The sequence below is a fragment of the Oryctolagus cuniculus genome, chromosome 5 (genome assembly GCF_051225735.1).
Source record: "Oryctolagus cuniculus isolate XC-2025 breed Fujian yellow rabbit chromosome 5, ASM5122573v1, whole genome shotgun sequence".
Lineage (NCBI taxonomy): Eukaryota > Metazoa > Chordata > Mammalia > Lagomorpha > Leporidae > Oryctolagus > Oryctolagus cuniculus.
Window position 1 is genome coordinate 26,777,003 of NC_142871.1, and position 144,179 is coordinate 26,921,181.

The following is a 144,179-nucleotide window of genomic DNA, read 5'->3' on the forward strand; positions in this document are numbered from 1 at the left end:
CAAACAGAATGGGAGAAGCAGAAGAGAGAATATCGGACTTAGAAGACAGAGAACACGAAAGGATACAGTCAAACCAAAGAAAAGACGAGGAAATTAGAAATCTAAAACATATTGTCGGGAATCTTCAGGTTACTATTAAAAAACCCAACATTTGGGTTCTAGGAGTTCCTGAAGGCATGGAGAGGGAGAAAGGATTAGAAGGCCTTTTTAGTGAGATATTAGCAGAAGATTTCCCAGGTTTGGAGAAGGACAGAGACATCCTGGTACAGGAAGCTCACAGAACCCCTAATAAACACGACCAAAAGAGATCCTCACCACGACACGTTGTAATTAAACTCTCCACAGTGAAACATAAAGAAAAGATCCTAAAATGTGCAAGAAACTTCAGATTACTCTCAGAGGATTTCCAATCAGACTCACAGCTGACTTCTCATCAGAAACTCTACAAGCTAGGAGGGAATGGTGAGATATAGCCCAGGTACCAAGAGAGAACAACTGCCAGCCCAGAATATTATATCCTGCAAAGCTATCATTTGTGAATGAAGGTGAAATAAAGACCTTTCACAGCAAACAGAAATTGAAAGAATTTGTTGCCACTCGTCCAGCCCTGCAAAAGATGCTTAAAGATGTGTTACACACAGAAACAAAGAAACACGGTCATCAATATGAAAGAAGGTAAAGGAAGGAAACCAAGGAAGGAAAGCTCACAGCAAAAGATCACAGGGAATTCAAAGCATATATTAGAACTTATCTTTGGCAAATGACAGGGCAAAGTTACCACTTATCATTAGTCACATTGAACGTGAATGGCCTGAACTGTCCAGTTAAAAGACACCGATTGGCTGATTGGGTTAAGGAACAAAACCCATCTATTTGCTGCTTACAAGAAACACATCTTTCCAACAAAGATCCATACAGACTGAAAGTGAAAGGCTGGAAAAAGATATACCATGCCAACAGAAATGAAAAAAGAGCAGGCGTAGCCATCTTAATATCAGACACCATAAACTTTACCACAAAAACCATTAAGAGAGACAAAGAGGGACACTACATAATGATTAAGGGATCAATTCAACAGGAAGATATAACAATTATCAATGTATATGCACCTAACTACAGGGCACCGGTTTATCTAAAAGATTTGTTAATGGACTTAAAGGGAGACTTAGACCCCAATACAATAGTACTGGGGGACTTCAATACTCCACTCTCAGAAATAGATCAATAGGACAGAAGATCAACAAGGATACAGTAGATTTAAACGACACTATAGCCCAAATGGATCTAACAGATATCTACAGAACTTTCAATCCTACAGCTAAAGATTTTACATTCTTCTCAGCAGTACATGGAACCTTCTCTAGGATTGACCACATACTAGGCCATAAAGCAAGTCTCAGCAAATTCAAAAGAATTAGAATCATACCATGCAGCTTCTCAGACCATAAAGGAATGAAGTTGGAAATTAGCAACTCAGGAATCCCTAGAGCATATGCAAACACATGGAGATTGAACAACATGCTCCTGAATGAACAATGGGTCATAGAAGAAATCAAAAGAGAAATCAAAAACTTTCTGGAAGTAAATGAGGATAACAGCACAACATACCAAAACTTATGGGACGCAGCAAAAGCAGTGTTAAGAGGAAAGTTTATATCAATAGGTGCCTACATCAAGAAATTGGAAAGGCACCAAATAGATGAGCTTTCAATTCACCTCAAGGATCTAGAAAACCTACAGCAAACCAGACCCAAATCTAGTAGGAGAAGAGAAATAATTAAAATCAGAGAAGAAATAAACAGGACTGAATCAAGAAAAACATTCCAAAAAATCAGCCAAACGAGGAGCTGGTTTTTTGAAAAAATAAACAAAATTGACACCCCATTGGCCCAACTAACTAAAAAAAGAAGAGGAAAGACCCAAATCAATAAAATCAGAGATGTTAAAGGAAATGTAACAACAGACACCACAGAAATAAAAAGAATCATCAGAAATTACTACAAGGACTTGTATGCCAGCAAACAGGGAAACCTATCAGAAATGGATAGATTCCTGGACACATGCAACCTACCTAAATTGAACCAGGAAGACATCGAAAACCTAAACAGACCCATAACTGAGACAGAAATTGAAACAGTAATAAAGGCCCTCCCAACAAAGAAAAGCCCAGGACCAGATGGATTCACTGCTGAATTCTACCAGACATTTAAAGAACTAACTCCAAGTCTTCTCAAACTATTCAGAACAATTGAAGAAGAGGGAATCCTCCCAAATTCTTTCTATGAAGCCAGCATCACCTTAATTCCTAAGCCAGAAAAAGATGCAGCACTGAAAGAGAATTACAGACCAATATCCCTGATGAACATAGATGCAAAAATCCTCAATAAAATTCTCGCCAATAGAATGCAACAACACATCAGAAAGATCATCCACCCAGACCAAGTGGGATTTATCCCTGGTATGCAGGGATGGTTTAATGTGCGCAAGACAATCAATGTGATACACCACATTAACAGACTGCAGAAGAAAAACCATATGATTATCTCAATAGATGCCCAGAAAGCATTTGATAAAATACAACACCCTTTCATGAGGAAAACTCTAAGCAAACTGGGTTTGGAAGGAACATTCCTCAATACAATCAAAGCAATTTATGAAAAACCCACAGCCAACATCCTATTGAATGGGGAAAAGTTGGAAGCATTTCCACTGAGATCTGGGACCAGACAGGGATGTCCACTCTCACCACTGCTATTCAATATAGTTCTGGAGGATCTAGCCAGAGCTATTAGGCAAGAAAAAGAAATTAAAGGGATACAAATTGGGAAGGAAGAACTCAAACTATCCCTCTTTGCAGATGATATGATTCTTTATTTAGGGGACCCAAAGAACTCTCCTAAGAGACTATTGGAACTCATAGAAGATTTTGGCAAAGTAGCAGGGTATAAAATCAATGCACAAAAATCAACAGCCTTTGTATACACAGGCAATGCCATGGCTGAGGAAGAACTTCTAAGATCAATCCCATTCACAATAGCTACAAAAACAATCAAATACCTTGGAATAAACTTAACCAAGGATGTTAAAGATCTCTACGATGAAAATTACAAAACCTTAAAGAAAGAAATAGAAGAGGATACCAAGAAATGGAAAAATCTTCCATGCTCATGGATTGGAAGAATCAATATCATCAAAATGTCCATTCTCCCAAAAGCAATTTATAGATTCAATGCAATACCAATCAAGATACCGAAGACCTTCTTCTCAGATCTGGAAAAATAGTGCTGAAATTTATATGGAGGCACAAGAGACCTCGAATAGCTAAAGCAATCTTGTACAACAAAAACAAAGCTGGAGGCATCACAATACCAGATTTCAGGACATACTACAGGGCAGTTGTAATCAAAACAGCATGGTACTGGTACAGAAACAGATAGATAGACCAATAGAACATATTTGAAACACCAGAAATCAATCCAAACATCTACAGCCAACTTATATTTGATCAAGGATCTAAAACTAATTCCTGTAGTAAGGACAGTCTATTCAATAAATGTTGCTGGGAAAATTGGATTTCCACGTGCAGAATCATGATGCAAAACCCCTACCTTACACCTTACACAAAAATCCACTCAACATGGATTAAAGACCTAAATCTGCGACCTGACACCATCAAGTTACTAGAGAACATTGGAGAAACCCTTCAAGATATTGGCACAGGCAAAGAGTTTCTGGAAAAGACCCGGGAGGCACAGGCAGTCAAAGCCAAAATTAACTATTGGGATTGCATCAACTTGAGAAGTTTCTGTACTGAAAAAGAAATAGTCAGGAGAGTGAAGAGACAACCGACAGAATGGGAAAAAAATATTTGCAAACTATGCAACTGAAAAAGGGTTAATAACCAGAATCTACAAAGAGATCAAGAAACTCCACAAAAACAAAACCAACAACCAACTTAAGAGATGGGCCAAGGACCTCAATAGACATTTTTGAAAAGAGGAAATCCAAATGGCCAACAGGCACATGAAAAAATGTTCAAGGTCATTAGCAATCAGGGAAATGCAAATCAAAACCACAATGAGGTTCCACCTCACCCCGGTTAGAATGGCTCACATTCAGAAATCTACCAACAACAGATGCTGGCGAGGATGTGGGGAAAAAGGGACACTAACCCACTGTTGGTGGGAATGCAAACTGGTTATGCCACTATGGAAGTCAGTCTGGAGATCCCTCAGAAACCTGAAGATAACCCTACCATTCGACCCAGCCATCCCACTCCTTGGAATTTACCCAAAGGAAATTAAATTGGCAAACAAAAAAGCTGTCTGCACCCTAATGTTTATTGCAGCTCAATTCACAATAGCTAAGACCTGGAACCAACCTAAATGCCCATCAATGGTAGACTGGATAAAGAAATTATGGGATATGTACTCTTCAGAATACTATACCGCAGTAAGAAACAACGAAATCCAGTCATCTGCAACAAAATGGAGGAATCTGGAACACATCATGCTGAGTGAAATAAGCCAGTCCCAAAGGGACAAATACCATATGTTCTCCCTGATCGGTGACAACTGACTGAACACCAAAAAGGAAACCTGTTGAAGTGGAATGGACACTATGGGAAACGGTGACTTGATCAGCATAGCCCTGACTGTTAATGAACAACTTAATACATTATCCCTCTTAGTAGTTTTTTTGTCTGTTCTAATTAATATGACTGGTTTAATTCTGTAATTAATACACAGTTATTCTTAAGTGTTGAAATTTAACTGAAATGTGATCCCTCTTAAACATAAGAGTAGGAATAAGAGAGGGAAGAGATATATAATTTGGGACATGCTCAAGCTGACTTGCCCCAAATGGTAGAGTTAGAAACATACCAGGGGACTCCAATTTAATCCCATCAAGGTGGCATGTACCAATGCCATCTCACTATTCCAAGTGATCAATTTCAGTTCACAATTGATCATAATGAAAGGACTAAGAGTTAAAGGGAGCACATAAACAAGTATAGTACCTGCTAACACTAACCGATAGAATAAATAAAGGGGAGAGTGATCCAACATGGGAAGTGAGATACTCAGCAGACTCATAGAATGGCAGATGTCCTAAATAGCACTCTGGCCTCAGAATCAGCCCTAAAGGCATTCGGATCTGGCTGAAAAGCCCATGAGAGTATTTCAGGCATGGAAAGCCAAGACACTCTGGCAAAAGATCTCTGTGAGTGAGATCTCAGTGGAAAGAACAGGTCTTCAAAGAAGGAGGTACCTTTCTCTGAAGGGAGGAGAGAACCTCCACTTTGACTATTACCTTGTCTAAACAAGATAAGAATCGGAGAACTCAGAGGGCTTCCATAGCCTTGGAAACTCATGACTGGAGCATAGGGAGATTACTGATGCCATAGACAGGAGTGTCAATTGGTAAAGTCAACAACAGGAGTCACTGTGCACTTGTTCCTCATGTAGGATCTCTGTCCTTAATGTGCTGTGCATTGAGATTTAATGCTATAACGAGTACTCAAACAATATATTTCACTTTGTGTTTCTATGGGGGTGCAAACTGTTGAAATCTTTACTTGATGCATACTAAACTGATCCTCTGTAAAAAAAAAAAAAAAAAAAAAAAAAGAAATTATCAACTCCCAACTTGACTCTCACTGGGATTAAACATGACAATAGGTCTGCTCTGATTTCATCATCATTTAAAAAAAAATCATCTATTATTTTTCACTTTATGTTTCTGTGTGGGAGCAAACTGTTGAAATCCTTACTTAATGTATACTAAGCTGATCTGTATATTAAGATAATCGAAAATGAATCTTGATGTGAATGGAAGGGGAGAGGGAGTGGGAAAGGGGAGGGTTGTGGGTGGGAGGGACGGTATGGGGGGGAAGCCATTGTAATCCATAAATCGTACTTTGGAAATTTATATTCATTAAATAAAAGTTAAAAAAAAGAAAGAAAAAAATGTATGTATTTTCATGGAAAAAACATAAAGCAAAATGTTGGCAGTGTTTACATCTAACTAGATGGTAGATGAGTGTCGGTGGCACTAATCCTAATTTTTTTGTGTGTTTCTGTGAGAATTTCCATGGGAAAAAATTGGACAAAATTAAAGAATTCCTCCTTAAAAAAAGAAAAAAAGAAACATAAAATGAGTAAGAAACTCTTGAAACATTATCTCATATGAGTTTATTTCAAAAAGTTCATGGAAAAATAAAATTAAAAAATGTTGATCTTGGTGCAAATATTTTTTGAAATTCATAAATAGTTTTTCTCACAATTCTCATTTTCCATGAATTTTTGGTGACCCTTCTAGATACAAAATATGAAAACATTACTGTATCATATGTTGAAAGAATTCCATAGTGGCTTAACCAGTTTGCATTCCCACCAACAGTGGGTTAGTGTCCCTTTTTCCCCACATCCTCTCCAGCATCTATTGTTGGTAGATTTCTGAATGTGAGCCATTCTAACTGGGGTGAGGTGGAACCTCATTGTGATTTTGATTTGCATTTCCCTGATTGCTAGTGATCTTGAACATTTTTTCACGTGTCTGTTGGCCATTTGGATTTCCTCTTTTGAAAAATGTCTATTGAGGTCCTTGGCCCATCTCTTAAGTGGGTCGTTTGTTTTGATGTTGTGGAGTTTCTTGATTTCTTTGTAGATTCTGGTTATCAACGCTTTATCGGTTGCATAGTTTGCAAATATATTTTCCCATTCTGTCGGTTGTCTCTTCACTTTCCTGACTGTTTCTTTTGCAGTACAGAAACTTCTCAAGTTGATGCAATCCCAAATGTTAATTTTGGCTTTGACTGCCTGTGCTTCTGGGGTGTTTTCCAAGAAGTCATTGCCGGTACCTATATCTTGCAGGGTTTTTCCAATTATCTCTAATAATGTGATGGTGTCAGGTCATAGATTTAAGTCTTTAATCCATGTTGAGTGAATTTTTGTGTAAGGTGAAAGGTAGGGGTTTTGCTTCATGATTCTGCATGTGGAAATCCAATTTTCCCAGCACCATTTATTGAATAGACTGTCCTTACTCCAGGGATTGGTTTTGGATCCTTGATCAAATATGAGTTGGCTGTAGATATTTGGATTGATTTCTGGTGTTTCAATTCTGTTCCATTGGTCTATCCATCTGTTTCTGTACCATACCATGCTGTTTTGATTACAACTGCCCTGTAGTATGCCCTGAAATCTGGTATTGTGATGCCTCCAGCTTTGTTTTTGTTGTACAAGATTGCTTTAGCTATTCGAGGTCTCCTGTGTCTCCATATGAATTACAGCATCATTTTTTTCCAGATCTGAGTAGAAGGTCTTTGGTATCTTGATTAGTATTGCATTGAATCTATAAATTGCTTTTGGGAGAATGGACATTTTGATGATAATGATTCTTCCAATCCATGAGCATGGACTGGTTAAGCCACTATGGAAGTCAGTCTGGAGATTCCTCAGAAACCTGAATGTAACCCTACCATTCAACCCAGCCATCCCACTCCTTGGAATTTACCCAAAGGAAATTAAATTGGCAAACAAACAAGCAGTCTGCACATTAATGTTTATTGCAGCTCAATTCACAATAGGTAAGACCTGGAACCAACCCAAATGCCCATCATCAGCCGACTGGATAAAGAAATTATGGGACATGTACTCTATCGAATACTATACAGCAGTCAAAAACAACGAAACCTGGTCATTTGCAACAAGATGGAGGAATTTGGAAAACTTCATGCTGAGTGAATTAAGCTAGTCCCAAAGGGACAAATATCATATGTTCTCCCGGATCGGCGACAACTAAAGAACACCAAAGGGGGAACTTGTTGAAATGAAATGGACACTATGAGAAACAGTGACTTGATCAGCTCTTGTCCTGACGGTTGATGTACAATGTAATACTTTATTCATTGTAGTATTTTTTTTGTTCTAGTACCATTGGTTGAACTCTGTAATTAACACACAATTGTTCTTAGGTGTTTAAATTTTAACTGAAAAGTGATCCCTGTTAGGAATTTGGAAAACATTATGCAGAGTGAAATAAGCCAATCCCATAGGGACATATACCACTTGTTCTCCTTGATAGGTGACAACTAACTGAGCTCCAAAAAGGAAACCTGTTAAAGTTAAATGAACACTATGAGAAATGGTGACTTGATCAGCCCTCACCCTGACTGTTGATGAGCAACTTGATATGTTATCCCTCTTAGTATTTTTTTTTTGTTTGTTCTACTTAATACTTCTGGTTGAATACTGTAATCAATACACAATTACTCTTAAGTGCTGAAACTTAACTGAAAAGTGATTGCTGTTAAATATAAGAGTAGGAATAAGAGAGGGAAGAGATGTGCAATTCGGGACATGCTCAAGTTGACTTACCTCAAACGGTAGAGTTAGAAACATACCAGGGGATTCGAATTCAATCCCATCGAGGTGGCATGTACCAATGCCATCTCACTAGTCCCAGTGATCAATTTCTGTTCACAATTGATCATAATGATAGGACTACACACCAAAGGGAGCACATAAACAAGACTAGTGTCTGCAAATACTAGCTGATAGAATCAAAAAGGGAAAGAATGATCCAACATGGGAAGTGTGATACACAGCAGACCCATAGAATGGCAGATGTGCTAAACAGCACTCTGGCCTCAGAATCAGCCCTTAAGGCATGTGGATCCGGCTGAAATGCCCATGAGAGTATTTCAGGCATGGAAAGCCAAGACACTCTGGGGGAAAAAAAAAAAACAACTAAATGAAAGATCTCTGCGAGTGAGATCCCAGTGGAAAGAACGGGTCATCAAAGAAGGAGGTACCTTTCTCTGAAGGGAGGAGAGAACTTCCACTTGACCATGGCCTTGTCTAAATATGATCAGAGTCAGTGAACTCAGGGGGCTTCCATAGCCTTGGCAGCTCATGACAAGAGCCTAGGGTGATTACTGAGGCCATAAACAAGAGTGTCAATTTGTTAAGTCAACAACAGGAGTCACTGTGCACTTACTCCTCATGTAGGATCTTTGTCCTTAGTGTGCCGTACATTGAGATTTAATGCTATAACTAGTACTCAAACAGTATTTTTCACTTTATGTTTCTGTGTGGGAGCAAACTGTTGAAATCTTTACTTAATGTATGCTAAACTGATCTTCTGTATATAAAGAGAATCGAAAATGATTCTTGATGTGAATGGAAGGGGAGAGGGAGTGGATAAGGGGAGGGTTGCTGGTGGGAGTGACGTTATGGGGAGGAAGCCATTGTAATCCATATTCTGTACTTTGGAAATTTATATTCATTAAATAAAAGTTAAAAAAAAGAAAGAATTCTTCATGTGACATAATTTAGAGACTTTTTTCTTACATGATACACAGAATTCTAGATTGACTTCCTTCTGGAAAAAAACAGAAGCTTATGAAGTTTGATATAATTTAGAAAATGGTGTATTAGGTGATGATCTTTGTGAGTATCATAAGGAGCATATATAGGTGTTTTCATGATCCTTGGAGTGTTACCCTGAAGTTAATTTGAAAATTTAATTTAAATATTGTTGACACTTTATATGTTCATATAGATGTAGTTATATATGTATACAGAGATACAGACAACCAAAAATATCATTTATTTAACACTTCTACCCCTAAGTTCCAGGATCTTTTCAATCACATTATATCTGACACATTATTATCAGGAAGCTCGCTATCAATGTGAATTGGCTCAGTCTGAAACAGAAATCAGGGATTAGCACTTTGATTCTCTTTCAGTCACTCCTACTATGTAGTCTGAAAACTCCTCTCTTGAATAATGCTGTCATGCATTCAACAGATAACTGGAGGGTGAGAAGACATTTTTCTCAAGAATTTGTGGATTTGATCCAAGGACTGCATAAAAGAATGGTGATGGAGAACAAGCTCCTTCCATCCAGCTTTAACTAGGGCATGGAGTTCTAGGAAGTCTGCAGTCAGTGATCACTGAGTGCCAAAAAATGGCATATTACAGGGCCCCGAAGAAGCAAACACTTAAACCTTCCCTCCCCATCTCTTAATTTCTGTCTAGGGGATATAAGTAATCATAACTGTAGGGAGCAGAATTACAAAGTCATTAGAAAATTCTCACATCAAGTACTTATGAATACTGGCAGTTTAAAGCAGAATTAGATATTTCATATTCTTGGGATGTCTTGGACACCACATCAATGCAGTGTCCATTATTTTGTAACATGCTGAAGACTCACAGTGTGCTGCTGATGGAATGCTATTTCTTATGAAATGTAGAAACAGCACAGCTAATTCTGTGAGATGTTTCATTATGCCTTATAAAAAATGATGCTCAAAGAGGTAGACTGCTTGATATGGAAATGCTTTCTAAATGCATGCAGCGTCATGGAAATCACTATGAAAACTCTCCATGCTGAAATATGGAAAATGCAGCCATTAGTAAATGAGACATGTGAGGAATCTGGGTGTTCTTAAAGATCCTTACTTCTTTGTTTAAATTTTAGTTTTGTAGAAGGAAATCTGTGCTTTCTGATTCTCTCCATTGTAAAAAGGGCTGTGAATGTGTTCACATGAGAGGCATCAAGAAGCTGCTCTTCATCCTCAGAGGAGCGCGTTACTTATGGAGCAGAGTGATAGTTGCTTTATTCTTCATGGGAGTCCCACGTTTAGACTCTGCTGCCCTAGAGGACTTGAACACTTTTGCTTCCACTGTCTCTTCGAAGTTCCACAGAGTATAAATGATCCAGTATTTCTGTGACAGGGCAAGTAAATTGGCTACATTCATGTAGGAATTGGAGAGGAGATACTGGTGAATGGAGTAAAAGTTTTACTTTTCTAGATATTTAAATAAAAATATTATCCAGTTTTAGAATGATAGAGTTTAATGAATAGTCCTGTTCTCCCTTCTGGCCCTGAACGCTGGGTCTTCTCTTGTTGAACGCACAGCACACCCACGTGCTCTTACACCTTCAGTTTCAATAGAAGTCTTATTGATTGCATCTTACCCTCTGCTTCACGAAATACTCTTTACAAACTACCTCTAGGAGCCTGTTTGGAAGCACTCTTGTTTTCTGTTGCTCCCAATCACACCCAACTCATTCAAAGCAGAATCAGCCTCAAGTACACTTGCCAAGTGCCTTAATCTCCCTATTAAGTGACTTCTTTATGCTTTTAGGAAATTAGTAGCAAGAGATGGACTAGAACTGGTGCTCCTAAAATGCTGATGCAATCTGCACATCATGCCACAGTTATAAAAAAAATAATGAAGACTTTCTATTGAGTGCTCAGTGACTAATGAGACTTTCTGTTATCTAAATACTAATTGGCTTCTTATTAAATCTATTCACTTAAGGTGAAATACTAATTAAATGTTTTCTCTTGATTTTTCAGAAGGTAACAAAACATTTTGTGAATGCAGAGAAGGTTCAGAGTTTTCAGTGAATGTAAGTAAGAATACACAGGGAGTTTATGTATTTTATTAAAGATCTTCATACACAGATGGAACTCAGCTTACATATATTTACCACTATTAAAAAGCCCTAATGTTTATAGCAGGCCACATATGCCAAATGAGAGAAGAGAATTAAAGCACTGATGTATGGAAGTGAGGCTATTTCATGCATGCTGCTGTTCTCTCTCCAGGACGTTAGAAGACTTGAAAACACATCAGCCTTAGGTCTATTCCTGCTGTGTATGTGTGTGTGTGCTCTTTGAAGTTCCTTGGGGAAGCGAAGCCACACTGGCAATGATTTCTTGTTAGTGGCAATTCTGAAAGACTTTTGTTGCTAAAGACTGATGCATGAGTAGTGAAGTAATATTTATTGAGATTCTATTTAAATGCGTTTTTTGTGAAAACATGTTCAAGCTTCATTAGAAGGGACAAAAATCATTTCTGGTAGAGTTGTTTCTGGTAGAGTTGCATAGCAAAACCAATGAGTAGAGGAGTGTGAACATTTGTTATTTTTCTATTAGAATAACTTAATACTCACAAAAAAATCATAATATTTGTAGAGCATACTCATGTGCCTTCCACTCAACTCTCTCCTATAATGACATTTTACATAATCATGGTACATTATCAAAACCCAGACATTGACATTGTTACAATGCTATTAATATAATTTACAGAACTTATTCTGATTTCACCAGTTAATATCTTTGTGTTTTGTTTTGTTTTTAGTAGATAGCATGATAAAAGTTTTGTCATACATGTGTCCATGGAACTGTTATCATAATCAGGTCAAAAACTCTTCCATTAACATAAGGAAAATCCTTCAACCTGGCTCCAACACTAAGTTTTTGCCTTTTTTGTGAATGTTATATAAATGTAGTCACAGGGTATGTAACATTTTTGGGTTGACATTTTTCACTAAGCATACTGCCCTTGAAAGTCATTCTTGTAGTTGTGTATACAAATAGTTCCTTACTTTTACCTGCTGAATAGAAATCCATGTTGATACCTATATCTTGCAGGGTTTTTCCAATGCTCTCTAATAATTTGATTGTGTCAGGTAGTAGATTTAAGTCTTTAATCCATGTTGAGTGAATTTTTGTGTAAGGTGAAAGGTAGGGGTCTTGCTTCATGATTCTGCATGTGGAAATCCAATTTTCCCAGCACCATTTATTGAATAGACTGTCCTTACTCCAGGGATTGGTTTTGGATCCTTGATCAAATATGAGTTGGCTGTAGATGTTTGGATTGATTTCTGGTGTTTCAATTCTGTTCCATTGGTGTATCCATCTGTTTCTGTACCATACCATGCTGTTTTGATTACAACTGCCCTGTAGTATGTCCTGAAATCTGGTATTGTGATGCCTCCGGCTTTGTTTTTGTTGTGCAAGATTGCTTTAGCTATTCGAGGTCTCCTGTGTCTCCATATGAATTCCAGCATCATTTTTTCCAGATCTGAGAAGAAGGTCTTTGGTAACTTTATTGGTATTGCATTGAATCTATAAATTGCTTTTGGGAGAATGGACATTTTGATGATATTGATTTTTCCAATCCATGAGCATGGAAGATTTTTCCATTTCTTGGTATCCTCTTCTATTTCTTTCTTTAAGGTTTTGTAATTTTCATCATAGAGATCTTTAACATCCTTGGTTAAGTTTATTCCAAGGTATTTGATTGTTTTTGTAGCTATTGTGAATGGGATTGATCTTAGAAGTTCTTCCTCAGCCATGGCATTGTCTGTGTATACAAAGGCTGTTGATTTTTGTGCATTGATTTTATACCCTACTACTTTGCCAAAATCTATGAGTTCCAATAGTCTCTTAGTAGAGTTCTTTGGGTCCCCTAAATAAAGAATCATATCGTCTGCAAAGAGGGATAGTTTGAGTTCTTCCTTCCCAATTTGTATCCCTTTAATTTCTTTTTCTTGCCTAATAGCACTGGCTAGAACTTCCAGAACTGTATTGAATAGCAGTGGTGAGAGTGGGCATCCCTGTCTGGTACCAGATCTCAGTGGAAATGCTTCCAACTTTTCCCCATTCAATAGGATGTTGGCTGTGGGTTTTTCATAAATTGCTTTGATTGTATTGAGGAATGTTCCTTCCAAACCCAGTTTGCTTAGAGTTTTCATCATGAAACGGTGTTGTATTTTATCAAATGCTTTCTCTGTGTCTATTGAGATAATCATATGGTTTTTCTTCTGCAGTCTGTTAATGTGGTGTATCACATTGATTGTCTTGTGCACATTAAACCATCCCTGCATACCAGGGATAAATCCCACTTGGTCTGGGTGGATGATCTTTCTGATGTGTTGTTGCATTCTATTGGCGAGAATTTTATTGAGGATTTTTGCATCTATGTTCATCAGGGATATTGGCTATCGGCAATGACTTCTTGGAAAACACCCCAGAAGCACAGGCAGTCAAAGCCAAAATTAACATTTGGGATTGCATCAACTTGAGAAGTTTCTGTACTGCAAACTAACAGTCAGGAAAGTGAAGAGACAACCGATAGAATGGGAAAATATATTTGCGAACTATGCAACTGAAAAAGGGTTGATAACCAGAATCTACAAATAAATCAAGAAACTCCACAACATCAAAACAAACAACCCACTAAAGATATGGGCCAAGGAACTCAATAGACATTTTACAAAAGAGGAAATCCAAATGTCCAACAGACACATGAAAAAATGTTCAAGATCACTAGCAATCAGGGAAATGCAAATCAAAAGCACAATGAGGTTTCACCTCACCCTGGTTAGAATGGCTCACATTCAGAAATCTACCAAGAATAGATGCTGGAGAGGATGTGGGGAAAAAGGGACACTAACCCACTGTTGGTGGGAATTCAAACTGGTGAAGCCACTATGAAAGTCAGTTTGGAGATTCCTCAGAAACCTGAATGTAACCCTACCATTCAACCCAGCCATCCCACTCCTTGTAATTTACCCAAAGGAAATTAAATTGGCAAACAAACAAGCAGTCTACACATTAATGTTTATTGCAGCTCAATTCACAATAGGTAAGACCTGGAACCAACCCAAATGCCCATCATCAGCCGACTGGATAAAGAAATTATGGGACATGTACTCTATCGAATACTATACAGCAGTCAAAAACAACGAAACCTGGTCATTTGCAACAAGATGGAGGAATTTGGAAAACTTCATGCTGAGTGAATTAAGCTAGTCCCAAAGGGACAAATATCATATGTTCTCCCAGATCAGCGACAACTAAATAGCACCAAAGGGGAAACTTGTTGAAATGAAATGGACACTATGAGAAACAGTGACTTGATCAGCTCTTGTCCTGACCGTTGATGTACAATGTAATACTTTATCCATTTTAGTGTATTTTTTTTTTGTTCTAGTACCATTGGTTGAACTCTGTAATTAACACACAATTGTTCTTAGGTGTTTAAATTTTAACTGAAAAGTGATCACTGTTAGGAATTTGGAAAACATTATGTTGAGTGAAATAAGCCAATCCCATAGGGACATATACCACTTGTTCTCCTTGATAGGTGACAACTAACTGAGCTCCAAAAAGGAAACCTGTTAAAGTTAAATGAACACTATGAGAAATGGTGACTTGATCAGCCCTCACCCTGACTGTTGATGAGCAACTTGATATGTTATCCCTCTTAGTATTTTTTTTTTGTTTGTTCTACTTAATACTTCTGGTTGAATACTGTAATCAATACACAATTACTCTTAAGTGCTGAAACTTAACTGAAAAGTGATCGCTGTTAAATATAAGAGTGGGAATAAGAGAGGGAAGAGATGTGCAATTCGGGACATGCTCAAGATGACTTACCTCAAACGGTAGAGTTAGAAACATACCAGGGGATTCCAATTCAATCCCATCAAAGTGGCATGTACCAATGCCATCTCACTAGTCCCAGTGATCAATTTCTGTTCACAATTGATCATAATGATAGGACTACACACCAAAGGGAGCACATAAACAAGACTAGTGTCTGCAAATACTAGCTGATAGAATCAAAAAGGGAAAGAATGATCCAACATGGGAAGTGAGATACACAGCAGACCCATAGAATGGCAGATGTCCTTAACAGCACTCTGGCCTCATAATCAGCCCTTAAGTCATGCGGATCCAGCTGAAATGCCCATGAGAGTATTTCAGGCATGGAAAGCCATGACACTCTGGGGGCAAAAAAAACAAACAAACAAACAAAAAAAAACAAAACCTAAATGAAAGATCTCTGCGAGTGAGATCCCAGTGGAAAGAACGGGTCATCAAAGATGGAGGTACCTTTCTCTGAAGGGAGGAGAGAATTTCCACTTGACCATGTCCTTGTCTAAAAATGATCAGAGTCAGTGAACTCAGGGGGCTTCCATAGCCTTGGCAGCTCATGATAAGAGCCTAGGGTGATTACTGAGGCCATAAACAAGAGTGTCAATTTGTTAAGTCAACAACAGGGGTCACTGTGCACTTATTCCTCATGTAGGATCTTTGTCCTTAGTGTGCCGTACATTGAGATTGAATGCTATAACTAGTACTCAAACAGTATTTTTCACTTTAGGTTTCTGTGTGGGAGCAAACTGTTGAAATCTTTACTTAATGTATGCTAAACTGATCTTCTGTTTATAAAGAGAAACGAAAATGAATCTTGATGTGAATGGAAGGGGAGAGGGAGTGGATAAGGGGAGGGTTGCTGGTGGGAGTGACGTTATGGGGAGGAAGCCATTGTAATCCATATTCTGTACTTTGGAAATTTATATTCATTAAATAAAAGTTTAAAAAATAAAATAAAATAAAATAAAGAAATCCATGTTGCAGTCAATTATTTACTTATTTTTAAATGCATTGAAGGGTGTTATGAATGTTCCCAATATTTGAATGTTTTAAATGAAGCAACTCATGTCTGGAGTTTTTTGTGAATACAAATTTTCATTTTCTGGAAAAATACATTTATTTTATTTATTTGAGATTCAAAATAACAGAGAAAGAAAGCCAGACTAACAGAGAGAGAGAGAGAGAGAGAGAGAGAGAGAGAGAGAGAGAACGAGTGAGAGAAAGAACAAGAGAAAGAGAGAAAGAGTGAGAGATATCTTCCCTCTGCTTGTCACTCCCCAAATGCCCACAGCAGCCCAAGTTAGGTAAGGATAAAACCAGGAGTCAGGTACTCCATGTGGAATGTTGGTCTCCTACAAAGATGGCAGGAACTTTGGCCATTATCTGCTTCCTCTTGGGGCAATAGCAGGAAATGGGATGGAAGTACAGAGCAACTGGGACTCAAGTGTCCCAACCTGTTACACCACAATTCAACCCATATATGAATTTTAATTTTGCTGGAAAAATTACTCACGAGTACAAGTACTGAGTTGCTATATGATATTAAAACACATGGAAAAAAGATACAAAAGGAAACATGAAAGAAAATTTTGAAGATGATGGATATGTTTGTTACTTTGTGCTGTACCATGGAAGTAAACATGTCTACAAACATATCAGATCATATGCATTGATTCTGTACAGTTTTTTGAGTACTAATGATATCTAAGCAAAGCTGCAAAAAAACACACTCCACATGCATGCACACACACGTCCTCTACACAAATTCTTCTCTGACATATGCAATGACAAGGGAAAAGGAATGACTGTGAAACAACTTGCCTTGGAATTGAGTGCATTTAAGTCTTAGTAAGTGTGCAAAAGTGATTTTGACAAGATGGTTCTCTGTAGACTTTGCTGACACTCTCTGTCTTCCTGCCATTCTCCCAGGTGACTTCACAAACAGCCTTGAAAATGCTGATTTCATTTTCAGATATTGATAAGACAAGAGATCTATCTGCCAAGAAGATCCTGCTAGTTACTGCTTTTTTGATTCTTCTCTGTCTGTCACTAAGTGTTCCATTCTATTGGGTTTTCACTACGTCCTGTGTTTATAATTTAATTCAAGAATGATATCCATCAATACCAAACGATGTGATTTGACTTGTTTTATATCCCTGTTTCACCTGTTGAAATCACCATACTGGTACCCCAGTCCTTTTCAACTGGATCTTACCAGCAAGGTACAACCATCAATTACTTTTTTTTAATTAATTAAATTTTTTTTTTTTATTTTTTGACAGGCAGAGTGGACAGTGAGAGAGAGAGATAGAGAGAAAGGTTTTCCTTTGCCGTTGGTTCACCTTCCATGGCCGCCGCGGCCAGCACACTGCGGCCGGCACGCTGCGGCCGGCACACCGCGCTGCTCCGATGGCAGGAGCCAGGTACTTCTCCTGGTCTCCCATGGGGTGCAGGGCCCAAGTACTTGGGCCATCCTCCACTGCACTCCCTGGCCACAGCAGAGAGCTGGCCTGGAAGAGGGGCACCCGGGACAGAATCTGGCGCCCTGACCGGGACTAGAACCCAGTGTGCTGGCGCCGCAAGGTGGATTAGCCTAGTGAGCCGTGGCGCTGGCCAATTACTTTTTCTTGTTGTGCCAGGCACTACACTAGATCCTCAAAGTTTTCATCCTGTCAGAATTTCTCCAGTTTTCTTCTTGAATTTTATTTTGTCTATGATGATTTTTTTACAGCAGATTTTACTTTTAAATCTAGATTACCATTTCTCTCACAATTTGTTGTAAAACAATATTCAAAGAAATGAGTAATGGTAAATTCTCTCTGTACACATCCCAAGCAAAAGCTCTTCTACATAATAGCAGTATGTAGAATATTACTTCCCAACTACAAAAGTAACAATTCTGAATCTGCTTTTAATTATTCCCATTCTCTTCTATCCATTGTAAATGTGACATTGTAATTTATGTGTGTGTATTTGTGCTGCAGTTTGCATTTAAAAACTTTAAATTCATATTTTTGAGATTTATATTTATAGAAATAATATATATATTAACATTGAATGTTATTTTGTTCATTTTCTTTCTCTGCTATATATGATTTCCTTGAATGAATATCATACAATCTATATTTGTGCTGACATTTATCCTACTTGAAATTTGATTTTACAAATGGAACGATCAAATCTTTCTAATGAAACAACTTCATATGTCCATTTGTGCATGTGTGCAAGAGTTTATCTAGAGTTTATCTAAGAGCGAAATTATTGAATCATAGAGTAAATATATGGCATCTATGTGACAGAGTCAAATTAATCATGTTTTGTTTTACATAATTAATATCTTTTTCAGCTTTAGATAGAAGTTTCTACTGACCCATGACATTACAACATCTGATACTAACACACTTTATAATTTCTACCAAACTAAGGTCAATGGGAGTGAAATTTACTCTTGTTGAGGTTTTGCTAGTGAGATTTAACATCTTTTTACATATTTATTGGTCACTAGTTTGTCCTCATTTATGAGTTTATAACTTTTGTCATATCACCTAATGGATATTGATTTTTTTCCTTTATGTACTTGGAATACCAACACTTTTCAAGGCCTCTATATGTCTTTTCCTAGTTAGTGATTTAAAAAAAATTTACTTGTGTATTTGAAAGTCAGAGTGACAGAAAGAGAGGGAGAGACAGAGATAAAGAGATCTTCCATCCACTATTTCACACCCCAAATGGCTACAATAGCCAGATCATAGCCAGGTGGAAACCAGGAGCCAAAAGCTACATTCTGGTCTCCCACAGGGGTTGCAGGGGCCCATGTACTTAGGCCATCTCCTACTGCTTTCCCAGGGGCATTGCCAGGGATCTGGGTTGGAAGTGGAGTAGTATGACTCCAACTGGCACTCCATATGGGATGCAACTTAATCCACTGTGCCACAACACTGGTGCCTGTGAGCAGTTTCATTTTTAATCTCCTATAATAATATGTTTTGAAGAAAATAGTTTGGATATAAATGAGTAAAAATTTAATAATTGTTTATGAACAACATTTTTTGGGTCTTGGTTAATACATTTTAAATGATTGTGAGGAAATAAATACATTCATCTTTACTTTTCATCTAAAAGTAATAAACTATTTTTCATGTTGAAGTGCTTAATGTTTGTGGGGCTGATATTTTTTTTTATATAGAAACATTTGAGTACTATTGACTGTGTTTCTGATTCATGTATTCTAATCTGTTGATTTATCACCTTATTCTTGCATCAATACCATGGTGTTTTAATTATTGTATTTTTCATTTGTGTTTTAATATTGGGCAACATAGTTTTATTTTCCCATTTTCTTGAAATTCAAAGTATTTTACTCATTTATTCCCTAAAACAGAAGTTATAAAAATAAAAATATTTAATAGATATTTAAAATTAAATCAATATTTAAAATCAGGATATTTCACATAAAATTATAACACTTATTTCTTCTGAACTACAAGAGGATTCAGGAATATTGAGTGTCTTTTTAGGTGTGAGTAATTGACAGGAGCTGGAAGGTTTCCTTATTGGGAGACATACATAACATCTATATATTTCTTTGCATTGAAAGAGTTTGATTTATAACTTACGCCAGCAATGATAATCATGGTTATCAAGGGTGGTCCCATTCATAAATATCATCAGGAAAACAAATGATAGGTTTACCCTATCTTGGTATATTTTATTTATTTATTTTTTAAATGTCTTTCATTTTGTTATTTAGGTTATTTACTTGAATCTCACATGTATTTGAACCTAAGATATATGATGTTTCTAGATGAATGATATAAGTAAATTTGCCTATTTCCCCCAATTTCACTGCATTCTCTATAGATAAGCAATGAATTACAACTAACTTGGGAAAGGTAGAGAATATTTTGTTTTCATTCCTAACATTATTTATATAGTTATGCTTGGATAACTGCCAAAGTTTACTTTGGATTCCCAAGGTAGCTCTTTATTGGTTAAAATAGTCAGCATCAGCCATTTTCATCATCTTCATGATTAATTAAAAACTGTATGTGAAATATGTGAAAGGTAAGTTAGAGCATATAGAATATATTGTAGAGTTTTTGTTTAAATTTTGAGATACACCTGCTGGCACTCCTCAAAACCCTAGTTTACTCAACTTTTTCCCCCTCTCTCATCCCTAAATATGAACCAGGAGTACTATAATGCAGGGAAATTTTAGCAAAGACTTGCAGTTAGGAAGAAAACGAGACTTACAGTGATGCTAACAACATGACAGGAAAAAATGGGATAAATACAAATAATTTGCATACAACTAAGCCAATAAAATAACTCAACTTTATGTATTTCTTTTAATTTTATATCTATATTTTATCTACATTTCTGAAGTTATTATTTTATAATTTTGTAATGTTTTGTCACATTTAGTTCAATAGCAGACATTATATACATGTATACTAATTTTGCTTGAAGAAAGATATATTAATATCTCAGATTTACAATGATCATAACGTGGAGAAAGAAGGATATATGATATCCACACAATTTTTGCAGTCTCTATGTATATTAAAATACAAAAATAAGAGAATACATGTGCTATTTATTTTTTGGGCCTTGCTTATTTCACTTAGTGTCATGATCTCCAGTGGCATCTATTGTATTGCAAATGTCAGGGTTTCATTCTTTCTTATTATTGAGTAATATTCCATCATATACACATATATATAAAATATATATACACATATACATGCTATATTTTATTTAACCAATCATCAAATGACAGATATCTATGTTGATTTCATAATTTTGCTACCGTGAATTGAGCTGCTATAAACATGGGAAGGACAGGTAACACCTTTATATACTGATTCCATTTTTTTTAATTTGAATTTTTTAAACTTTTATTTAATAAAAATAAATTTCCATAGTATAACTTTTGGATTATAGTGGCTTTTTTCCCCCATAACCACCCTCCCACCCACAACCATCCCATCTCCCACTCCCTCTCCAATCCCATTCTTCATCAAGATTCATTTTCAATTATCTTTATATATAGAAGATCAATTTAGTATATACTAAGTAAAGATTTCAACAGACTGCACCCACACAGACACACAAAGTGTAAAGTACGGTTTGAGTACTAGTTATACCGTTAATTCACATAGTATAACACCTTAAGGACAGAGATCCTACGTGGGGAGTAAGTACACAGTGAATCCTGTTGTTGACTTAACAATTGACATTCATATTTATGATGTCAGTAATCACCCGAGGCTCTTGTCATGAGCTGCCAAGGCTCTGGAAGCCTCTTGAGTTCGCCAACTCTGATCTTACTTAGACAAGGCCATAATCAATGTGGAAGTTCTCCTCCCTTCAGGGAAAGATACCTTCTTTGATGGCCCATTCTTTCCGCTGGGATCTCACTCAGAGATCTTTCATTTAGGTCATTTCTTTTTGCCAGAGTGTCTTGGCTTTTCATGTCTGAAATACTTTCATGAGCTTTTTAGCCAGATATGAACCACAATGAGGTTTTACCTCACCCTGGTTAGAATGGCTCACATACAGAAATCTACCAAAAACAGATGCTGGTGAGGATGTGGGGAAAAAGGGACACTAACCCACTGTTGGTGGGAATGCAAATTGGTTAAGCCACTATGGAAGTCAGTCTGGAGATTCCTCAGAAACCTGAATATAACCCTCCCATACAACCCAGCCATCCCACTCCCCGGAATTTGCCCAAAGGAAATTAAATTGGCAAATAAAAGAGCTGTCTGCACCTCAATGTTTATTGCAGCTCAATTCACAATAGCTAAGACCTGGAATCAACCTAAATGCCCATCAACAGAACACTGGATAAAGAAATTATGGGATATGTACTCTATAGAATACTGTACAGCAGTAAAAAAAAATGAAATCCAGTCATTTGCAACAAAATAGAGGAATCTGGAAAACATCATGCTGAGTGAAATAAGCCAGTCCCAAAGGGACAAATATCATATGTTCTCCTTGATTGGTGACAACTAACTGAGCACCAAAAAGGAAACCTGTTGAAGTGAAATGAACACTATGAGAAACAATGACTTGATCAGCCCTTGTCCTGAGGAACAACTTAATACTTTATTCCTTTTAGTGTTTTTTTCCTACTTAATACCATTGGTTGAACTCTGTAATTAATGCACAATTATTCTTAGGTGCTGAAACTTAACTGAAAAATGATCCCTGTTAAATATGAGTGGGAATAAGAGAGGGAGGAGATGTACAGTTTGGCACATGCCCCAAATGGGAGAGTGAGAAACGTGCCAGCGGATTCCAATTCAATCCCATCAAGGTGGCATGCACCAATGCCATCTCACTAGTCAAAGTGATCTGTTTCAGCTCATAATTGATCACACTGATAGGATTAAGAGTCAAAGGGATCACATAAACAAGACTAGTGTCTGCTCATACTAACTGATAGAATTAAAAAGGAGAAAACAATCCAACATGGGAAGCAGTATACACAGCAGACTCATAGAATGGCAGATGTCCTAAACAGCACTCTGGCCTCAGAATCAGACCTTAAGGCATTCAGCTCTAGTGGAACAGCCCATGAGAGTGATTCCATTTTTTAAAATATATTCCTTGAAGTGGAATAAAAAGATAATATGTTAGATCTGTTTTTAGTTTTCTGAGAGTAATCTCCATACTCTTTTCTAAAATGGCTACACCACTTTCAGTACCATTGACAATGTACTAAGTATACTTTTCTCCACAATCTCACCAACATTTGTTGTTTTTTATTTTTATATAATAAACATTCTAACAGGTGTGAGATAATTCCGCATAATGTTTTTTATTTGGATTTCCCTGATGGTTAGTGATCCTGATAATATTTTCATGTGCTTATTGGCCACTTTCATCTCATCCTTTGAAAAGTGCCTGTTCATATCATTGATCATTTCATAACTGGATTGTTTTGTTGTTGTTGGATTTCTTGAGCTCCTTATATATTTTGGAAAATAAATGTTTATTGTATGCTTGTATGCATGATTTGCAAATACTTTCTCCATTTTTTTTTGTTTTCTTCATTTTGTTAATAGTTTCATTTGCAATGCAGAAATTCCTTAGCTTGATATAATCCCATTTGTCTATTTTTTGGTATTATTGCAAGTTCTCCTGGGGTCCTATCCAAAATGTAAGTGTTTAGGCCAATTTATTGCAATATTTCCTTTATGTTTTTCCTTAGTAATCTGATGGTTTGGGTATTAAGTATAGATCCTTCATCCAGTTTTAAATTGATTTTGTATAGGATATAAGGTAGGTACCTTATTTCAAACTTCTGCATGTGGAAATCAAATTTTCCAAACACAGTTTATTGAACATACTGTCCTTTGCTTAGGGAGTGATTTCAGCTTGTTCATCAAATATCAGCCAGTTCTAAATATGTGAGTTAATTTCCGGGATTTTTATTCTGTTCTGTTGATCTTTTTGACTATTTTTGTGTGAGTACCAGGCTGTTTGGATCACAAAGGCCCTGTAGCATGTCTTGAAATTTGGTATTGTGATGCCTCTGGCTTTGATTTTATTGTTTCAGACTTCTTTGATCATTCAGTCTTTTGTGTTTCCATATGAATTTAAATATTTTTTTCTAGTTCTGTGAAGAATGTCCATGGAATTTTGATTGGGATCATACTGACTCTGTAAATTGTTTTGGGTAGTATGGAAATTTTGATTATATAAATTCTTCCAAACCCTGGACTTCAAAGATTTTTCTTTTTTTTGGTATGTTTTTGTGCATCTTTCATTAATTTTTTTTCATTTTTATTGTAGAGATTTTTCATATTCTTGGTTAAATTTATTCCAAGGTATTATAATTTTTGTAGCTATTGTGAATCAGATTGACCTTATGTAAGTTCTTTCTCAGCCAGAACATATTTGATGTATCAAATGCTATTGATTTTTGTGTATTGATTTTATATCCTTCAGCTTTGAGAATCTCTTATGAGTTTTAATAGTCTTTTAGTTCTGTCTTTGGTTCCCATTTGTAAGGATCATGTTATCTGCAGAGATAATTTGAGGTCCTCCTTTCCAATTTGTATCCCTTTGATTTCCTTTTCTTGCCTAAGGGCTCTGGCTCACATTTCCAAATAGGTTTTGAATAATATTGATGTGTTGGGCATCTTTTTTCTGGTTTCAAATGTTAGTAGGGATGTTTCCAACATTAATCTGTTCAATGATTCTGGCTGTATGCTTGTCATATATTGCCTTGACTGTGTAGATTATGTTCTTTCTATACCAAATTTTTAAAGTTTTTTTTAAAGATTTATTTATTTATTTGAAAGGCAGAGTTACAGAGAGGCAGAAGCAGAGAGAGAGAGAGAGACAGAGAGAAAGAAAGAGAGAGGTCTTCCATCCACGGTTCATTCGCCAAACGGGAACAATGGCCAGAACTGGGCTGATCCAAAGCCAGGGGCCAGGAGCTTCTTTCAGGTCTCCCACACAGGTGCAGGGGCCCAAGGACTTTGGGCCATCTTTCACTGCTTTTCCAGGCCATAGCAGAGGATTGGAAGTGGATCAGACAGGACTCGAACTGGCACTGCAGGCCACGGCTTTATACGCTACACAATAGTGCTGGCCCCCAAAATTTGTGTGTTTGTGTGTTTTATCATGAAAGGATATTGCATTGTACCAAATGTTTTCTCTGCATTTATTGAAGCATTTGTATGGTTTTTATCTTTCCTTTTTCATGTGATATATCATATTTAATGATTTGAATATGTTGAACCATTCCTTTATCCCTGGGATGATATCCACTTGGTCAAGATGTATGATCTTTTTGATGTATTGTAGAATTCAATTTGCAAGTATTTTGTTGAGGATTTTTGCATCTATGTTCATCAGGGATATTAGGCTATAGTTTTCTATTTTGTTGTATCTTTCTGAAGTTTTGGAGTACATATAATGTTGGCTTCAGAGAATTAGTTTTGAAGGGTTCATTTCTTTCAATTATTTTGAATAGTTTAAGAATATTGGTATTAGTTTTTGCTTAAAAATTATTTGCTAGAGTAAGAAATGTTATCTCCTGGTGTTTTCTTTGTTGGGAGGCTCTTTTTTAAAAAGATTTATTAATTTTATTTGAAAGTCAGAGTTACACAGAGAGAGAAGGAGAGGGAGAGGGAGAGGGAGAGGGAGAGGGAGAGGGAGAGGGAGAGGGAGAGGGAGATGGAAGGGGGGAGGGGGAGAGAGAGAGAGAGAGAGAGAGAGTTTTCCATGTGATGGTTCACTCCCCAGTTAGCTGCAATGGCCAGAGCTGTGCCTATCTGAAGCCCTAAGCCAAGTGCTTATCTGGGATCTCCCATGTGGGTGCGGAGGCCCAAGGAGTTGGGCCATCTTCTGCTCTACATAGCAGAGAGCTGGATTGGAAGTGGAACAGCCAAGACTCGAACTGGCACCCATATGGTATGCTGGCACTGCAGGCAGCGGCTTTACCTGCTATGCCACAGCGCCAGCCCCTGTTGGAAGGCTCTTTATCATTGATTCAATCTTTTTGGGTTATTCATCTATTCAAGTGTTCTAAGTCTTCATGCCTCAATTTTGGTAAATTATAAGTACCCAGAATTCTATGACTTTTTTGCTGGATTTTCTAATTTGTTGGCACATAGCTATTGTCGCTCCCCCTCTTCGCGGAGGAACGACACAGGACCCTGCGCTGTTCTTTTGTCTGGTCGGCCCTCCCCGGGTTTGCTGCTGGTTCTTCCCAGATTGGCTACCGACCCTTCCACCTCCGTGGAAGGGCGGTTCCCCCTGCCACTTTCCCCACTTCCGCGGGAGAGTGGCACACCGCCGGCCGGCTCTCTCGTGGGCTGCTCAGATATTCCTCAGGTGTTCCCCTTAGATGTTCCTGGTGCATGTTGTCTCTCTCCTCCTTTATAGTCCTCTTCCACCAATCCCAACTCTGCTACCCACACGCCGAGTACGCTGCTCTCCTCCAATCAGGAGCAGGTCCTGCTGTTTATTGGTTGAACTGGAGGCAGCTGTGTAAAAGTTGTTTTTACTCCTCTCCCAGCGCCATATTGTGGGAGAGCAGATGCATAGAATAAGTCTTAATTCCAGTAACTTAGTCTAGTCCGAGTTGCTCCCCACAGCTATTTGTATTAATTCCTAATTATTCTTGGTATTTCTATGTCAGTTACAGCATCTCCTTTTTTTATCTCAGATTTTATTAATGTGGTTCTTTTCCTTTTTTATTAGTTGGATCAATGGTTTATCAATTTTATTGTTTCAAAATCAACTCTTCATTTCACTGATCTTTCGTATATTTTTTAAATTGTATTTTCCTCTTTTCTAATTGTTATTATTTCTTTCCTTCAATTAATTTGGGTTTGTTTTGTTCTTTTGTTTCTCTAAGCCCTTGACATGTATTGTCAGATTATTTATTTGACACCTTTCCAGTTTTTTTATGTAGTCACTTACTGCTATATACTTTTCTCTTAACACTGATTTTGCTGTATCTGTTTTCCTTTTCCTTCATTTCAGGGAATTTTTTTATTTTCTTTTCAGTTTATTATATGACCTATTGTTCATTCAAGAACATGTTGCTCAGTCTCCATGTAATTGTATATTTTCTACAGTTCATTTTCCTGTTAATTTTCAGCTTCATTCCATTGTTATTAGAAAAGATACATGATATGACTAATCTTTTTTAATAAGTTAAGATCTAATTTTTGGTCTAGCATATGGTCTACCCTAGAGAATGTTCTATGCACTGATGAAAAGAACATGTATTCCTCAGCTGTGGGATGAAATGTTCTGTAGATATTTATTTGTTAGGTCACTTTGATCTATAGGGTAGATTAGTGCTTTCTTTTTATTCAAGTTAACTTTCAAAAAACATATTTTAAAAAAAATTTATTCATGGTATACAAATTTCATGTATTTCATATAGATATATACTCAGTAACAATGATACTTCTCACCCTATTGTTTCTTTGTTGATTTTTTTGGTTCATCTGTTCAATAATTAAAGTGGAGTGATGAAATCTCCAATTACTATTGTATTGGAGCTTATGTCTCCCTTTATATATGTTAATATTTGTTTTATAAGACTTGATGCCCTATCATTGGGTGCATATACATTTGCCATCACTACTTCATGCTGAATTGATCCCTTAACCATTAGATAATAATCACCTTTGTATCTCTCTTCTTTTTATATTTGACAGGTAGAGTTATATAGACAGTGAGAGAGAGAGAGAGACAGAGAGAAAGGTCTTCCTTCAGTTGGTTCACTCCCCAAATGGTCGCTACAGCTGGTGCTGAACCGATCCGAAGCTAGGAGCCAGGTGCTTCTTCCTGGTCTCCCATGTGGGTGCAGGGCCCAAACACCTGGGCCATCCTCCGCTGCCTTCCCGGGCCACAGCAGAGAGCTGAACTGGAAGAGGAGCAACTGGCACTAGAACCAGGTGCCCATATGAGATGTCGGCGCCACAGGAAGAGGATTAACCAGTGAGCCTCAGCACCAGCCTCCTTTATCTCTTTATACAGCATTTGTGTTAAAGTCAATTTTGTGTGATATGAGTATAGCTACTCCTCCTTGTTTGCTTTTTATTGCCATTTGCATGGAATATATTTTTCCATCCTTTCATTTTTTGGTCAGTGTGTATCTTTAGACGTGAAGTATGCTTCTTCTAGTCTGTATGTAGATGAGTCTTGATTTGTTTTTCCATTGAAACTGTTTGTGTCTTCTAATTGGATAATTTATTCCATTTACATTCAAGGTTATTATTGATAAACAATCACGTAGTGTTGCCATTTTCCCACAAATTGTCCTAATGTTTGTTTTGAATCTTCTTTCATCTTTTGCTTGGAGGTTTTCTGTCTTCACATTCTTTCATGTTCTTGATGGTCTCAGTTTCTGCATGTAATACTGTTGTGTCTGAGTGAGTGCAAACAGAGGCCCACCACATATTGATAAAATTTGTGCTTTATTGCTGGTGGTGGAGAGTGGGTTCATGCCCTAAAGAACTCTTGACCCTGAAGCTCAAAGCAATAGGGTTTATAAATGTAAAAACCGCAAGGAGGGGCGGGGGAATGGGGGCAATAAGTGCTTATTAGGGTCATGCTGACCTAAGACCTATGCAAAACCAATATCAAGTATAATCTTGACAATAGACAAATTATAATTTTAACATTAATCTAAGCGCAGTTTGTTTTTAGCTTGTGCAATCATGCTACAGAGTTTCTATGTTCTGCAAAATGGGATGCAGTATACTATTATTGCCTAAGTTTTAGATCATAGTTTCAAACCAGAGTCTCCTGTTGGGGGGTGCTTTCTCCAGTTGGGGCCTCGGGTGCTCTCAAATGGAGTCCCTACTTCCTAGTGTCACTTCCCCCTCCCCCATTTCTGTTTTGACAATAATCAAATCCTTGATTCAGGCACATCATCACATTGATCAGGAAGGTTATTTAGAGTAGAGTAATAGGTATTTTGTCTAATGAAATTTAGTTACCGGTTAAGAAAGCAGGGGCCTACGATCAGTCCGAGGTGAAGGAGGTATTTTGTAGGACAATCTCTGCGACAGACTCCACCTGGTTGCATAACAGATCAACAGAAGATTGGCAGTGGCTGATGTCATCATATGGGAAATACCTAGCTCACCAGAACCAAGCCTGCTGTGCTGAGGGCCACAATGCCTGCCACACCAAGCCAACTAGGATGAGAACTAACAAGAGGGCAGCACAACATTGGTGATAGTAAAGGCTGGGGGTCAAATGATGTCCCTCAGGTCCACTGCAAGGAAGGACATGTACAGTAATACAAAATTGGGGCCTTTTGGTGACAACGCAAATAGGAGGGGCTAAGAGCTAGCTTTTTCTCCTTGGTGGAACAAGCCCTGCTTGCTGTTAGTTTTTGGGTGGAAGATTTGTGACTAGCTTGAAGATGCGGTTGAACAGGATGTCACAGTGGGGAAAGGTGACAGTAGGTCTCAGAGCAAACCTTTCTGTTACAGCCTACAGCCTGCAGGCACAGGGCATTCTGCTCAAGCCTGGGGGGGCCCACAGACACTTAGCCCAACCGGATGGCCTCAGTCCCTCTCTTTTAATGCGCATCCTACTACTAAAGGGACCCAGGCTGGCCTTGGCTACTTCCTACTGGCAGGGGTTCATTGTTCTGGGGGCCCCTTAGGGTGTGGAATGGGGAATGGCAGTCAAAACAAGGGTCCAACAGGAGGTGGCCTCTCGAGGAGGCTGCAGTGTCTGGTTGCATAAACTGATTCCAGCCAAGGTTTCATGTGCATGGCCATCTAGAATTTTATTGCTTTAAGTCTGGATAAAATGAATCCAACCAACAGAATAAATATACAGGGTCTAAAACAAAGGACAGAATAATTATTAGTGGATCTATCGAAGGTGCTATCCAAACCAGGAGGAAATTTTCTCATTTAGATGCAAACAGAAACTGACAGGGGGAGCTTAATAATAATAATAAGGTGGGCATAAGGTGGGATAATAATAATAAGGCCTGGTATATGAGGTGTATGAGGTCCAAACTTATCTATCTCTTCACATAGGATACTGGAAGAGACATCATAAGGGGGTGTGAACCTCTGTAGGAAAGGCACGCTGTTGATTCCTGTTTCCTTGCTGTTCTGGGGGCAGAGATGGCCTGAATGGGAGGTCAGTATAGAATAGGCAGGATCTCTAAAAGCAAATCTACAGCTCTACCTTAAATGTTGCTGACCCTAGGCTGTCCCCCTGATGTTGGTGGTTGCTTTGGAAGCTGGGCAGCATTAAGGGCTTTTCATCTTTTTTTTTTTTTTAAGATTTACTTATTTACTTGAAAGTCAGAGTTACACAGAGAGGAGAGGCAGAGAGAGAGAGAGATATCTTCCATCTGCTGGTTGACTCCTCAATTGGCCACAACGGCTGGAGCTGCGCCAATCTGAAGCCAGGATCCAGGAGCTTCTTCCGGGTCTCCCACATAGGTGCAGGGGCCCAAGGACTTGGGCCATCTTCCACTGCTTTCCCAGGCCATAGCAGAGAGCTGGATGGGAAGTGGAGCAGCCAGGGCTTGAACCGGCACTCAGGCACTTCAGGCCAGGGCATTAACCCACTGTGCCACATCACCGGCCCCAAGGTTTTTCATCTTAGAGCCAACAAGGTCTGTGGCTCTGACCTAGCAGTTCTTCAACTCCAGGGCATATCTGTTGACATAGCTCTTGGATGGCAGAGCTGAGATAGTTCTTCAGACACTGGCTTTAGTCGTGCCTGCTGTCTGTCCAAAGCCCCAATGCCACTTGTGGGTGGACTGGCCTTGTTTGTCTCTTTGATGACAGATCACTGTGTAAAGCTATCTTTAATTGGCCTGTCACCTATCCTTACATTGCTCCTGTTGCCTAGCTCACTCTTCTTCCTCCTGATCTCTGTGAAAATAGACCACAGAGGAAACCTTTAAGGTGTCAGCCAAGGGGATGCTCAGTCCTGCCTCTAATCTCTGGTAGCCTGAGCCAGAAATCTGTGATCACAGGCATGTTCTGACAATGTTTTTTTTTTTGTTTGTTTGTTTGTTTCTGTGAGATAAGATGATGTCCATGAGGAGAGTTATGTTCTTCTAGGTAAGGACAAATAGGAAGACCATCTTATTTAACTTGTTTATAAATGTTGAAGTAATTAGTAAGACTTAGTATCTCTCCCTTAGTTTGGTTTGAAAAGGGAAGTTTTGCCTGTTCACTGTGCCCATGGCAAAATAAGTAGCTGTAAAATCATATCATAATGTAAGCTTTTATTTAGGCTATGTGATTTGTTTTTCTATATGTGGCCAGGCACTAGCACAGAAGAATATTAGCCATACTTTTATAAGCTCTAAAGATTAAACTACATACTGATGGAGAATCCTTCAGAGTAGGATCAGTATTTTATCTTGAAGAGAAGACAGGCTTTTCAGAATGTTCACTGTCAGCAACTTAATATCAAAGGAAAACTTAGCAAGCAATTTTAATTGTAAAAAAAACAACTTACAAAAGCATTTACCAAAAAGGCCCAAAGTCTTTTATACATTTTAAGAGTATATGTAGTTGGAAATATGCTTTGAATATCCAACACAAGTGTGACTTGTTTGACCAGCAAACCCAAGAACAAATATGTCAATGACTTAAAAAACATTTTTAGCAATAAGTTTAAAACATCTTATACAGATACTTATTAAACATATTTTGGGTTAACTTAGCAGTTTAAATTTATAAGTAATCTTTTATCTATAAGCCAATTTAAACAGAGCTCTTAATAAATTTTCCATGTAGACATACAATATGTACACACGTATAGCACATAACATACATTAGAATAGAACAATAAAACAGTCTTAGTAACAGCATTTTAAGATCCTTAACTTTTTAATTACCAAATGATTAGAATTACTTCCTACTCTTAGCAACCTGAATTAACCATACTTTTTCTCAGTTGTAACTCATTAAACTTTGCCTTTTTTTAAAATTTTTATCACTCCCTTTTAATTCCTCCCACTCTTTCCCCTTAATCCCCCCTTCCCTCCCACCCCCCACATTGTCACTATGGAGATTTTGTCCATGGAAACAGCCATTCCAACATCTTGGGTCTATTTGCAAAGCCAGTCCCAAAGTACTGAATACAATAAAAGTAAGAAAAAAGAAGTCCTTTAGAACCTAAAAGAGGACACATTTAAACACAGAATCAACAATGTTTCAGTTTCATGACCAGTAGTTCTGATTTTAAATGCTTAGGGGAAAATACAGAACTGTTAATGATGACTTTAAATAACCATGCTTAAAATTAAAAAAACTTATTAACCAACAAGAAGAGGCACTTGCTTACTCTACACAGTATTTTAGAAAGCACCTGTAAGGTTTTATAAAACATTTGTCCTTTTTAGTCCTCTGGGTCTTTTTTCGTTAAGACAATCATCATAACTGGTAACACAACAAATTATTACACTTTTCTAAGTTTTGGACATTTGTATCTAATAGCATTTTACATTATCATGACTTAAAATTTAGTATCACATCACATGTTGACAGTACTGTTTATATACTTGAAATAACCTAATTAGTTGGTATTTGGAGCTTTGAATTTTTGAATGTATGTCAAAGATGTCAAGAAGGCATAAAATATCTGGTGGAAATAAGATCTTTAACATCCTTATGATCAGAGTTGGTGAACTCAAAAGGCTTCCATAGCCTTGGCAACTCATGACAAGAGCCTAGGGTGATTACTGATGCCATAAACAAGAGTGTCAATTTGTTAAGTCAACAACAGGAGTCACTGTGCACTTACTCCTCATGTAGGATATCTGTCCTTAATGTGCTGTACATTGTGATTTAATGCTATAACTAGTACTCAAACAGTATTTTTCACTTTATGTTTCTATGTGGGTGCAAACTGTTGAAATCTTTACTTAATATATGCGAAACTGATCTTCTGTATATAAAGAGAATTGAAAATGAATCTTGATGTGAATGGAATGGGGGAGGGAGAGGGAAAGGGGAGAATTGCAGGTGGGAGGGAAGTTATGGGGGGGAAGCCATTGTAATCCATAAGCTGTACTTTGGAAATTTATATTCATTAAATAAAAGTTAAAAAAAAAAATCCTGACATAATGTAAACCAGATTTGACCATTGTTATAAAGTGACCTATCAAATGTTTAAGAATGAGCATATAAATTTTTAATAATAATTCAGCTATTTTTAAATAATCAGAACTTATGGATTATCTCAGTAGGATACAAAATTAATATCCATTTGGTTTGTCATCAATATGGGAAAAAAAACCTGAATATTAGAGTTCTCATAACCTGGTACAATTTTAGGAGTCAGAAATGGGGAGGAGAAAAGAGCTTACTGGAGCTAGCTAGAAAACTGACAGAGTCACCGTTTAAACAAAAACTGTTAAAAGGAGAGTTGCAGTTTTTAAACAGATTTTAAAGACTATTTTAAAATATTTACTAACATATATGCATTGCAAGAACCTAATTGTTTTAACAGAGGATCAGGTTTTAATTAATAGCTTTTGTGTTCAGAAAAATTCTTATAACCTTCTGTCTTTTTTATGTCTTTTGTAACTTACTTAAACCTGTTTACCTTTTAAAATCTCTTTTCTTTTTAACCTTTTTTTTTTACTAAGAACACATTTTTAAATTCGTGACCCTTTTTTTCTGATGCTTTTTTGATTTCCATTGAAATAATCCCTTAAAAATCTCTAAGCTAAGACAACATTTTCTAAATAAGATAACACATCAAATTTTAACCTATTATTTCTAAACAGTGCTGGATATCTTTTTATATTTGGACAGTTTATGAAAACATTTTTATTAACAATCCCAAATGTTTTTTTAAGGATACAAGCTGCTAAGGATACCAAATTTTACATTTAGACACATTAATTTTATTTACCTTTACCTAATCTACATTTAGCTATTACACCTAGATGACGTAAGATGCTCCTGGAGCTTACCTTGAGTCAGGCAGATCCCACAATCATCTGAGAAAGCCAGAGAAAAAATTCTTGTATATGCACTAAAGAGGTGTTTGCTTAGACTGAGCAGAGTCTGTGTTCAATGGAAGGGACAGAGAGACTTCAGAGACAAGGGAATAAAGGATACAGACAGGCCAGGCAGGACAAGGAAAAGAACTTGCCCCCCTGGATTATGGATGCAGAAAGTGGCCATGAAATAGGAACAGAAATAAATGTATACAGGAAATGTTAATAAGCCTTTCTTTAACCAGACCAGAGTCCCAGTTCCTAATGCTGTCTCGCTCAATTGGAAGGTGATTTGTGTTGCTGTCTCATCAAACAGCCCAACACCCAGAAGGTGTTTGAAAAATAGAGGTCAACTTGCTAGAGAAACTAAGGCCAATTGATCGGTGAGGAGGTAAAGCCAAGCCTCCCATGTCAGTGAACCAGATCGTGAGGCAATAGAGCATCATCAAGGAGCTCCTCCCCTATGGCCAGAGCACTAATTTGGAAGACCAGAGTGAGATCTTCCTGGGGGTGTTCTCCAGATCTTGCTGGAGCTTCCAAAATGTTGTGCCTGAGAGACTGCAGAGACTCACCACACACTGATAAAATTTGATGGTACATTATTGCTGGTGGTGGAGAGCAGGACATAACCCAAAGAACTCTCAACCCTGAAGCTCAAAGCAACAGGGTTTATAAAGACAAACACCAAAAAGAGGAGAGGTGGAATACATGGTTTCTAGGATTGGAGGGGATATGCGATTACTAGGGTCAAGCTGAACTAAGGCCTATGGGAAACTAACATCAATTACAATCTTGACAATAGAAAAATTAATCTTAACATTGATCCAGGTGCAGCCTATCTGTTTTAAGCTTGAGTGATCATGCTAGGAAGTTTCTAAGTTCAGCCAAGTGGGATGCAGTGTCCTATTATTGTCTAAGTTTTAGATCATAGTTTCAAACCAGAGTCTCAGCGGGGAGTGTTTTCTCAAGATGGGGTCTCAGGTGCTCTAAACTGGAGTCTCTACTATCAGTGTCACTTCAGTACATACTTAGTATCATTTGTAATGCTGCCTGAGTGATAAATTATATTAATTCCTGCTTCACTTAGTCTCTCTTCCATTGATGAATGAAAGCTTTGTTGAATAAAGCATTCTGGTTTGGGAGTTTTTTCTTTAAGGACTTGGATTACATCTTTCCATTCTCTCCTGGGATGTAGGCTTTCTGTTGAGGTCAATCTGATGGCAGTTTCTTTAAAGGTGGTCTGGTGATTCTCTTTTATAAATTTAGGATATTCTCGTTATGTTTTACTTTTGATACTTTAGTTATAATATGTTGTGGTGATAATTTTTTCTGATCATGCCTATTTGGGTTTCTGTACACTTCCTGTATTTGGACGTGCATATCTTTCTCCAACTTGGAGATATGATTTCATTCATTAATTTTTGTTTTTATTTTTATAAATTCCATCTATTTCCTATATACAGAGATATAATTTCATTCACTGATTTTTTTTTATCAATTCCATCTATTTCTTATATACAGATTCAGGAATCCTACCCTCCCTCCCACCCACGCTCCTACCCTTTTTCATCCTCCCTCTCCTATTCCCATTCTTAATTTTTTAAAGATATGCTTTCAGTTAATTTTATAAGTATAAAATTTTATATTTATAAAATTAACCCTACACTAAGTAAATGGTTCAAGAAGTAGTATCAACAAATCACTGTTTCTCAATAGTCTAGCAAGTGCTGCTAAAAATCACCAAATTGCAAAATGTAAATTTCATTCCTATAGGTACTCTATTAGTCACCACAGAATGTGGAAAACAAATGGTATTTATCTTTTGGTGACTGGCTTATTTCACCAAATATAATAGTTTCCAATTGCATCAGGGTATAGATTTTCTAAGTTATTCTTCTTTAAAAATTTTTAAAAATATTTCTTCTTAAATCAGATCTTCAGAAACTCCTAAGAAAGATACACATGATTCTTTAATGATATCCCATAGACTCTGAACACTATTTTTGGTTCTGAGCTTTTTCTTCTTTTTTTGTCTAATATCTTTCAAAAGATCAATCTTCTAGTTCAGATATTCTTTCGTGTCACCAAATCTATTGCTGAGGCTTTCCACTGTACTTTTGGACTTGACTTGTCTTTTTCTTTTTTTTTGATATTTTATTTATTTATTTGAGAGAGAGATTTACATACAGTGAGAGGGAGAGACAGATAGAAAGGTCTTCTATTCACTGGTTCACTCCCCAAATTGCCAGAATGGCCAGAACTGAGGCAATCTGAAGCCAGGTGCCAGGAGTGTCTTATGGGTCTCCCATGTGGGTGCAGGGACTCAAACCCCTGGTCCATCTTCTACTGATTTTCCAGGTCATAGCAGAGAGCTTGAACAGAAGAGGAGAAGCTGGGATGAGAAATGGCACCCATATGGGATGCCTGTACTGCAGGCAGGAGATTAACCCACTGCATCACAGAGCCAGCCCCATTGTCTTTTTCTTTAAAATATTTTCATTTGTTCATTTTAAATGCAGAGTTACAGAGGGAGGGAGAAATAGAGAGATAGAGATATCTTCCATCTGCTGGTTCACTCCCCAGATACCACAATAGCTGGGGCTGGACCAGGTAGAAGTCAGGAGCCTGGAGCTTCTTGCAGGTCTCCCCTGAGAGGCCCAAGCACTTGGGACATCTCTGCTGCTGTCCCAGATGCATTAGCAGGGATCTGGATCAAAAGTGGAGCAGCCTGGACTTAACATCATGCCCACATGGGATCTGGGTCCCTATTCGACTGACTGAATACTTTATTTCTAATATATGTTTGGTTTTTGTTCAGTTGCTCTATATCATTGCTTAATTATTCATCTTTGTCTTGTATTGACTTCCTAATTTCATTTAACTTTCTCTGTATTTTTGAATCACCTTTCAATCATTCTTTTGACTTCTTCTTCAGGTATTTCATCAATCTCCCCTTCTCCAGTCCAATATTAATGCATTTGTGTGCTATTTTGAGGAATTCATATTGCCTTCTTTGCTCATGTTTCTTTTCTTTCTATATTGATTTTTGTGTATGTGGAGGATCTCTAATTCCTTTTTTTTTTTTTTTTTTTTTTTTTTGACAGGCAGAGTGGACAGTGAGAGAGAGAGACAAAGAGAAAGGCCTTCCTTTTGTCGTTGGTTCACCCTCCAATGGCCGCCGCGGCCAGCGTGCTGCGGCCGGCGCACGGCGCTGCTCCGATGGCAGGAGCCAGGTGCTTCTCCTGGTCTCCCATGGGGTGCAGGGCCCAAGCACTTGGGCCATCCTCCACTGCACTCCCTGGCCACAGCAGAGAGCTGGCCTGGAAGAGGGGCAACCAGGACAGAATCTGGCGCCCCGACCGGGACTAGAACCCGGTGTGCCAGCGCCGCAAGGCGGAGGATTAGCCTAGTGAGCTGCGGCACCGGTCTAATTCCTATCTTTAATGGAGAAATTTTTTGTTGTTAATTGAAGATCTTATTACTGCAGATGACCTCTAGGTGGTGTGGTGGAGCAGCTAAGGTTTACACTTGCTTTCCAGGAGCATGTGCTGAGTGTTGCAAAAGCGCTCTGCCCACTATTTGTGGGTGGGGCATGAGTACAGCGTCACACCCAAGATGGGTGTGGTGGAATATCTCCACAGTCAGTGGAGGCAGGGGACATTGTACTTGGCTGGCTTTTTTGCAGTCCCAGCTTTTCTCCAGGCTATGATGAATTAGCTGATTTACAGCCTAGAGTGAGCTCATGGGGCACACCATTCATCCAGGTGTGTGCACAATCAGGAGCACCAACTCCCTCCTTAGTGTATCCCCAGATTCCATCTTGATCCCTCCCTGGGGGCAGGGAGCTCTGAGTCTGCAGTGAGAGAGGGAACCAAGCTTCAATCCAGATTTTCTTAGCTCTGGGGCTTATGTTCAGAACTCCAAAGTCGTAGTACAGGGGCGTGCTTTTCACCCTGAAATCTTCCATGTCTCTGGCTTCAGTGGCTTCCATCTGCACCGGGACTGCGTGATGATCATCAAGCCAGTTCAGAATTCAGTAACAACTTTACCACAGCAAACTGAGTCTGGTGTTTAGGTCAGGGGAAGAGAGGGAAGCAATGTGGTTTCCTCTTTCGGAGCAGAGTAGTTTCTTAAGCCTCTGTCAGCTCCCCAGGTTGGACTGAAGTCTGTGAAATTCTCCCTTGATTAACAGTACTGGTGGCAGGGTGCCAGTCTCTTCTTCTGATATTGTTTTGTCAAGATGGTGTTTCCTAGCCAGAAGCCAGAAGCTAGAAGTTTCCTAGACTCAGAGAAGGATCGCACTATGGCTAGCAGTAACGTGTCTTCCTATGTCCTTGTTGCCCCCCCTCCCCCAACTTCCAACTCCAGAGTCTCTGTTTTGTTTGATCAGTTCTCTGATAACAATTTTCTCAGTCCCCTGTGGATGTGGCCTTTCATTTATGCTTTTGGTATCTTTTTTTGGGAGTGAGGTCAGGTCCAAGATCCAAGCATCTTGGAGCCACTTATCTTCATTTTCATTGGTAATGCCTACTTTCAGCATTTCTCTAGACTCCCGATAACTGAGCAATGTGTATTCTCATTCTTAGTGCCACTTTGATTTGGTTTTACATTACTTTTCACATGAAGTGTCCCAGTTGTCACACAGAAAAGTATGTCATTTCTCTACTTCATTTTCTCAGGCAGGAAAAAAATAGGACCTGCATTTGTTTATATTTTCTCTGCTTGCCTCAGTAAATGTTTTTCTATATATCTTCTCCATCCTTATTTTTATTATGCTTATTCCATAGGACTTTTATTAGAAGGGTTTGTATAACTACATTCATAACATTATTTTTATCTCAAATTTTATGTACACTAGTCAATCATGCAAGACAGTTATAATTAAGGTATTCTTAAAAATAAAAATATAGGTAGTGCATAAAAATTAAGGTAAATGTAGTACATTTTCACTTTTGAGTGGTATACTCAATAGGCTAAGGTTGATTTCTTAGTTGAAAAGTTAGAGAAGACATCCTGATAGTAACACTTGGCTGAAAAAATAAGAAATTACATTGCAATTGATTCAAAATATATTAGCTCAAATTGAAAATGATAAGTCGTTCTTAAATTTACCTTATAGGTTTCAAAATGGATATTTATGACTATCAAGTATATTGAAAGGGAATTTAAACCTCTCTGAAAATTTATGTTTTGATCACTGTAACATCTTATAAACTACTACTACTAAGATATGTTGAAAACTGCAAAAACCTCTAAAGCTATTAAAAGCAATATGAATTGTCGTGGAACTTATAAATTCTTAAAATAAACACCATTTTATTCAATTAAGTAAATGCAATGAAGAAATCTTTTGTTGAGTTAATCAGTTGTTGAGATAGTTGTGTGGTGAACAGATCTTTACTAAAGTGTTTAATTTCTGTTACTAGCAACATTCTGTTTTCACTTACTTACAGTAAAATGCTTCAGTTTTTCAGTACTTTGCTCTATATTAACCTTCTAAAGTAATGTTTCAAGTAGTGTTGTAAATGAAGTTGTAGTAAAAATAAAATATATCTGGTTTTTGAATTTCCCTTTAGGCACTTGATGGTTGCCAACACAATCTAGTTTGTCAGGGAATTATAAACAATTCTGAAGTTTTGCTATAAATTTCTAATTCTGGAAGCAGAGCCTTCTTTCCCATGCATCCTGTGTGTTTTCAAGTCACAGTAAATATGAGGATGTTACTTGCTAGAGCCAAAGTCCACATGCTTGAAGCATAGTGTTTCAGTATAATAAAATTGGCTTCTGCATTATAGAAAGCTCTGACTACAATTTGGCCCAGTTCTTAACAGACGGATTAATTATACCCAAGAGACTAATTACTTTTCTCATTTTGATGTTTTAAAATTATAGTGTGGATGCTGTGCGTTGGGTAATTAAGCGATTGTTTATTTGAGGATTAGCCAAATGATTTATATTACAATTCTATACCCTTGAAAAATACTTTAAGGCAATAAAGTGAAAACACAAAAATTTTCTTTTCTTCTTATTTTAAGCATTATATATGATTAAAATTTATGGACTTAATAATCATGACCAATTTACACTTAGAATATAATGGCTTGGAGTTGTCCATTTTAAATGCCAACATTGATCTAAATATAAACAAGTCCATTATACATTTTAATTTCAATTAAGGTCATCAGGAATGCTCACAACACTCTCCTAAATTAAGTAATGGGAAACCAAATTAAAATCAAATCAAATTTTATCTAACTTAATTATGTTATTTTCTATAACATTTCCATGAAAAGGGTGAATATTAATAAACACAATATCTTTTGTTTGATTTAATCTCTTGAATTCTGTCTGCTTCCTTTAAAATTGCACATGTGAATTTCTCATTTTGTACTCCTTTGAAAGTTGTATTATCTTGACAAGATGCTAAACCTGTATTTATATTCTGACTATAATAATAATGTAGTGACATTATTCAACAGCTTATCTTCAAAGTACTCTCAAAGGCTGAAGATAATATGTTATCAAACTCATCACAGCATTCTTGTGAATTCTGATGCTTTCCTTTCTTTACTTTTTGTTTGAATTAAATAATCCCATAATAGGATGATAAAAATGAAAACACTTCATATTGATTCACTATGAAGAGCACTTTTAATTTTTAAAAATTAAAGTAGGGATTTGAATTTTTAAGATTTTATGAAAAGTCTCACAGATAATCATTTCAGAAATATATCCTAATTAATCTAAGTTAATTCCTGTCAGAAACAATAATGGCCTTTTCTGTAACTCTTTTCAGAGAATCACATTGCATACTTAAATTTTCCTGTGTAAACATATAATATCATCTAGAATAAAGTCATTCTACTTCCTCAAAATATTTTTGTAATTTGGAATCTATATCTACCAAGATGTGCATTTCACTTTTTGCCTCCTATTCATTCTTTTTTTTAAGATTTATTTTTATTTATTTTAAAGTCAGGATTACGGGGTAGAATCTGGTCTGAATCGAAGCCAGGAGCCAGGAACTTCATCCTGGTCACTCACATAGGTGCTGGGGCCCAACTATTTGGGCTGTCTTCTGCTACTTTCCCCTGGCCATTAGTAGGGAACTGGATTGCAAGTGGATCAACCAAGACATGAACCAGCACCCATATGGGATGCTGGCATCACAAGAAGTGGCTTTACCTACTATGCTGCAATACTAGACCTGCTTCCCATTATTGATCATAAAACCATATACAGCTCTAACCATAAGCCCAGGTTGACAGTTAAACAGAATGAAGGCATGTAATTGAGTTTTGAATAGGTATGATCTTGAGTATAATTAAATGTTTATATGATTAATTTGGGCAAAAGCATAAAATTCTAAGTTAGTGTAATCATAATAAAGATTGAGAATTGGGAAGTGTTTGGGACTTTTCAGATTTAGCTTAAACAATTTGGTGACTCATTAAATGGAGGGCATAATCACATGAAAAATGACTGATATTTTGAACCTGACTGTTAGCAAGAATTAAAAACACAACGATGGAGTAGCTCATCTAGTCAATAACTTCTTTTTTTTTTTTTATTTTTTAACAGGCAGAGTGGACAGTGAGAGAGAGACAGAGATAAAAGTCTTCCTTTTGCAGTTGGTTCACTCTCCAATGGCCGCTGTGGCCGGTGCGCTGCGGCCGGCGCACCTCGCTGATCCGATGGCAGGTGCCAGGTGCCTCTCCTGGTCTCCCATGGGGTGCAGGGCCCAAGCACTTGGGCCATCCTCCACTGCACTCCCGGGCCACAACAGAGAGCTGGCCTGGAAGAGGAGCAACTGGGACAGAATCCGATGCCCCGACCAGGAATAGAACCCAGTGTGCTGGTGCCGCAAGGCGGAGGATTAGCCTATTGAGCCATGGCGCCGGCTTAGTCAATAACTTCTAAAAAGCCATCATGTAAAAATCCACCATTCCATGCTTAAATCTTTCAAATGGTTGTTCATTGCAAGTAGAATAAAAACAGTGTTAGTCAGCCTTTTCTTAGTATAGTGCATTACCTAAGGAAAGCTGCTTATGAAGGAAGGAGAGGTTGCAGAGTTTTGGAGATTCATGTCCAAGATTGTGTGGGCCCATTGTTTTGGCCTCTGATGAGGGTGGTGGATGGCAGTGGTTGACATCAGTGGTGGAGTTTATATGGGGGAAGGATTCCATGAGAACAGGGACTCAGGCTTCTTTGACCAAACCTCTCCTAAGAGCAACTTTGCAAGGACATTTTTAACCATAACTGGATTAAGCTTCTACACTTTAGTGCCTTCAGTTTAGAACTTTGGTTTTTTGTTTTTGTTTGTTTGTTTGTTTGTTTGTTTTTTGACAGGACAGTGAGAGAGAGAGAGAGGAGACAGAGAGAAAGGTCTTCCTTTTTCCATTGGTTCACCCCATAATGGCCACTGTGGCTGGCGCACCACGCTGATCCGAAGCCAGGAGCCAGGTGCTTCTTCTGGTCTCCCATATGGGTGCAGGGCCCAAGGACTTGGGCCATCCTCCACTGCACTCCCGAGTCACAGCAGAGAGCTGTACTGGAAGAGGAGGAACCGGGACAGAACCCAGTGCCCCAAACGGGACTAGAACACGCCGCAGGCAGGGGATTAGCCTAATGAGCTGGGGTGCTGGCCTACAACTTTGTGACTTCACGCCCTGTATTAGTTCAGGAGCCAAATTATGTTCAAAACTCTAACAAAAACCAAACTCATTACCATGTTCTGAAAACTCTTCCTAATTTGACTGCTCTTTCCTACTTGTTGACATACTCTCATACCAGCATAGACTACATTTACTTTCTTCCATGTCTTCCTTGCAACATTTTATGGCAAGCTTGGTTCTCTATTACTATTTAATATATCTGTTCTACCCTATACTTGAAATATTTATTTCTGAAATCTCAATGGTTATTCAGGTCATAGGTTAAGTATCATCTCCTTATAGGTGATTTTGTTGAACTATGGGATTCGAGACCTTTCCCAATTAACCCACAAACGACAGTCACAGATGCAAAGGCAAGAGGATTTATTATTTTATTGCCAGATAGCTGGGGCTCCCACCGACACACACAACATAGTGCAGTGCGGGGGTGAAAAGCCCGCCTCTCTCCTTCTCAGTGGTTTTATACACTTGAGTAAACAAGTATATTCATCATTACGCATGTATGCTAGTTCCTTATTCTTCATATATCAATTACCTAAATTTGAGCATTTTATTGGTGCATCTCAGCAGTCTGGGACTACACGTCTCAGAAGGAAGTGGTCACATAAGGAAGTAGGAGACCATTAATTTCAGGAAGTATTTACTAAGTTTCGTTTTCTTAGAATTGGGCTTCCCACCTTCCTGGAGTTTGTGAAGCCTGTCATGACAGTACAACTATTCCCCCCCCTCTTTTCTTATGCTGGACAGCCCGCATTAAGTCATTGATCAAGTAGTGCAGTACAGAAGCAAAAAGGAATTGATATTCAGCATCTGCTAGTTTTATATATATATATTTTTTTTCATTTCAACATTCCCCCCTTTTCTTTCTCAACATGAGGAATCCTCCTCATGTGGAATATTTCCAGAGTCCTGGCACAATACAAGGTCTATTGGATTTGATCTCCTTTAGTGAACTGGGAATGTGTCAGGCACTGAGATGTCGGTTTCTGAATCCTGCCGTTCTTGGAGGGCCTTCAGCGAGACGATGGTCACGGCAGCCGGGGAGGCTCAGCCTCCTCTTCTGGCACTGTCCTGGCTCTCCGCCTGGTCAGATGAAGCTTGAGTGGATTCTCCTGGTTCTGACTAACTGTCCATTCTTGCTCCATGGTCGCAGCTTCCGGTCCTGATGCCCTTCTGACGTGGGAGTGATGCAGCCAGGGTGCTCTCCCATCCACCTTTATAGCAGTAGGGGTGACAAGTACAACAGTATAAGGTCCTTCCCATTTAGATTCTAAGGTTTTAGCATTATGTCTTGTTACCCATACCCAGTCCCCAGGCTCCAAACGGTGGTTTGGGGCAAGAGGCAGATTGTCTTCGTGGTCCAAGGTGGCAAGCACAGGCCAAATGTCTCTGTGGACTTTTAGGAGGGTTTTCATATTCTGCAACAGTCCTAGACTATTGAGTTCACCCATTGGTCTTGGGTGGTCAGGGTAAACAGGGGGTGGGGACCCGTACATGATTTCGAAAGGAGGTAAGTTTATAGGGAGTATTCTGGACCCAGAATAGGGCATAAGGAAGGAGCGTCACCCAGTTTTTGCCAGTCTCCATTGCCAATTTAGTTAAAATCTCCTTTAGCATCCGGTTCATGCGTTCTACTTGACTGGAACTTAGGGGGTTGTATTCACAATGCAGTTTCCAATTTGTCCCCAAAACTTGGGCTAATTTTTATATTACTTTACCGACAAAAGCCAGTCCATTATCAGAGCCAATCACCTTAGGAGTCCCAAACCTGGGGATGATTTGTTCTAGCAAATCTTTGGCTACAGTCTCTGCGGTCTCTCTCTTCGTGGGGAAAGCCTCCACCCATTCCAAAAAGGTGTCCATAAATACTCATAAGTATTTGTATCCGTACTTGCCTGGCCTTACCTCAGTGAAATCCCCCTCCCAGAACCGCCGTGGTCTCCACGCCCTTTCCCTCTTACGGGAATGCATTCTATCTTACGGCTAGCCTTCATCACCTGACATGCTCGACAATTTTCCACAAGTTCTTGAATCGAGCGTCCCTGGTGGTGGAATTTTACTAGGGCAACAGAGAGGAGCTCTTTTAATTTACTTTCTCCCAAATGGGTGGATCGATGTAAGTTGTGACTGATGTGTAGGCCCAGGCGTTGCGGCAAGATGAGGCTCTCCCCATTTCTCATGCATTTGTCCGGGTGGACTGGGTATTTACTAGATTTAATCCATTGCAAATCTTCTTCAGTGTGGAGGGGTTCTGGGGGAAGGTCTCCTAACTATACTGGGGCAATGCAACAGTCAAAGCATGAACACAGTCTAGTATTGGTACAAATGCAGTCTCTCTAACAGTGGCCAGTCTGACCTCTAGTATTTTATGTAGGTTGTCTCTCTGTCCCATCCCTCTGGCATGCAAGATAGCCAGTTCGGAGGGTAACTCAAGGACCCTCTGTAAGGCCATAACTTCCTCTCTGGGGCAGGCCTCCCATATTTGCAAGAAGTCCCCTTCTCCTCGTAGTACTTGGTAGCCTCTCCAATTATATATAGAGAGAGAGTCAATTTTTTTGCTTTGGCCATCTCCAAGGCTACCCTCGCAGCCACCAAAGAGGCCTGATGAAGACTGTACTCCACATCCATAGCCTCCCGGTTTATTGAGGAATGCCAAATTGTTCTGAGTTCTTTGTCCACTACAGCGGCTGCCGCAAGTCTCACCCATCCATTTTTCCCGGGGGTTCTGAAACTGTCTCCCACAGCCAGCAATATGTAGTCACTGTGCATCAATTCATAGTCAGCAAGCTGTCTCCCATCTACATTCAATTTTATCCCAGTGCACAGGGCCTCGGTTAGTAGAGCTGCCTCCCTAGCTGCCCTGTCTGGCAGTTGATTTCCTTTATACACGAAGTCTCTTCCCTTTTGATATCCCAGAATATGTACCACCACCACTTCTTTAGGTTTATTCACAGCCTGCAGTAGGGCTATAATCTCAGCCTTGTTCTTGACCTCCGTTCCCCCAGAGGTTCTTTCTCTCTAGATAGCCCCGTGAATAAGCACTGTGCCAAATGCATAATGGCTGTCAGTTCTTATAGTCACTCTTTCCTTCCGCCAGTCTAAGGGCAGCTGTCAGGGCCATCAGCTCAGCTCTCTGTGCTGAAGCGGCACTACTCAGGCGCTGTTGGAAAATGATGTTGCCTTGCCCATCAACCACGGCTGCCCCTGTGTGCCTCTTACCATTTTCCATGAAGCTGCTCCCATTGGTGAACCATACTAGGTCACACTGTGGTAGGGGCTGATCCTTGAGATCCTCGCGGATGGTAGCAGTTTCCACTAAAATCTCCAGGCAGTCATGTATCAGTTCATCGAGATCTGGCGTTGGCAGCAGAGTGGCAGGTTTAGCTGGCAGGGCCCTTGGAATCTGACTCAGGGCACATCTAGCAACAAGCCTTGGTAATGAGTGAGTCGGGCATTGGTCATCCACTTACCTGGTGGTTGTCGCAGGACTCCCTCTATGGTATGGGGGGTGATGATAATGAGAGGTTGGCCAAAAGTCAATTTATCTGTGTCCTTCACCAGGATGGCTGTAGCGGTTATGACTCTCAGGCATGCCGGCCATCCGGCCGCTACTGGGTCCAGTTTCTTTGATAGATAAGCCACAGGACGTTTCCAGGGTCCCCAGGCTTGGGCTAGCACCCCCTTTGCAACTCCCTTGGTTTCATCTACGAACAGGTAAAAGTCTTTGGTGGGATCTGGGAGTGCCAATGCCGGGGCCGAGAGAGGGCTGTCTTTAATGTCTTCAAAGCCTCTTCCATCTCATCAGTCCACGTTCAATTTTGACCCTCACGGCTGCCTTCATATAGGGGTTGGGCTATTTCTACATACCAGGGAATCCACAGCCTGCGGTAGCCCACCAAGCCCAGGAATTCCCGCATTCCCCTTGGCCTTTGAGGTCTGGGAATCCTTAATACTGTTTGTTTCATTGCCTCAGTGAGCCATCTCTGGCCTTCTTTTAGTTTATATCCCAAGTACGTTACTTCTGGTCTGCAAATCTGAGCTTTTTTTTGCACTAGCCTGATAGCCCAGTCATCCAAGAGCTTCAAGCAACTCTTGAGTGCCCTTCATACATTCCTCTTGGGTCTCACTAGCTGTTAACAAATCATCTACATATTGCAACAGAGTCACAGATGGGTGGGTCATTTGATACTCATGCAGGTCTTCGCTCAAGGCCTGGTTAAATAGTGTGGGACTATTTTTGTATCCCTGTGGGAGCTGAGTCCAGGTGAGCTGTCCCTGTCATCCAGTTTCCTCATCCCTCCACTCAAAGGCGAATATGTCTTGGCTTTTGGCAGTGAGGGGTAGACTAATAAAAGCATATTTTAAGTCTGAAATAGTATACCATATCTGTGTTGGGATCAGGCTGCTAAGGAGACTGTATGGGTTGGGGATGGTTGGATGAATGTCCTCTATTCTTCTGTTGACTTCCCGGAGGTCCTGCACTTGTCTATAGTCCTTTCCCCCTGGCTTGCAGACAGGCAACAAGGGTGTGTTCCAAGGGGATTTACACCATCTCAAGATGCCTTCCTGCAGTAATCTCTGTATGTGAGGTGTTATCCCTTGCCTTGCCTTGGCAGGGATCGGCTACTGGCACACTCTCATAGGCTCAGCTCCTGACTTCAGTTCAGTTAGAAGGTGTGCCCTGTGACTAGCCAGACCTACTCCCATTGTCTTTGCCCAAGCCTGTGGATATCTCTCAACCAACTCTCGGACCTCCAGGGCCCATCCCTCTGACAATGTCACCAGCTGATATAGTCTGTATTCATCGTGGGCCATTAAGTTGAGGAGTTATATAGGTTGTCCCTCCCCGTCAGTTACCCTAATTTTATCTTCTGAGAAATAAATGTGAGCATTTAATTTGGTGAGCAAGTCTCTTCCAATCAGAGGAGTTGTCCTGGGCTCAGTGGGCTACTGCAGGCTGTGGATTCCCCGGTATATAGAAATAGCCCAACCCCTATATGAAGGCAGCCGTGAGGGTCAAAATTGGACGTGGACTGATGAGATGGAAGAGGCTTTTAAGACATTAAAGACAGCCCTCCTCTTGGCTCCGGAACCCTCAGAAATGAATACTTTATTTGTTTTTGTCCCAAATCCACAGTTCGTTTTGTAGTCCATTTGTAAGCCTTTGATCCAGTAGCCCCCTGAACAATACTGATTTTATTGGTCATTTTACCTTTGTCTTGGTTTACCGCTGAGAATTGTGTTCCTGTATCAACCAAGAAATCAACTGGAGTCCCCTCCACCTTCAGGGTTACCCTGGACTCAGGGAGGCAGTCCGAGCCCTGTCCCCCCTATTCACTATCACTCCCTCCTTTTCTGAACAAGACCTCAGCCCGACTGCCCTTTGTCCTGTCTCCTTCTCTGTTTTTTCTCTTTGGGCACTCATCCTTCCAATGTCCCTCTTCTTTGCAGAAAGCACATTGTTCCTTGCTAAGTCTTGGCTGCTGCTTACCCTGCCAGGGACGGTACTCCCTATCTCTTTCTCCCTCTCCCTTTACTGCAGTTAGGAATATCCTAGTCATCTCTCTCTGATTCTTCCTCATCTCCTTAGCCTGAAACTTCCCGTCTTCCCTTCGTCTCTCTTCCTCCTCCACCCTTCATTTCTCTTCCTTTTCTTCCTCCTCTGCCCTTCATTTCTCTTCCCTCTCTAGGTCCTCCTGATGCAACCTATCCTGTCTCTCCTCAAGAGTCTCTCAAGTGTGATAAACCTTCTCTGCTGCTTTAAGCAAATCTGAATCCCCTTTTCTGTCACCCCTTCTAGCTTCTGCAACTTCCTCTTGATATCTGGTGAACCACGGCTGCCCGTGCCTCAGGGCTAGAGGGATCTATTGCCTGAAGGCTTCAGATAGCTTCTCCAAAAAGGCAGAGGGGCTCTCTTCTGGCTCCTGTCGTAATGAATGTACCTTAGAAATATTTGTCGGCCTTCTTGCTGCTGCCTGGAGACCGGCCATTCGAGTCTGGCGATAAATTCGGAGACTCTCCCTACCTTCCGCCATGTTGAAATCCCAACCAGGGCACGTCAAAGGGAAACGCTCATCAATGAGGTTCTGTTCAGTGGTGGGTAGTCTGTCATCACCCGGAACCTGCTTTCTCGCTTCATTGAGAATTCTTCCTCTTTCCTCTGTGGTAAACAATACCTTAAGTAATTGCTGACAATCATCCCAGGTGGGGTTATGGGTGAACAAGACTGAATCTAACAACCTGATTAGCTCTTGCGGTTTCTCTGAAAATGGAGCATGTTGGGCCCTCCAATTATAAAGATCACTAGTAGAGAAGGGCCAATACTGCCAATTCTGTTGTCCTACTGGTCCTATGGCCCCTAGAGGAAAAGCCTGGACCGTAGAGGAGGGGCTCTCTTGCCTCTGAATATTACCCCGTTGGGATCTAGTACTAATCACTGGACCTCCCTCCAGGACTGATGGAGCTGGTGTTCCTGTGACTTGGGCCACTTGAGGGGGAGGGACATAAGGTGGGGGGTTCTGCCCCTCATCAGTGTCCAGGTTCAGTACACTAGGGTATAGGTTTGAGTCTGGCAGGACTTCTATTTCCCTTTTTTCAAGTTTCCTCTTTTCTGGTTCTTTCTTTTCTGGTTCTTTGTATTTTTTGTTCCTTCTTTCCTTGTGCCAGCAACACTCCCACCTCCCCTGCTGGAGGCACAAAGGGCTTCAACCAGGCCAGCAGCTTATGAACTAAATCCTGCCAAACCAGGATATAGGGGAGTTGTTCTGGGTGCCCTTCCCTTCCAGGCAACAATACCTTTTCTCTTAACCAAAACTTCCCTCTGCGGGCCATCCAACACCAAAAGTGGGCCATTCAATTGTACAAAAATGCATTAACTTACCCTTTTTCACCAACACAGACAAGTCCGAAGCCCTGGATCAAAACTCAGAGAAATGGTCAGTTACAAAAGATAAGGGGCTACTTTCCCGCTGTCCCATTTCCCCAGTGATAAGAGTTAGTATAATCACACAACAAACAAGACACATACACAAACGTTGCGGCTGAAAAAAAGAACAAAACTACACCGGGTTCGGGGGGGCGATCCCCTTAGGTTGGCACCAAACAAGTTCACTCTGATAAGCCCAAGGTTGACCAAATTGGCCAGGGACGTCTTCATGCTGCGGGACGGATTCTCCAGCACTTCTGCCTGTTATCTGATCCCATTTCCAAAACTCACCTGCAGGGACAATGCAAATGGAGCTCCTCCAATTTTGGCGGTTTCACAGACACCAGGACAGAACTAAGACAAACACAAACACACACAAAAAACCCTCCTGTTCTTCTGCGTTTCGCGAGTTAGCTGGGGGAGTCTCAATCCCAGGTGAGCCCCACGCTGAGAGTGAGAGAGAGAGAGAGAGAGAGAAAGCACAATGCCTGTGGTTGTACCAGGCCAAAGCAAGTAGACAGGAGTTTCTTCCAGATCTCCCGTATGAGTGCAGGGACCAAGAACTTGAGCCATCTTCCACTGCTTTCCCAGAAGCATTAGCAGGGAGCTGGAATGGAAGTGCAGCAGCCTGGATGTTAGATGCCAATATTGCTGGTGTTGGCATAACCCATTGTGCCACAACACTGGCTCTGAATTATGGCTTCGAAGTTTTTTTTTTTTTTTCTTTTTATTTGCCTTTCTTTTCATTTAAAAGTATCTATTATATACTCATAATTTCCAACCCAGATTCAGACCTTTTAAGTATTTTTTTTGTTGTTCTAAGAACAGTCTCCATGAAATTTTTATCTTTTTGTTTGAATGCTAATGAAATGCCTTAATGACAAAGCCACTGGAATTTTCTTGATTGCTTTATGTTCACCCCTTCATCCGTTTGCACATAACTTTTTTCTTTTCAGTAAGACCAAACGCTATACAAAAGAAACTTCGAAATAAAGACTGGTTCTAATATGTTACTGCTTCAAATATGTTACAAATTTTTTTCTTGCTTATATATTAGTACTTGAAACATGAATATGTCAGTGGGAAGATTGATGCTGGATCCTCTTTAAGGGATTAGATTAATGAGTATTATGAGATTTTCAACACTTTTTTTTTTTTAAACTTCGGTAGGTCTAGTGCAATGGGAACTACTTCTTCAGTACCAACAACCAAAATTCCTGTACCATCTTAGACCAAAGTTCATTTCTTCTCTTTCTGATTTAATCTGGTATTGGCATATAGATTTTCTCAACTGTAATCTATTGGCACCATTTCTCTTCAATCGGGATTGGTATGCACTGCTACAGATCTTTCTAACCTGAATGCCCTTGTCTTTGTACATTGCATTTGCATTATTTAGGTAAAATTCAGCATTCCTTCATAAAGGCAGTTGAGTTCACTAATTTCTATAATGATACAAGGAGAGTCCTAAGTAAAAGAAAATAATAGAAGGAATAAATGGCATGAAAATTAAAAAGGAAGAAGTAAATTTCTATCTACAAATGATATAATTATTTACATGAGAATTCTAAGTAATAAAATATGAAAAGAATACATTTAAAAGTGAATGTTTTGAACTGCATAAAAGCTCAAGATAGAAAATCAAATTATCTCTATTTTCTATTTACAATTAGAAAATCATTTTAAAAACAGATATAGTATAATATTTAAAAATAAATACAATAAAAGATGTACAAAAGTGTACATACACAGCTAAAAAACATTGTTGAGAGAAATTAAAGACCTAAATCGAAAGATATACTCTCTTAATCAATGGAAGTACCTATTATTAAGATGTCAATATCCCCAGAGCTGGTACTGTGGCATATAGGCTAAGCCTGGTGCCGGCATCCCATATGGACACCAGTTCATGTCCCAACTGCTCCTCTTCTGATCCAGCTCTCTGCTTATGGCCTGAGAAAGCAGTGGAAGATGGCCCAAGTGCTTGGGCCCCTGCACCCACGTGGGAGACCTGAAAGACGCTCCTGCCTCCTGGCCTTGGATCAGCAGAGCTCCAGCTGTTGTAGCCATTTTGGGAGTAATCAGAGAACGGAAGACCTTTCTCTCTGTCTTTCCCTCTATTTATCTGCAACAATACTTCTCAAATACATAAATCAATTTTTTTTCTAAAAAAGTTGGCAATACCCCCAAGCTGATCTACATATTTAATGTAATCTCAATCAAAATTCCAGCTCATTTTTCTTTTAATTGATGTTTAGTCCAAAATTATATAGAAATGAAAAATATCTGCAATACTTGAGACACTCTTTCTTAAAGAGGAAAGCAAAGGAAAATGATTTGCTATAAATATTGTGATTTCTAAATATGAAGTGACAGAGAGTAGTGGAATAGAACAGAATCCACAAATAGAACCGTGTGTAAAAAAGTCTTAAGACAACTTAATAAGTAAGAATACTGTTTCAACAAATTGGTGCTACCACTGGATACATGCATGAAAAACAATGAACCACGAGCCTCCATTGCTCAATTTAACAAAAGACAAAATTTTTTATGAGAAAACTTTCATGACTTTAGACAGACGAGACAAAGATTTATTAGAAAGGACACTCACATACACACACACACCACCACCACAACCACCACCACCACCCTCACAGTAACCACAAAGGAAAAAAATGATACATGGTATTTCATTAAAATTTAAATAATGTGTTTACCATTTAAGAGAATAAATATTTGTAATACATATGCATATAAACATAACAAAGGAGCTGTTTCCTGGATATCTTTTAAAAACTTTAGTAACTAAACAGTAAGAAAAAGAACAATTACATTTCTTGAAGTAAGCAAAAGATTTTCATTGACTTTTCACAAGATAAAATACTGACAACAAGCACATGAAACAGTGTTCAACATCATTCATAGCCAGTATTAGAGGTCATGTTCCCTTGGAACCAAAATTTCAGATGAAGTTTAAAATGTGGGGAGATTTTGAAGGAGTTCTTTTTAGCTAAGCATTTGTGGGAAAAAGAAAAGGAACCAGATTAAGTGAGGTGATATTAAGCAGCAATGCTCATGCAACAGAAATCTCATCTGAATTTCCCATGAATTGACCCTGAAGCTGGAATGGTCACCAGAATTGCTGCAAGTTAAAAGTAAGAGGTTGTCATTGGAAGAAGACTGTTCTGAGGAAAGAGGTTTAGGAGATAGACTCTTAAGCACAGGTAATTCCCAGAGAGAGCAGAAATCAAGGGCTGGCAGCAGGCAACATTCCCAAAAACTGGAGTCATAACTACTTTAGTTTAGAATGAAATTGAGAAAAACATGGTCTCATCTACTGTCCATACAGTGTGCCTTTTGATGCAACTTCTTGTTTTTCCTTTAAATCTTTATTTACTTATTTGCATATATTTGAAAGAGAGAGAGAGAGATTAAAAGAGAAATATCTCCCATCTTTTAGTTTATTATTCAAATGACTGCAACAGCCAAGACTGTACCAGACAGGAACTTGGAACTCCATCAGGGTCTTCCATGAGGACAGCAGGGGACAAATCATTTAAGCCATCATCTACTTTTCTCCAGGATGCATTAGTAGGAAGCTGGATCAGAAACAGAGTTGTCAGGAATAGAACCAGATGCAGCCATCTCAAGTGCAGCATAACTCACTGCCTGTAGTGCTCACCCCTGGTGCTACTCCTTGACCTAAACTCTGGGGCAGCTTCTGCAGGATTCTTGTGAGCCTCTGCCCCTGGGGGATACTTATGAATTTAAGGAGATAATTCAGTGCCCTCACTAGAGTTTCTGTTTTCAGGGCTTTAAATAAAATCCTCTCTTTCTGTATATTCCCTACTCACCTCACCCTTACCCAGAAATTCTGCTCATCTAAGTGCCTGTCAGATAACAAGAGATTTGAGTTGCTCGTCTATAGGCTTTTCTCATAAAGAGCCCATTGCACTTGTCTTTTTATTTTATTTCCAACTGAAATCTTGATAATTTTCATCTACAAAATGAACAGACAGATTAACAGGGAAAATGCATGCAAACTTATTAACCTGTAGAAATCTAGAAATGGTATATTTTCCTTCTTCTTCAATCTGGATGGAGTATATCTAATATTTCATTATCAAAGTATGATAAAAAGATGTAATATTTTAATATTTTTCTCAGATACAGTTTACTATAATGTTTTCGTCTCTTCCTACTTTTCTAAGTTTGTATAATAAAAGGATATTGTGATTTTTTTCAAGCTTTATATGGGTGATCACTAGGTTTTTCTCTTCTATTCTAAACAAATATGTGTGTGTTTTCAAATATTGAATCTTTCACAAAAAACAAACAGCCACATTTTATTGTCTGTTTTTATTAAATTGTTCCTGAGAATCATAAAATCAATAAAATAAAGAACAACAGAATTGTTACTACTATAGGAACCAATGTATTCTGGATGGAGAAGAATCTTAAGCTATCTTCTATGATAGATTCTTAAACATTATTCTTTTTTTGAAGTACATTTTCTTGCATATTTGTTTTATTTTTATTTTTTAAAATATATTTATTTGAAAAGCAGAGTTACAGAGAGAATGAGAGACAGAAAGAGACAAGGAGGGAGAAAAGGAGACAGAGAGAGAGAGACAGAGAGGGATTTCCTCTTTTATTTCATTATCCAAATGGCCACAATGGCTGGGGCTTGGCCTGAAGCCAGGAACCTGCAACTTCATTTGGGTCTCCCATGTAGGTGCAGGGTCCTAGGACTTGGGCCATCTTTTGCTGCTTTCCCAGGTACATTTGCAGGGAGCTGGATCAGAAGTGTTTCAGTCGGTATTTAAACTGGTACATATATGCATCGCAGTTGGCAGCATAATTTGATACACCACAATGCCAGCTCCATCAATATTTTTCTTAGAGGAGAAACTTTTGTTTACATATATAAAACTTTTATTTAGTATATATATGTGTGTATGTGCATACATATATATGTATTTTATATATTTATCTCTTTCTCTCTCTCTCTCTCTCTGTCTCATTTTCCATAGACTGATTCACTCCCTAATTGCACGTAATGCTGTGGCCTGGGCCAGACTGAAGCTGAATCCAGAGGCAGAAGTAATCAACAAACCTGGAACTCTGAAACATAATGTAGGCTTTTTTAATTGGCAGTTTAACTACTAGACCAAATGCCTGCCCCAAGCACAACAATGTTTAATAAATGTGATTGTTGTTGCAAACTCTACAGAATGGTTGGTAAATGGAAGTTTTATTTTTTTTAATTTTTTATTTATTTTTTTTTAATATTGCTGTAGGTTTTCTTTCCTTTCACAGTGAAATCCATAAGGTGAATTACACTGATTAACTTTTGAATGTTAAGCCAATTTTGCCTTCCTAATATATAGCCTATTTGATCATGTTATATTATCCTAGTTGTATACTGATGGATTTCATTTGCTAAAACTTTGCTAAGATGCTTTGTGTGAAATTTTCTTTTTTTTTAACTTTTATTTAATGAATATAAATTTCCAAAGTACGACTTATGGATTACAATGGCTTCCCCCCCATAATGTCCCTCCCACCTGCAACCCTCCCCTTTCCCACTCCTTCTCCCCTTCCATTCACATGAGGATTCATTTTCAATTCTCTTTATATACAGAAGATCAGTTTAGCATACATTAAGTAAAGATTTCAACAGTTTGCTCCCACACAGAAACATAAAGTGAAAAATAATAGATGATTTTTTAATGATGATGAAATCAGATCAGACCTATTGTCATGTTTAATCCCAGTGAGAGTCAAGTTGGGAATTGATAATTTCTTCTTTTTCTTTTTTTTTTTTTTTTTACAGAAGATCAGTTTAGTATACATTAAGTAAAGATTTCAACAGTTTGCACCCCCATAGAAACACAAAGTGAAATATACTGTTTGAGTACTCGTTATAGCATTAAGCCTCAATGTACAGCACATTAAGGACAGAGATCCTACATGAGGAGTAAGTGCACAGTGACTCCTGTTGTTGACTTTACCAATTGACACTCCTGTCTATGGCATCAGTAATCTCCCTATGCACCAGTCATGAGTTTCCAAGGCTATGGAAGCCCCTTGAGTTCTCCGACTCTTATCTTGTTTAGACAAGGTCATAGTCAAAGTGGAGGTTTTCTCCTCCCTTCAGAGAAAGGTACCTCCTTCTTTGAAGACCTGTTCTTTCCACTGGGATCTCACTCATGGAGATCTTTCGTTTAGGTGTTGTGTGGTTTTTTTTTTTTTTTTTTTTTTTTTTGCCGGAGTGTCTTGGCTTTCCATGCCTGAAATACTCTCAAGGGCTTTTCAGCCAGATCCGAATGCCTTTAGGGCTGATTCTGAGGCCAGAGTGCTGTTTAGGACATCCGCCATTCTATGAGTCTGCTGAGTATCTCGCTTCCCATGTTGGATCATTCTCCCCTTTATTTATTCTATCAGTTAGTATTAGCAGGTACTATACTTGTTTATGTGCTCCCTTTAACTCTTAGTCCTTTCATTATGATCAACTGTGAACTGAAATTGATCACTTGGACTAGTGAGATGAATTGGTACATGCCACCTTGATGGGATTAAATTGGAGTCCCCTGGTATGTTTCTAACTCTACCATTTGGGGCAAGTCAGCTTGAGCATGTCCCAAATTGTACATCTCTTCCCTCTCTTATTCCCACTCTTATGTTTAACAGGGATCACATTTCAGTTAAATTTCAACACTTAAGAATAACTGTGTATTAACTACAGAATTAAACCAGTCATATTAAGTAGAACAGACAAAAAAAACTACTAAGAGGGATAATGTATTAAGTTGTTCATTAACAGTCAGGGCTATGCTGGTTAAGTCACCATTTCTCATAGTGTCCATTTCACTTCAACAGGTTTCTTTTTTGGTGTTCAGTCAGTTGTCACCGATCAGGGAGAACATATGGTATTTGTCCCTTTGGGAAGGGCTTATTTCACTCAGCATGATGTGTTCCAGATTCCTCCATTTTGTTGCAAATGACTGGATTTCATTGTTTTTTTACTGTGGTATAGTATTCTAAAGAGTACATATCCCATAATTTCTTTATCCAGTCTACCTTTGATGGGCATTTAGGTTGGTTCCAGGTCTTGGCTACTGTGAATTGAGCTGCAATAAATATTAGGGTGCAGACCACTTTTTTGTTTGCCAATTTAATTTCCTTTGGGTAAATTCCAAGGAGTGGGATGACTGGGTTGAATGGTAGGGTTATCTTCAGGTTTCTGAGGAATCTCCAGACTGACTTCCATAGTGGCTTGACCAGTTTGCATTCCCACCAACAGTGGGTTAGTGTCCCTTTTTCCCCACATCCTCTCCAGCATCTGTTGTTGGTAGATTTCTGTATGTGAGCCATCCTAACCGGGGTGAGGTGAAACCTCATTGTGGTTTTGATTTGCATTTCCCTGATTGCTAATGACCTTGAACATTGTTTCATGTGTCTGTTGGCCATTTGGATTTCCTCTTTCGAAAAATGTCTATTGAGGTCCTTGGCCCATCTCTTAAGTGGGTTGTTTGTTTTGATGTGGTGCAGTTTCTTGATCTCTTTGTAGATTCTGGTTATTAACCCTTTATTTGTTGCATAGTTTGCAAATATTTTTTCCCATTCTTTCGATTGTCTCTTCACTTTCCTGACTGTTTCTTTTGAAGTACATAAAGTTAGGTAAATCGTTAGATTTTTTGAAAAATTCTTTTATTGGATAGAAGAGTATATTATTCTCTTTAAAACAGAGGAATGGATTAAAGGATAAAATACGGAACTAATAAAGTTGACATTTATTATGTTGATTTGCCATTACTAAAAAAATAAATGCTTTCTCTTTTAAGAAGGCTTATAATAATACCCTAAAAAATAAAGTATGAGATTTCTAGTGGGATCAGCAAAATTAATTAATTTCAGCTTCTTTTTCAGGGTTTTGAAAGCAAGTGGAAATAAAATTGCTGAATTTTATAAGTGAGGGGCATAATAATTTTCAAACTAGACATCTCTATGTCCTGTTTTACTAGATTAAATTATGATTATGAAGCTTAAGGTGAGGATTGGTTACAACTCAATAAAATCAGTTGTAGTCTGTTTTTAACTTCTTCAGAGTTGGGCCTTTTATATCACAAATTTTTTGATAAGCTAAAAAACAATAAAATAAGCAGTTTAATTTGATATATGTTATGACATAACAGCATTTCCAGATTGCAATAAAGCAATTATTTTTCTAAAGGTGTTATGAAATGTGTACAAATTTTCCAAGAGATTCTGTTTTTCACAAATAGAAAATACAGTAAACAGGGATGAGATATGCAGCAATATTTTGGGGAAAAGAAACATACATAATACATCTCCATTTAGTCATTTGTATACCATTATTTCCTTTTATTAATGTTACTTATTCATAGTAATAAAATAGTATGCAAAAAAGCAGGATTTGTTTTAGGTACATAAAGCAAGATGTTGGCAAATGGGATTATTATCCTACTGCATAAAAACCTTTAGTGGATGTTCTTTTATAAACCAAATATTAGATTTCTCTTTGTCTTTTTTTTTTTTTTACTAGTGGTGTTGCTGTTAAAATTTATGTGAAAGAAAATTCTTGTATTTATCTCAATAGTGTTTTAAAATTCTATTTTGTCACTATTATCATATTATTGATTATTAAGAGCTGTCTATGGCCATACCACCCTGAACGCGCCCAATCTCATCTGATTATTAAGAGCTTTTACTGGCTTCCTGAGAACTGAAAGGAACCATCTATGTAAGATCTTTCTTATTTAATTGAATGCAAAACAAATAGACTGAAATGGAATTCATATTCAAAGGTATCAAAAAGCATAGGCAAGATATCACTGGGACCCAGCCATCCACCCTTAGGCCACAATGTCTTTGCCTTCCTTTAGGCTTAAAAGGAATTCACTGAAGTAAGGGAGTGGGACAGCTGGCCCTACAAAGTTCTAATCACTGGACTCAAGGACTCATTTTATTTTCTAATAGAGAAAACCCTGTTGGCAAGTATTGTCTAGAGGTTTTTTTAACGGAAATTCTAGGTCCAGGGCAGGGGAAATCCCAGGTCTAGGGCAGAATGTAACCATCACCTGTATGTAACTCCCTAGACTTACTGAAGCCCAGGTGGTCGCCATAAAAATTCCCTAAGGAGCATGGCACCATTAACCAACCAGAAAAGAAAAGAAGGTTGTGGACATCATTGACCATCCAGAAACTTGGACACGAACTGAACATATATTTTTCAGCCCCAATTTCACTCTGTGAAAATGTTTAATGCTAATTCTTCAGGGAGCCCCAAAATTAAGCAATAGCTTCCTGGCTCCTTGCTCTGTGCTTGCAATGAATACCTACTTTCTTTCATCACCCCAATGTCAGTGGTTGACTTTCCTTATGTTGGGTGACTGGACTCAGGTTTGGGGGTTCTGTAGTAACACCTCCAACTATTTTGGGGGGTTGCTATGTGAGAAGACCTTTACAAATGCCTTAGTTGCCCAATATTAAATAATCTTCAACTTTTCTCAAATTTGTCCCAGTTGGTCACTTGATTAATCCATCTTCTATAATAAACCAAAAAAAAAAAATGTCAGGCAAGCTCATTTTCATAGGAAATAGAAAATATGTCCTTTTAAACAATTACAGTTTGTCATTGCCCATGAACTTTGATTCACACAACATAAAACTAAATCTGAACTCTGATTCACATTACATAAAAAATGAGGAGTGCACAAACATTTTTATTTTGCCTCTCAGGGTTTATTATTAACTCTCTGCATGGTTCTATATTAGCATAATTCAATCCCCTAAAAATAAAATTTTCTTGAGAACTTCCTTTTATTTCCAGAACTCACTTGAATGTGCCTAGTAAGAACGGTGATATGAATAAGAAGTATTGAAATGGGGTGCACGAGCTGCCTTTGGTGAAAGACTTCTGGAGTGTGGCATCAGATCAGCATTTGAAGAATTTTGTTCACTGCTCTACCCTCTGTCTCCAGGTATCTTGGCATCTTACAGAGTAGGAGAGTGCTGCTTTGGTTTCGTAACAGGACAACTATGGTGTCCGTTTTTGATGATATCCAGCAACCCAATGTAGTTGAAGCAACATCTTCCAGGGAATTGGTTCTGTTTGTGGAATACAACTTGTTTTAAGAGGTGATTTCGAGGGGTGCTCTAAGGAGGGAGCTCAGGAGCTCGTCATAAATGTTTTACAAGAAGTATTTCTAAATAGTTCAGCAGAATATTCCCCATGTTCTGTGATTCTATAAATTAAGTGTAGAAGGTAATGACACTTTATATAACCCTGTTGCATCCCAGGTCACACTCAACAGATTTGAACATGGTATTGAAAACTGTCTGAATTCCTATGAATTAATCATATGCTGTGGTGCAATGCAAAGAAATCCCCTGAGAGGCAAACCAATTATCTTCTGTTGTGTAAGCTGAATTTAAATCAACGTATTTGTCTAAGATTCCTGGATAAGAAAGATGGGTGTAAAACTTTCAAAAAAAAGAAAGATGAGTTTATTAAAAAATTATAAAGTAAATTAAGGTAACAGATCTATGAGCCTACAAGACTCTGTTTTAGTGAAAGTATTTTCTGTTTGACAGCTCAGTTCAAGGATAAAATGATAATCTATAAACTGTAAAAGTAAATGTGAGTGTACATTCACATTTGCTTTCTAATCATTCCCTATAGTACTGTGTTGTTGTTTTATAATAATGGGCTTTGTTCTAAAGAAAATATTTATTTCTGCCAGCTTCCCCAGTGCTATGAAATATTATTGTGTTAACAAGGTATAAATATTACAGTGGCCAATATTAGCGAGGGTTAAACAAAATCCAAGATCACAATAGTATTCAACTTCGTTTCTATAGAAATCTTTCAACTTTAAAATTAGGAGCAGACTAAATAGAATATAAGGTCAAACATAATAATATTTGAACAAATGTCCACAAAAGCATAGATCCACTGTAACCTCCTGGAAATGTTGGCACAGAACTTGCTGTTGTATTCAGGACTTCATGTGTTTTTAGGAAAAGTTCAGTCTTTCAGAAGTGTTTTATTTTGGAGGGTAGAAGAGGAAAGGAAACAGAGAAGGTTCCTTTTGAATATCAAGGATAGCTTCAGCATTCTATCATCATAAATTGCTTCACCTAAGACTTCCACAAACTCATTCAGAGATACAAATTACATAGTGTCTCTTCTGTTTAAACTGTTCAGGAAATCTCACAAAATAGCAGCTCTCCTGCTGTGCAGGGAAATCTCTAGCTGACTCTTGTACAAGAAAATCCTGGAGGAGGAAAGAATCAGCCTCTGAAGAATGCATCAGGGGAAGAAAAACACAGAGCGATGTCATGAGATTCAACACCCTCAGTAAGGGTTGCATGGTGGTTGCAGTCCTTTTATTAGTTATGGGCCTTGGTTTAATGGTTAGGAGAAAATCCCCCAGATCACCTTACTGAGTTCCTGGTCTACCATTGACCACTGTAGGAAGCCAGAAAAAGCTATACAGGCTCTCTGTCACTGTTTCTATCTGTAAGGTGGCAATCATAATGCCCACTTCACAGATAAGTCTTTGGAGATGATTAAGAGCCACCAGCATTTACATGCTTCTGGATAATGCCTGACAGACAGGATGTTATATATTTCTGTTGGCTGTCACAGAGCACACCGAATACCAGAGTAAGGGAAAGGGCTTATTGGGGAAAACTCAGTATACCAGAGGGAAGGGGCAAAGAGGGAAAAAGAGAGGAGACAGTAAGAGAGAGAGACAGAGAGGAGAGAGAAGAGAGATGAGAGGAGGAGAGGAGCCGAGAGAGAGCCAAGAGAGCAGAGAGAAGCCAAGAGAGCAAGTGTTCAGGAACAGGCCCTTTTAAAACTTTGCCAAAGGGCAGGCAGGGAAGCAGGAGCAGCGGATCCCATCAAGTTAGGGGTGGAGCTTGGCACAGGTAGTTTGGTCCATGTGGCCACCTGGCTTTCAGCAATGGCGGCCGGGGGTGGGTGGGTGGGTAGAGCTTGGGATGTAAATCAGGGTGTAGATCGCGCCATAGATAAAACTGCACCAGTTTCCTAACACAAGAGGTGCTCATAATATTATTATAATTCTTATCAGTATTTCTAGTATTTGGCCCTTATTAGGTTTTTACAAATATATGCTCATTTAGTGAGGACTGGAGAGAAAATCATTCCTGTAGTTTTTGCTCTAAATCAAAGAAAAGAAATTTACCTCTTCCATTGCACAGCTGGATTACAGATGAGGAATCTTCAAATAGTTTATATGAGAAAAGCCATGCATGGATTTCAAAAATTTTTAGCTCAAATTAAACTTATTTTTTTAACTTTTATTTAATGAATATAAATTTCCAAAGTACGATTTATGGATTACAATGGCTTCCCCCCCATACCGTCCCTCCCACCCACAACCCTCCCTTTTCCCATTCCCTCTCCCCTTCCATTCACATCAAGATTCATTTTCGATTATCTTAATATACAGAAGATCAGCTTAGTATACATTAAGTAAGGATTTCAACAGTTTGCTCCCACACAGAAACATAAAGTGAAAAATAATAGATGATTTTTTTTTAAATGATGATGAAATCAGATCAGACCTATTGTCATGTTTAATCCCAGTGAGAGTCAAGTTGGGAGTTGATAATTTCTTTCTTTCTTTTTTTTTTTTTTTTTTACAGAGGATCAGTTTAGTATACATTAAGTAAAGATTTCAACAGTTTGCACCCCCATAGAAACACAAAGTGAAATATATTGTTTGAGTACTCATTATAGCATTAAATCTCAATGCACAGCACATTAAGGACAGAGATCCTACATGAGGAGTAAGTGCACAGTGACTCCTGTTGTTGACTTTACAAATTGACACTCCTGTCTATGGCATCAGTAATCTCCCTATGCTCCAGTCATGAGTTTCCAAGGCTATGGAAGCCCCTTGAGTTCTCCGATTCTTATCTTGTTTAGACAAGGTCATAGTCAAAGTGGAGGTTCTCTCCTCCCTTCAGAGAAAGGTACCTCCTTCCTTGAAGACCTGTTCTTTCCACTGGGATCTCACTCACAGAGATCTTTTGCCAGAGTGTCTTGGCTTTCCATGCCTGAAATACTCTCATGGGCTTTTCAGCCAGATCCGAATGCCTTTAGGGCTGATTCTGAGGCCAGAGTGCTATTTAGGACATCTGCCATTCTATGAGTCTGCTGAGTATCTCAGTTCCCATGTTGGATCACTCTCCCCTTTATTTATTCTATTGGTTAGTGTTAGCAGGTACTAGACATGTTTATGTGCTCCCTTTGACTCTTAGTCCTTTCATTATGATCAACTGTGAACTGAAATTGATCACTTGGAATAGTGAGATGGCATTGGTACATGCCACCTTGATGGGATTGAATTGGAATACTTTTTAATTCCACTTATCCACAAAACTTTTTTACCCAAACCTTTTAAAACACTCTTATATGATAGTTACACTGACAAACAACAGAAGTATATTTAACATTTGAACATTATTAAATATGAATATTACAATATCTCTTTTGAATTTTCTTAGAAAAGTGTATTACATGCCTATTTGCTACTTGCTGTTAGTTTCACTAGTGGTTGGTACCAGAGAGTTGAAATATGTGTGCCATGTGCAGCATGTGATTTTTTTGTAGTCTAACAAATTGTCTTTAAGCTCATTGTGTTATCTCACTAGTCAAGATGATCACATAAGAATTTGTTTAATTAAGACAGTTATCAAGAAAAGAGTCGTAACAGTTACAGAAATAAATAATGCAAGTATATTGATATTTTAAAGGAGAAGTATGTTTTTATCATTTGGAAGTTATAGTTAATAGGTAAGTTTCTTGTCTGGAATTTGGAAGCTTGAAAATATATAAATATAATGGTATCAGTTTCCATGGACACTTAAAAGACATAATTTTAATTGGATATATGGAGGAGATTCTGACAATGAAATTAGGGAATATATTATTATCTTAAGGTGAATATGAAAATTTATCTTATAAAATTGTTTCTACGGGGCTGGCACTGTGGCTCACTTGGTTAATCCTCCGCCTGCGTTGCTGGCATCTCATATGGGTTCTGGGTTCTAATCTCAGCTGCTCCTCTTCCAGTCCAGCTCTCTGCTGTGGCCTGGGAGGGCAGTGGAGGATGACCCAAGTGCTTAGGCCCCTGCACCCGCATGGGAGACTATGAGGAAGCACCTGGCTCCTGGCTATGGATCGGCATAGCTCCGGCCTTAGCGGCGATTTGGAGAGTGAACCAACGGAAGGAAGACCTTCCTCTCTGTCCTCTCTGTCTCTCTGTCTGTAATTCTACCTGTCAAATAAAAAAAAGTTTCTATATTTACATCTCTGATATTAAGTAATTCTGACTTGTATTAGCGCACAATTAGCACACAGGCATTTCTCACGTAAGTGTATTCCCTGACTTGTTGTCTACCTTTAAGCCACATGACACTTATTAACTTGCAACACTTTTTTAAGATTGTGCATATATGGTACTGAAATGAACAACAGGATTTCTCATTTCTTACCCTGCTGCTATCACTGACAAAGATGTTAATTTTTCATTATTCTAATTACTCATCATTTTAAATGTGATACTTAATTACATCATCTGCATAAAGTTTAAAATAAAACAATACATAGAAAAGAATGAAAAGCATTCACTCTAATTAGTTTTCTCCTGCCAGTATATGGATATGGATATGGATACATGAGTTATAATATATGGATTCTTTTTTTTTTTTTTTGACAGGCAGAGTTAGACAGTGAGAGAGACAGACAGAAAGAAAGGTCTTCCTTCTGTTGGTTCACCCCCCACATGGCCGCTATGGCCAGCACATTGCACCGATCCGAAGCCAGGAGCCAGGTGCTTCTCCTGGTCTCCCATGCGGGTGCAGGGCCCAAGCACTTGGGCCATCCTCCACTGCAATCCCGGGCCACAGCAGAGAGCTGGCCTGGAAGAAGAGCAACCGGGACAGAATCCGGTGCCCCGACCGGGACTAGAACCAGGTTTGCCAGTGCCACAGGTGGAGGATCAGCCTTGTGAGCCATGGCACCAGCCTATGGTTTCTTTATTTACTAGTGTCACTATGTCTAGTCAATTTGTTCTTGTCAATGCTTATAGTTTTATTTCATTCTTTTTAATAGTTGGGTAGTATTTTATAATACACTTATAATAATTTGCTTAGTTTTCTACTGGTAAAGATCCATGTTGCTATTCATTTTTTTAAATTTATTTGTTAGAAAGTCAGAGTTACAGAGAGAGAGAGAGAGAGAGAGAGAGAGAGAGGTCTTTCATTCACTAGTTTACTTTCAAATGGCTGCAACAGCCAGGGCTGGGCTAGGCTGAAGCCAGAAGTCAGGAGCTTCTCTGGGTCTCTCCCGTCATTGCGGGGGCTCAAGCACTTGAGTCATCTTCTATTGCTTTCCCAGGCCATTAGCAGGGAGCTGGATTGGAAGCAAGAAGCTGGGAATTCACCTTGTACCCATATGGGATGCGGCAATGCATGCCCAGGCTTTAACCTGATGCGCCACAGCACTGGTCCAGCTAATCAGTTTTTGCTATTGTAAAGTAACAGAACAATTTCAATGGCTACAACATAAGATAGACATACAGTATAACAAATAACCATGTAAATATGAACTTAAAATTACATATAATTATATATAAATTTGTACAATTCCATTAGATGGGCAAAGTACAAAATTCTATAATAAATATGGAAGAGGATGGAGAGAAATAAAAATTCATGTGTTATGGTGGTCGATGTGTAACTTAGGACAAATGTAAAGAAATATTAAGCGTAACTTGATGAACTTGAAGCTGTGACTCACTTATGACATACCATTAATTTTCCTAGATACATAATAGTTCTCAGGTGTCCTTAAGTAGCTATTTGAGTGAGTCTCAATCTAGTGGTTGTTTTAATGTATAGGGTTGTAATAGTTGCCTCAATGAGTGGTAGATGCTACTTGTAGATAGTAGGCAGGGCCATGGATGCTGGATACCATACAACAAAGAGTTGTTTTTCCACAATTATATTTTCATTCAAATGTGTTCCTGGATAATTGACTAGGCAAAAACTTGTTTAAAAAATCTCAGTCTATACTCGGCAGACTCATAGAATGGCGGATGTCCTAAACAGCACTCTGGCCTCAGAATCAGCCCTAAAGGCATTCCGATCTGGCTGAAAAGCCCGTGAGAGTATTTCAGGCATGGAAAGCCAAGACACTTTGGCAAAATATAAATAAATAAATAAATAAATAAATAAATAAATAAATAAATGAAAGATCTCTGTGAGTGAGATCCCAGTGGAAAGAACAGGTCTTCAAGGAAGGAGGTACCTTTCTCTGAAGGGAGGAGAGAACCTCCACTTTGACTATGACCTTGTCTAAACAAGATAAGAGTCGGAGAACTCAAGGGGCTTCCATAGCCTTGGAAACTCATGACTGATGCATAGGGAGATTACTGATGCCATAGACAGGAGTGTCAATTTGTAAAGTCAACAACAGGAGTCACTGTGCACTTACTCCTCATGTAGGATCTCTGTCCTTAATGTGCTGTACATTGAGGCTTAATGCTATAATGAGTACTCAAACAGTATATTTCACTTTGTGTTTCTATGGGGGTGCAAACTGTTGAAATCTTTACTTAATGTATACTAAACTGATCTTCTGTAAAAAAAAAAAAAAAAAAAAAAAAGAAGAAAAAATTATCAATTCCCAACTTGACTCTCACTGGGATTAAACATGACAATAGGTCTGATCTGATTTCATCATCATTTAAAAAATCATCTATTATTTTTCACTTTATGTTTCTGTGTGGGAGCAAACTGTTGAAATCTTTACTTAATGTATGCTAAACTGATCTTCTGTATATAAAGAGAATCGAAAATGAATCCTCATGTGAATGGAAGGGGAGAGGGAATGGGAAAGGGGAGGGTTGTGGGTGGGAGGGACGGTATGGGGGGGAAGCCATTGTAATCCATAAGCTGTACTTTGTAAATTTATATTCATTAAATAAAAGTTAAAAAAAAAATCTCAGTCTAGACTACCTCTTTTGTGTTGAAATTAAAGCATCATTCTTACATGTCTTAATTAAGTTGAACTCTCTTTTGTTTTACAAATTAATGCTATTTTTCATCATTTTGAACCTACCATTGATAGCAAAGTATCTATGGATTAAATCACCAATATAAACATATTTATATACTTATATATTGAATGTGTTTTAATACATTTAAATCTATATTTACCTTCCTTTTCTAATGTATATCTAAAATTAAAAAATGCTTATTTACAACATGCTGCTTTCAAGATGATTCTGTATGTAGGAGCAAGTATCTTTCTAACTTACTCTATCTATACGTGTAGTTGTGCCAAAGTATTCATGTATTAAAGAAGATATTACTTATTTATGTTTATTTTCCCTTGTCATTTATGTGACTGTTTTTTTGCAGACATGTGCACAACTGTATAATAGTATATATGAATATTATTAAGAAAGAATAAATGGCATGTGGCAAAATTGGTGCTATTGGAAGGGGATGTTGCATTTGACAAGACTGAGAGCCACTGTCACACAGGCATTTTACACTTGCACACAAGGGTTAATATTCATGTGTATTCATTCTACTGTGAATAAAATTTGCCAATATTACAAAGTCTTTTAATAGGAACACACATTATTTCTGACCTTTTAGTACTAGAGACACTATGCAGCTATTACTAGTAATGACTGTTTAAACTACAGATGTATATATTTCCCAAAATTATGTGAAATGTGAAATACTTTACATAATGACATTACAGTCTGGAAAAATTTAACGGTTTGTTTACAATCTGTCTAACCTTAAAATGTAGTGCTTATAGAATTCTCCCTATGTTTATAGAATTCTCCCTTATAAAAGCATACCAAATAAACACTAAATAATGGTATTAGCTCTTCTTAAGAATGCAACAAAGCTAAAGGCCTTGGAAAAACCTAAACCTAGGGGACCTAAAGTCTATAAAAAATGTTTTATTTCATAGGCTAAATATTGGGTATGCTAATATATAATATATAATTATATATATAATACATAATTATATATATAATATATAATTATCTTTGAATTTGGGTATATAAATTATTATATTTTTTAAAGATTTCATTTTTTTATTTGAGAAGTGGAGTTATAGTCAGAGAGAGGGAGAGAGAGAGAGCAACGTCTTCCATCTGCTGGTTTACTCTCCAAATGGCCGCAACATCCAGAGCTGGGCCAATCTGAAGCCAGGATCCAGATGCTTCTTCTGGGTCTCCATGCCGTGTAGGGACCCATGCACTTCAGCCATCTTCTGCTGTTTTCCCAGACCATAGCTGGATCAGAAGTAGAGCAGCCAGGACACGAACTGGTGCCCATATGGGATGCTGGTGCCACAGGTGGAGGCTTAGCCCACTACACCACAGTGCTGGCCCAAAATTATTGGATTATTTTTTAAAATTTCATTGAGATATGATTGGTATATAGTAAACTGCATGTCTATAAAATGTACAAACATAATTATTTTATAAAAATAAAGATTATTAAAGTTATAAAGATAGTGATAATTTTACTATTAAATTTCAGTAAATATTATTCACTTCAGGACATGGTAACTGGAAAGGATTCATAGAGGATAAAACATATTCATTTAAGTAGTCTCATGCCAGAGCTATGATATTTGATTTAAATTTCAAGATGGGATGGATTATTTTACTAAGGTTCATATTTTTTAACAATACAGTTGTAATGTTTACATCTGAACCATGTTTTTCTTGCACAGTGATTTTTCTCTTATATTTTTACTTGTTTTTAATTTCCTGTTGAAAGAAGGGAAAATGAAGGAAAATGCATCTCCTCCCACCTCTGTATTACCAATAACTTTCAGGTTACTACATTGGTTAAATGGTTTAGCAAGCACAGAGTTCATTCTAGGCCTCCTTCACAATTGTCGTGCTCCAATTTTTTTTTCTATACCCCCAGCATTAGGCTCAATATATCTTGGATCTCATGTCCGAGTCTCCCTCCCACAGTCCCCAGGTTGTTTTCTTTGTTCTTTTTGAGTATGAAATTTCATGTTCAGAGTTTTTTCCTTTAAAATGTTTAAGACTTAGCTCATTACCTTCTAGAATTATTGCCTTTTAGAATATTCATGAGTCAGAGTTTGGGGGCCGGTGCCATGGCTCACTTGGTTAATCCTCCGCCTGCGTTTCTGGCATCTCATATGGGTTCCGGGTTCTAGCCTCGGCTGCTCCTCTTCCAGTCCAGCTTTCTGCTATGACCCCGTAGGGCAGTGGAGGATGGCCCAAGTGCTTGGGCCCCTGCACCCTCATGGGAGACCAGGAGGAGGCACCTGAGTCCTGGCTTCGGATCCGTGCAGTGCCGGCCATAGCGCCATTTGGAGAGTGAACCAATGGAAGCAAGACCTTTCTCTCTGTCTCTTTCTCTCTCACTGTCTATAACTCTACCTGTCAAATAAATTAAAAAAATTTAAAGAAATAAAAAAGAGTAAGGCATATAACATCGCCTAAAAAACAAAACAAAACAAACCAATACAAAGAGTCAGAGTTTGGGGTCAAGCTTGAGGTCACAAATTTGTTTGCCCATTTTTGGAAATCTTAGAAATGCCATGGTGTCAGGTGCATGATGGGAGTAGGAGTATAAGCCACACTAATTTTATTTTAACGACCTTCTAAGTAGCTAAAGATCATTGCGGGAACAAAGATGGCAGCTGCCTTGGTTATTTTGGGTCAGTTCCTCTTCTGAGCAGGTTTCACAGAAGCTATGGTTTTCTGCTGTGTGGTGGGGGTGTTTGGGGGAGGAATTTGAGTGGTGCAGCTGGCTACCATGCAAGAGGGCTGCAGGAAAGGGCCGCCTTGTTAGCTACCTCCTTGCTTTATCACTTATACCTGGTTGTCAAGCTGTAGGGAACAAGAACTCTGGCCCTGGGAGTCTCAGATCACCCCTGCTCACCTCTAACGCCAACAGTTGGTTTCATTTCTTTTGAAGTAATTTACCAAACCTGAACTGGAGGGTATATACTAAAGCAGAAGGCCTGCCTTTGTGTAATAAGCATGCATGTAGGGGGCCAGTGAGAGGTAGCACCGCATTAGTACATTCTGCAACCAGTTTGTCTGGCGGTTATTTTAGGTCCAGTCCTCTGGTGCCCAAGTTCACTGTTACTTTTATGTGCTCAGTGTCCAGGCTCCTGATCTTTGAGTGAACAACCAATTTTGTTCCAGTTATCTTTTTTTTCTAACTAAAGTTCATAATGTTTGAACATACTCACTTTTTAAAAGTTTTATTTTATTTATTTGAGAGAGAGAGAGAGAGAGAGAGAGAGAGAGAGAGAGTCTTGTCATCTGCTGGTTTATTCCCCAAATAGACAGGATTTTCAGGGCTGTTGCAGGCCAAAGCCAGGAGATAGGACTTTAATCCAGATCCTCCACATGGGTGACAGGGGTCCAAACACTTCGGACAGCATCTGATGTTTCTCAGGTGCATTAGTAGAGAGCTGGATTGGAATGGAGCAGCTGGGACTCGAACTTGGGGTTTGAAATCAAATGCTGGCATCATAGGCAGTGGCTTAACCTGCTGTGCCACAACGCCAGAACAGTATACTTACTTTTTATTGCGTATTTCTCCAGTATTTAATCTACTATTCTACTAAGCAAGATGTAATATCCAATAATGTATTACACAAAACTTAGTGATTTTAATTAAAAATGAACACTTAAATGTAAGAATGATTGCAATCCATTTTGTAGCAACATCAAAATTAATAATATTTTGTAATAATATACTCTATCTGTATAGTTTATTGGACAAGAAAAGGTTATCTCAGTGGGCTTGTGAGCAACGTCTGGAGCATTTGTGTTTAGGAGTGGCCCTTGGCCAGCAATTTGAAAGTAACCTCTGACCCCTTGGAATATTCTGCCTGAAAACAATTTTTTCTGAATTGTTGAGGCATTGGGCAATGTGAATTCTGGCAACGTGAATAGATTGTGGTAGTGAATGCCTGTATTTTCTCTAGGGTGGAGATCTGGAGTCTGTGTATCTGAGGTCTTACCAGGGGCCTTGCACACATACATTGCAAACCACCAACAAAAACCCTGGATATCAAGGCTCAATGAGCTTCTCTGGATGGTGTGACTCAGCCGATGTTGGCAGATAATAGTGTTGGGAGCCTTGTGTCCCTGTGTGACTCCACTGGAATGTAATATCTACAAGCTGGTGCCTGGATTCGTCTGAACTTCATTTCATGCATCTTTTTGCTAATTTTAATCTATATATTTTAACTGTAACTGTGCCATAACCATGAATAGAATAACTTTTTTTGTTTGTTCTCAACAGTTTTTATGAATCATTGAGTTTGAGAATAGTTTTCTTTTGTGACTCCCTTATATATATATGTGTATGAGTGTTTCAGGTTTTGTGCAAATGTCAGTAGTAGTATGTGCCCATAAATATTTTCCAAAATGCAGTTTTGAAAAAAGGTGATCATGAAAAAGCTGTTTTAAGTGATTGCGTATTTTGTCTAGTAACTTTTGATCTAAACAATAGGTGTGTAAAATTTGCCAGATATGATGTGAGCAGATTTATTTTTGCACAGGAATTCTACTTTTAATTTGCAGTTTTATCAGTCTTAGAGTGAATGAATTTCAGAAAAGGGTGGAGACTTATTTAGGTTTAAAAAACAGAGCACTACAGTTTTTTTTAATAATTTTTTTCTCCTATTCTTTGCTACATAAAGATGTGGAAAATGTTTTTGTTGTTGTTGTTGTTAGAGAATAAAGTTGTGTTTAGTTTATGACTTTTTAATCAAGGGAAGCCTTGGGCACTTTAAAATGTTATCCATGTGCTACTCAAGCTAGCTAAAGAACTTTCTTCAATGCTGAGACCCACTGAATTAGTGGAGTAATTTTGCTTGATGCTAATATGTTTTACTTATTAAGTGTTGTTAATTTTCTCATAATGTATTTGGCATTTTTGCAAATAGTGCCATAAATAACAGTAACTTTGTAAAATTTTCTTATTAAGCTTACAGTTAGGAGTTAAGCTTACAGTTAGGAAGTTATACACACACACATATTGATTTACCTATCCCGTATTTATTGATGATCTGCTATGTAATACTATAATGGTTACACTCAAGATGATAGACAATGATAGTTCTTTACAAAGATGTTTAAAACATGAAACTCATGTATCTCTGATCTATATATCTTAAAATGGTACAGACATTTTGGAAAACAATTTGATGATATCTTGGAAAGATGAATATGGTGACAAGCATATGGTTCAGTGACTATCATTCTGTATCAGAGTGCCTGGATTCAAGCCGTGGCTCTACTCTCATCTATGGCTTCCTGCTGATGCACACCTTGGGACACAGTGGATGATCTCCCTTGTGAGTGGGTCTCTGCCTTCTGTGTGGTACACTTGGATTGAATCTCCAGCTCCCAGCTTACGCCCTGCCTAACCCTGACTGTTGCGAAAATTTGAGGGGTGAACTTGTGGATGAGATTTCTCAGTCTGCCTGTCCGCCATTATTTCTCTGTCACTCAAATAAATTAAAACATAATAAATAAATGTTAAACACAGCTAAACATGAATTTATCATAAGCTCCAGAAATTCCAACATTAGTATTTCCTCCAGAAACATGAAAAGAAATAAAGTGTAGAACACAAATACTTGTATTTGATTCTTATACAGAGACTTTTATATTAGCTAAAGTACAGAAACAAACCAAATCTTTCTTAGCTGGTGAATAAACAAAAAATTCTACTTTTAAATAATTGTAATACCATCCAGCAATAAGCTACTATCACGTAGCACAATACTTAAAGTCTTCAAAAGCATTGCAATAATTGACGAAAGACAATCAACAAAGAATACATATTATCTGTTTACATTTATATGAAATTTCCAGAAAGACCCAGAAAACAGATTAGTGGTTGCCACATCTAGGAGGAAGTGGTTTAATTTGAAGAGGGATGATGGAACTTTCTGGAGTGGTGGACATGTTCCTAATTGAATGGTTGTGATGATTACTAATTCAATAATTTTAATGTATCATACCAGGGATGAATTTATTTTACATAAACAATATGTAAATATATAAATTACATATGTAGATCAGGCACAGCAGAAGAGAGGCTTGTTAAATTCAGGATAGTTTAAATATCCACGCCAGAATTCACAGGAAGGATAGAAAAGGCACAATGTAGCAAATAATGTTAGGATTAGGTGAGAATATTTAAAAATAATTGTGGAAAATTAAATATAAAACATGCTGATTTTGGCATGAAAAATTTGCAATACCTGCATTATAAGGGATGTTCAACATTTATGATTTGCATATTACATACAAACTAGGCATGGGTTTCCATTTTTGTGTAAAATATTTTAATGCTATTTTCCATGAACTTTGAAGACCACTTTATATATCTCAAGTGAGGAACAGAAAAAAATGTAAAATAAACTGTTGAATAAAGAAAATAAGGAACATATGGCACAGAGTGCATAGATTCAAACGTGAAAGGAGAAATGCCAAAGCAGTATTTGGAAAGATAGTGCCTCTCAAGAAAATTGTGTATGGATAAAGTTAATAATACTATTAAACTTAACAAATAAAGTAACAGAAAAGAAAAATATAATGGTTAAGATTTTTTTAACTTTTATTTAATAAATATAAATTTCCAAAGTACAGCTTATGGATTACAATGTCTTTTCACCCCCATAACTACCCTCCCACCCGCAACCCTCCCCTCACCCGCTCCCTCTCCCCTTCCATTCACATCAAGATTCATTTTCAATTTTCTTTATATACAGAAGATCAATTTAGCATATATTAAGTAAATATTTCAACAGAATGCACCCACACAGAAATACAAAGTATAAAATACTATTTGAGAACTAGTTATAGTATTAATTTACATTGTACAACACATTAAGGACAGAGATTGTACCTGAGGAGTTAAGTGCACAGTGACACCTGTTGTTCACTTAACAAATTAACACTCTTGTTTATGGCCTCAGTAATCTCCCTAGGCTCTAGTCATGAATTGCCAAGGCTATGGAAGCCTTTTGAGTTCGCCGACTCCAATCTAATTTGGAGAAGGTCATAGTCAAAGTGGAGGTTTTCTCTTCCCTTCAGAGAAAGGTACCTCCTACTTTGATGACCTGTTCTTTCTACTGGTATCTCTCTCGCACAGATTTTCATTTAGGTAATTTTTTTTTTTTTTTTTTTTTTTTTTTTTTTTTTTTTTTGCCAGCATGTCCTGGCTTTCCATGCCTGAAATACTCTCATGGGATCTTCAGCCAGATCCGAACGCCTAGGTCTGATTCTGAGGCCAGAGTGCTGTTTAGGACATATGCCATTCTATGAGTCTATTGTGTACCCCGCTTCCCGTGTTGGATCCTTTTCTCTCTTTTTAATTCTATCAGTCAGTATTAGCAGACAGTAGTCTTGTTTATGTGATCCCTTTGACTCTTAGTCCTATCATTATGATCAATTGTGAACAGAAATTGATCACTGGGACTAGTGAGATGGCATTGGTACATGCCACCTTGATGGGATTGAATTGGAATCCCCTGGCATGATTCTAATGCTACCATTTGGGGCAAGTCTGATTGAGGATGTCCCAAATTGTAGATCTCCTCCCTCTCTTATTCCCACTGTTATATTTAACAGAGATTACTTTTCAGTTAAAATTTAAACACCTAAGAATAATTGTGTTCTAATTACAAAGTTCAACCAATAGTATTAAGTAGAACAAAAAAAAATTAAACGGGATAAAGTATTAAGTTATTCATCAACAGACAGGAGAAGGGCTGATCAAGTCACTGTTTCTCATAGTGTCCATTTCACTTCAACTGGTTTCCTTTTTGGTGCTCAGTTAGTTGTCACTGATCATGGAGAACATATGATATGTGTACCTTTGGGACTGGCAGAATCACTCAGCATGATATTTTCCAGATTCCTCCATTTTGTTGCAAATGACCGGATTTCATTTTTTTTTTACTGCTGTATAGTAACCTATAGAGTACATGTCCCATAATTTCTTTATCCAGTGTTCTGTTGATGAGCATTTAGGTTGATTCCAGGTCTTAGCTATTGTAAATTGAGCTGCAATATACATTGAGGTGCAGACAGCTCTTTTATTTGCCAATTGAATTTCCTTTGGGTAAATTCCAAGGAGTGGGATGGCTGGGTTGTATGGGAGGTTATATTCAGGTTTCTGAAGAATCTCCAAACTGACTTCATAGTGGCTTTACCACTTTTCATTCCCACCAACAGTGGGTTAGTGTCCCTTTTTCCCCACATCCTCGCCAAAATCAGTTGTTGGTAGATTTCTGAATCTGAGCCATTCTAACCAGGGTGCGGGGAAACTCATTGTGGTTTTGATTTGCATTTCCCTGATTTTTAGCGCTCCTGAACATTTTTTCATGTGTCTGTTGGTCATTTCGATATCCTCTTTTGAAAAATGTCTATTAAGGTAACTGACCATCTCTTAAGTGGGTTGTTTATTTTGTTGTTGTGGAATTTCTTGATCTCTTTGTAGGTTGTGGTTATTAATCCTTTATCTGTTGCATAGTTTGCAAATGTTTTTTCCCATTCTGTTGGTTGCCACTTCACTTTCCTGACTGTTTCTTGTGCAGTACAGAAACTTCTCAATTTGATGCAATCCCTATTATTAATTTTGGCTTTGACTGCCTGTGCATCTGGGGTCAGGGTCTTTTCCAAGAAGTCTTTGCCTGTGCCTATATCTTGCAGGGTTTCTCCAATGTTCTCTAATAGTTTGATGGTGTTGGGTCATAGATTTAGATCTTTAATCCATGTTGAGTGGATTTTTGTGTAAAGTGAAAGGTAGGGGTCTTGCTTCATGCTTCTGCATGGAAATCCAGTTTTCCCAGCACCATTTATTGAATAGACTATCCATACTCCAGCAATTGGTTTTAAATACTTGATCAAATATGAGTTGGCTGTAGATGTTTGGGTTAATTTCTGGTGTTTCTACTCTGTTCCATTGGTCTATCCATCTGTTTCTGTACCAGTACCATGCTGTTTTGATTACAATTGCCCTGTAGTATGTCCTGAAATCTGGTATTGTGATGCTTCTGGCTTTGCTTTGTTGTACAAGATTGCTTTAGCTATTTGAGGTCCCCTGAGTCTCCATATGAATTTCAGCATCATTTTTTCTAGATCTGTGAAGAATGTCTTTGGTATTTTCATTGGTATCACATTGAATCTATAAATTGCTCATGGGAGAATGGACATTTTGATGATATTGATTCTTCCAATCCATGAGCATGGAAGATTTTTCCAATTTTTGGTATCCTATTTCTTTTTTGAGATTTTGTAATTCTCATTGTAAAGATATTTTACGTCCTTGGTTAAGTTTATTCCAAGGTATTTGATTGTTTTTGTATTTATTGTGAATGGGATTTGTGGGGAGCAGCTCAGACTAGACTGTTACTGGAATTGGGACTTATTCTATGCACCTGCTCTCCCACAATATGGCGCTGGGAGAGAAGAAAACAGCTTCTACACAGCTGCCTCCAGTTCAACCAATAAACTGTAGGACTTGCTCCTGATTGGAGGAGAGCAGCGTACTCGGCGTGTGGGTAGCCGAGTTGGGATTGGCAGAGGAGGACTATAAAGGAGGAGAGAGACGGCATGCACCGGGAACATCTAAGGGGAACATCTAAGGGGAACACCTGTGCAGCCCCCGAGAAGGCCGGCCGGTGGAGTGCCGCTCCCCTGCGGAAGTGGGGAAAGCGGCCAGGGGGAACCGCCCTTCCACGGAGGTGGAAGGGATAGTAGCCAACCCGGGAACAACCAGCAGCAGACCCGGGGAGGGCCGAGCAGATGAAAGAACAGCGCAGGGTCCTGTGTCGTTCCTCCACGAAGAGGGGGAGCGACATAATGGTGCCGTGACTCGGATATGAAGCCTAGGCAGGGCTTAGTGTCGTTCCCCCACGAAGACGGGGAGCGACAGGATTGATCTTAGAAGTTCTTCCTCAGCAATGGCATTGCCTGTGTATACAAAGTCTGTTGATTTTTGTGCATTGATTTTATACCCTGCTACTTTGCCAAACTCTTCTATGAGTTCCAATAGTCTCTTAATAGAGTTCTTTGGGTCCCCTAAATAAAGAATCATATCATCTGCAGAGAGGGATAGTTTGACTTCTGCTTTCCCAATTTGTATCCCTTTAATTTCTTTCTTTCTTTTTTTTTTGCCTAATGGCTCTGGCTAAACTTCCAGAACTATATTGAATAGCAGTGGTGAGAGTGGGCATCCCTGTCTGGTACCAGATCTCAGTGGAAATGCTTCCAACTTTTCCCCATTCGATAGGATCTTGGCTGTGGGTTTTTCATAGATTGCTTTGATTGTATTGAGGAATGTTCCTTCCAAACCCAGTTTGCTTAGAGTTTTCATCATGAACGGGTGTTGTATTTTATCAAATGCTTTCTCAGCGTCTATTGAGATATCATATGGTTATTCCTCTGCAGTTTGTTAATATGGTGTATCACATTGTTTGATTTGTGAACATTGAACCATCCGTGCATACCAGGGATAAATCCCACTTGGTATGGGTGGATGATTTTTCTGATGTGTTGTTGCATTCTATTGGTCTGAATTTTATTGAGGATTTTTGCATCTATGTTCATCAGGGATATTGGTGTGTAATTTTCTTTCAATGCTGCATCTTTCTCCCTCTTCGGGAATAAGGTGATGCTGGCTTCATAAAAAGAATTTGGGAGGATTCCCTCTTTTTTGATTGTTCTGAATAGTTTGAGAAGAATTGGAGTTCGTTCTTCTTTAAATGTCTTGTAGAATTCAGCAGTGAATCCATCTGGTCCTGGGCTTTTCTTTGTTGGGAGGGCCTTTATTACTGTTTCAATTTCTTTCTCAGTTATGGGTCTGTTTAGGTTTTCTATGTCTTAATTGTTCTATTTAGTTAGGTTTCATGTATCCAGTAATCTATTTATTTATTTTTTCAAAAAAACAGCTCTTCGTTTGGCTGATTTTTTGTAATTTTTTTTTGGATTCAATCCTGTTGATTTCTTCTCTGATTTTAATTATCTCTCTTCTCCTACTAGATTTGGATCTGGTTTGCTTCAGTTTGTCTAGATCCTTGAGATGAATTGAAAGCTCATTTATTTGGTGCATTTCCAACTTCTTGATGTAGGCACCTATTGCTATAAACTTTCCTTTTAACACTGCTCTTGCTGTATCCCATAAGTTTTGATATGTTGTGTTGTTATCCCATTTACTTCCAGAAAGTTTCTGATTTCTCTTTTGATTTCTTCTATGACCTAGTGTTCATTCAGGAGCATGTTGTTCAGGTTCCATGTGTTTGTATACTCTCTAGGGATTCCTGAGTTGCTAATTTCCAACTTCATTCTGCTGTGTTCTGAGAAGCTACATGGTATGATTCTAATTCTTTTGAACTTGTTGTGACTTGCTTTATGGCCTAGTATGTGGTCAGTCCTAGAGTAGGTTCCATGAACTCTTGAGGAGAATGTAAATTCTTTAAATGTTGGATTGAAGGTTCTGTAGATATCTGTTAGATCCATTTTGGCAATAGTGTCAATTAAATCTGCTGTTTCCTTGTTGATCTTCTATCCGGTTCATCTGTCTATTTCTGAGAGTGGAGTATTGAAGTCCCCCAGTACTATTGTATTGGAGTCTAAGTCTCCCTTTAAGTCAATTAACCTAACTTTTATATAAACTGGTGCCCTATAATTAGGTGCATATACATTTATATTAGTTAAATCTTCCTCTTGAATTGAACCCTTAATCATTATATAGTGCCCCTCTTTGTCTCTCTTACCAGTTTTTGTGTTAAAGTTTATTCTGTCCTATATTAATATGACTATGCCAGCTTTTTTGTTTGTTTGTTTGTTTCTGTTCGCTTGGAATATCTTTTCCCAAACTTTCACTTTCAGTCTGCATGCATCTCTGTTGGAACTATCTGTTTCTTGTAGGCAGCAAATAGTTGCGTTTTGTTTTTAAATCCATTCAGCCAGTCTGTGTCTTTTAACTGGAGAGTTGAGGCCAGTAACGTTCAATGTGACTATTGATAAGTAGTAACTTTGCCCTGACATTTTCCCAAAGGTATTTTCTAATATATGCATTGAGCTTCCTGTGATCTTTTACTGGGAGGTTTTCTTCCTTTACTTTCTTTCATATTGATGGCCATGTTTCTGTGTTTTTGTGTGTAGCACATCTTTAAGCATCTTTTGCAGGGCTTTACAAGTGGCGACAAATTCTTTCAATTTCTGTTTGCTATGAAAGGTATTTTTCACCTTCATTCACAAATGAGAGTTTTGCAGGATATAATATTCTGGGCTGGCAGTTTTTCTCTCTTAGTACTTGGGCTTTAAATCCCCATTCCCTCCTAGCCTTTAGGGTTTCTGATGAGAAGTCTGCTGTTAGTCTAATTAGAGATTCTCTGAGAGTAATATGACATTTCTGTCTTGTACATTTTAGAATCTTTTCTTTATGATTCACTGTGGTGAGTTTGATTACAATGTGTGGTGTTGAGGATCTCTTTTGTTCATGTTTATTAGGGGTTCTATGAGCTTCCTGTACTAGGATGTCTCTGTCCTTCTCCAATCCTGGGAAGTTCTCTGCAAGTATCTCACTAAAAAGGCCTTCTAATCCTCTCTCTCTCTCCATGCCTTCAGGAACTCCTAGAACCTGAATGTTGGTTTTTTTAATAGTATCCTGTATATTCCCAACAATATTTTTTAGATTTCTACTTTCCTCTTCTATTCTCTGGTTTGACTGTATACTTTCCTGTTCTCTGTCTTCTAAGTCTGATATTCTCTCTTCTGCTTCACTGATTCTGTTTTTGAGGCTCTCTAATGTGTTTTTCATTTTTTTTTTACAGGCAGAGTGGACAGTGAGCAAGGGAGACAGAGAGAAAGGAATTCCTTTACCGTTGGTTCACCCTCCAATGGCCGCTGCAGCTGGCGTGCTGCACCCGGTGCACCACGCTGATCCAAAGCCAGGAGCCAGGTGCTTCTTCCCAGTCTCCCATGCAGGTGCAGGACCCAAGGACTTGGACCATCCTCCACTTCACTCCTGGGCCACAGCAGAGAGCTGGCCTGGAAGAGGGGCAACTGGGAAAGAATCCTGAGTTCCGACCGGGACTAGGACCCGGGGTGTTGGTGCCACAGGCAGAGGATTAGCCTAGTGAGCTGTGGCAACAGCCCATTTTTCATTTGATCGGTTGAATTCTTCATTTCATTTTAATTTCTCTTCACTTCACAATTTCTTGTTCTACTAGTTTCTTCATTTCATTTTGATTCCCCTTAAGATTTCATTTTCATGAGAGAGATCTTCTATCCTGTCAAGTAAGGATTTCTGTAGTTCAAGAATATATTTAGAACTTTTTTTAACTTTTATTTAATGAATATAAATTTCCAAAGTACAGCTTATGGAGTACAATGGCTTCCCCCCCATAACATCCCTCCCACCTGCAACCCTCCCTTTTCCCACACCCTCTCCCCTTCCATTCACATCAAGATTCATTTTCAATTCTCTTTATATACAGATCAGTTTAGCATACATTACGTAAAGATTTCAACAGTTTGCTCCCGCACAGAAACATAAAGTGAAAAATACTGTTTGAGTACTAGTTATAGCATTAAATCACAATGTACAGCACATTAAGGACAAAGATCCTACATGAGGAGTAAGTGCACAGTGACTCCTGTTGTTGACTTAACAAATTGACACTCTTGTTTATGGCCTCATTAATCACCCTAGGCTCTTGTCATGAGCTGCCAAGGCTATGGAAGCCCCCTGAGTTCACTGACTCTGATCATATTTAGACAAGGCCATGATCAAAGTGGAAGTCCTCTCCTCCCTTCAGAGAAAGGTACCTCCTTCTTTGATGACCCATTCTTTCCACTGGGATCTCACTCTTGGAGATCTTTCATTTAGTGTTTTTTTTTTTTTTTTTTTCCCCCAGAGTGTCTTGGCTTTCCATGCCTGAAATACTCTCATGGGCTTTTCAGCCGGATCCACATGCCTTAAGGGCTGATTCTGAGGCCAGAGTGCTGTTTAGGACATCTGCCATTCTATGGGTCTGCTGTGTATCTCACTTCCCATGTTGGATCGTTCTCTCCCTTTTTGATTCTATCAGCTAGTATTTGCAGACACTAGTCTTGTTTATGTGATCCCTTTGACTCTTAGTCCTATCATTATGATCAATTGTGAACAGAAATTGATCACTGGGACTAGTGAGATGGCATTGGTACATGCCACCTCGATGGGACTGAATTGGAATCCCCTGGTATGTTTCTAACTCTACCGTTTGAGGTAAGTCAGCTTGAGCATGTCCCGAACTGCACATCTCTTCCCTCTCTTATTCCCACTCTTATATTTAACAGCGATCACTTTTCAGTTAAGTTTCAGCACTTAAGAAGAATTGTGTATTGATTACAGTATTCAACCAAAAGTATTAAGTAGAACAAACAAAAAAAATACTAAGAGGGATAACATATTAAGTTGCTCATCAACAGTCAGGGTGAAGGCTGATGAAGTCACCGTTTCTCATAGTGTTCATTTCATTTTAACAGGTTTCCTTTTTGGTGCTTAGTTAGTTGTCATCAATCAGAAAGAACATATGGTATTTGTCCCTTTGGGATTGGCTTATTTCACTCAGCATAATATTTTCCAAATTCCTAACAGGGATCACTTTTCAGTTAAAATTTAAACACCTAAGAATAATTGTGTGTTAATTACAGAGTTCAACCAATGGTACTAGAACAAAAAAAATACTAAAATGGATAAAGTATTACATTGTACATCAACCATCAGGACAAGAGCTGATCAAGTCACTGTTTCTCATAGTGTCCATTTCACTTCAACAAGTTTCGCCTTTGGTGCTCAATTAGTTGTCGCCGATCAGGGAGAACATATGATATTTGTCCCTTTGGGTTTTTTGAGAACTTCTAAATGTTCTTATAATTTTTTTGAAATGAGTATCTTGCATTTCTTCTATCTCATCATCTTCATAATCTTGAAGTGCAGTGTCTTGTTCATTTGGGGGTGTCATAACGTCTCTTGTCTTCCTTGTTCTTGTTTCCTTGGTTTCTGTGTTTGTTGCTTGGCATTGTGGAGATATTCTTTGGTTTCTTTTTCTTTTTTTTTTTTTTTCTTTGCTGTGGTGGTTTTTCTTGTTATACTATGACTCTAGATCAGTGGACTATCTGCTTTTGATGGATCCTTAGAGGCTTGTGATGGGTGTGGCCAGAGAGCTCTGTTCATTTCTTCAGGGTTAAGGGTGTGCCAAAGGTGACACACCCAGGTTAGCCATGGTAAACCTTCTCTCTCTCTCTCTCTCTCTCTCTCTCTCTGTCTCTTTTTATTCAGTAGGGAAGTAATTGCACACAGCTGAGCGGAATTGAAGGTAGTCAATGTCTGAGCTCTGGCCCCTGTGGGCATAATATTCATCTGCTCTGTCCCAAGGACCACACAAAGGATCTGTGCAGTCCTCAGTGTAAGCTTGAATTCCCCTGCAGTCTCCCACTTGGTTGACAAGGTTACTGAGTTTGTGTACTCTCCCGAGAGTATTCACATCTCAGGTACTCCATGTGTTCTCTCACACAACCTCAGTTGGTTTTTTTTTTTTTTTTCAGTCTCAGTTCATTAGCTCCACACATTCTCTAGGACCTAACCTCCTGCTATTTCTCCCTACCAGAGTTAGGTTTTTCTGCTTCGCTGATGGCGGGCACAGCTTTTACCTATGTCCAAAATGGTGCCTGCTCTTTGTCTTGTTTGCCTTTGTAATGTGAGTGGAAAGAGAGAGAATCGTGTCCATACCAGTTCAATTTATTTATTTATTTTTTCTCTCCTCAGTTAGGCTGGTGAACTTTCCCCCATGGGGCTTCAAGCCTCGTTGCCTCTAGGATCTTCCTGCCGTTTTCCCACCAGTGTCTCAGGATAGTGAGGTTTCGCCTCACCTCCCTTTTCAGTGCTGTTGTGTAGATTCAGCAGCTGGGGTCTCGAGCCATGGACACCTGTTCCCTCCACATAAGTCCACCATGTCCCACTAGTTCTGGAAGAGTTTCCTCTGCAGTTTTTTTTTTTTCCCCATAAGTCTTCCCTGAAACTACAGTATCTCCACTTTTATTAAACTATCTTTTCTTGGACTATCAGTGCCCTCCCTCCCTTTTCCGCTATCTTAGAGGACTCTAAGGGTTAACTTCATAGGAACTTCAATATGAGTAACTATTGATCTTTTAACATAAATTATGAAAATAGAAAAAGTTAACATTATTGACATGCTGAAAGAAAATACACCCACCTCAGTTTTTATAACCAGATGAAATGCCCTATAAAATTAAAATTAAGCAATGACTAAGGCTAATATAATCATATTTCTAGAGGTCTTTTGTTCAGCAATTTTGAGGGGAGGAATCTACTTCAGAGTGAAACTTCTGGAATTTAGAGTATGCATTGTACAGAATCATTAAATTATTCCCCACAAGTAAGTTTTACCAACTATCACAATCACCAGTAATATGTGAAAATTCTGGCCTCTCATTATCTTTGCTATTATTTGTAATTATTTTCTATGTTCTCTCATTTTGTATAATCTGTTGTGTTATACCATTGTTTTTAATTTATATTTTCTTAAAGACAAATTAGCTTGAACATCTTTTTGCATGTTTATTGAACTTCTTTAAATCCTTTTATAACTACTCAATATTTTTCTGTATTTTATACTCAGTTTATATCTTCTTACTCATTTGTGTGAGTTTGTAACTTTTAGCAAGTGACATTAATAATATTTTTATAGGATTATCATAAAGTCCCCATTAGAGACAACTCAAATGCCCATCAGTGGAATAATGAATAAGTAAAACATAGTATCGTCATTCAATAGAGTATTAAATGGGATTGAAAGCAAACAAACAACTAAAACATACAACAATAATAAGAGTGAATATCACTGACATATTTTGCCCAATGAGCAATAACAGATCTATTATGATAGGAAGGTGTTTCACTTTATCAAATGACATTAATGGATATAGGGAAATCTGGGGGACTTTTGTTTCTTGAAGGAGTCTATTTCTTCATCTGGGTGACTTTTACAAGGGTATATTCATCTGACACAAGTTCACCAAAATATTCACTTATGATTTAGTCTTTTTCTCTATATTTTCACTCTAATGGTTTACCAGAACAAAAGAGATAAAAGAAAAAAACATGTAGGGTTATTTTAAAATCTCAACTTTACTTTATGACTAATAATCCAATCCAATTTTGACACTGTAACTGTCAGAAGCACTCATTTCATTAAATGTATGACAAATTTATTTTATAGGGGATTTGATGATTATTCAATAAGGATTTTTAGAAGGTGTTGTAGCATCCCTAATAAATCTTCAGTTTTTAAATAATATGAGTTTGATTTAATAAACAGACTCACAAGAGAAAAGTAATTTTTTTGAGTAAGTTGGAAGTTTAATTAGCTTTCCAACCAACCAAATTTCTGCATTCATGTCTTCACCATATTTAAGTGTTATTATGTTTTCAAGTAAGCTCTTGTTTCTGAAGGAATGAGTTTTGATTGAGTTGACCGTTTTTTTAAAACCGGATTGATTTTAATTATGGGCAGAAGTTATAGTAACAAAGTTTGTTTTTTTAAAGACAATTTTCCACCCAGGTGGATAACCTCAACAAAGGTCATATCCCAAAGTGAAAAAATAAATACATTGCTATTTTCTAGCATAAAACTATTGCAATCATGATTAGGAGGTCATGTAACTTTTGAAAATCTTATATTTCTTTTTGAGTTTATATTGGAATTTATCTTTACATCGATGTGCTATAGAATTGTTATTTGGCTCAAATATGAAATTGAATTGTTTCTCAATGCCACTATCATGCCTCATTTAAAATGTGCCTCAAAGTTGCAATGTCTTTTAAAAAAATGTATCTTGCAGCTAGCTGTGGAATTAATTTAGAATGATGTGCAATTTGTGCATAGCAGTTTTGACATTTACTTATATTATTTCTCTACTCAAAGTAGCTTCTGAGTTGTCAGCATAAAATTGTGTGTGTTTTTGTGCTATGTGTTAGGATTACAGAAAGTTTTAGTTTATGAAGCTTCATAAGAAATTAGAACCCAACAAGTTGGAATATAAAAGTCTGGAAAGTTAAGATAGAAATATGCTGAATATATGTTCTTTGAGAGGAAAGAGAACAGATGCAATTGTACTTTTTACCTTTCCAACATTAATGAATTTGTGGCATCACTGATATTTATTAACTGCAGCAAATAAAATAAGAAAACAGTTTATAACACATTTAAAATGCATGTCATGTAAAAGAAGAAAACATGCTAAACTTTATTACTTGAAAGTCAGAACTATGTAAACAATATAGGTTGCTGCATAAATATGTTGAGAGTGGGGAGAGAGAGACAGAAAGGGAAACAATACTACCGATTTTATATTTTAAAAGGCTTATTTATGATCATGAGCAAATTTTGTGTTGTTTATACTTTGTCACTGGGAAATATTATAGCCTATTGATAAATGAATTCATGTATCATTTAATCAACTGAGCAGATCCACAGAGGAAACACAGTTTGTAACTGGATTTTTGTTTCATATTTATTTACATTATATTCATTAGTAAATGAAGAATGAAAGAAAATTATTACCTTATTTTTAGAGCAAAAGAATAAACTAACTAAAGATCTGACTTTACATCTGCAAGCTTGCATAGACTCTAGGATGTCTAGTACAGCTATCTTATGAATTTGACTCCAATGACGACCAAGAACCGAAAAGACTGGAGCATGAAGACAACCGAACTAGAATAAAAACCAAAAATTTTGCCAGTGTTCCAAATCAGATTAAAGTTATCAGGATCAATTTTTATTATTATTCATGCAGGTTCTCAAGGTACTTTAAGACGACCTTCATGAAAAATATTGTCCATTAAAACAAATGATAAACATTGGCACAGTAAGAGTATGTGAAAAGAATAATAGCAATAATAGGGCTAATGAGCACAACTCTAGACCAGAGAAGCTTCCACTCTGCCTTCATACATGTTCTCCTGTCATCTTCGGTCAATATTTTCAAAATTAAACATACCTAATCAATAAATAAGGGAAATAGTGGTAACACTAGGCTCCCACTCGGATAGAGACAAAGGACCTCGAAGAAGAATACACATGCCATGGTGACTAGCCTGCTGTCTCTCCCCATATCACACAGCTGCTTTAGGTATCAGCATTGAGGTTGGTACACTGGATTCTATGAAGCAAGAACACTGGTTGGAATGCTTTGTGTCTTATGTGTTAGGTGAAGGAGCTGACAGGTCATCCTTACCACATTGATCCCGACTCAGTTATACTACTGAGTGGTGGGGAAAGGGCCAAAGTGGAATGAAAATAGCTGAGTGTATTTCCAAGACTAAATGTCCTAGAATAATTCATTACCTCATCTTTGGCAAAGGGTATTGGTCCATGAAACACTTTTCATCATTTCTCAATATCAGAGGAACTTGTGAAAAGAAGAGTAGATTGGGGCAATTCTGCAGAAAATCAGGATTGCACAAGGGAAGGGCAGAGTAAGATTTTTAAAAAATATTTATTTGTTTATTTAAAAGAGTTGCAGAGCTAGACACACACACACACACAGAGGAGAGAGAGAGAAAGAGAGACAGAGAGAGAGAGAGAGAGGGAGAGAGAGAGAGAGATCTTCCTGGTTCACTCTGGTTGACTGGTTCACTCCCCAAATGGTTGCAACGGCCAGAGCTGGGTCAATTCCAAGCCAGGAGCTTCTTCTGAGTCTCCCAAGTGGGTGCAGGGAACTGAGGACTTGGAATACCCTTCGCTGCTTTCTCAGGCCATTAGCAGGGAGCTGGATCAGAAGTGGAACAGATGGGACTCAAACCAGTATCCATATGGGATGCTCATGTGGGCAACAGCTTTATGCTACACCAGAATGTGGGCCCTGGACAGTAAAATTTCAGGAATTTTGAGAACGTGTATTTTGAGGCAAAGCAGGTCACTGAGAGTAGTTAGACATGAAAAGGTAGATTAATGTTGTGGGTGCTCCTTTGATGCTTCCCTGATGCTCCTTGGAAAAACCCTTCATTCCTCATGATGTATTCTCAGGAAATGAGAAAAGCATTTAATTAAAAATATTAATGTGGGTCAAAAAGAGGACTTGAGAAAATTATAACATAATTTATTCTTATATGTAATTAGTTTTGAATTAGAGTTTGGGTTATAAGACAACCTCTACTTTCTTTGACACCATTGTTCATTTCCTGTATCATTTCTGAAATTTAAAAGATTTTTCTTTACAGGTTTGGTGTTCCTGGTATCCAAATTCTTTAAATGTTTTCTCCATAATCAGTTGAGGAAAGGAGGACAATATTTCTTATCAAGTGACAATGTAAAACCAGAAGAATATAGCAACATGGAGTGTGACTGGCATTTTTAACATAATAATTTACATATTTTAAAAATTTATTTATTCAGATGGCAGAGAGATGGTGGGTAGAGAGAAAGAGAGAGAGAGAGAGAGAGAGAGAAGAGAGAGAACAAGAACATTCCCTCCCACTGACTCAGTCTCCCAAAATCTGCAACAGCCAGGGCTGGGCTAGAATCAAAGCCATGAACTGAGAATTCAATCCAGGTCTCCCAGGTGGCTGTCAGGGACTGTATCACATGAATCACCACTGCTGCCTTCCAAGGTCTGCATTAGCAAGAAATCTGAGCCAGGAGCAGAGCCAGGCGTTGAATCTAGGCACTCTGATCTATTAAGCAACAAATGACCACCCCTGTGAGATATATATTTAAAAGGCAGTGAATTTATTTGAAAGGTGGTGTTACAAAGAAAGAGAAGGACAGAGAGGTCTTCCATCTGCTGGTTCCCTCCCCAAATGGCCGCAACATCCTGGGTTGGGCCAGGCAAGCCAGGAGCCAGAAGCCTCATCTAGGTCTTCCATGTGGGTTCAGGAACCCAAACATTTGGGCCATCTTCTACTGCTTTCCCAGGCACATTAGCAGGGAGCTGAATTGAAGTAGAGCAGCATGGACTTGAACTGGCTCCCAGATGGGAGGTAGGTATTGCAGGTGGCACCTTAACACGTTAGGCCACAGTGCTGCTGCCAACCCCCTCCTGTGATATATTTTAATTTCATGAATTTTGTTTTGTGTTTCCAGAGAGTAGGATTGTATTTTAAAATATCTATAGGTGCTGTTAGGTGAACACAGTCCAGGTAGATATAGTCTCCATGATTTTCTACAACTTCATCTATTATATACTTCACATTATTTTGCTTGTCTACTTCCTATAATAATTTGTATCTTTATCCTTTTAGAGTAGCAGGTGTCTCACCTGATACACAAAAGAGGGTAAGACACTGAAAGTGAATCAAATGGTGTCCTAATTCCTACAATGTCTTTTATTAGTGGAAGGTCTTTCCAAAATGGATTACATCTCATAAGTCCATTCCCCAAAGCAGTAACACTCTGTAAGACTATCCTATAGAACTCTCTGTGATGTTGGAAATGTTCTATGCCCATATCATTTGCTATGATAGCCACTCATTGTGCCATGTGGATGTAGAGCATTTCCCATGTGGTTGGTGTGTCTGAAGCACTGAATTTTTCATTTTTCAATCTATTTTAATTAATACAAATATTAAATATCAGTTACATATAAGGTCAGTGGCTATCAAGTTGGACAGGATAACTATCTGTAGGGACTGAGGTTAGTAATACTGCACAGAAGACAAAATGAATATAGCCTTGTTACTTTTTATCTTAAGATGGGGATATAAAACTGACTCAATATATTTAGTTAAAACTAGCCAATTTATAAAGCAAAAGACAAAATATAAAAGCAAGGAAATAAGGGAAGTTAATAAGGGCACAAAAGAATGGAAGGGAAAAAGAGAACTAGAATTTGGAGATAGGCACCTATAGTCTTAGATAAAAGAATAAGACTTTAGTTTCTGAATATCAGACAGGATACACTTCCCAGAGTATTTTTTAAATATTTATTTATTTATTTGAAAGTCAGAGTTACACACAGAAAGAAGGAGAGCAGAGAGAGAGAAAGAGAAAGAGAGAGAGAAAGGTCTTCCATCCTCTGGTTCACTGCACAACAGCCGGAGCTATGCTGATCCGAAGTCAGGAGCCAGGAGCTTCTTCTGGGTCTCCCACGTGGGTGCAGGTGCACAAGGACTTGGGCTATCCTCCACTGCCTTCCCAGGCCATAGCAGAGAGCTAGATTGGAAGTGGAGCAGCCGGGATTTGAACCAGTGCCCATACGGGATGCCGACACTGCAGGCAGCGGCGTTACCCACTACACCACAGCACAAGCCCTTCCAGAATATTAAAATTGGAAATCATCTCTGACGTTCCAAACTGTGCTGCTTCATTTAGAATCATAACTAAATTGTTCTCCCTGTGACATCTTGACATCCCCAAAACATGCTCATTGAGGGAGTATATTGAACCAAGAATCTTCTGCCAGCAAAGAGAACAACTTACCGGATGGGAGTAATATTTGCAATTTGTTTTTCACCAAGGATTAATATAAGGAACTCAAAAATCTCAACCAAAAATTCCTGAACAATCCGGTTAAGAAATGGAAAAAATAATTGAATAGACATTGTCAAAGAAAGAAATACATGGATAGACATTTGACACCGTGGTTATGATGCTTCATGAGATGCCCTCATCCCATATCATAGTTCCTGGGTTCAAGTCCTATCTTTGCTCCCAATGCTAGCTGCCTGCTTATGCACTCCATGAGAGGTAATGGTGATGGTTCAAGTATACAATCCACACAGGAGACTTTAATTGAGTTCAAACACCCTTGCAATTGGGGATTGAACCAAGAAATTTCCCAGAAGATGGGAAATTTTTCCCTGTGTCCTGTCTTGTAAGTAAATAAATAAGGCTGGCGCCACGGCTCAATAGGCTAATCCTCCGCCTACGGCACAGGCACACAGGGTTCTAGTCCCAGTTGGGGCACCAGATTCTGTCCTGGTTGCTCCTCTTCCAGTCCAGCTCTCTGCTATGGCCCGGGAATGCAGTGGAGGATGGCCCAAGTGCTTGGGCCCTGCACCCGCATGGGAGACCAGGAGAAGCACCTGGCTTCTGCCTTTGGATGAGCGCGGTGTGCTGGCTGCAGTGTGCTGGCCATGGTGGCCATTGGCGGGTGAACCAACGGCAAAGGAAGACCTTTCTCTCTGTCTCCCTCTCTCACTGTCCACTCTGCCTGTCAAAAAAAATTAAAATAAAAAAGTATATAAATAAAACATATGAAAATGTAAAAAAGTTGAGATATAAGTTTCCACCAAGTATATGAGACAATGATCAATATCACTAACCGAGAACAAATCAAATTCAGAAGAAGACATCATTTCACTTAGATTAGAATAACCATTATAAAAAAGACAAAAACATTAAAGCCTGGTGATGATGCTGAGAAAAGGGAACCCTTAAACACTGTTGATGGGAATGCAATTTAATGCAGAAATTATAGAGGACAGTATGAAGATTCCTCAAAAAACTTTAAAAAATAGGTCATATGACTCAGTTATCTTTCTCCTTGGCATATATCTGAAGAAACATGAAATCAACATATAAATGAAATACCTGAACTCTCATGATTATTGCAGCACTATTCACAATAACCAAGACATAAACTTAACCTATGTATTCATTGATGAATGAATGGATGAATACAAATGGTATATACACAATAAGGTATTATTTGGCCATAAAAAATGAAATCCTGGCATTTGCATCAAAATTGATGGAAATGGAGGTCATTGTGTTAAGTTAAATAAGCCAGACACAAAGAGACAAATACTACATGTTCTTTCCCATGTGTAGAAGTTTATAAAATAGTCAATCTGGTTAGAATAATAGTTATTAGAGAATGAGAAGTGTGGGAGTAGATGATAGAATGGTGTGAGATAATAGGTACCCCAAAATTAGAAGAAACAGGTTCTAATGCTCCACAGCACAGTGGGGAAACCATGGTGCATGATAATATCTGAGGCATTTCATAAAAGAAGACAGGAGCTAGTAGTCTCGACTACACGTGGAGGAGCAATGGGGAGGAGGGGATATTGATCACCACTATTGATTAGCTTTCACTGGGTACATGTGTTAAAATGTGATATTCCTCTTAAAGGTATATAAATATCATGCATTAATCCAAAAGCCCTTAAAAATAAAACAAAAACTGTTCATTGAACACAAAACCAAAAATGCAGTAACTGCCTACCACTCTTGCTTTCTTCTGGAGCTGAGTTTGAAAGCTGATTGCAATATTAAGGAAAATTTCACTTAATTCTGAGTTAATTTGCACCTCTTCTCAGAAAGTGCATTTCCAGAAGATTATGATAGTTAAATATGTTTTCCATGAAGTAAAATACCTTTTGAAATTTATTTAAATTGTGAGTAGGCAGGAGAGTCCTGGATGCTGTACCTTTCCCCATGGCTGAACACTGTGAAACTTGGCTAGCATGTCCACTGATGATCCTGATGTCATTTTCTCCTGCTAAAGTTTTTTATTACGTTCTTATGGTGGTCAGTGATATACAGTTTTCCAAAATTTCTATCACTTCTAGTGGTGAGTCTTGTAATTAATGCAAGACAAATTCTAATCATATCACATTATTCACAATATGTAACACTGGAAAACATAAGGTAGGGATTTCCCATTTACCTGCTGTTCTTCACATGTATAACCTCCCCCATTACTGATACCTCTAACCAGAATAGTAAATTGTATATAACAACATGTATCACTATTATAGTATCACATGGACTAGTCTTGCTGTTCTGAAAATGCTTTTTGCTTCACTTAATAATCATTTTGTTTCCCACTAACTCTTGGCAATCATTGTTTCTGTTGTTCTCTCAATAGTTTTTCTTATAAAGATATATAGTGGTTGTATCATGCCATTATACATTTGTCAAAACCCATACACTGTATGGAAACAGGAAAAACAAAGTGAACCTTAATGTATGCTATGGTGATGTTGCGTCATCACTGTAGATTCACTGATTATAATAACTCTACCATTTTGGCATGGTGTGAAGTCATTTTACGATAACCAATAGGTGACACTGTTTAGAAATTTTGATAGAATCAAAACCCAGAATTTTGGTTTATGGACATGAATTATGTCCATACATTATTCTATATCTTAAGCTCTAATATCCAAAGAAATTGAAGTGCTGAAGGTATTTACCCTCTTTCTTTTCCTAAATTGGTATGCATGAGTACGCATTCTGACACGACCTAATTTGTGTGCCATTTCTTAGTTAGTTATTAAAAAAATGAACTCTCCTCATTTCTCCTTCTCTCCATCCTCATATATTCCATTCAGACATAATTCTTCACATGCTGAAAGTTTGGTTTGGAGATTCATTTTGACAAAATCAGAGTCCCCTTCCCCTTCCCTCTCCCTTACCTTTCACTCCTTCCTATGTACTTATGTTACGTTTCCTTTACTAAGAACAGTATGATGAATGAGCTAAAAACAGTAGCTCCTGATTCTATTCATAGACTTTCAGTCTTTAAAAGTGTAAAGAATTCACATTTGTTCCATTTTCTCTGCTCCAAATATGGACATGCTGGCCAGCAAGGAAGGGAATTGGGAAGCAGAGAGAGAAATGGTGTCCTCAGATTGCATGACGGTGGCTCTGGAAGTAACTGGGGGCAGTCTGTGGTTTTGCTCCTGGGAATTCAAGAGGTGAATGTTTGTACTCTAGTAGGCAAGGGCTAGAACTAATCCCACTTCTACAAACCATGTGATTAGCCTCAACACTGTGTGAGAATTCAGTTTCACAAAACTGCAGATCTAAGGAAGGTGGTATACATAGAATAGAACCAGAAAGGAAACCAATCTCCCTCCCATCTCAAAGTTTCATGGGACATTTAGGGTTTTCACTGCTATTAATATAAAAGGTTAAAATGTCAGGATGCTTAGGTCCACTAGTCTATATGCAGAAAAGATCAAACCACTTGCAGGTTCAAATGTGGAAGACAACTAGAAATAGGGATAGAAATAGTGATAAAGATATAGAAATAGAGATAGAGATATAAAGATAGAGAGATAGAGACAGAGATAGAGATATGAGATAGAGAGCTAGAGCTAGAGATAGAGATAGAGATAGGGATATGAGATAGAGAGATGATAGAGACAGAGGCAGAGACAGATCACAGTTTTTCCTGAAGCCAAATCTTCAACACAGATGCTGAATGCACAAGGGTGACCAGTGAAATCAATATTATTTTTGAAACTTTAGTTGAGATGAAATTAAAATAGAAGAAAATGAGAAAAATGTCTTTAAAATGTTCAAAACATTAGTGAGAGCATAACATTTGTAGAAAGTGTGTTAGTTTTCCATGGATGCGTAATAAATTATTCTAAATTTAGTGGCTAAAAACAATATCCAGCTACCCTTTCCAATTTCTGTAGGACAGAAATCTAGGCACAACTTAAATTGCTTAATTGCATTCTTGACTCAGAGTCTCAGAAGGCTGTCATTAAGATGCTAGGTGAGCTGGCGCTTATATGGAGGCTTGGCTATATATGAATCTATTTAAGAGTCCATTCAAGTTAGGAAATTCAGTTTCATGGGCTTGAGGACCAAAGTCTCTGTTTTCTCCCTTGTTAGCAAAGACTGTTCTCTGATTTTAAATATCATCTGTAGGTTCTTGTGATGTGGATACTTCCACAAGCCACACATGGCTGCTTAGCTGTTCAAGGCAGGCAGCAGGCTCCAAGCACAAATCTCTCTCTGGGGAAGGCCTGTCCCAGACAATCTCTCTTTGGATGAACTCAAATGAACTGATTTAAAAAACCTTAATTACATTTGCCATCTAATGTAGCTTTATTACAGAAATGAAATTCCATCAGGTTCACATGTCTCATCAAGCAGAGGGGATTAGAGAGATATAAGAGGGAGTGGAGATTTGGGGGGGGGGTGAATCTTAGAGTTGTGCCTACCATATTATTTATCTTAGTCCATATTCATTGCTATAACAAAACATCTGAGGGTGGTTACTTTATACAGTGAAAGCTATATTTGGCTCATGATTGATTCTGGTAGATAGAGAATGCCAACAACACATCACTTGCATCCTAGCTAGGGCCCCTAGGTTTCATCACAACTTGAAGGAGAAAAGAAAAGGGAATTGGCTGTGTACAGAAGTGGCCAAGAGGGGCCAGCGCATTGGTGTGATGGGTAAAGCCACTGCCTGAGATGCCAGCATTCTGTATGGGCACTGGTTCTAGTCCCAACTGCTCCACTTTCGATCCAACTCTCTTGCTATGTCCTGCGAAATAACTAGAAGATGTTCAAGTCCTTGGGCCCTGTACCTGCGTGGGAGACCTGGAAAAAGCTCCAGGCTCTTGGGTGAGGATCAGCTCAGCTCCAACTCTTGTGGCCATTTGAGAAATGAATTATTGGATAGAAGACCTCTCTCTCTCTCCACCCCTGCCACTCTGTAACTCTGCATTTCAAATAAATAAATAAATCTTAAAAATAAAAGTGGCTAAGAAGATGGCCTTGCTTTAATAACAACCTGCTCTGGTGAGAAATGACTCAGCTCCTGAGAAAATTATTTTAAACCCTTCATAGGCTACATCCCCAGTAACCTCATCACCATTCACCAGACCCTGTCTCTTAAAGGTCCCACCACCTCAACAGTGTCACACTGCAAACCAAGATCCTAGCATGTGAATGTTTGGGAGGCACACACAAAACATATAGCTACCATAGTACCATCTTTATCTCTCTGCTGTGGCCCGGGAAGGCAGTGGAGGGTGGCCTAAGTGCTTGGGCCCTGCACCTTCATGGGAGGAAGCACCTAGCTCCTGGCTTTGCATCAGCCAGCACTGGATGTAGTGGCCATTTGGGGAGTGAACCAATGGAAGGAAGACCTTTCATTCTGTCTCTGTCTCTCTCTCACTGTCTGACTCTACCTGTGGAAAAAAAATTTGAAGCCTAGCATGTTCTATGCATATTTGGCCTAAAATTTATTTGCATGCCTTTAAAATTTATTTCAGATTAACATACTTCCTAAAAGCTGTAGCAAGTATAAGAAAATTGGACTTTTTATATTCTGACATCTTTAATGAAGCTATAAATATACATGAGATATGAATGACTTGCAAAAGTTAAAAAATCAAACAACACGGCTTTGAATCACAGCCATTTCCATTCTCACAGATCTGCAGTCCAGAAGTCGAAAATCAAGGCATATGCTCTATGAAACCTGTAGGTGGAAGATGCTCCCTTGTCTGTTGCTAGCTTCTGGAGGTTTGTTGACAACTTTTGGTGTTCTTTGGGTGACAGGTGCATCGCTCCAGTCACATGGATTTCTTCTCCTTGGGTGTCTTCATGTTATTTTCCCTCTGTGTGTATCTATCTTTGTATCCAAATTTCTCCTCTCCTAAAGCCCACGGTTGTATTGGGTAAGGACCCAGTCTTGTGACCCATTCTGACTGAATTACCTGTGAAAAACCTTACTTTCAAATAAGGTCAAATTCTGCTGTACTGAGAGTTGGCACATCACTGTGTTATTTTTGAGGGGCACAATTCAACCACTTGCATGAGCATCTTTATTATTAGCTATGAAGTGATCACATACATACCAGTAAGTTCATACAGTCTGTGCATATTCCTGTCTTCAACATGGCCTCTTGATCCTTTGGTGAGCATAATCTTTGTTCATAAATCATCTTTATTTATAAACCTTTTCTAACACTTTTCTTTCAATAATTTCCAGGCCATCTCTTATTTGTATTGCTGTGTTGCTTAACAAGTGATCTTACATATATTCTTGTGCTTATATCTTTTTTTTTATTGATTTCCAATCAGGAACATCTTTCAAACAAATCTTATTAAGTTGCTCACTTGTTTAAAGTTTGTGTAAGATTTGGTTACTCCAGTAATAGCGAAAGAATCATACCTTTCCTAGGAAGACCAAGTGCAGTGTTTCCTGTTTACTTTTCTCCTCTCTATTAAGTCAAATTCTTTCTCTCTCTTCACCAGTTACTGAGGCCTTTTTATAATATATTGGATATATAGGGTCAGCACCATGGATCACTTGGTTAATCTTCCACCTGCGGCATCAGCATCCCATATAGGGGCCAGGTTCTAGTCCCGGTTGCTCCTCTTCCAGTCCAGCTCTCTGCTGTGGCCCAGGAGGGCAGTGGATGATGGCCCAAGAGTTTGGGCCCCTGCAACTGCATGGGAGACCAGGAAGAAGCACCTGGTTCCTGGCTTTGGATTGGCACAGCGCTGGCCATAGCAGCCATTTTGGGGAGTGAACCAACGAAAGGAAGACCTTTCTTTCTGTTTCTCTCTCTCTCACTGTCTATAATTCTACCTGTCAAATATATGTATCTATCTATCTATCTATCTATTGGATGTATAATTCAGTCTTCTACCATGGGGCCTTGGCGTATAACTCCTTATACAAGGTATTAGTCTTTGATTTCAAAAGCAATATATCTCTACATATATGTCTATCATCTATCTGTCTATCATCTACCTATATATCATCAATCAATCAATCTACCTACCTTCATCCATCTGTCTAATCTCAGTAGTGTTATCCTCAACCTTTCCTCTTTATTAACTTGGCAGATTTCTATTAATGCTTCAAATCCCAAATCTAGCTCATTTCCTCAGAAAACCTTTCCTAGCCCTCCAATCTTGAAAAATTACTTGCCAGGTACTCTCTCTCTCTCTTTTTTTTTTTTTTTTTTTTTTTTTTTTTTTTTTGATAGGCAGAGTGGACAGTGAGAGAGAGGCAGAGAGAAAGGTCTTCCTTTTGCTGTTGGTTCACCCTCCAATGGCCGCCGTGGCCGGCGCGCTGCAGCCGGTGCTTCACGCTGATCCGAAGGCAGGAGCCAGGTGCTTCTCCTGGTCTCCCATGCGGGTGCAGGGCCCAAGCACTTGGGCCATCCTCCACTGCACTCCCCGGCCATAGCAGAGAGCTGGCCTGGAAGAAGGGCCACCGGGACAGAATCCGGCGCCCCGACCGGGACTAGAACCCAGTGTGCCGGCGCCCCAAGGTGGAGGATTAGCCTATTGAGCCATGGCGCCGGCTGCCATGTACTCTTAGAGAAATAATTTTTCTTCAGAATTTTTCTCAATTATGTAAGTATATATTTTTTTAAAGATTTATTTTATTTATTTGAAAGACAGGGTTGCTGAGAGAGGTAGAGACAGAAAAAGAGGTTTTTCATCCAGTGGTTCACTCCCAAGATGGCCACCATGGCCAGAGCTGAGCCGATCCAAAGTCAGGATCCAGGAGCTTCTTCCAGGTCTCCCAAGTGGGTGTAAGGGCCCTAGGACTTGGGCCATCTTCTGCTGCTTTCCCAGGCCATAGCATAGAGCTGGATCAGAAGAGGAGCAGCTGGTACTCGAACAAGTACCTATATGGGACGTCGGTGCTTCAGGCCAGTGCTTTAACCCACTGTGCCACAGTGCTAGCCCCTGTAAGTATATCTTAATTACTGTGGTTATTTGAAGATGATTTTTTTGTTTCACTGAACTGTGTACCTCGTGAGCTTAAAGACTATTGTTCTCCCTGAAGCACAGTGTTTATCAACCGGTAGATATAAATATTAGTTGGTGAAACAATGATTTTTGCCTCACTTGATGAGTATTTCTGAACACAGATGAATGGGTCAGGTTTTCACAATCCTGAGGAAAAAAAAAAAAAGCTGATCTCTGTCAATACTTTCCATCCTAAGCATTGGGAAGGTGTAGTGTACCAGGATCGGGACAGTTAGCTCTGAACTGGACTTCTGAAAGCAAACGCATGACATATATGTATGCCTAAGTGCTCAGAGTTAAATACTGTGTGGAAAAAAGACATAGAGAGGAGTGGGCAGAGAGGAAAGGAAGGGATGGAAGGAGTGGGTGAAGGAAGGAATGAGAGCCTGTCTGCCAAGAGAAGTAGATTTGCTGATCATGTGGTCATGGAGAAATAGAGAAGCTTTGGTTTCTGGTTTTTCTGTTTTCAGTTCTCATCCCCTTGACTATGTTTACTGCAATTGTGTTTTGTAAAATTTTGTAAAATTGTGTTTTGTAAAATTCATGACATGTTGGAGCATGTCATGAATTCCCAATTGAGAATCAGGTCTATTTGAGTAGCCAAACATGCCTCTGACTCTAGCAGTTTGTATTCCAGTTTTAAATACAAAAAAATGATCATGTAAGATAAAGTAAAGGAATACATACAAGCCAATCATTCCTTCTAAAATAATATTAAAGACCCTATGCTGTAGAGATTGTGAATAAATATGTCTAGGAGGATATTTGTATAATGCAGGCTAGCAGAACTCATTTGCGCATGATTCACAGAGGCATATAAGCAATTTTTAAACTCTAAGTTAGTAGAAGGAAAATTATGCTTGACAGTAAATTCTTCCTTTCAGCATGGTTTGCAACTATCCCATAAATTTATTTAAAATGCTCTGAGAAACATTTGACTTTTCTTTAAAACTCTATATTTTCAGTGAAATATTATTTTGATTTTGGAGCTAATGATATTCAACTGTTTATCTGTCTCCAAATGTACCCAAACAACCCTTTTGTTGGCATCTCCCACTGAGCACAAAATATGCTAACATAATCATTAGTGTTTCTAATTTAAATCCATTAAGATGGAAAAGATAATATTGAAGTTCTTACCAATTTGCAAAATAACCTAATTTATATGCGTTTTCTACTCTACTTCTCAACTATAGCTATGTTGGCAGAGCCGTAAAATCAATTTAAACTGTTCTCTCAAAATATCTTGAGAACATTTAAAGTAGAAAGACCCTGGTAATTCAACTGTTCTATTGAGCTAAAAGAGAAAACTTTGATTTTCCCAAAAATTATTATGTAACATAGTTTATGTACAATTATGTATACCAGAATGCTCTCCTTCCTCCATTTTTCCTAAATCATCACTTGAAGTTATTCGACACATAAAACCTTCCATTTTTACCATATTTATGTGTTATTTATGTGTTTTTATGTTCACTCCAGTATTTTTGTCATTTTTTTGGTGGTTGTTGTAAAAATGTTTTTGGAAATGTATAATACCATTACAAAGATTTTTCAATTTTTACTCATGGATAATAGGCAGATAGATATTGTATAGAAGAAAGAAAAAAAAAAAACAATATGCCCTGGGATTGTGAGTTTTTGGAAGCATGCCTTCCAAGAAATAAAGTATGACTTATTATGATATGCATTGCTTACCTACATTACCATCTTACAAATGGGGTTTGAATATTTAATCCAAAAAGCATTCCATAAGATTTCTAAAATCAACAAGTTTGAAATCTTGTTGTAAACCGAAGTTGCATTACTGATCCCACCTTTAAAAATATTGTGCTCAATGACCATGAAGGGAACTGCCTGTGTTCTTCAGACTTATTTATTTTCTAAGGAAACAATATTTGTTATTGAGGACTAGGTTATTTTAAAAATTGCTGTTATTATGATGTTGGTTCAATTTAGCATATGTATAGAATTCTTTCTATTTTACAGATAAAGATATATTATATTGTTTATGGGATATTTGAATGAGACACAGTCAGTTTTATTTTGCATTTTAGCTTAACATAATAATTTTCTCTTTTCCAACACATACTCACATTCACACTAACGGCATCAGTCAGATCTCCATGACATTGAGACTCATGCAACATTTTTTTAAATTTCTGGAATAAAAGTTCAATGCATTTGGAAAACAAAATGCCTTTTATACTAGTAAAATCCTTTTTTAATATTTATGAAATATTACATAATTCACATCTAAGCCAATTTTAAAAATAGATCAAGAACATTAAAAAGCACTTTATTTTAGCCATCAAAGTAAATTGATATGTGAAATGCAGAAATATTATTTTATAGTACAAAAAATGATCATTTTTACCTTAGGCTTGTCCTATTCTACCTTTTTTTTCTTCTAAAGATTTTATTATTTTTTTTATTTGAGAGGTAGAGTTATAGACAGTGAGAGAGAGAGACAGAGAGAGAGGTCTTCCTTCCGTTGGTTCACTCCCCAAAAAGCTGCAACAGCTGGAGCTGCACCAATCCAAAGCCAGGAGCCAGGAGCTTGTTCCTGGTCTCACATATGGGTGCAGGGGCCCAAGGACTTGGGCCATCTTCTACAGCTTTCCCAGGCCATAGCAGAGAGCTGGATTGGAAGAGGAGCAGTCAGAACTAGAACCAGCGCCCTTATGGGATGCTGGAACCACAGATGGAGGATTAACCTACTGCGCCATGGCGCCGGCCCCTGTCCTATTCTACTTAAGTGACACTACACAGCATCTTCATAATGATTACCTTAGCAGATTTGGTGACATCAGAGGAAGGTGGAAACCCTCCAAGAAGACAGTGGAAAGATATTGCGGAGGAGAGAGCTGTATGTTTCATTCAAAATGGTTTGATGCTGACATCACACATTAGTACCTCTTGTTTTTCTTTTTCTCCTAATATCTGCCTGTTCTGTCATGCCAGATCATTCTCATCTTTTCTGTATATCTGAGTGTCTTTGTGTCATCATCACAATGACCATGGTAGATGCTATGTGACAGACATTTTTAGAACCACCTTCCAAATATTAACTTCTTTACCTCTCATACCTACACTAAACATTAGATCTCTGTTACAGAAGAGGATATGGAAGCTTCCAGAAAACAAATATTTTAGCCTGTGTCTCATAATTATAACCTGTGAAAACTGAGATTAGAAACCACACAGAGTACTCCAAATCTGTGATTTTAACCTTCAGGTTCAGATTCCCTCTTTTTCTTTGAATTCAAGGGAACCTGGGCGCTCGGGTTGTGGCCCAGTGGGTTAAGCTACAGCTCTCAACACTGGCATCACAGATCCGAGTGCCAGTTTGAGCCCTGGCTGCTCTGCTTCTATTACAGTTCCCTGCTAATGAGCCTGGAAAAGTAGCAGAAGATGGCCCAGGTACTTAGGCCCCTGCAGATGGAAGATTTCTCTGTCTCTCCCTCTCTCTGTAACTCTGACTTTCAAATGAATAAATAAATATTGAAAAAAAGCAAAAATAAAAAAAAACCCAAGATGCTGAAAGACATGGGAATATGTAATGAAGTTCTGTTGACAATTGGAAAAATATAGACATATTGATAGTTGGAATAGAAAAGAGGCCAAATACAAGCACTAGCTAGCATAAGGTCAATGCTAACATGTTTGCTTAGGGAAGTAAATGGAGAAAATGGGTCAACTCTCTAAGCATTCAATATCTAAGAATGTGATGGGCCAAATATGAATTATGTCATCCAGAAAAGTTGTGTCATCTAGAAAGAGGTTTGAGAGAGATAAGTCATCTAATAAAAGAGCAGCAATGTTCTGTGACTCTATTTTTCTTTGGAAAAATGGTGATTTTGAAGAGCAGAAAAGTTAAAAAATGGGTGATCTCTTGTTAATCATTTATCAATTGATTGATCCTTTATAGATTATGCTTTTTTAAAGATTAATAATAACATGCATGGATTTTTCTTATAACTTCTAAGATTTAATAATTTTAAATAGTTTAATTAAGGTCTATGATTCATTTCAAATTAGTTTTGTATGATTATAAATATGAAGTAAATTTTTAATATGAATATCTATTTCATGAGCATAATTTACTTCCCTTGGCAAATATATTAAAATTGAACATAAGGCAGGCGCCACGGCTCAGTAGGCTAATTCTCCGCCTACGGTGCCGGCACACAGGGTTCTAGTCCCGGTTGGGGTGCCAGATTCTGTCCTGGTTACTCCTCTTCCAGTCCAGCTCTCTGCTATGGCCCGGGAATGCAGTGGAGGATGGCCCAAGTGCTTGGACCCTGCACCCGCATGGGAGACCAGGAGAAGCACCTGGCTCCTGCCTTCAGATCAGCGTGATGCACCAGCAGCAGCGCGCCGGCCATGGTGGCCATTGGCGGGTGAACCAACAGCAAAGGAAGACCTTTCTCTCTGTCTCTCTCTCTCACTGTCCAAATCTGCCTGTCAAAAAAAAAAAAAAAAAATTGAACATAAGCTATTGATTGTATTTCTGGTCTCTTTTCTATTCCAGTTATCAGTATGTCTATTCCTTTGTTAGCACCACATGAACTTAATTACTGTAGTTTTATGTTAATTTTGAGTCAAGTAATTTTTAAAGTGGATATCTTTTACATATTAACTCCTTTTGTCATGTCTTAAACAGATGACTACATCTGCATTTTCTTTCTAGAATACATATATTCTCAACTTTATTACATGCTCTTTTTTTTTTTTTTTTTTTTTTGACAGGCAGTGTGGACAGTGACAGAGAGAGAGACAAAGAGACAGGTCTTCCTTTGCCGTTGGTTCACCCTCCAATGGCTGCCGAGGCCAGCATGCTGTGGCCAGCGCACCACGCTGATCCAAAGCCAGGAGCCAGGTGCTTCTCCTGGTCTCCCATGCGGGTGCAGGGCCCAAGGACTTGGGCCATCCTCCACTGCATTCCTGGGCCACAGCAGAGAGCTGACCTGGAAGAGGGGCAACCGGGACAGAATCCGGAGCCCCGACCGGGACTAGAACCCGGTGTGCCGGTGTCGCAGGAGGATTAGCCTATTGAGCCACAGCGCCGGCCAATACTCTATTTTTAGTTTAAAATTTGAAATATTACCATGTTATCAGATATAAGAAAATCCTGTTTTACAGTTTCTATTAAAAATCATTTCCAAGTAATACCTTTATTTTTCTTCTATTTGAATATAGTCAACAAAATGATTCATTCCCTCAATTTGGATGGTAATTTATGTAAGATATTTAGATTATTTTCAAGAGGGGTTTGAAGTGAATTATGAGAGGAAAAGAAACAAGATATGATTACGTTCTGCCAATATTTACCTTGTAATGTGAAATGGGTGAATGGTCATAGTAATACCCCTAACAATACAATAATCATAATAACATTTATGATTATTATTATTCATAACAATATGTACACATTTAGGAATTTTTAGTCACATTTAGTCACTCTTTGTCATTTCTGAAGTCTTAATGCAGTTATTCCCCTGTAATTAATAATTATAATGTCATGGGGCTGGGACTGTGGTGAAGCGGGTTAATGCTCTGGGCTAAAGTGCCAGCATCCCATATGGGCCCCGGTTCTAGTACTGGCTGCTCCTCTTTGATCCAGCTCTCTGCTGTGGCCCTGGAAAACAGTAGAAGATGGCCCAAGTCCTTGGGCCCCTGTACCTGTGTGGGAGACCCGAAAGAAGCTCCTGGTTCCTGGCTTTGGATCGGAGCAGCTCCGGCTGTTGTGGCCATCTGGGGAGTGAACCAGTGGATGGAAGATGGAAGACCTCTCTCTCTGTTTTTACCTCTCTCTCTAACTCTGTCTCTCAAATAAATAAAACAAATCTTAAAAAAAAAAATAACTATAATGTCAGCCAACGTTTTCCTGTAGTGCCTGCCATACTTTCTATTTCTATTCTAGTCTATTGTCTATGCCAACATCAACTTCCCTAAAAACCACCTTTTACCTCTTACCACTGCATCTTTGATATATATTCAATTTGTTAAAAATCTTAGAAGAATTTTATGGTTAAAAGTAAAGAAGCCAATTACATGAATTTTTTTAATAGCTAAGGTTTACATTTATTACTGAAAATTTTCTTGTAAAGAGTTTTCTAACATGGTTTAAGGATTAAGAATTCTATCTGTCTGATTGAATCCAAGGAGAAAATACCCAGAAACAAAGATCTGGATTGACTATTTGCCATAAAAAGTTATTCATGTCTTAAATTCTTTTCATCAGTTTTCAATATGCCTAATGCTCAGATTTCTTAATTTTATTACTTTTGCTGTTATAAGTCAGCCATTTTAGTCAGACATTGGCATTCCAAAGAACTTATCACTTGTTGAATTCTTTATTTAGTGGAAGGTTAAACTTGTGATTATAAAATAAAAGGAAAGTATGTCATTGCAAAAATTAAAAGAAAAAATAAGAAAGGAAGGATGAGGGAAGGTGAGAGTGTGGGTAGGATGGAGAGTAGTATGGGAAGCATCATTATACTCTTAAATCTGTATATATGAGTTATGTGAAATTTGTTCATTTTTTATAAATAAAAAAGTTTAAAAAGGAGTTAAATCCAAAGTAGTTGAAATTAGGTTGTCAGTTAAGCTCACTTAGAGAAAATATCTGAACAAATAAGCATGAAAAGCACAGATAGATAAAAATGAAAGTTATAGATTAGGAACTGCTTGACATAAGGATAATTATCTCAACTGCAAAATTAGGGTCTTGAATAAATGAGATGGTCTTATGCTGTTTTTGAATATGGAATAGACCCAGAGATTGTGACAGATACTGCTAATGTGCTTCCAATAGCCATTTCTATTATTTCCATTTTTTTCTGGCCAACTTCCTTTGTGGCAACAATGTTTTCAGTCCCTGAGGAGGGAAGAAGTATTACTGAACTAAATCAATAATGTTGGAGGGAAGAAGTATGACTGAACTAAATCAATAATGTTACCCTTACTCCGTAGCATTAGACACGTGCTTCTTAGCTTCCTTTCAAGGTGATTTTAAAGAAAGCCTATGCCTTTGTTGACATTTTAAAGCCAACATCTTGGATTCTTGCTTAAATTGTTAAATGTCTATCTTGCTTAAAAAATCCAAAAGTGGACCTGTGCCATGGCTCACCTGGTTAATCCTCTGCCTGCAGTGCCGGCATCCAATGTGGGTACCGGTTCTAGTTCCAGTTGCTCCTTTTCCAGTCCAGCTCTCTATTGTGGCCCAGGAGGGAAGTGGAGGATGGCCCAAGTGTTTGGGCTCCTGCACCCGCATGGGAGACAGGAAGAAGCACCTGGCTCCTGACTTTGGATCGTCGCAGTACAGGCCGTGGCAGCCATTTGAGGAGTGAACCAACGGAAGGAAGACCTTTCTTCTGTCTCTCTCTCACTGTCTATAACTCTACCTGTCAAATAAAAAATAAAAATCCAAAAGAAGTATAATGTAAACTCTGCTATTTCCTCTTTGTAAATTTCCATCCATTGACCCCCACATCCTGCTCATTTGCTATGAATTCCCATTTATCTGTGGTGTGCTGAGAGCTGAGAACAATATCTCCTCTTCACGGCAACTCCATTGCAGTTCTCTACATCTAACATGATAACATTGAATAAAATCTACCTTAATGTGAAGTAAATGCCATTGAATGATTCTTTTCTTCAACATATTCAGCAATTATCCTCCATGGTACTTAATGATGAGTGGAAAACATACATCCACACAAATCACCCCACAGAGCTCATATCAACTTTTTCCTGTAATATTAAAATTGGAAAGCAATAAGGCTATTTTTCAATAGATGAATGAATAAATGTATCATGGTACATCAAGGCAATGGAATATTTTTCAGTGCTAAAAATTAGCTATCAGACCACGAAAAAAAATGTGGGGAGGCCCTAAATGCAATCAGAAAAGCCTACACATTGTGATTCTAAGTATTTGACAGCCTGGAAATGGCAAAACTGTGGAGACAATAAAAAAATGACATTCAGGAGTTATTGAGAAGGAAAATTTGAATAAGTGGAGCAAAGAGGATTCTAAGGGCGATGCAAATAATCTGAATGCTCTTATAAGCTTTGATTCATGTCATTATATATTTGCCGAAATCTAAAGAATGTGCAACACCAAGAGAGAAGTTTAATGTAAACTATGGACTTTGGATAATGATGTGTTAGTGTAGATCCACTGTAAAAAATATACTTCTGTAGTGCATGATGTTGATACTCACAGAGGTACCTTTCAATCAATGGCTGGACATGTACAACTTCTAATTTGTCTAAGCGCATGGAGACAAACAGAAAAAGAAAAGAGAAGGGAACAGAACAGCTCTAGAAACCAGAAAGAAGATGGGCAATTACATTTGTTGTAAATGACTAGAGAAAACCAATATTTTTTGCAGATAATAAAAAGAACAAAAAAGCATAATTATGAGGTCTAAAACATTTAAAATTCATTAGAAGGTTTAGAAGATAAATATGAAATAATAACTCATTTGTAAAGCCAACTCGCATTTGGCTCAATTTGGGACAACTCTTCCATCTAAATTTGGGGACCTTTGTAGAGTAGCTAAGTCTGCCTTGAGCCTGCACTGCAAATCAACCATGGTGTTTGGAAATGTCTACTTTTTCCCTCTCTTTCTATACATTTGATTCCAAAGGTATTTTATTTTTTTGTTTTTGTTTTGTTATTGTTTTTCCTTTTTCAAAAAAATATTTATTTAAGGAATACAACTTCATGATTTTCATATATATAAATTTAGGAGCATAGTAATTCTTCTCACCCAAACCTCCCTCCTGCCTGTACTCCAATACTTCTTCTTTCTCCCTCTCCTGTTCCCATTCTTATTTTTTACAAAGATGTATTTTCAGTTAACTTTATACTTACAAGATTAACCTTATAAATATACTAAGTAAGGAGTTCAACAAATGGTATGAAGGTTAAAAAAAAATACTTCTTCAACAGTCGAGATAAGGGCTGTTCAAAATCATTGCATCTCAAGGTGTCAATTTCACTCCTATAGATTACCTTTTAGATACTCTATTAGTTACAATAGAACAGAGAGAACATATGGTATTTGCATTTTGGAGACTGGCTTATTTCACTGAGTATAATGGTTTCCAGTTGCACCCATTTTGTTGAAACTGACAGGATTTCTTTATTTATTTTGTGCAGTATTTCATGGTGTATATATACCATAATTTCTTTATCCAGTCTTCAGCAGAGCTGCTGTGGTTCCTTCTGCTGACAAGATGGAGACTATCCCTGCTGGTTGCTAGGTGCACACACAAGAGCTGAAGCAGCTGTTACCTACTTACGTCCAAAATGGCACCAACCTTCTCACGGCTGGTTGCTGGGCACTTTGCGGCAGGGAAGGAAAGAGAAGATGGGGAGAGAGAGTATTCCTTTTCCTTTTCTCTGAGTGGCTGGTCGCCCTGTTCTCGGGGCTCTGTGCTGGGCTCAAAGACAGTGTAGTCCCCTAGGTTCTCCTTCTGGCTATATCAACAGTGTCAGGGGTCCTTGCAGTCTGATCTCACCTTGCTCTCTAAAGCTGGTGCTTTCTCCAGCTCAGGGCTGCTGGAGTCAGTTGTGTCCAGGCTTGTTGCTGCACATCTGCACGTTACACACAGATCCACTGCATCTGCAGAATCTCCACTGCAGTCTTCCTTGCAACGTTCCCCCTGCGAATGCACTTTCTTCACTTTTTTTCTACTATTTTCACCTAGCCTAGTCTAGAGCAGACCACCTGTCACTATTCTGCCATCTTGGAATCCTCCTCCAAAAGTACTTCTTTTTTTAATTTATTTATTCGACAGGTAGAGTTATAGACAGCGAAAGAGAGAGACAGAGAGAAAGGTCTTCCTTCGATTGGTTCACTCCCCAAATGGCCGCCACAGACAGCGCTGCGCTGATCTAAAGCCAGGAGCCAGGTGCTTCTTCCTGATCTCCCACAGGGGTGCAGGGGACTAAGCACTTGAGCCATCCTCCATTGCCCTCCCGGGCACAACAGAGAGCTGGACTGGAATTTGAGCAACAGGGACTGGAACCTGTGGCCCATATGGGATGTCGGCACCTCAGGCAGAAGATTAACCAAGTGAGCCATGGCGCCAGCCCCCCCCCCCACCAAAGTACTTCTTAACGAACATTCTGCACCCAGATCCCTCTCCAATTCTGCTACCTGGAGAACATACTGAAATAAGGATAATGGAATGAGATTCAAAACTAATGAGATTAATATAAAAGTGATATGAAACTAACCACCCAGATGAGGGTGAGAAGTCCCAGGTTCACATATGTGCAGTAAACCCTTAGAGTACAGAGTTGTGGCTAGAGCAGAAGGTTTGATAGTTCCAGACACAAAGTTTTCAACAGAAAGACAAAGTTGATTGAATTCTATATATTTTGAAAAGGTCGAGAAAAGTTTTTTTGGTTTCTTTCTGTAGAATCTATGGATGAAGTAATTAGAGGTATATGGAAAACAATGCAAAATAAAACGTAGACAAATACTAGTGTGAAGGAAAACTGGAAACTGCCAGGACAGGCATCTCGTGCAGTGATTAAGTCACCCAATAGGATGCCCACATCCTGAATCAGAATTCCTGGTTCAAGTCCTGGCTCCTCTACCTTTGATTCAGCATTCTGTTGATGTGCACCTTAGGATGCAACTAGTGGTGGCTCAAGTACCTGGGTCCTAACTATCCCTGTAGGAGACATGGATTGAGTTGTAAGCTTCTGAATTCATCCTGGCCAAGCCCTGGCTATTGTTGGCATTTGGAGGGTGACCTAGAGGGTGGAAGATGTTTGTCTATCTATATGACTCTCTTTCACATAGCCTCACTCTCTTTCAAATAAAATGAAAAATAAATAAAAATGAAAAAAGGGAAATTGTACCATAAATTAAGTAGAATTATAATTCATTACACAGGCCAAATATGAATACTTTGCAAAGTCATAATTTTGCAGAAGTTGGGTTTATCAAAGTTTATTACATAAGTGGCTTTGGAGGAATTATTTTAGGGTATCAGTTGTTCTATTTTGAGATATCAATATATAATCATATACAACAATTCATGCAAAGTAATTACTGATGTAAATACCAGAAAAAGTAACAAAATTTTCAAGATGAGAAGTACATCATGAAGAGAATGAGGAGTTCGTAATTTTTAACTTAGAAATGGTTAAAAATGTGTATTTAGAACAAGTGGTATTTGTCCCTTTGGGATTGGCTTATTTCACTCAACATACTGTTTTCCAAATTCCTAACAGGGATCACTTTTCAGTTAAAATTTAAAAACCTAAGAATAATTGTGTGTTAATTACAGAGTTCAACCAATGGTACTAGAACAAAAAAAATACTAAAATGGATAAAGTATTACATTGTACATCAACCGTCAGGACAAGAGCTGATCAAGTCACTGTTTCTCACAGTGTCCATTTCACTTCAACAAGTTTCGCCTTTGGTGCTCAGTTAGTTGTCGCCAATCAGGGAGAACATATGATATTTGTCCCTTTGGGACTGGCTTAATTCACTCAGCATGATGTTTTCCAAATTCCTCCATCTTGTTGCAAATGACTAACTGAGCACCAAAAAGGAAACCTGTTAAAATGAAATGAACACTATGAGAAACGGTGACTTGATCAGCCCTCACCCTGACTGTTGATGAGCAACTTAATATGTTATCCCTCTTAGTATTTTTTTTGTTTGTTCTACTTAATACTTTTGGTTGAATACTGTAATCAATACACAATTCTTCTTAAGTGCTGAAACTTAACTGAAAAGTGATCGCTGTTAAATATAAGAGTGGGAATAAGAGAGGGAAGAGATGTGCAATTCGGGACATGATCAAGCTGACTTACTTCAAACAGTAGAGTTAGAAACATACCAGGGGATTCGAATTCAATCCCATCGAGGTGGCATGTACTAATGCCATCTCACCAGTCCCAGTGATCAATTTTTGTTCACAATTGATCGTAATGATAGGACTAAGAACCAAAGGGATCACATAAACAAAACTAGTGTCTGCAAATACTAGCTGGTAGAATCAAAAAGGGAGAGAACAATCCAACATGGGAAGTGAGATACACAGCAGACCCATAGAATGGCAAATGTCCTAACAGCACTCTGGCCTCAGAATCAGCCCTTAAGGCATGCGGATCCGGCTGAAATGCCCCTGAGAGTATTTCAGGCATGGAAAGCCAAGACACTCTGGGGAAAAAAAAAAAACCTAAATGAAAGATCTCTGTGAGTGAGATCCCAGTGGAAAGAATGGGTCATCAAAGAAGGAGGTACCTTTCTCTGAAGGGAGGAGAGAACTTCCACTTTGATTATGGCCTTGTCTAAAAATGATCAGAGTCAGTGAACTCAGGGGGCTTCCATAGCCTTGGCAGCTCATGACAAGAGCCTAGGGTGATTACTGATGCCATAAACAAGAGTGTCGATTTGTTAAGTGAACAACAGGAGTCACTGTGCATTTACTCCTCATGTAGGATCTTTGTCGTTAGTGTGCTGTACATTGAGATCTAATGCTATAACTAGTACTCAAACAGTATTTTTCACTTTATGTTTCTGTGTGGGAGCAAACTGTTGAAATCCTTACTTAATGTATGCTAAACTGATCTTCTGTATATAAAGAGAATTGAAAATGAATCTTGACATGAATGGAAGGGGAGAGGGAGTGGATAAGGGGAGGGTTGCGGGTTGGAGGGACGTTATGGGGGGGAAGCCATTGTAATCCATATTCTGTACTTTGGAAATTTATATTCATTAAATAAAAGTTAAAAAAAATCATAAAAAAATGTGTATTTAGGGGCTAGCATTATGGCATAGCGTATTAAAACTGCCTGTGATGCCAGAATCCCATAAAGTCTCTGGATAGTGTCCTGGGTGGTCCACTTCTGATGCAGCTCTCTGCTAATGTGCCTTGGAGAGCCGTGGAGGATGGCCCAAGTGCTTGGACACCTGCTCCCACATATGAAACCTGGATGAAGTTCTTGGCTCCTGGCTCCTAGCTTCACATCAGCACAACTCTGGCTCTTGAAGCCATTTGAAAGTGAACCAACAATTGGAAGATCTTTCTGTGTCTCTACTGTGTCTGTAACTCTGCCTTTCAAGTAAATAAATAAATCTTTTTTTTTAATGTGCTGCACATTGTGATTTAATTCTTTTTTTTAAACTTTTATTTAATGAATATAAATTTCCAAAGTACAGCTTATGGAGTACAATGGCTTCCCCCCCATAACGTCCCTCCCACCCGCAACCCTCCCCTTTCCCACTCCTTCTCCCCTTCCATTCACATCAAGATTCACTTTCAATTCTCTTTATATACAGAAGATCAGTTTAGCATACATTAAGAAAAGATTTCAACAGTTTGCTCCCACACAGAAACTTAAAGTGAAAAATACTGTTTGAGTACTAGTTATAGCATTAAATCTCAATGTACAGCACACTAAGGACAAAGGTCCTACATGAGGAGTAAGTGCACAGTGACTCCTGTTGTTGACTTAACAAATTGACACTCTTGTTTACGGCCTCATTAATCACCCTAGGCTCTTGTCATGAGCTGCCAAGGCTATGGAAGCCCCCTGAGTTCACTGACTCTGATCATATTTAGACAAGGCCATGGTCAAAGTGGAAGTTCTCTCCTCCCTTCAGAGAAAGGTACCTCCTTCTTTGATAACCCGTTCTTTCCACTGGGATCTCACTCACAGAGATCTTTCATTTAGTTTTTTTTTTCCCCAGAGTGTCTTGGCTTTCCATGCCTGAAATACTCTCAGGGGCTTTTCAGCCAGATCCGCATGCCTTAAGGGCTGATTCTGAGGCCAGAGTGCTGTTTAGGACATCTGCCATTCTATGGGTCTGCTGTGTATCTCACTTCCCATGTTGGATCATTCTCTCCCTTTTTGATTCTATCAGCTAGTATTTACAGACACTATTCTTGTTTATGTGATCCCTTTGGTTCTTAGTCCTATCATTATGATCAATTGTGAACAGAAATTCATCACTGGGGCTAGTGAGATGGCATTGGTACATGCCACCTTGATGGGATGGACACTATGAGAAGCAGTGACTTGATCAGCTCTTGTCCTGACTGTTGATGTACAATGTAATACTTTATCCATTTTAGTATTTTTTTTTGTTCTAGTACCATTGGTTGAACTCTGTAATTAACACACAATTATTCTTAGGTGTTTAAATTTTAACGGAAAAGTGATCCCTGTTAGGAATTTGGAAAACAGTATGTTGAGTGAAATAAGCCAATCCCAAAGGGACAAATACCACTTGTTCTCCTTGATAGGTGACAACTAACTGAGCACCAAAAAGGAAACCTGTTAAAGTGAAATGAACACTATGAGAAAAGGTGACTTGATCAGCCCTCACCCTGACTGTTGATGAACAACTTAATACATTATCCCTCTTAGTATTTTTTGTTTGTTTGTTCTACTTAATACTTTTGGTTGAATACTGTAATCAATACACAATTCTTCTTAAGTGCTGAAACTTAACTGAAAAGTGATTGCTGTTAAATGTAAGAGTGGGAATAAGAGAGGGAAGAGATGTGCAATTCGGGACATGCTCAAGCTGACTTACCTCAAACGGTAGAGTTAGAAACATACCAGGGGATTCCAATTCAATAAATCTTTTTTTAAATGTGCATTCATTATTTTTATTGAATATATATATTTTTAAATTGCTTTATTGACTCCCAGTAAGTTTTAGTAAGTTTGTATATAAAATACTAATTCCCCATTGGTTTTGCAGGATGTTTGCCTCTGCTACCCAAGGTTCATGTGTTGAATCTTCCATCCCAATGTGGTAGTGTTTGGATGTGAGGCTGTTGAGAGAGAACACAGTCTGAGACTATGAAGGTGGGGCCATCATGATGGGATCAGCGCCACTGTAACAAGAGACTTTAGAGATTTGTGTGTTGTTGCTCTCTAGCTGTCCTCTTCCTCCTGAAAGCACACAGATGATACCTGTGGGCACAATGAGGTGGTGACTCAAACTAGAGAAGGAATCCTCTGTAGAAACTGACCTTGCTGGCATCTTGAATCAGACTTCAATCCTAGAACTGTGAGAAAACAGTTTTCTGTATCTAAGCTCTATTTTGTTATAGCAGTCTGAAATAATGTGAGATAATGAGATATCCCTCAAATATGCTGCAACTGATTTTATACTTTCCTATCTATCTTGTATTCCGACCACATGATTCCTCAACCTTCAATGACCTTTCACTATTTATATCTTTATTGCTTTCACTTGTTATTCCCTATTGCCATAATGATTTCCTCAATCCATTTGGCAATCTTCTGTAGTCCTAAGCCATTTGACTGTCTTATTTTCAGAAAGGTTTACTCTATTCATATAAACAGATTTAAGCACTCTTTTTCTTGTTTCTTAATCATATTGCACACATTTCAGTTATAGAATTGTTGCATGGTGTTTAAATAATACTTTATGCATATTTTCCAATTGACTACAGGTTCTTAAAGTAAGAATACCATTTACAAACTTCTGCAAGAACACATTCCTATAATAATTACTGTATGCAGAAAACCTTGGTTGCCTCATTCAAGACAAAAATTTCAGTTACTGATAACTTTGCCTCAACTGTACTCTGCATAGCTCCCAATTTTATTTTCTTTTCCACTGCTTACTACTACACACCATTTGCTCTGCTGTACTATTGGCAAAATTTCTGTGACCTGGTTAAAAAATAACAGAGTTCAATTTTATAGCACATAATTTTTAATGTCCAAAAACATTTTATTTTGAATTTCTCCTAAAATCAATGGGTTTACATAAAATTCAATCAATTTCTTTTCTTTTCTTTTTTTAAAGATTTTTTATTTATTTATTTGACAGGTAGAGTTACAGAGAGTGAGAGAAAGAGACAGAGAGAAAGGTCTTCCTTCCGTTGGTTCACCCCCCAAATGGCTGCTACGGCCGGCACACTGCGCTGATCCAAAGCCAGGGGCCAGTGCTTCTTCCTGGTCTCCCATGCGGGGGCAGGCACCCAAGCACTTGGGCCATCTTCCACTGCCTTCCCGGGCCACAGCAGAGAGCTAGACTGGAGAGGAACAACTGGGACTAGAACCCGGTGCCCATATGGGATTCTGGCACTACAGGCGGAGGAATAGCCAGGTGAGCCACGGAGCCGGCCCCAAAATTCAATCAATTTCTAAAGCAGAAGAAGTATAAACTTCCTTACACATCACTGACATCAAAAATGTTGACTAGTACTTATTTACAAATAGTTCAAAGGCAATACTCTTCGTAAGAAATTATCATTAAATTATAATATCATCATCTTGCTACTATGGTGATGAATTAATCTGCAATTTTGCATATTAGCATTATTTTTTAAAAAATATTTATTTATTTGAAAGCCAGAGTCACAGAGAGAGAGCGAGTGAGGTCTTCCATCCACTGTTTCACTCCCTGAATGGTCTCAATGGCCAGGGCTGAGCTAGGCTGAAGCCAGGAGCCATGAGCTTCATCTAGATCTCTCACAGAGTTTCCAGAGACCCAAGCACTTGTGCCATCATCCACTACTACTCCCAGGCCATTTCAGAGAGTTGGGTCAGTACTGGTGTAGCTAGGACATGAACATCCCATATGGAATATGGGTGTTGCAGATGGTCGCTTTACTGCTATGTTTTTTTTGTGTTGTTGTTGTTTTTTGTTTTTTATAGTTTGATTACATGTGAGTACTGCTTTCTTTTCTTTTTTTTAAACTTTTATTTAATGAATATAAATTTCCAAAGTACAGCTTATGGAGTACAATGGCTTCTTCCCGCCATAACTTCCCACCCACCTGCAACCCTCCTCTTTCCCACTCCCTCTCCCCTTCTATTCACATCAAGATTCATTCTCAATTCTCCTTATATACAGAAGATCAGTTTAGCATATATTAAGTAAAGGTTTCAACAGATTGCACCCACATAGAAACACAAAGTGAAAAATACTGTTTGAGTACTAGTTATAGCATTAAATCACAATGTACAGCATATTAAGGACAGAGATCCTACATGTGGAGTAAGTGCACAGTGACTCCTGTTGTTGACTTAACAAATTGACACTCTTGTTTATGGCATCAGTAATCACCCTAGGCTCTTGTCATGAGTTGCAAAGGCTATGGAAGTCTTTTGAGTTCACCGACTCTGATCATATTTAGACAAGGTCATAGTCAAAGTGGAAGTTCTCTCCTCCCTTCAGAGAAAGGTATCTCCTTCTTTGATGACCTGTTCTTTCCACTGGGATCTCACTCGCAGAGATCTTTCATTTAGGTCATTTTTTTTTTTTTTTTTTTTTTTTTTTTTTGCCGGAGTGTTTGGCTTTCCATGCCTAAAATACTCTCATGGGCTCTTCAGCCAGATCCACATGCCTTAAGGGCTGATTCTGAGGCCAGAGTGCTATTTAGGACATCTGCCATTCTATGAGTCTGCTGTGTATCCTGCTTCCCATGTTGGATTGTTCTCTCCCTTTTTGATTCTATCAGTTAGTATTTGCAGACACTATTCTTGTTGATGTGATTCCTTTGAGTCTTAATAATAACATGATGATCAATTGTGAGCAGAAATTGATCACTGGAACTAGTGAGATGGCATTGGTACATGCCACCTCGATGGGACTGAATTGGAATCCCCTGGTATGTTTCTAACTCTACCGTTTGGGGCAAGTCAGCTTGAGCATGTCCCAAATTGTACATCTCCTCCCTCTCTTATTCCCACTCTTATATTTAACAGTGATCACTTTTCAGTTAAGTTTTAATGCTTAAGAATAACTGTGTATTGATTACAGAATTCAACCAAAAGTATTAAGTAGAACAAAGAAGAAAAATACTAAGAGGGATAACGTATTAAGTTGTTCATCAACAGTCAGGGTGAGGGCTGATCAAGTCACTATTTCTCATAGTGTTCATTTCACTTTAACAGGTTTCCTTTTTGGTGCTCAGTTAGTTGTCACCGATCAGGGAGAACATATGATATTTGTCCCTTTGGGACTGGCTTAATTCACTCAGCATAATGTTTTCCAGATTCCTCCATCTTGTTGCAAATGAACAGGTTTCATTGTTTTTGACTGCTGTAAAGTATTCTATAGAGTACATGTCCCATAATTTCTTTATCCAGTCTACTGTTGATGGGCATTTGGGTTGGTTCCAGGTCTTAGCTATTGTGAATTGAGCTGCAATAAACATTCATGTGCAGACAGCTTTTTTGTTTGCCAATTTAATTTCCTTTGGGCAAATTCCAAGGAGTGGGATGGCTGGGTTGTATGGTAGGGTTATCTTCAGGTTTCTGAGGAATCTCCAGACTGACTTACACAGTAGCTTTACCAGTTTGCATTCCCACCAACAGTGGGTTAGTGTCCCTTTTTCCCCACATCCTCTCCAGCATCTGTTGTTGGTAGATTTCTGAATGTGAGCCATCCTAACCGGGGTGAGGTGAAACCTCATTGTGGTTTTGATTTGCATTTCCCTGATTGTTAGTGATCTTGAACATTTTTTCATGTGTCTATTGGCCCTTTGGAAGGTTCTTCTGGGTCTCCACGCGGGTACAGGGTCCCAAGGAGTTGGGTCATCTTCAACTGCATTCTCACACCATAGCAGAGAGCTGGATCAGAAGTGGAGCAGCCAGGACTTGAACTGGCAGCCATATGGGATGTCGGTACTGCATGCGGCATCTTTACCTGCTACGCCACAGTGCCAGCCCCCACTATATTTTTATAAATAGTAAAATCATACTATAAAATGTGTTTATTTTATTTTTATAACTTGATGAACTTTGACAAATGTTATACTTGTTTAAAGTCACAGTACTATTATGATATGGAACATTGCCATCACCACACATATTTCATGAGGTGACTTTTGCTTTGACATCTATCCCCATGGATTAGTTTCACCTTTTGTAGAATCACATGTTATATACTATTTCATGTCTAGTTTCTTTCACAGACTATAATAATATTGAGATTCATTCACATTATTTCTGAGTAGAATTCCATAGTATGGGCTTCCTAACTTGTGCATTCATTTGCTGTTCTTTAGAATTCTGAATTTTGGCTATACAAAATTAGAAGGTAGGCGGAGGCTCATATTCTGATGAATTGTCAATTTTCCCAAGTTATTTCACCATGTTACTTTCTCACTAGGAATAAAAAAAATTTCACTTGTTCTGTAACCATTCCAGTCTTTGGTGTTATCAGTTATCAAATCCAGATACGTGTAGTAGGAACATATTTAATTTAATTTATGTTTCACTGACAGCTGGTAATGTTTTTATCTACCTATTAACTACTTTTCTTCCTTTTTGAAACAAATATTCATGAATTCTGCACATTTTTATTGATTTATCTTTTTATTATTGATTTATAGAGCTCTTTATCTACTTCAGATGTAAACCCTTTGTCTGTTTTATACACTACAAATATTTTACCCCACTCTGTGGGTTGCCAACTTATTTTATTAATGGTGTCTTCTGATAGCTAAAAGTTTTAAATTTCTTGAAATTCGATTTATCATTTATTTATTTTATATTTTGTGTTTTATCCTAATAGTGCAAATATATTACATGGAATATAATGAATAAGATAGTGAATAAAAGAATTTACTTACAAGCAAAGTATACATTTTGATGACAAATCTTTCAGAAGACAATAAAAAGAATGCAGGAACTTATTTAATTATAAACTATTAAGGGGCAAATGGAACCCATCTACTATGAATAGCATTATACTTGTTACAGGAACTGAGATACAGCACAGACAAGCACCAAAGATAAAATAAAATGCTATTGACATTTGGATTATGGCAAAGTATAGTAGAGGTCCAGGGGAATGTTAAGAGTGAGATTTAGTCCGTTCTATTCAAATAAAAAAAAGTAGGAATGAAGTGAATTGAAACTATTATGTGATCTGAAGGGAAAAAGAATTTTCCCAGAGATTTCCAGTGTTAAAGTGATATTTTAAACACATTCAATAACTTATTTGTTCCTAGATTCACTGAAAGTGATTCGCTTATTTATTCAAGAAATATTTATGAACAGCTACTGTGTGCTGAATTGCTTTGATTTATCTAAGGATAAAGGAAATGCTAAGCTAAGCCTCTGAGATAAGCCAGGCAGAAGGTGCCACTTGCTACATTTTGTTTTGTTCTTTCCTTTAAATTTTACACAGTGAAATTCAAAGAGCAATTCTAAAAGAAGAAAAAGGTGGAATAGACGGAGAGAAGGAGGAGGAGGAAGAAAAGAAAACTAGGAGGAGGACCAGGAAAAGAACAAGTTACCAAGAAACATTTAAGAACCATAATTTCTAATTTATTAACTGGGTAATCTGAGCTAAACAGTGGCTACTTGTTTATTTGTTTTTAATTAAATTTGCTTTAAGGAAGATTTTTTTCTTAATTAATTCTCAATGGTCTTGCTTATTCTCTGCTATGTTCCTGTGATGCAACTCATAGCAAGGACTTAATAAATGTTTGAGAAAGGCAGGCAATTAAATAACCATGAAAAGGAAATAGAGGAGTGATGTAAATTAGTGACCAGAGGAAATGTGAATTACATACCTCTCACTTTTGTAACTAATCATTTTGTACACAAGCACTCCAAATATATCTAAGCATTTATTTCATATCATACTGGTTAGATCCCTTCTGAAATAATAGTCTTTATGACTATTTCTGAAAGAAGAAATTACATTGAGAAAGCTCTACATCACTCTGAGCAATATTATTCTGTGTCACTGTGTTAGTAAGTTTCAGTTTAATGGTAGATTCTGGGACATGTCACCTTAAGCCATGTGGCCATATTCCTAAAATGTTTATAAGAATCCATTTACACATCCATCACACACATTTTTTTTTTTTGCTTGCAATCATTTTGTAGAAGCTACTAGCTGAATATACGTTCTATATTTTAACTTAGGAAACTTTATTATTGCAGAAGTCAGTTTATTTTAGAAGACGCTGAACAGGAAAGATCTCTTCCCAGTTGAATTTAAGTTCCACCTTTGTCCTCTCATTTTTCCCCCTCCAGGCCCTTTGCAGATCTGCATGGACTGAGGCTGGGCTTGCCATGAGCAGAAAGATCCTGCTTTGGTAAAGATAACCAGTGGTGCTTTTGATCCTTGTATTGGCTGGTTGCCAGTTTGGAATCTGGAGAGGCCTGAATACAGGGCTGCCAATTTTCTCCCCCTAGATATCAGGTGAATGGCAAGGCAGATGGGAGTTGGGATGGAAACATCGAATGATATCCCATAGAGTTGAGCAGTGTTTAAAAATCAAATTCCTGGCAGTGGGAAGGGCATTTAATAACACCTCACAGGTGTGCCCTTAAGATTTTTGAAACTAAAATGAAAATGAGACAAATACAAGCTGCCAACCATTCTGGCCATGCCTAATTCTTGATTTGATCAAGGTGTATCCATCACTCTGCCAATTAAAGAAAAAAAAAAAGCATACTGTTTCACCAAAGATGGGCATAAAGTTCTTCCTCTATGTCATTTTAGCAAAAAAAAAATTAGAACATATATAAAAAGCAAGTAAGACCATGGGTGTGAAAATGTGCCCCAAGGTAAAAAGAGCAAGCAAACCATATATTTATAACATGTGTATGTTAAAAATGAGCAAAAGGATCACTTTAGAATTAATACTATGGATATGTTCAAGGATGTGGAGAAAAGATTAATCATGTTGTATAAAGAAAAACTTAAAAAGAATCAAATGAACTTAAATGGAAAAATGGTATCTGTCAAGGTTTTGTTAGGTGTGTTCAGCATTAGAAGCAAACTGCAAAAGAAAAGATCAGTAATATGAAAAATAAAATCAATAGAAACTATTAAAACTGAAGCGCAGAGAAAAATTAAAAAAAGAAACAAACAAAAAACAATCATGAGATACAAAATGGGACCCAGTAAACATGTCTAAGATATACGCTTTGGAATTCCAGGTGAAAGGGGAAGGTAGGATACGGCAAGAAGTTGTTTTAAGAAATAATCATGAAAAAATATCCACAAACTTACAGATGTTGATAATATAAAAAAAGAATTTCATTATATTCCAAGAATATTTTTACTCTTTAAAATTTATATAAAGGGAACACATTTCATGTATTATATATATATACATATGTATATACACACACACACACACACACACACAGTTTTAAGAGCATAGTGGTACTTCCCAAACTACCTTCCTTCCTCCTTTTCTTATTTTGCTTTTAATTTTTACAAGATATACTTTCAACTTGCTTTATAATCACAAGTATAACCCTCCATTTTTAGCACATCAGATCAAATTGCTGAAAATGAGAGATAAAACTAAAAATCTGAAACAAGACAAAATGTGGTTGAGAGAAAAAGATGAATGAACTGTTTCGAAAGGGCAACTCCGAATCTGATGGCAGACTTCCCATCAGTGAGGGAAGCCAGAAGGCAAGAAAATGACATCCTTAATGTGATAAGAGAAAGGCTTTGCCAGCCAGACTTCCAGCAAAAATATACTTTCAAAACCAAAGTGAAATACAGATGTTTCAAAACACAGAAGTCTGGAGAATTTGTCCACCACAACCCATACTGCCATAAACATAGCAGATCTTTGTACAGAAAATTAATGATTCCAGGTGGACTCAGGGAAATTGAGGAAGAAATAAAGAACACCCAGAATGAAAATTATGTAAGTTTCTAAAAATAATGTCAGTAATGTTCAAGGAACAATAATGATAACGTACTATAGATTGTTTTTGTTTAAAAATTTACATCTCAAAATAATAATATATGTGATATATAGTATATATATATATATATATAAAATATTCCATTTTGGTGTGGACTTCTATTAGTTTTTAAATATGGATAGATTCATATAACCCATGACTACAAATATACAAAGCAATTTCTACTCGGAATATTTCTGTGTATTTGAGAGTTTTTTATGTATTTAGGATTCAGTCTTTGTTGGCTAGGTGATTTAAATTCTTTTTTTACTCAGAAACCTTTTATTTGAGGCATAAAAACTTCATGCATTTCATAAATACAATTTAGGAAAAGCTTAAGTCACTACACCACAACTCCTGCCTGAGCACAATTTCAAAGAAAAAGAATGTTTTATGTCCATGAATCAATTTCAAGAGAATTGATTTTAGCAATATTGAGGTTTCCAATTCATAATCATAGCTGATCTGTCTATTTTGGTATTTTTATTGCTATAATCATGGTAGATTAATTGGGGTTCTCCATAGGAAAATGACTAATAGGATATATATGTATGTTGATCTTTAATAGGAATTGACTCATATGACTACAGAGGAGCTGGGAGGAGCAGAGAAATGTATTTCTTAAGCTAGAAACAATACAACTAGTGGTGTAGTTCCAGTGACAGACCTAAGAAACAGAAGTGACATACGGGTTGCAGTTCTAGGTAGAATGACAATATCCCAAATTACTTAGGCAGGAAGAGATACCTCCTTTTTCTTATCTTCAGATTGACAGATGCCTACCCACTTGGAGAAGGGGTATGGTGGGTATGATGTGGCAACTTGCTTTACTAGGTCTACTGATTTAAATGCTGACACACATACATACCCAGAAATGTTTAACTAAGTTTCTGAGTGCTCCATGACCCAGTCAAGTTAACATGTAAAATTAATCATCAAACACGGTTTATACTTCTCAGTGCATAGCTCTGGTATACTGTTTACCAACTGTATTCCATTTGTTTCATAAGAAACTAGTGACTGAAGAAAAGTATTTTTAGGAAGAAACACTGGATGGAGTTTCTGGCATCATTCTTAAGATTGGCCCAGTCCTGGCTATTGTGGCCAATTGGGTAGTGAACAAGTAGATTGAAGTTTGTCTCTCTCTCCCTCTCTCTGTGGCCCCACCCATTGTTATTTCAATAAAACTTTTAAAAAAGGGATTTAACATAGTGATTTAATCATTTGCACTTGAAATGGAAAGGGAGATAAATAATAAAAAGAGTTTTGAAAAACAAAATTGGAGTAGTTCACAGTCTGATACTAGTCATAATCCAGGCTATTGTGTACAAGAATAATTCAATGTGGAAAAGACTGACTTTTCCTTAATTATTGCTGAAGTGATTGGATATATGTTGAAAAATGTGCATCCACATATAAAATGCAAAGGTAGACCTGTAACCAATCAAAACTTTAAATGAAAAGGTAAAAAAGTTTCAATGAGGGGTTGGTGCTGTGGCTCACTTGGTTAATCCTCTGCTGGCAGCGCCGGCATCCCCTTTGGCAACAGGTTCTAGTCCTGGTTGCTCCTCTTTCAATCCAGCTCTCTGCTGTGGCCCAGGAGGGCAGTGGAGGATGGCCCAAGTGTTTGGGCTCCTGCACCAACATGGGAGACCAGGAGGAAGCACCTGGCTCCTGGCTTTGGATCAGCGTAGCTCCGGCCATAGCAGCCATTGTGGGGTGAACCAACGGAAAAGGAAGACCTTTCTCTCTGTCTCTCTCTCTCTCACTGTCTATAACTGTACCATCAAATTAAAAAAAAGTTTCAAAGAAATAATGCACATTTAGGATAGGTAAAATTCATTAGACAGGATACACAGAAAAGCATTATTTATAGAAGAAAATACACAGTGAACTTGAATTGAAATTGTTTTCTCTTCAAAAGATACCATTAAGAAAATGAAGACAAGCAACATACATTGGGATAAAAGTGTATATAAAACATGTGTGTTCCAAAAAGTTATACCATGAACATGCATAAAAAATATCTTTCAGGGCTGGCATTGTTGTCCAGTGGTAGCCACCACTTGTGATGATGGCATTCCACACTGAAGTACCAGCTTGAATTTTGGCTACACTGCTTCAGATCCAACTTCCTGAAACTGCACTTTGGAAGAAAATGGAAGATAGTCCAAGTGCCTGGGACCTTCCTATCCATGTAGTTTGGATAGTATGATGGAATTCCTGACTTCTGGCTTCAGCCTGGCCCACATTTGGCTGTAGAGGCCATTTGGAATGTGAACCACCAGATGAAAGATCTCTTTTTCTATGTCTCTCCTGTTCTACCACCCCATTGTTCTGCCTTTCAAACAATAACAAAAATCTTCAAAAAAATCTAACTCAATATAAAAAGATAATTAACCCAATCAAAATAATTTAGTATTTGAGTAGAGTTTCACAAATGAAAATAATCATCCAACATGCAAGTTACTGATATTTAATATCAGTAATTATCAGACATGCAATCATGATTGTATACAGTTTCTATATTGATTAATAGTAATGAGAATAATAAGTGTTGGTGAGTTTTGGGGGCAACCGAAAGTCATGCATTCCTAGAGGTATTGGAAAATTATGTAACCACCAGGAAAAAAGTTATCCTCAGCTTTTAGTCACTTAAGTTTGTAAATTATATAATCCAGGAAATATTGTGAATGATAACACAAATTATAAGAATTTTCATAGCATTATTCATTATGGTCTCAAACTAGAACTTGTTGAAATTAAGTAACAAATAAACAGGTAAATTATGGTGCAATTGTCTATTACATTTATTTGAAGTGTCCAGAATAGGCAACTCCACAAGGACAAACTGGATGTGTGGTGTCCAGTGGCAAAGAGGTGAAGTTATGGGGTCTGACTGCTTAAAGAATGTGATATTTCTCCTTTAATTAGAAAAATGTTTTATTTTTATTTTTATTTTTAATTTCTTTTTAGTTTTTTGCCAGGCAGAGTGGACAGTGAGGGAGAGAGAGAGACAGAGAGAAAGGTCTTCCTTTTGCCCTTGGTTCACCCTCCAATGGCCGCCGCGGTCAGTGTGCTGTGGCCGGCACACCGCACTGATCCAAAACCAGGAGCCGGGTGCTTCCTCCTGGTCTCCCATGGGGTGCAGGGCCCAAGCACTTGGGCCATCCTCCAGTGCACTCCCGGGCCACAGCAGAGAGCTGGATTGGAAGAGGAGCAACCGGGACAGAATCTGGCGCCCCAACCGGGACTAGAACACAGGGTGCCACGCCGCAGGCGGAGGATTAGACTATTGAGCCGCGGCGCCGGCCTAAAATTTAATAATGATGATTATTTCACAACAGAGAATATACCGAAAACCATTGATTTTGGTAATTTTGAAAAGGTGAATTTATTGATATATGAACATTAGGCTATCAAAATATATTATAAAAATGAAATAAATTACTACCAGCAAACAAAGAGAATGAGCTACTAGTGTGACACACCAAAAAGGTAGATCAATCTCAAAAATACTATTCTAACAGAGGAACCAGAGAAAAAGATTGCATAGTATCTTACTACACGAAGTAAGAATACTTGGAGGTGTTCTGGGAGGTGAAATAGATGGAAAAGGGTCATCCTAGGGGCTGGTGTTGTGGCACAGCAGTGTAAGATCTTTCCTACAATGCTGGGATCCCATCTGAGTGTTGATTCAAGCCTTGGCTTCTCTGCTTCCAGTTCAACTCCTTGATAATGTGCCTGGGAAAGCAGTAGAAGATGGCTCCAGTGCTTAGGCACCTGCTACCCATGTGGAAGACCTGGGTGAGCTTCAGGGTCCTGTGGCCATCTGGGGAATGAAACTGTGAACAGAAGTTCTTTTTGTCTCTCTCTCTCTCTTTGTCTCTCCAATTCTGACTTTCAAATAAATATATAAATATTTTTTCTTTTTTAAGGAAAGTTAATCTTAGTGCCTTTCATGGAAATGTTCCATGGCTTCATCTGGTGATTATGTAAGTGGAAACGTATGTAAATGCATCTGAAACACACACTAAGGATTAATTTACTTTATGCAATTTATGGTATGCTTAATATCTACAAAGATCAGCAAAATTTTCAGCATTATGAAATTTAGTAGAGATAAAAATTAATATTCTTTGTCATAAGCATTTCTGTATTATCAATAATGGTTTAACTGAACGTAGTACATTAATTCATTCTTGCCTGATCACTACCTTGATGAGATTATGCCTGAAAAAAGTTTACTGGGAAAATTGTAATCAGCTTCTAGTTCAAAGGATACATTTATTGCTCTAATTCTCTTACTGTACCCCTCTTTGCAACCTTTCCAAAAGAGAAACAATGTTAATATTAGATTAACACATTATAAACTGTGCTTATAATATTATAAATAAAAATTAGTCTGCACAACTTAATTGGATGAAAAGGCATGGAAATATGAGTCTGCAGTAATACACTAAAAGTATATAATCAGTGATAGGTGGAATTTTTCAGAAGTAATTCAAATGCTAATGAATATGGTTTAATCTTTCAGCTGGAAAATGCATGGACCTGTTTTTTTGCTGCTTGTGCTGCCAGCTTCCAATTTTGCTTGGGTGAGAAAATCCTTTTATGATTTAATAAAGGCTTTCCAGACCAAAAATAGAGGGATATACAACTTGATGTCTAGAATATGTGCCAGGATTTTGCAATTTAGACAGTTTGTTATGACTGGAACAATGCTCCAATGCATCCAACTGTAATGTTGAAATGTCAGCTTCCTACTGAGCAGTGCAGCAGCCAGGCCCACACCTGTTTTGTTTTTGGAATTGTCCTTTAATTTGCTACTGGCTAGTAAAATTTTTGAAGTCATAACGATGATTGTATTGAGCACTTCACATCTTCCACATATGATACAAACCTTTTTTTACAAATAAAACCTTTTTAAAAAATCTCACATATCCCCTATTTTAATCATTGGAAGAAAAACAGGGTGAAGACAAAAGAAAATATGAAGAGAAAGAACCATAAGAACTACTGAATTTTATCTTGAATCCACTCCTTTTTTTCAAATACTGTGTTTACTTCTGAAAAATATCACAATTTCTTAAGACATTACTTTTCATTTTGACCCATGAGTAATAGATACATTCCAATTTATGGTGACTAAGAGTGAACAAATATAACTTGATATTAAAGTCAAGCCACAAGGATACAAGGAGTAAAACACTTCCATGTCATCATCTAGGAAGTAACCTTTTTAATGTTCCTAATTTAATCCATGTGACTCTACAAGAATTAATTTGGCTCATGTGTGAATGCTTATTATCAAGGGATTTATAGTAAGTAATTTGAAGTAGGATTATGTATATGGATATAAACAATATAGCTTTTATTAAGTCATATTATTTGTGGTATCCCATCATTTTTATTCACTTTGATTAGGAAATATCTATCTTTAGGGAAAGACCAAACAAGAACTACATCTTTAGAAGAGGGGGCACACATGAATTTCAGTTATTGTTTTCTCTTTTGTGAATCTACAACAACTGAACTTTTGATTCATGTTTAGATGATAATATAAACTGTATGCATTTGCATCCTTCAACCAACAGTTTTTTATGTCATTTTTATGTATATTAAAGCCTGCTTTGGGATTTCCTCTTAACATTTCTTAGCTATTCATATTCATGATAGTCTATATGCTCCATTGTCGTTTTTATTTGGAGTTAAGAACTTAAAAGGCATTGTAATGTAATTGTCACTCTGATTTTATACAGTTGTTCCTAAGTATACATATTTAAATACTGTTTTCTGGTGGTGACAGGCTAGAACATTGAGTTTCAAACATTCAATACAGTAATCCTCCAAACAACTACTTTTTTCCTGCCTATATTTAACTTATTTATGTAATATTTGATGAAACCATGCAGTCACAACTTGTCATAAAATATGGAACAAATTGGAAGCGAACATAGCTTGTTGAGCAAATAACAAGCTGCCAGGATTTAATGTCCCATGGGCTACTTAGCTGGTGTTTAATGGGAGAAAGGACAGGATGAATCACCCTGATAAACCATTAAATATATTTTACTAAAGAGAGAAAAAAAATACTATGTAAATGGAAAATAGGCTAGATCCTTTTATTATATTCTCTGGCTGCCTGTGGAATCTTAAATGTGATTATTAACCAACATTTTAGAGAAATTCTAAACTGAGGTTGGTTATTATCCAATTTAATGAAAACTGTTTATGGAGATATGAAATATCTAAAAATTTTGTAGAAAAGACGTCCATGCTATATTCAACAGAGAGGGAAGCCCATCTACTTTCTGTTGTCTGAATTCATCAGCACTGATTCCTACTTAAGAAATGGGCACGAGGCCAACGCTATGACGTAGCAGGTAAAACTGCTGCCTGCCATACTGGCATCCCATATGGGCACTGGTTTTCCTGGCTGCTCCACTTACTTTTTATTTTTTTTTATTTATTTTTTATTTATTTATTTTTTTACAGGCAGAGTGGACAGTGCGAGAGAGAGAGAGAGACAGAGAGACAGGTCTTCCTTTTGCCCTTGGTTCACCCTCCAATGGCCGCCGCGGTCAGTGTGCTATGGCCGGCGCACCGCACTGATCCGAAGGCAGGAGCCAGGTGCTTCTCCTGGTCTCCCATGCGGGTGCAGGGCCCAAGCACTTGGGCCATCCTCCACTGCACTCCCGGGCCGCAGCAGAGAGCTGGCCTGGAAGAGGGGCAACCGGGACAGAATCCAGTGCCCCGACCGGGACTAGAATCTGGTGTGCCGGTGTCGCAGGCGGAGGATTAGCCTATTGCGCCATGGCACTGGCCTGCTCCACTTCTGATCTAGCTCTCTGCTATGGCCTGGTAAAGCAGAAGAGGATGGCCCAATTCCTTGGGCCCCTGCACCCATGTGGGAAACCCAGAGGAAGCTCCTGGCTCCTGGCTTCAGATCAGTACAGCTCTGGCCATTGCAGCCAATTGGGATGGAAGACCTCTCTCTCTCTCTGCCTCTCCTTCTCTCTCTGTGTAACTCTGACATTCAAATAAATAAGTAAATCTTAAAAAAAGGAAATGAGCACAAGACAGAAGTGAGATTCTGCCATGAATTGCAGGATTAAAATTCATTAAATTTTAGCTAGAGAATGTGTGGGTGTGGTGAATCTGAAGCATGAACTTCAGGTAGCTTCAGCTGTGAAAAATAAAGGCTGAATATTTGTAAACCAATAAGAGGATTTGATATTGTTGTACTATTTCCACTAGAGGCTGGTGTTGTGCCTTAGAGGGTAAAGCTGCTACCCTTGATGTCCGCACCCCATATCGACGCTAGGTCAATCCCTGACTGCTTTATTTCTTATCCAGTTCCTAGCCAATGTGCCTGGGAAAGCAGTAAGGATGGCCCAAGTCCTTGAGCCCCGGCACCCATGTGGGAGACCTGGGTGAAGCGCTAGGCTCCTGGGTTTGGCCTGGCTCAGCCCTGGCTTCTGCAGCCATTTCGGGAGTGAACCAGAAGATGGAAGATATCTCTATGTCTGTCCCTCTCTCTCCAACTGACTTTCAAATAAATAAATAAATAAATATTTTTTTTAAAAGAAATATTCCTATTTACTCCAGCTCTATATTTGTAGTCTGAATGCCCTAGCTCTGATTTTTTGCAACAAATCTATTTTAAAAGGTGTCTCTCAATGTTTTTAACAGTCTGAGACCACTTAGACTTAAAATTTGTGAATGGTATCTGTGATAGTGTGTCAGAAATAGCAATGCTTTAGATAATATTTAATTACTAAATATACACAATTTTTTAGTACAGCATTTATAAAATACTTAATCCAGAAACCAAATAATAGCATTATGTCTCATGGAGGGTTTAGGTGTTACTTTTTATAACTCATATCTCATTAACACTTTTATTAAAGTTGGCAGCTAGGCTAGTGCCATGGCTCACTTGGCTAATCCTCCGCCTGCGGCGCCGGTACCCCGGGATCTAGTCCCAGTTAGGGCGCCGGTCTGTCCCGGTTGCTCCTTTTCCAGTCCAGCTCTCTGCTGTGGCCCAGGAAGGCAGTGGAGGATGGTCCAGGTCCTTGGGCCCTGCACCCACATGGGAGACCAGGAGGAAGCATCTGGCTCCTGGTTTCGGATTGGCACAGCGCGCCGGCTGCAATGTGCTGGCCGTAGTGGCCACTTGGGGGGTGAACCAACGGAAAAAGGAAGAGCTTTTTCTCTGTCTCTCTCTCTCACTGTCTAACTGGCTGTCAAAAAAATAAAAATAAAAAAATTGGCATCTAAAACCTAGTGATATTTCCAAGAAATGAACATTTCATTATTATCATTTTTTTTCGGTTTATATCATTTGAAAAGATATTTTCAAATAATTCATATCAAAAATATACTATTTAAGGGGATTTAAGTAGAAAGTGAACTTCCAATTGACTTTATATTTTATTACTTTCAGTTAATTAATGAGGCTTCTTTTGTGATAATTTCCTGAAGACATATAGATACATATTACACATAAAGATGGAGACAGTCTTAGACAAAAATATGAATATAAAAGTGTACTTCAAAAAGTTCATAGAAAAGAGATTCAAAAAGAAGGTATTTTGGAGCAAAAATTAAAATCTGAACATTTGATAATTCTTCAGAAAGTTTATGAAAATGCATATTATAAAACTAATTATGGATTTCAAAATTTTTTTTCACCAAAATAAACAGCTTTTATTTTCTTTTTCCGTGTACCCATTGACGTATGCTTATTTTAGTTATCTACAGCTGTGTAGCAAATGACCCTAAGTCTAGTAGCTTAAAACAATAATAGAGTTGCTGTGGCTCAAGGGCTTCGAAGTGGCTCGGGCTCGACACCTTTATGGGGTTATCTTCAAGATTTTGGTGAGATCTGTGGTCATCTCAAGGCTTTGGCTGGTAAGAGTTACTCAGTTTTCCAGATGGCTCTCTCATACAGTTAGACAAATTCTTCCTGGCTGGTAGAGACCTAATTTCCTTACCACATCAAACTCCCCATGTGGCTGATAAAATGTCTGTATTGCCCGCCAATCATAAACGACGCTGCTGCGAAGGGCATACAGGAAATTGCCAGTTCTGTACAGGCTCTCTCGAAGAAGGCAAGAGATGGAAAACTGTTGCCTGAAGAATACCGAGGAGGGTCTTTCAGTATTTCCAACTTGCGGATGTTTGGCATGGCTGAGTCCACCGCAGTGATCAAGCCGCCCCAGGCCTGCGTCTTGGCTGTTGGGCGATTCCTGCGTGTGCTGAAGCTCGCAGAGGATGAAGGGGGGAACGCCAGACTGCAGCAGCGCCAGCTCATCACGGTCACGATGTCCAGCGACAGGCGAGTGGTCGACGACGAGCTGGCTACCAGGTTTCTTGAAAGTTTTAAAGCAAACCTAGAGAATCCTATCCGACTTGCTTAGTCCTCACAGATAGGTGCGCTGGGGCTTTGGCTTAGCTAATGGAACAGTTGTTACTAAGAACCAAACTCTGTAGGAAAGCTGTTACGTATCTTAAGTGTGAAGTGGATGAGATATTTATTTATTTAAGGTGAAGGCATTTGACCCAAGTTGTCTTCATTCTCAATTTGGATTTATTGTTATAGAAATAAGTGGTGAGAAACTGTAATAAAGGAGACCATTTGGTTAGATCCATTTTTAACTTCGGGTGCTGTACAAAAGGGATATTAAACTAGCTGTAAGTCAAATTATCTTTAGCTCCTTTGAGCATTTTAGGATATTTGAGAATGTATGATACATTGTAAAATCAAAACATTGTTAAAAACTGTACCTTAATTGTATTAAAGTTTGAAGAGATCTTCAAAGAGAGGCCCATTCATTGAGCGGTGGGACCTCTCTGTTACAAACACTGCTATAGATATACTTGAACAATTTAGTATGTACAGAAATTTATTCTGGATAATAGTAAATAAGGATCAAATTATGTGAGGGGTTGTGGCAACATTACTGAATTTTTTGTGTATGTAAAGCCATATGTTTTAAAGTAGTTTCTATTAGTCATAATTTCCACTCTGTTACACTGTGAACCTCTGAAGAAGAAGAACAAAAGAAGCAAAAATGAAGAAGGAAAGACACCAACAAAGTTGGTTGGGTCAATAAAAAGCTACAGCTGACATATCTAAGCCTTCAGAAGAAAACTCACCTTTATGCCGAGTTGAACTATATTTAAGTAAATGGTGGTATCTCCTACCAAACGTTCGACGTTAGTGTTGGTTTCAGCACACAATGTTGTACTCAGTGCATTTTAATCAAATTTGTACTGTGCAATAAAGTGTGAGAAAATAAAAAAAATATTATCTTAAGCCATTTCTTTCAGCTACAGATATGACAAAAATTGATGAAACAATCTTCAAGATTCAAGCAACCACTCCCAGTGGTTGAAATGCTCTGTAGAACAGCGCAGTGAAATAGACAAGGCAGAATCACTGACTTCTGCTACACTGAACTAAGCAGGATGCTCTCAAGCACATGACATAAAAGATAGTCCCAGTGATAAGAACATAATTTAGATCTCTTCTTTCTGGGATATGTCCGGTTGCCTAAAGTCAAATCTACAGTCATCATCATTTTATTCCTAAGTCACCACCATTTATAGTCTTCCAAGGCTCTTGGTGAACTGGAATATCAAAGAGTTAGAAAAGTAATTTTGAGTTTTATGTGATTTGTTCATTTAATCTTGTTTCATAGTAAGCTGGCCAGTGATAATTTTTCACACATTTCCTGCTTTGTCTGCAACAAAATAAATTGCTCAATAATGCTTTCCACACATTTTCTTTTTTAAACAACGATAAACATTATCACTCCTCTGAGAACATTTTACATGAATGATTACTAATTCCCTTCTATATGAAATGATGATGTCTTCATCCTTGATTACACTTTCAGAATTGTTCTGACTGGAGTGTTGCCTTCAAGACCATTTAACTTTACAGTCAGATTAAAAATCTGAACCATATTTTTTTGGAAGTTATAAAGATTGCATGGCCTATTTTCTATCTCTGAAACAGAGCACTCGGTTCAGTGTATATCTATTTTGCTATGGGGGAAAAGTCTTCTTTTCCTCTAAAATTAGGAATATAAACAATCACATAAAAACACATTAGTGTCAGGATGAGAGACTATTTCTTTATGAAGCCAACACAGAAAGACAGAACGGGCAGAATGAAAAAACAGAGAATACCAAGGGATCAATTAGACATGATTCAGTTCCCTAAAACCATCAGCTGTTAGAATTTTTGAGTTCTACATTATTCATTTCTTCATGCATATTCTGCTTTGTCCCCAGAGATTATAACTAGTGTTGCAGCATCAGATGTATAATAGACAATGATCATGAAATTCTTAAGGGTAAATATATTCACAAAAATTATAATGAAATTAATCTTCTAAAGTTGAGCTTAGTGGAATAAATATCCTAACCTACTGAACATTGCTTATGAATGTACAAACATCACACAAACAAGTTTTACTGTGTTCAAATCCTATTAAATATTAGAAAAAAATTTAAAAGGATACTTTTAAGATCAATCTCATTGACAGGAATAAGTAAAGGAAAGTGTATTTGAATACAACCATTAAAATATTTATGTATAGACTTGGAAGTTAGGCTATGTTCAAAATAATATTCCATTTGGATAAAGCAGTTCACCTGCTTATCTACATTAATCATCAACTTTTTAGACCCTTTCCTCCATAAGGCTCAAATGTAAAATTAACCATTTCCTCTTTGGCATAAGCATTATAAATTATTGTTCATAGTTTAATGTTCTGTGAGCTTTTTTAAAAAAACTCCATTTACTTATATGAAAGGCAGAGTGACAGAGATAAAGGGGGAGAAAGATGAGAGAGAGAGAAGGAGAGAGACAGGCAAACTCCCCTCTAAGAATTCACCCCCCAAATGCTCACAACAAAGCTGGGAGTAGAGAATTCAATCCAAGTCTCTTGTATGCATGGAAGGAACTCAATTATTTGAAACATCACTGACACCTTCCACAGTAATCAATTAGAGATTAGATATCAAATATATGAATATCATCTTTAAATCTGCTCACTTAACATTTTGTGTGTGAAATGTCTTCCATTCTTCAAGTTTTCTTTTTAAAATAGAAACTAAAAGCTCCTTAGGGTAAAAATGGAAATTTCTAATTAAGATTTTTTTAATAAAGTAATTTTTTTTTTTAGATCTTCCCTTGATGATGATGTTAGACTAGTTGTTTATGTAGGGTTGTTGCTATGGTTTAATCAGCAGCTGTATCTCTGGTGCATAAGAGAGTGGGACTCATATAAAATGATGTAGCCTGAGAAAAGCAGCATGATGCAGCAGATGACTGACCATATTGAGGACAGATGATCAGAGCCTGCTGTGACCTGGGTAAATTATTTGAGGCTGATTATATTTTTGTCTTCTTTTTGTAATGTAGATGCAACATCAAGAGTGATATTATGATGGTTGAATAAAAATATACAAATTGGTACTTAGTAAGATTCTTAAATTTTTACTTGCAATTTATTATTCTATATAAATATTCATCTTGATATATATCAAGAGATTGAAATCTACGATTTTATGATTACTTTGTAATCATAAATAGATGTATGTACATCTATATATTGGTGTCGTATTTTTATTTGGGAATTTATTAGAAGTCCAAACTTGAAAGCAAAGCATAATTCAAGAGCTGTCGTAGGATTAGCTGATGGTAACATGGGAAAGTGGGAATGGTGTAGAGATCCGCGGCTGACACCTAGTACTCACTTCTTCTTTTACATGAAGACTTTTGCACTGAGAAGAGCTAAAACGCTTCTATATATGCATCATTTTGCTTTGGACTCAAAAACTCTTGGCATCAGAGAATGAGAAATGCTTTCTAATAAATCAAATGCCTATCCCAAGTTCTTCATTAGATCATGGATGTGTACTTTAAGTATAGAGTTCTATTCTACATGTAAAGTTCTATTTCTACTTTATTCATATAAATTTTCTTTATTTCCTTTCTCTACTTATTTTGGGTTAGGCATTCTACTTCTTTTCCAGTTTCATAAAATGAGAGCTTACGTCCTTAATTTTAGTATTTATGATTTTCTAATATATGCATTTCATACTATAAATTTTCTTCAACACCCTGGTTTAGCCTCATCCTACAAATTTTACTACACTTTTTTATTTAATTAAAAGATGTTCTAATGTCCTTGCAGTTTCAATTTTGGCTTAAAAGTAATTTAGAAGTTGGTACCATTTACTTTATAAAAATATTTAGAGATTTCCTTATTTTTTAGTTATGGTTGTTTAATTCTGTAGATAACTGAACACATTTCAAAGATATTAATCATTTTTCCGAATCACATTTTTTTTCATTACCCCATAAGTGGTACTTCTTCATGAGCATCTCCAGTGCACTTGAAAACATGTATTTTTCTATTGCTTGTTGGAGTGTTATAAAAATATCAATTAATTTAAGTTAGTTCATATAAATTAATTCTCCTATATCGTTAATACTTGTCTACTCATTTTGTTACTGGCGATAGCTGCTTAGAGATTCTTCTCTTTGCACAAGAGAGAATTTAGACATCAGATAGAGAATAGTGGTAAGTGAAGTAGCAACATTATTGAAGAGAAATACACCTGATAGACCAGAAAAGCGTCTCAGAGAAGAACTGAAATCCCAATCCATCTGGGCTGGAGATTTTATGGACATGAGTTTGGCTACCTCTCTCCCACACATGTCTCCTCCCCTCCACCTGTATCTGGATTAGCTTCTCAGCCCACTCGAGAGACAAGTCCATTAAGTCTTCCAAAAAGCTTGCCAGAATAGGTGTAGACTGTCTTTGAAAGCCTGCAGCAGGACTGTTCAAGTTAATTGATATTTTAAGCCCTGTCTATTCACCCATTGAAAAGCAAATAGGAGGCCAGTGCCAGGGCTCAATAGGCTAATCCTCCGCCTGTGGCACTGGCACCCTGAGTTCTAGTCCCGGTCAGAGTGCCGGATTCTGTCCCAGTTGCTCCTCTTCCAGTCCAGCTCTCTGCTGTGGCCCGGGAATGCAGTGGAGGGTGGCCCAGGAGTGCATTGGAGGATGGCCCAAGTGCTTGGGCCCTGCACCCACATGGGAGACCAGGAGAAGCACCTGGCTCCTGGCTTCGGATCAGCATGGTGTGCTGGCCACAGCGCACAGGCCACAGCGGCCATTGCGGGGTGAACCAACGGAAAAGGAAGACCTGTCTCTCTCTCTCTCTCTCACTGTCCACTCTGCCTGTAAAAAAAAAAAAAGAAAAGAAAAAAAAAAAGAAAATAGGAACTGACCAGAGGGGTCTACAGGAATACAGAAAAATTCATCTAAGACCATTTAGTCCCAGTGATTATCTATGCTTATATTGTGAAAGGATTGGGCACAATGGTGTGAGTAGGATTTACTGCCTATTTAGTAGACACAAATATGGACTAATCTGTATTCCCCATGTTTTTTTTGTTGTTGTTGTTGGAATAATAGTGTATTTTAAGGGGGATTGCATAACATTAACAACAATTGGTGGAGAAATTTGTTGATTGGATATTGTAGGCACTCTCTAGCTTCTGTCTTTATGGGATAATTCTTTTTATTTGGAGGACTGTTAGGGTCTTTAAGCTTAATAATGATCTGGTGGGATTTAAAGGCCTGGCTAGGTATGCTTGAGGCCCAAATGTTGATTAACCTGTAAAACTCTCTCTTCATTTGGTGTGCTGGAAGGTCTAAGGTGACACATAACAATGGCGTCCTCAAATGTAAGGACGTTCACTTGAGTTCCTAACGTACTTAGAATGTCCCTCCCCAATAGGGGCATGGGACATTCAGCCATTACTAAGAACAGATGGGACAATATGATCTGACCCTAGAGACAATATAAAGAAGGACTTTTGACTCTCATTGCCCAGCTGGACTGGGAGGACAGTTGGTCTGAATAGAAGGAGAGTAAAGTCATCTCCCCTAAGGAAAAAAATTGTTTCTATCTGCAATGTAAAAATGACCCAGGCTCTGTTCCCTCAATAGCAGCAGTTGATTTGGGAATTGGGCAGAGGGAAAAGCTTCTTCAACTTTGTGCCAGCATATTTTGTGATTCTAATACAAGAATCCTTCAACTCTTGGTTAGATTTTGCTTCCAGTGGCCAGGCCTTTGGCAGAACAAGCAGAGTTTGTTGGAAGCCTGTTTCGGTCCTGACAGCTGTTTGCCCAATTCCCTGGATTCCCACATCAAAAACAGGTGCTGTTCAGGAGTGAACTAGCCTGGTTGGATCCATTTGATGGCAGATTATCACATAAAGCAGTTATTAATTGGGCCTGCCATCATCCTTATGCTGTTCCTTCTGCCTTGCTGACTGCTCTTTGTTCCGGTCTCCGTTAAAATAGAAAATAGAGGCAGCCTTCAAAATGTCAGCCAAAGGTGTACCTGCTCCCATCCCTAATATTTGAAGCTTTCTGTTAATATCAGTGGCAGACTGAGCTAGAAATCTATGCCTTAGGACTACTGTAACTACAGAAGAGTCAGTATCTAAATCAGTATATTTTCAAAGGCCTTCTTTAAGCCTCTCTAAAAAGGCAGCTGGGTTTTCCTGGGGCTTCTGCTGTATGATTGTTGCATTATTAAAGTTCTTTTGTTATCTTTTGCTGCTTGCTCCCAATTTTGCCAAAATAGAAGGGAACGTTTAATCCATTCTCTTTCTTTCTTCAGGAATATTATAATCCCATAGCATTCTTTGTTTGTATGGCTGTTTCTGACTTTCATTTTTCCTGTTGCCCTTGTAAGGTATTTGCATAATTATTGACATGTTGTGGTATGATTTGTTTTTTGCTGTGAGTTAAAAGTGTAAGAGGAAAACTACGTTCTTCCAAGTAAGTTTGGCCATGCTAGTCACCTTCTACCACCCATCTAAACATCCATTAGAGTCTTCAGAGAAGCTTCTAGCTCCCCTTTCATCTGATTTAAGTCTTGCATTGTAAAGAGGACTCATACCCTGCTGGACCATTCAGTCCCACTGTCTTCTGTAAGGGGTGCATTCCAATGGCTTCTAGGCTCAGGTCTAAGGGCTCAGTGGTGAGAACAGCTCCCTTTACAGGAAATGGAAGGTAGATAGACCTTGGGTGTTTATAGGGGTGTTATTCTGTGATGACAGTTCTTTTGGCTTTGCCTCACAATGAGTTTTGGGTGGCATTTAAAGTGATGCTAACATGACTGAGTGTAGCTTGCAACTCTTACACAGTTCATGACTTTTTATCATTGCCATAAAAGCCTGTACATACAGGACTTTTGTCCATTTAGTGTGGTCATTTCAGAACAGATGTAGATTTAAAATCTTATTATAATCTAATTTCTTATTTTCTGGTCAGGCTTCCTGGTCACCTAATTTATATTGTGCCAGGTAGTATTACAAAAAAGTATTAACCATTTATTTTCTTTAAATTCAGAGGATCAAACTGTGGTCAGTAGTTGAGAATGCATCCTAGTGACGAGTCACGTGATAATATGGGTCAGTTCACCATCTGAAAGTGAATACAAGAGAAGCTGGGCAGGTGTTCCTGGCTATTCAAAGGGAAGAGCAAAAATACCTTCACACTCAGGAAGAATTAATGCATTTAAGTTATTCCCTGAGACTCCAGACTTTCACTGATAGCCCATGAATTATGGGACATGGGTTTCCAGATTTAACTTCCACTTTACCAGTCCTAACCATGTAACCAGTGATTCTAATTTACACTAGACCTCACTGTTTAACTCACATATCTAGGTCTTCAGACTTATCTAGTATTAGCACTTATTCCATAACATGGCTTCTACCATCTCTAAGTCTCTGTTTGCATCCTTCCCTCCCTTCTGATTGGACCCTTCACTTTGGCCCATATTTTTACCCAAGACTTAAATTAATCATATTTTTACCTTAAACAATGCCTGATTGTTTAAGATTTGGTTCGCTTCAACCTTTGTCAGTAACCCTTTACAGAATCTGGCCTTCCTTGAGCCTACAGATGTGAGGAGGGCAAAAACACCCATTTACTGTATTTTTTTCCTCCTTTCTCTTCAGTCAGCCACAGGTGGTTGGTGGCTGAGAAAGAATATGCACAGGGTCATTTCTGCATGGCTGCTGAGTAACTCTTTGTCCCTGCCTCTGGTGTCCTGTGCTACAGCAAGGACTCCCCATGGAGGCCTCATGTAGGATTCCCCTACTTATTCCTTCCCTGAGGGCTTAAATTTTAGTTCCAGGAAATGCTAGGGATCCGGCAGGGTTGAGATCAGGTTTGTGAGCAGGGATGGGAGTTCAGTGTGGAGAGGGCAGGCAGCTCCTTGTCTCAGTGTTGACCTGGCCCTGGACAAGCTAGACAGCATTCCTTCCTGCTACATCCCTTCTCACGCAACCAACATAATATGCAGGGTAAGCTATGTTATAAAGTCAGAGGACTTGGTCCACCCGGGAACCACATCCTATTATCAAAGATTCATCTGGTAAATAAAACATCAGATATTTATATAAGCACAGCTTATGTTTACTGTTATGTTATAATGCAACATTGCATTTTACACGATTTAAATTAACTCAAACAGCTATTATTTCTTCAGCACTAAAGTCTCATCCTTTGAGATTTCCAGGGATCCAATTGGAAGTCTCAAAGTCAAAAGACTCAGCTCAGATCCTTAAATATAAAGAAATGTGAGAAGTTCAAGTCAGCCAGTCAAAATAAGATCTTAGATTACAGTAAAAGAAATAAATCATTTAAGTTTGAGCACTTTAAACAAAGCTGTGAGCCAGACATAATCAGAGTTAAGGTAGTATTTATAAATAGACAAATAATGTTAACTCCTTTAAAGACTCAGTTCTCAAAGACTCAGTTCTCTCAAGAAATCAAGACTCAGTAAAAGACAACATAAAACATAAGAAATCCTCCTCCAAGATGCAAAGATTCTTGCTACCCAGGTAGTTATAAAAACACAGAAAAATGTTGATTAAAACGATTAGCACATGAAGTCAACATATGAATCCATTACTTAGAACAGTTGAATACATAATGGAACAAAGAATTGGAAAAGTAGGCGATCCTGCACTCAAGAGCTGAAGAAAAGTGTTGCCATTAAAATATAAGCATCCAGGAATAGAGGGAAAAAATCTATCAGACAGGTTGGAAAGGATAAGATCAAAGCCTTCCCTCTCACTAGCTTAGGTGGGGAAACAGGCCAGCTGAAACCAAATGCATACCCCCTTCCTTCCTGACATTTGAGCTGAGTAACAAGGGGTAGGAACAAGAGAGAAAGAAAAAGAGAGTGATAGAGTAAATTCATCTTTTGTAAGATATTATTGAGACTGGCCACAGGGAGCAGGCAACTGTGTCATTCCACAGTGTGCCTCTGGAGAGTGAGTGTTTTCTGGAGGCCAGTGGGTGCCTAGTGCAAAAATCTTCCCTGGTCCACTTCCAAATTGTCCTGTCAAGAGTATCTTCTAGTATCAAGCACCCTAATGACATTTAATTTCTCAATCTATGCCGGTGTAGATGTGATAAAGAGATTTTGGTTTAAAGTAAGAGCAGGGAAAGACCAAGGTATCTAATTTAAAGGAAAGTGGACAAGCCTATGTCTCCATAAAATCTTGACAAAGAGACTTTGGTTGCCACTATATAAAGCAGGGAAACTGATAGAAGAAGGCTAGACATGGAGCATTGCCAAGGGCAGGTTGTTCAGGACTTGCCACTGCTCTTGCGTTCTCCTGGCTGGCTCGCCATGTTTGTTACCAGAGATGGTTACTCAGAAGTTCTTGTCTTTCCACAAGGAAGAATTCAGAGCTCAGACAGAGAGCACTGATAAGTGAGGTAGCACAGTTTAATGAGTACACCTGATAGATGAGGTAGCTATCTCAGGAAAGAACGGAGGGCCACTCTGTTTTGGGGTACTAATGGAAATAAGTGTGCTCCCTGAGCCTGTATTTCTCTGGCCTTCCTCTCTCTTCTGTGATATCACTGGGTGGACAGCTTTCTGGCTAAGAAATTCCTGAAATTCACTCCCAGGACATTATCAGCACAGTGTTGTTGGACCTGATAGCTCCCTTGGTACAGGGTAGAGAAGATTCCCCTAAGCTGTCCCTGGAAGAGAGCTAGAATCCACCTAATAAGGTTATTAAACAAGAACAATTACTTCAGATGCATAATTTTTGGTTTGCTTTCAAGATTTATTTCCTCATTTCATTGCACAATAGTTCCAATTTTCTTTCAAAAGTTCCCATTTTTTTGCCCTTTTTGCACACCTAGGCTATTATCTACCTAGTTAATTAATATTCTGTTATTTAGGAAGGAGTATTAACAATAACAACTCTTAGGGCCAGCAATGTGGTACAGAAAGGTAAACTGCCATATGTAGTGCTGGTATCCCATGTTGGTGCATTGGTTCAAGTCATGGGAAAGTGGCAGAGAATGGCCCAGGTGATTGGGTCCTGCTAGTCATGTAGGAAAACAAGATGGAGTTTCAGGCTCTTGGGTTTGGCCTGTAAAAGCTATGGCTGTTGAAGCCATTTTGAGCGTGAACCAGTATGGGAGATCTCTCCCTCTCTCTCAGAAATTATCATAACTAATTCTATGTTGTTATATAGACATGCACTTCATCTTAAAGCTAGCAACTATCTAGTATGTTGATCTTATTTATGTCTGGTAACATTGCTAGATTCTTGTTTGAAATAAATTTTTCTTTAGATTTACTTATAGCTTTTTACATAGTCAATCAATTGCCCAATAAATAATGAGAGAGACCTTTGTTTCTTCTACTTACAATTTCATTTATATCTGAATTTTAAAACAGGTGTCTACTTGTATTTTCTGTAGCACCTTGAATGAGATAGAATAGTATTGGTAAAAGTGATGTCCTTTTTCTATTCATAATTTTAAGGGATATAATTTTTTGGTTCACTACTAAGATGCCGCTAGTTATTCTTTATCAACCTGAGAAAATTCTTTTCTGTTCTTAGTGTGGTTCATGTTTTTAATTTTAATCAATCTTTTATTCTATTAAATGGTTTTTGTTTCATCTTTATAATAGAGTCTAAAAGTAGCACACATTTATACAAACATTTTCATAATTAAATAAGGTGATCAATGTCAAGAACTTAGAATACTGCCTTGTAATTAATATCATTTATTATAATCACACAGCAATTACAATGGTAATTAATAATTGTTATTTATCTATTAAGATGTTTTTGTTTTATAGTAAGATTTTGATCATTTGTAAAAATATTTTTCATAGATGAATATGTTAATAATGCACCAATCCATCTTATACTGTTATATGTTTTTTAAATGGAAAAGACTATTCAGCACATTTACATTTAAGATTTATCATATTACTTAATTGAAAATAATAAAGAATTATTTACTGTAGTTTTACTCAGCCATCTGTGCTTCAAACCCACACCCTCATTGCTAAACTGTACCGATGCTCCACAAACTCAGATGGCTTTCTCTAGTGTAAATTTAATTTTATTCTGGTTTAGGAAATGGTGGATTTTTCTCCTCTGTGCTTAGAAACATTTGAATTATCAAATCAGGCTATAAGATTACTACATCTGGCCCATATCAAAACTAGTAGTAATTCAAAGGACATAGGCCAACGGCAATAATGAAACATTCTTTTGTGAGGGAATGTAGAATTGTCTCACACAGCTCCAAAGAAACCCCCTTTCTTTTTTGCCTCAGGCAGATTTTGGTTTTCAAATAGCAGATAAGTAAAAATGTGCATAATGTATGTAGAAACATTACTCTGATGTTTGGTGTTTTTTCTGTCATCTATGTGGATAGAAAATTGCTTATATAAGCTAACCTCTTTCTTCACAATGTTATATCCCATGTATTTGTATTCTAGACTTTTTGCAATAATTTGGATACAATTCTTAATTACTTATAAACCCATTTTTCGAATATACTCTGCTATCTATGCCTTTAGCATGTTTGCATGGGTTTTTGGGGGGAGAAGTGAAGTGGGCACTCATCAGCTTCCTTTGGAAATTTAAATTGTAGACCAAACTGGCATTATCCATTTTCTTCTTCTCCATTTGCTGCATTGATTAGGGGTTAAGAGCATTGGTTTCGGTGTCAGGTAATCCTGTATAAAATATAGATGATGAGAGAGAGAGAGAGAGAGAGAGAGAGAGAGAGAGAGAGAGAGATCTTCCATCTGCTGATTCACTCCCCAAATGGCTACAATGGCCGTAGCTGGGCCGATTCATAGCCAGGAGCCAGCAGCTTATTCTGGATCTCCCATATGGATGCAGGGGCAAAGCATGTAGGCCAACTTCTGCTACACCACAAGCTGGCTCCTTATGATGATTTCTTTAACAAAAAAGCTTGGGAAAGCTACTTAACCTCTCTCAACTTCTGTTTCCTTATCTGTAAAACACATGTAATATTTGTGTCAATAAGATTTACATTGCATAATAGTACAGCACTGAAGACACGGAGTTGTAGTTATTTATTTGTAAGTCTTTCTATCTTCTCAACTTACTAGTGAATTTTAGGACGAGGATAAGTTCTACATATTTTTATTCTTGAAAGTCATTGGTACAAGACTTATAACAAAATAAGTTATTTTAGTTTCTAAGTGCAACATGGAGACTTCTCTTGTCTGTTAGACGGTACACTTTTCAACTCAAGGGGCCTTGTGTTTATGAAATGGATAAATTTCAAGGTAATGAATGCACTTATATTGTTCTGCTACAGATGTTTAAAATATTACATGATGACAACTGTGCTTCTTTGTTGCACTTATATTTTCCAGTGCATTATTTTTAAATCTATTTTGAACATCAGAACTATAGAGAGAAGGAGAGAGACAGAAAGATTTTCCATCCGCTTGTTCACTCCACAGATGGCTGCAATGATCAGCACTGGACAAGGCTGAAACCAGGAGCTTCACCTGGTCTCCCTACATGGGTGACGGGGCCCAGACACTTAGGCCATTCTCCACTGCTTTCTCTAGGCTGAATTTGAAGTGGAGCAGCCAGGAAACGAACAGGTGCCATGTGAGATACTGGCATCAAAGGAAAATATCTTTACCTGATATACCACAACACTAGATCCCAACAATGCTTTTTTAAAAAAGAGATACATTGTTTAGATTGGAAATATGGACATGAATTCAAAAATTGTATGTGATATTTTATTATTAATAACCTTAATTTCTATTGACAAAAACTTTAAATATTTATTATTACAAAAATGAATTGACAATGAAAGATACCTATTTTAGTTTCCATCAGATATACTTACTAAAGTGCTATAATTCCCTATTACATATTTGATAATTTCCAGATATTCAGTTGTCATTTCTTGATTCAGTGTTATATTTCTCAGGAACTTATGGTATTGAAATTCAAATTCTTGGATAAGGAAGGATTATATGGCAGCTTTTAATTACAGAAAACCTATCTGATCTGTATCTTTCAAACAAAAATAATTTTGCCTTTTTACTTTATTTTTTATCAAGATTTATTTATTTATTTGAAAGGCAGAGTTACAGAGAGGAAGAGGTGGTGTGTGTGTGTGGGGTCTTCATCTGCTCGTTCACTCCCCAGTTGGCCGCAATGGCCAGAGCTGCGCCCATCCAAAGTTAGGAGCCAGGAGCTTCTTCAGGGTCTCCCACACAGGTGCAGAGGCCCAAGGACTTGGGCTATCTTCTACTGCTTTCCCAGGCCACAGCAGAGAGCTGGATCAGAAGTGGAGCAGAAGTGACTCGAACTGGTGCCCATATGGGATGCTGGCACTGCAGGCAGCAGCTTTACCTGCTTTGCCACAGTGCCAGCCCCACCTTTTCATTTTAAAATATTTCAAATAACAGAAAATTATAGAGCACACTATAATAAGCCACACAGATTTAGCAATATTTAGATTTTATATTCATTTCATATACTAATATTGCATATTTATATAGATTCTATTTTTTAAAGCATGGATCACTATACTAATGTCATATAATATGGAATTTGTGATAAATGTTTTCACTGCATTACACCGCTTTATAAAATAACATCTTCTTTCCTCAAAATTTTTTAAAGAAATGCATTAGGAACCTGTTTCTTCTTAGGGATAAAAGAAACATCAGAAGCATTCTCTGGAAGCTGCAACTAGTCCCATTGTAACAGGGTAATTACTCTTACTAATATTACTGATGAGTTTCTAGAAACACAGTGGACATGTTTCTAGGCCTTCCTCACTTGACTTTTTTCTAGCATTTGGTATAGTTATTCTTTAAACAGTGGGCATTTGTTTATTTTGCCAGTTGAGTCCTCACTGAGAAATAACGCATTCTTACTGCTTTGCACTAAAGTCCCTACTTTACCACATGCTGCTTTCTGTTCTGCTTATGATTTTTCAGTGTTCCAAGATCTCTTTATTCCTACTATATATGTCCAAATTCTTCAAAGCTCTATTGTGGCCTACATCTCTTCCTGACATTCTGCTTTTTATATGTTATCCATTATTCATGGCTATAATTTACAACAAATTTGCTGATGACTATACCTCCTATGGAGAGTTTTCCACCATGTCTCTGAGCTTACTCATACACAAACACCCAATACCTACTGACATTATCCGCTGTATATTTCTATCTAAAGCACCACAATTCATTCAAATTTAACATATGACACTTACCTCATCATATAATCACCCAGAGGAGTCTTCCATGTCAATTTACTGTCATGATTGCAAACACGGCTATTTACCAAGTCATCAGACAGTAACATTTCTCCTATTTCTACAACTAGCTTCAACAAATACTGAATCCTACTTCTTTTATTCCTAGTCTCTGATACCCTACCCAATCATTTTTTCTAATATCTTTATGCAGGCTCTTATGTTGAACTGTATCATGAATACAGTCAGTGTTTCCCATTTTACCTTCATATCTTTGGCCTTGCCTTTCTTCTTTATGATGCTGCCTGCTGGATATTTCTCAAATAAACATTTATTTATGCTATTATGTTCATATATATATACATATTTCAGTGTTTATGACTTTTACTTATGTAATGTGTGAGTCATCTAAGCTCTTTTTATTCAACTGGAACCAGCTGTTTTTTTTTTTTTTTTTTTTTAGATTTTATTTTATTTATTTGAGAGGCAGAGCTACAGACAGAGGGAGAGACAGAGAGCAAGGAGTTCTACCAGCTGGTTCACCCCCTAGTTGGGCACAGCAGCCGGAGTTGAGCAGATCCCAAGCCAGGAGTCAGGAGCTTGCTCTAAGTCTTTCCATGGGTTCAGGGGTCCAAGCACTTGGGTCATCTTCCACCGCTTTCCCAGGCCATAAGCAGAGAGCTGGATCAGAAAAGGAGAAGTCAGACACAAATTGGCACCCGTATGGGATGCTGGTACTGCAGGTGGAGGCTTAGCCTACTATACCACAGCACCAATCCCTAGAACTAGCTCTTACAGCAAGCATCCCT

The 144,179-nt window shown here is 38.1% G+C and overlaps 1 pseudogene; it reads right to left on the reverse strand.

The window, feature by feature from the left end:
* Positions 1-48,087: 48,087 nt before the first annotated feature.
* LOC149126443 (uncharacterized) lies at positions 48,088-94,797 on the reverse strand (annotated as a pseudogene).
* Positions 94,798-144,179: the final 49,382 nt, after the last annotated feature.